The sequence below is a fragment of the Candoia aspera genome, chromosome 18, assembly GCF_035149785.1.
Source record: "Candoia aspera isolate rCanAsp1 chromosome 18, rCanAsp1.hap2, whole genome shotgun sequence".
NCBI classification, from domain to species: Eukaryota; Metazoa; Chordata; class Lepidosauria; order Squamata; family Boidae; genus Candoia; species Candoia aspera.
Window position 1 is genome coordinate 7,682,024 of NC_086170.1, and position 142,691 is coordinate 7,824,714.

At 48.7% G+C, this 142,691-nt stretch overlaps 2 protein-coding genes across 5 annotated transcripts; both read right to left on the reverse strand.

Annotated features, from left to right (window-relative positions):
* Positions 1-5,900: 5,900 nt before the first annotated feature.
* Positions 5,901-57,223, reverse strand: LOC134507216 (calmodulin-binding transcription activator 1-like). Of its 4 annotated transcripts, XM_063317714.1 has the most exons (14): positions 57,106-57,223; positions 51,550-51,680; positions 49,384-49,580; positions 48,967-49,045; positions 48,230-48,545; positions 42,972-43,477; positions 41,383-41,573; positions 38,147-38,393; positions 33,728-33,799; positions 32,266-32,286; positions 29,450-29,643; positions 27,038-27,112; positions 19,711-19,741; positions 5,901-6,455 (listed from the first exon to the last, which is right to left on the reverse strand). In XM_063317714.1, the coding sequence occupies exons 2-14, from the start codon at positions 51,664-51,666 to the stop codon at positions 6,429-6,431; spliced, it is 2,073 nt and encodes a 690-aa protein (XP_063173784.1). In that variant the 5' UTR covers positions 51,667-51,680; positions 57,106-57,223; the 3' UTR covers positions 5,901-6,428. The 4 variants fall into 4 exon arrangements, with proteins under 4 accessions (XP_063173784.1, XP_063173787.1, XP_063173783.1 ...); XM_063317717.1 differs by lacking the exon at positions 32,266-32,286; XM_063317713.1 differs by lacking the exon at positions 19,711-19,741.
* A 1,143-nt stretch (positions 57,224-58,366) lies between these two features.
* LOC134507198 (calmodulin-binding transcription activator 1-like) lies at positions 58,367-90,167 on the reverse strand. Its single transcript, XM_063317693.1, has 7 exons — positions 90,024-90,167; positions 71,965-72,105; positions 66,430-68,294; positions 63,305-63,431; positions 60,292-60,426; positions 58,713-58,825; positions 58,367-58,438 (listed from the first exon to the last, which is right to left on the reverse strand). The coding sequence occupies exons 1-7, from the start codon at positions 90,025-90,027 to the stop codon at positions 58,367-58,369; spliced, it is 2,457 nt and encodes an 818-aa protein (XP_063173763.1). The 5' UTR covers positions 90,028-90,167.
* Positions 90,168-142,691: the final 52,524 nt, after the last annotated feature.

Genomic DNA, 142,691 nt, shown 5'->3' on the forward strand with positions numbered 1-142,691 from the left:
CGGGGCGGAGCGGCGCCACGGGCTCGGAGCAACGCTGCCTCTGACTTGGGACCCGCCGCGAGGCCCCTGCCCTGCTCTGCCCTGCTCTGCTCGCCGGGCTGGGCGGGCGCGGGCAGCGGCCCCTCGCTAGGCGGCGCCCTGGAAGCTGCGGCCGAGGAAACCCCGGCAGTTTCAGGGCTGGTTCCCAGGAGGATAAAGTTTGGGGCGTGGAAGGGGTGAAATGCCGAGGAGTCCCTGGAGAGATCGCCCGCGCCCGCGCCCGCGCCGGCCGCCCCCAAAGCTCCTGCGAGGGTGCGCGTTTTCTGCGTCGGTGGGTCGCGTAATACATTGAGAGGCCTCGGCTAATCCTTAGGAAAGGCTCTGTATCTTTTCATGGTCCTGCTCCTTTTTCTTACTTGCGCTTCCTTAAAGTTGCGCACCTAAATGAAGTCCTCAGATTTTGGGCAACAGTGGCCTTGAGGGCCCTTAAAGTACAGGTAGTCCTCAACTTACGACAGCAATTGGGAACAGGAATTTCCGTTGCTAAGCGATGGGGACGTGCAGTGATTCCGCATTGCTTAGTAAGGGCAATCCCTGCGGTCCTGCTTGCCGTCCTTAACTGAATCCCAATGTTGTTAGGTGAGGCAACTTCCTGCTGGCTTCCCACAACCAATGTCAGCGGGGAACCTTGCAGGAAGTTGCAAGTCCCAGGCTAGCTGGCAGGTAAGTGGCTGCTGCCAGGTTGGGGAAGGAACAAGGGGGTGTGCAGGGGTGTGAGGCGTGTGTGACTGGCCAGTGTGGCACAATGGAAAAGGGCCAGGGGAGGCTTACCCCAGTGACTTGCAACCTTCCCTGCCAGCTTCCCCATTGACTTAATGGGGAAGCCAGCAGGGACGGTTGCAAACGGCGACCCTGTGATTGTGGGGCGCTGCAGCTGGTCTTAAGTGTGAACCTTTTGCCAAGTGCCCAGATCGTGATCACACAACCACAGGGGTGTTGGGATGACTAGAACTCCAAGGACTGGTCGTAACCAGCATTTGTTCAGTGCCGTCGTAACTTGGAACTGTTGCTGACCAAATGGTCGTAGGCCGAGGACCGCCTGTACTGTAAGATGCTGGGCTCCCCTGTTGTTTTGTTTTAGCAATGAAGACCTAGTAGGATAACTCTTCCAGGCTTTCTGGGCCAAATCAGACATGATGCAGGGAGGAAGGTCTGTAGATCAGGACAGAAGAGTCAAGACAGGGGCCATGATGCACATAAAAAATGGGCAGAGCTTCGATTGGATCGTCTTGCCCACCATCTTGACTGTTTTGACGGCATCCTGCAGAGCCTCCCCAGATACAGGCAATCCCTCCATCCGCTGGAGCTCCACAGGGAGACGAACTGTTCATCCTTTTCTGCCTTGGGTTTTCAACTTCATGCTGAAGCATCAGGTCTCCCTTGGAGGCCTTCTAAGGGGTGGGACAGATGGCCTCTGCGTGCAGCCCGGTGGGGAGATAATCTCAACCAGAGTCCACTGGGACAGGGAGTGAGCTCCAGAACCCACAAGAGGGTATCCTTAGTGGATCCAGCTGAAGAGGACTTGCTGGATCTAGTATTAGATTGGTGTTAGATGAGGACTCCATGTGTCATTAGATGTCCCATGATCTTTCTTTGGTCTCAAACCAGAAGCCAGTGCCATACTTAGCTTGTGACGGGCTGGCTCAACGCAGCAACTTCTAAGCTCGCCAAGTCCTCTGTACAAACATTGTATGTAGGTTGCTATAAATCACTAGTCTTTAAAAGATGTGGTTAGAATAGTGGAAAAATGAAGGGGCCTTAGAGGTCATTTGTCCAACTGTCTGCTCAGTGCAGGATCTACTAGACAGATGACCGTGCGGTTTTTGTTTGAAGACCTCCAGAAAAGGAGAACTCATTACATCATGGGGCAGCCTGTTCCACTAGCTAACCACCTTCCAGAATAGTTGAAGATTGCTACCATATCTCCCCTCAGTTGTCTCTTCTTGGCCATCTTTGCAGCTTTCCCTGGAACTTTCCTTCACAGACACTTCTCCCTGTTAAATCCATCCTGTGCGTTTCAGCCCACTGCTGAAGCTTGCCTATGTCTTGTTGATCTTCTCTCTTCCTTCTAAAGCAGGGTTTCTCCAAGCATAGCTGGCTGGGGAATTCTGGGAGTTGGTCCACACACCTTAAAGTTGTCAAGGTTGAGAAACACTGTTCTAAAGAATCAGACAAACTTTGCAGCTTTGTGGTCACCTACAAATGTTGTAAGTCTCCCCCCAACTCCCTTCTCCAAGTCATTGATCCAAATACTGACCAGTCTAGGAAAAACCCTTGTGTCCTACATAATGTGAAGTGGAGCCATTTAATTAGTGTTTGGCTGTGGTCATTCAGCCAACTGTGAGTACATTTAACAGTTGCATCACCTACCCCATATTTTACCATTATAAGGAGAATATCACAAGAGACTAATGCCTTCCCAAGCTCAAGTTATACTATGTCTGCAGAATTCCCCTGATCTACTAAGTTAGTAACTTGATCTGAGGAGCAGAATGTTCATTTGCATAGCAGATCCCTATCCTCTGCTTTGACAACCATCAGTGTGACTTAAATAGCACTGAAGACCAAGAAGGCAGGCCCAAACCGAAGTGGGTGGAGGAGAGTATCTCGAGTGCCAGTTAGAAAATAATTTTGTGAAGCCCAACACACCTCAGGTTGTTACCAGCTAAACACGTCACAGCATGTCCAGTACTCTTGATAAAGGAATGGTCCTGGAAACTGAAAGTGTTCCTAATGTTCCAGGAGACCAACCCCCAAATTAAGAACAGCAGGAGTGATCAAGGAGTTATCCAAGAGACTCCAGGGTTTCCCTAAGGATGCAGAGTGATGTGCTGATGCGCCCAAAACAAACAAAAAGGCCACATGCTTCAAATGGGGAAATTTTCTTCTTTTTTAATTTACAGCAGAAAGAATATAAAGCATTCAGAAAACATTTTCCATATTTTAAGGGCAATTCAAAACATTTTGCATGGTTCCAGCAGTTGAGTTCTTCAACAGATCCATTGGTTCAGTGATGCTTTTAACATGCACAGTTACAAAAATAAAACTTACAAAAGGAGACACCTATACTAGGTTTACATGCAAGTCTCAGGGACCCCCCCCACCTCTGTTTGGGCACCAACTACTGTGTGGAACTGCCACGAAGCGTGCAACAGAGGGGGTTCATGTTATATTCTTTATTTCGTTCACACAGGTTCATTCGTTTCACACAAGTGAAGTCACACAAAGGAGCAATTCTGGATTTGGGGGAGACACGAGAGGGTTCCCCGACCTGGTGTTCAGGACAGGGCAGACAGGAAGGGGCCTGAGGCACCATCCTGACACGCAGTCCTGCACACCAGGGAGGGACACGCCCCAAAGCATGACATGGTCTTCACAGAACGTGCCAGAGGTCATTGGCGGGCCCAAAGCGAGTGGCCCCAATTCCACAAAGCTGTTGGGGACGTGCGTGTGGGCAGCTCCAGCAAGGAGCCCAGGGAGGGGCTGCAGGGAGCAACGTTCCTCAGCTTGCCTTGCGGGCAATCCCTCCTCCAGCAGGGGACGGGCTGCCAGCCGGTCAAGTCTGTGGGTCTGGAAGGAATGATGGTGGAACACCTTGAGAAGCTACACGTCTCTTTCTGGAAACCCTTTGGCCAACGGGAACAGGCTCACCAACCACCCCTGAGGTCATTAATCTTGCTGGGGGAAAGCCACGTCCGTCCGAAGGAAGGGAGCAGCCAGCGTTTGGCCAAGGGGGACGCTCCATCTGGTCAGCCACGCGCCAAAGACCTTCTTCAGACACCCCAGCGCCCTGGCGCACCCTGGGGTCTCTGCAGCTGTCCGGAGAAGGCCTTCGGCATCGTGGACAGGGCAGGGTTTATGGGCCGATTCGCTTTTTTGCTTATTGAAGTGGGCTACAAGCAGCACACCCACCCACCTGGGTTATTTTCCAGTCCTGGCAGTGAGAGGAAGTGATTAAAGAGAGAGAGAAACAATTATAATGCTATAAAAGGCACCTAGATCCCAGGCCAGTTCAGGTCTCAGTCTTGGCGGGTTTACGGCCGTTTTAAAAGACCCCCGTTTAAAAACTGCAGAATTGTACCTCTCTTCACGACCGGCCAAGCAAGACGTTGAACCTGGAGACTGGGATCGAGCAAGACCAATCGTGTCCCGTCGACCAAAGCCCTCCACGAGGCCAGCTGGCACCATAAGACACGCACAGGGCTGGGGGGTGGGGGGGTGGCAAGCAACGAGAGACCTCCAGGAGCCGACGCGATGCTCCGGCTTCCCCGGAGACAACCGCGTGCAATTGGTCTCCCTGTGCCGCGGTCTGCGTTTCACATTGTCAAAACGATGAATTCTAAACTCAAATTCTCTTTGGCTGCTCTCTCTCTGGAAATAGCAAATATACCATGACACCCCTACGTAACCTTTGCATCTTTTATTTTTATTTTTTTACTTTAAAAATTTTGTGCAATTTAGTACATTGTCTGACTTTCAGCAGGAAATATGGACATGTGAAACATTTTTTTTCTACTTTCATACTATTTCTTTTTATTTTTTTAATTTTTTTTAAGTTTATGTTCATTCTAAGTGTTCTTTATTGGAGTGAGTGTATGGTGTTAAGCTAGATACAATTTTGAATTCTTATGATTATCTGCTTTGCAAAATAACTTAATTTTTTGTTAAGCAATATTAGCATTCACTTTACTTGGCACCATTGGCAAAAAAAGAGAAATTAAATAAAATAAAAAAATAAAAAACATAACCAAGAAGGTTAAAAGAAATTTAAAAACTCCTGGTAGCCAAAATCAAATGTAAACATATCTCTTTTTTTTTAAAGTAATGTTACTTTGCCTTTTTTTTCCTAAGTCTAAATACATTAGCTCTTTTTGCTTCTGCAGTTTATTCATGCTTTAGCAAAATGTTCTTCTAAAGAACATTTAAAATAAAGTTTCTTATAGTGAAATAAAGTTTTTGTTTCATTTTACAGACCATAAGCCACTAATGCTTTGCTTTTTCATTTCTTTTTTCCTTGAATTCATGCACATCTGTTTTAATATATACAATATGTACAAACATCCACACTTTTCTCGTTCATTCAGACAAAACTATACAAATACGCAAATTTCTCTTGCCAAGTTATTGACCCTTTGTGAATAAAATATTTAGCAATTAATATATTCCCTTTCAAATATTTATTTTTCATTGCCATTTCTACCTTCTCTCTATATACAGAAACTGCCTAGGTTTTGATTCTTTTTCTTTCTTTCTTTCTTTCTTTCTTTCTTTCTTTCTTTCTTTCTTTCTTTCTTTCTTTCTTTCTCTTTCCTTCTGTTTGTTTGTTTGTTTGTTTTTGTTTTGATGAAATAGCCAAAACAAGGAATTTACTGGGCGGAATGCAGCACCGCACTGCTCCCATCGGCGATAGAACTGTCCAGTCGGCATATCTGCACACGACTCTTCAGTCGAACAAGAGGTCTGCAAGGTTACCAAAATGCTTTACAAATCATTGCAATTAAATAAGTAAAAATCTTATGTGAAGTAAGGCCAGAAAATAAAGTGCCAAATATGAGAAGTGCATATGGCAGTTGATAGACTTGAAGGCTTTCAAGAGAGAGAAAAAAAGGACACCGAAAAGAACAGTTTGCTTGAGCTGTTCACCCCATTCTCTCTCTCCACCCCCCCACCCCCACCCCTCGTAAATACCCGTTTGCCTTAAAAACACTGTCAGCTTCCTGGAAAAACTCTCAACGGGATCTCTGAAAACCAGCAGATCGAAACGGCTGCGTCTACGGTGCGTCGCAGGTTCGGATGAAGAACGGAAAGACAGACGTGCAAAGGGGTGGAGGAGGGATGACCAGGCGAGACAGAAGGTGACCGGAGCGTTTCCACGGAGAGTCCCAACGTGTCCGGGTCTCGGAGATGGCTGACGGGTGCGGAAATGCCGTTCTCGGATTTGTGGGGGTTTCGCGCTTTTTTTGGTATAACATTTGTACAGTTCCACACATTGGTTTTTGTTTTCTTTTAATGCAGCCCTATATGAAAATGGTAATCGATTGCTTCTTTTTGCTCGGCTTGGAGAGGAATGAAGCAACTCATGAAAACTCCTTCCGGGTGTCGCTCTCCCCCCGCCCGCCCCAATGATCCAACCAAAGATTTGAGTTCCAAGATGTCTTGCTGAACAAATTAAAAATTGTCCATGAAAGTGCAAATGTAATGACTAAACATTACCATTAAAATCCTACAGCCGATATTCTCGGTGCAGCAGTCAGTTTTTTTTTTTAAATAATCAAATCATTTTTGAAATTGTTGTTGCATGTTTCTGCTAAAAACAGAAGATGAAAACAGTCTGAAACACAACAGCTCCGCACTCCTAGGGGATGCCGTCGTTGCCGTGGTCTCGCCCTTCAAGTTCCTTTTTCGAGTCTTTCGCTCTGAGGAGACAAAAAGGGGGGAAAGGAAACGTGACGTCTTTGCTCCCAAGCCACTTCTTAAGAACGTCAAAAACACTCCTCCCTTCTTTCAGTGTTAGCCCAAGCGCAGCAATGTAAGCGCAGCTTTTCCCAAGAATGTAATACAGGCAGTCCTCGTTTAGTGACCACAATGGGGACCAGCAACTCCGTCGCCAAGCAAAGCAGCCGCTAAGTGAGAAATCACATGACCATAATGGTCCTTTCCTTTTCCCCACTCCAACACCCTTGGAATGCTCACCCCGGCGCTGGGATATTTATTTATTTATTTACTTACAGGACTCATATGGCCGCCTATCTCATACAATGACTCTAGGTGGCTCACAGCAATCCATAAAACGTAGTTAAAAACATACCCTTCCCCCCAGGCGCGAGACCAGAGATCCTCACAGCTCAACTCCCCATCCTAGCCCAGAAGAATTAGCAAGAAGGGAATTAATGTTTGTATTGACATTAATTGGAGAGGAAGGGTTTACAAAAGAGTAAGTGGGCACACCATGGGCAATACACCAGGCTGTTTGCATAGCGCGCTTGTGGCTGCCAGCACCACTGCGTTGCTTTTGATGTGCCTTCCCCATGGTGTGCCCGCTCATTCTCTTGCAATCCCTTCCTCTCCAATCTCTGCTATGCAAGAGGGGAAAAAGATAAACAACAGGCCAGGCACAGGACAAGACGTACTGACTGTAATGGTGATCAGGTGACTGAGGGATGCTGCAAAGGTCATAAATGCAGGCATTGGTCGTAAAGTTATTTTTTCAGCACCGTTGCAACTTTGAGCAGTCACTGAACAAGGCAGTCGGTAAGCGAGGACTACCTGTATACTTAACCAGAGGCTATTATGTAAGAGAAGGTTAAGAAGAAGAGCAAGGCCTTCCATTGTCTTGCCAAAGGGCACCAGGCTAGCACTACATCTGGCCCACTGAGGATGGCCCATCAGGAGCCTTGATTTTCATTTCCCAAAGCAGGGGAATGCTGAGTCCGCCTGGTGGACAGATGCCCGGTTGCTGAGACCCAACCAAAATATATGCTTGAGCACTCCCCGGATTTGGTAGCTGAAGAAAGGGCCCTGCTGGGACATGGACCCTTGGAAACAGGATCTTGGGAAGGAAAGGGAGGGCGGCAGACACTTGACTTCCAGAAAATGCCACTGCCTTGATCCTGATGCTTTGCCACTCTAAGCCTGGGAGCACAAAGCAGGGGGGCCTCTCCTTGCTGCCCCCTTCATGAAAGCGAGTGCAAAGCTGAGCCTTGGTTAATGGGGTGAGGCCAGGCCAGAGAGGAACAGAACCACCTCGCAGGCCAGCAGGCATCCCGCTGGTCCCGAGTCAGAAAGTTGAGGATGGGCACATGTCATCTGGAAGCCCAACAGGCTCAGCTGGGCTAGGGGAGGCTTGGCAAGGGGGTGGGGCCTCTGGTTCAGCTGATACATGGTCTGTTTGGACAGGGCACGTTAATGCGAACACAGCAACCATGCTTTGTGGACCCAGGTTTAGAGCTGAGCATGAACCCAGGCACTGTCTGGCAGTGTGATCCCTGCACGCCCTTTTTGCCCCTACACCCAGAAACACTGCTGAGCACAGCAAAGGACTGTCTCTCCTTTCTGCTGGTGCCAGCAATTTTACTCTGTTAACTAGCAAAGCCATTGCAGAAAGACGTCCAGAACTGCCGAAGAGCCGCGCGCGCGGTGGCCCTCCAGACCAAGCAAACGAACAGAGGAGATCGGACGCACTGCAAGTGGATCGTACTTGCGCTGCGTTTCACAGGAGCCAGAGCGCAGCGTGCTTCCCCATGCAAGGCCTGCGTTTCCGCTGTCCCAGCCCCCTGTGCTGGGCTGCTCTCAGGAGATGGGCTCAATCAGACATGCCAACTCATGCCAAGCCTACGCTAACAGAACACGCCTGCTGGGCAAAAAAAGCGAGTCATGCTTTGCTGGTGCCACCGGTTGTCATCCGGTTGTGAGAATGCATGCAAATCCTCCCAACATTCCACATTTGCAAGAGGGCAGCAGGTGCCCACATCTTTCCTGGTGGTGCTTGTGAAAATTCGGGCTGCGCCAAGGAATGTTTTGATGAAAAGGAGGACTTCTTTCCTGAGCTGAAGCAAACTGAGTTTAAAAACAGACAAAACCCCACGTGTATGTTAATGAGGCCGTGTTTAACTTCACACCTAACTCTGGCACCAACAAACTAAAAACACTCAAGCTGTTCAAAACCGAGATGGGCAAAACTGGAGAGGAATCTCCAGGTTTTTCTTCGATAAGCACTTCTGCCAGACCCAGGAGATGTCTGGCAAAAGGGTCCTAACAAGAGAAGCACCCTCTGAAGACCTCCCGCCTTTCACAGGACACAGCTCCATCTGTTCTCCCCATCAGAATTACAGCTGTGGGAAAGGATTCTGAAAATGCAGGCTTTTGGATGGAATCACTCATTTCCCCATTTTATGGCAATAATAAATTACCCAAAGTGCGCGCGCACACACACACACGTACTTAAATCGCCACCGTTCTCCTATAATTCCTTTTCCTCCTGCTGTTTTAGTTTAAGAAGGCGTTTGTAAAGCATCTTTGTGGCAAAATTTCTTGTTCAGCAAGTCATGGCTAACTCTGGGCTTTCCCTGGAAGGTCCCAGCTGCATGCCCAATTCTTTATGGGGGGCAGAGAGGATTTTTGTGGGGAAAAAAAAATCCAAGTGTTCCTGATGTGCAAAGTATGACACAGAGTCCTCCAGAGTTACGGAAAAATTTTGGAAGTGGGGCACTCTGACATTTGTCTCAGCAAGGGTTGCACGGAGCATGTCTGTTCCCACTAGTAAAACCCATCAAATGGAATCCGGAGCAGGGGCAGGAAGGTGGCCACCCAACTGGATCTACCTACAAGCCCAGAGCAAGCTGAACCCCACGTTGGGCACAAATTGGGTGAAGGAAGCCCAGGGTCTCCTCTCCCACTTGATGGGAGTTGTTCCCAGAGGTTTTGCCGGTGGAACCCTTCCCACGTCCCTTCAGGTCCTTCTCTGCAGCCTCTCGGAAAGAATGTCTGAGTTCACACACAAACTTAAATCAGGCCTCCCAGCCAGGGTCCCGCAACATGCTAAGCATGCTTAGTTGGATGGAATACTTTCATAAGTTTTTTTGTTTTAAAAACCATCTGTGGCTTAACAAGCTGCACAAACCCAGCCTATTTGGGTAGTTAGTATTAGAGGACACCAGAAATTGGCTTAATTCTGTAACCTGGCTCAAGATGGCCTCTACGGAGTCCCTCCCAACTGTAGTATTCTCTGATCTCGAGTGAACCCAATGCCCAAGTCACTCCCGCAGCCACGTAATGGCCCACCCAACTCCAACAAGCATGGTGGGGATTTGGGCTGATTTGAAACTCCTGCCCAAGGAGGCTGCATTACACGTTCGAGCAATGCAAGCAGCAGAAGCTGACACCAGCCAGCGTTGGCAGGCCCCCGCCGGCCCTTTCCTCCCATGAAGGCATATGCTAGATGGCGATTCCGGAAGCAACGGCGGCGCGAGTCTATTGAAGGGAGGGGTGTCTGTGAGAGCGGAGAATGGCGTAAAAGCACACTGCAAAACTGCCTCGCACTGAGAGCCGAATCTCAAACGCCAGCCCAAAAATGCTGGATGCAGGGAGGGCGAAACCGGTTCAGACAATGCGGTAGGCCAGAGGTAAGGTGGGGATGGAGGTCCACAGCAGGACTCAGGAATCAGTTACCTCTTAGAGCAGCAATGGGTAATTTAGGAATAGGGGACATCCTCCCTTTTTCCAGATCCCTCAATTGGGTGGCAAAGCAAAAAGAGAGTGAGGCCCAGTGAGAGGGGGAGAGAGAGAGACACCCCCCCGGCACACATGGCACAGATTTGGGCTTCGAAAGCACTCAGCTCCTGAAAGAAGCAAACGGAAGAAAATTACTTGGGATCCCTTGGGTGCAGCCATCGCTGCTTTGACCCGACCACGTGCAGCAAGGGGCTTCTCGGCCCTGGTTCGAGGCTCACCAGGGCCCGAGCCATGCTGTGTCCAGCCCTGTCCCTGCGCTTCGACCCCGCCCTGCCCCTCCCCGGTTTCTCCCCATTCCTGGCTCTCTCCGTCTGGTGGAAAGTCTCCCGGTCTTGGCTACGACTTGGCTTCTTGCTACAAGCCTCACCCGTCCTGCATCTCTGGAAGACTTCTCCGGGGATTGCCGCCACCTCCCAGAAGAGACCTGCTAGAATTCTCCAAGGCACAACCGGTCGTTCGCAAAGAGACCAGCGGACAGAGCCATTTGCTGCGGTCCTGGCTCCAGAAGCAACTTGAAGTTCTGAATGACTTCAGAAGAAAGGCTGATCGAGGAATAAGCGGCCAGCTCTTCATTCAGGCTGAGAGATACTTACCACGATATTCTATTGTCCGAGAAACAAGCCGCCTTCGGGCGAAAGGGGCATGACAGAGCAGCCCCGAAGGCCGGTATGAACATTCAGACCCAGCCCTTTTGGGGGGACGCCCAGATTTCATGGATTTTCATGGGTGCCTAAGCCAGATCCTATTTATTTATGGATTCCGTGGCAAAACCGAGCCTTGTATCCAGAAGAGAAGGCCAAGGGCAAATCAAAGGAAGCTCACGGGGCATCTTGAAGAGCAAGTCTGAAGCAAAGTGACTGAGGATCTCGCAGGAGCCGGGCTCCCCCTCTCAGCTCAAGAGCCGGCTGGTCTAGTGGTGAAAGTGCTGGACCAGGAGTGGGGAGCCTTGGGTTCGAGCCCCCTTCAGCCAGAGAAGCCCCCCTGGGGCTGGCCCTTTTCTTTCAGCCCAACCTGAGTTGGGGTTGTTGCTGTGGGTCACATGGGAGGACAAAATGTTGCCTGCAGCTCCTGACAGGTATCTAAGAAAGCAAGAAAAACCCTCACACTGCTACATGATGCACTACCTGGGGAGGGCAAAAGAGCCCTGCCCCCCAGCAGAGATGAATGCAGACTCCAAAGGCCTTGGGGATGCTCAGGGTGGGGCCAGGAGGCCCTTGAGTCTCTCTTCCCCTGCCAAAGCAATGGCTCCCTTGGCAAGTGGCTGAGGATGGCTGGATCCAGAAGAGGATGAGGACATTTGTGGCCTTCGTCCATCACCGGAGTCTGGCTCTCATTGGTCTCAGCCAGCATGACCTAGGATGATGGGACCTGGAGGCTCATGAATCTCCACCCAAGTTCCAGCACTTTGGAAGCCGGACATTGAATCACAGGTTGGGCTCCAGCAACAGCCTCAGTGCCAGTCCAGACCAAGGTTTTTCTGATCCCCCTTCATCGCCACAGGGTTGAGTTAGAAATCCTGGCCCCGGTCGTGCCACCCTTTGCCCTAAGAGGAGGAGGACAAAAACTGAGGAGGAGCAAGGAAGGCTCCTTGTCTGGGCCTCTTTTGTTAAACAAAAGGAAAAGGTGGAAAGGAAAGAGGCCCCACAACTTGTGGTGGGATCATCTGGGGAAGCATCCTCCTGCAGCAACACTCGCAAGGGGAGGCACTCCTTCTCAGAGGGGTGGCCCAAGGGGGCTTGGGAGCTGCCCATTCAGTCCAACCAGATGCCAACCCCAGCTGGGCTGATCATTACGCTGCTCCATGCCTTGCTTTAACTGCAGTTTGCTGAACAAGCCGCAGTAGCCAGGTCAGCACAAGATCCTGAGTCAGCAAACCACAACCAGTTCCTCTGGAAGCTGAAGAAAGGACATCAGCTCAGCACGATCGGTGCACCAGGATTGGCTCTGACTTGACAGAATGGCCCTTTGAACCCTCAACCACCACCTATGTCCCCTTGAGCCTGCCCCCGCTTTGGGGTGGCAGACTCGCGCTGCCTGCGGTCCCTTCTCTGAATCTCTGGGCCAAGAGGCTTTTGAGCAGCCCTTGAACTCCAAAGCGGTGCCCCTGGCCTCAGAGGGAATTTCCAGCCACAAGGAAGTGGATTTCCCCTGAAGCAAAGGTGGGGACTTCCCTTATTTTGCAGCTCCCGTCTCCTTGTCAGGTGCCCCAGAACAGATGGAATAAATCGGTAAGCATTTCACAGCCCAGGTGAACTATCAATAACTCTTTACAAAAGGAAACTTTGTTTTCCCAAAGATGCTACAGATGTTGCTGCAGGGCATAAAATGTGAAAACAAATCCCACTACTGAAAACCTGGTTTCCAAAAGCAGGGAAATGCCCTGCCCCTCCAATAATTGGCAACATTCCTCTTTTCTCTATTTAAAAAGTGAAATTTCTGCATCAGCTTAGTCTTGCCAGGGCAGGTTCACCTATATAAAATTCTGTCTTCCTCACCCAGAAGGGGTTCTGCCTGAAAGGGCTTACGAGCCGAAACATGAGCCCCTGAGATTTTTAGAGAAAATCAGATTTTGCAAGAGGCATTAAATGCTCGTGATAGGAGACCTTAAATACCAACAGGGGTGTCGAAGAGAAAGGGTGCGTATTGTTTTAGGGACTAAAGGACAGGCAGCTAGAAAAAAGCCATATGACCACTGCAGCGAGGCTATTACATGCTCAAAAGTGGAAAGGTTTGACACTGCCCACAATGGAGGAATGGCTGGTGAAGACAATGGAGCCTGCGGAGATGGCGGAATTAACATCCTTGATCGGAGAAAATGTAGATGTTTATGGTGGGACTGGAAACCCTTAGCCTTTTTGCAGGAAATGGGAAAAATGCACTTATGATTTGTGGTTTTGATGATTAGGAAAAAAAATGGATAATAGAAAAGAGTGTGCTTAGAGTAAGAGATAACTTAGTGATCATATTTGCTGCAGAGAAAATCAGAAGCTTCTTTCTATTTTTTTATTCTTCTTCATTGCAGTTTTTTCCTTTCTTCTTTCTTTCTTCTTTCTATTTTGTATGAGTTCGTTAGTTTTTATGTTTTCTTTAAAACTTTAAATAAAATTTATTTTAAAAAAGGGAAGCATGCGTATTAGGATGAGTAGATGCTTAATAGAAATTGAATATAATTAGAATGCTACTTTCTTTTAAATAAGCATCCTAGTTTTATTAATCCAATTCCTATTAGTCATCTACTTATCTCCAGAGTATCAAAAATCAAGACAGTGGCTTTGATCTCGCTGCCACAGCCATCTTATTTTTCTGACCCCCCTCCCAAGGGGGACCTCTTTATCCTGACATCTTCTGGGAGACAAACTGCCAAGCATGGTCCTTCTAGGAAATTCCTGACTGCTTCTCCTTCAGAGGGTGGAGGATCCAAGACAGTGTTTCTCAACCTTGGCAACTTTCAGAGGTGTGGACTTCAACTCCCAGAATTCCCCAGCCAGCAAAGTCCACACCGCTTCAACTCTCCTTCACATGAATCAAGAGGGAAGATATTGTTGAGGAAGTGGAAATACTGGACAGGAACATCGTGCGAAAGGAACCAGGGAGAGCTACGTTTCAGTGCTGAATTTTGTCTTCTTTGCAGATCTGGTCTCCCATCAAGACGCAAATCTAAGCTATGTAAATAAATGGACTTCATATCCATTTTCATCCATCTCAGCTAATCTTGGCTGGAGAATCTAGGATTTTGCAGGACTCAGTTCCCTGATCTCTGGAAATTGAAAGATGCATTTTTTTTTCCTCCTGTGCAGTGTGAAGGATTTACTGGAAAGCTGAAGTGGATTTGAACTCAGCCCTATAGAGCAATCAGTGAACCAACACATGGACTTGTGTAAGTTACATATTTCTGAAGAAAGATCTTGGCAAATTTGCATTCTAATGCTGTTTTAACCTCACTGGAGATCAGGTAATGCCTGCACGATTCATATTTTTCTGAAATATCAAGCAAATCTGATTCACATTGCCTGAATTGCTTGGCTTCTCTCAGTCCAGAACTGCTAACAGATGTCCATGCATTTGTTCTTCTACTTTGGATGTTAATTCAAAGAATACAGCCCACTGGGAATGTAGTAAAAAGCAGCAGTTTACAAACTTGTAGCTCTAATCCCAATTGCACCTTCAATGATGTTGTGAAACTTGGCACCAGAAACTCAGCATCAGTTGCTACAACCCCATCAAACAGTAAAATGGGGTTGAGGGTGTCTTTAATTGTGGCGAAGTGGTGCTACTTTTGTGGTGGGATGCCTCTCACCCTTCACTCTTTCAAGCAATTCTATCTGTAAAGAGTTGTGCAAGCTGGTTGCAACAGGAATCCTAATTTTTCTTTCCAGAGCTGGAATGTCATAGGTTTTTGATCGCCTGAAAAACTGTCAGAAAGCTCTGTTCAGATGCAAGGATCGTCTGTGTTAGGCTGGATCCACCCTCCCAACGTCACTCACCGCTTGGCTCACTGAGGTGGACTCGCTCAAAGAATGAACTCAGGAGAACCAACCACACGGGCTGAGTAGAATTAAGTAACTCACTTCCACATTCCAGACATCAGCTAGTGTTTGTCCACATTGCCTGCTAAGATGACCCTCACCCACACCCACACCCCACCAACAAACAACTCTCACAAAACCCTACGCATTTTAATACAATTCGTGAGTCAGAAAAGGTGCCATCAGACTCCTCCTGATTTTTTGTTAACATGGAGTAACATAGCTTTCCTCCTACAGTGTCAAGAGCCTTTGAGAAATTGTTTGGATCCTTCAGTTCCCTGGAAGAAAACTGTGAGAGTTGGTCTGCTGAACATCAGAGCGATTTCTAATCCAGAACTCAACAAGCGGTGACTTTTTTTAACGACAAGGAATATACAAAGTTCTTCCATATTCTGGTCACAACCATTCCCTGAAAGGGGTTGGGGAGGAGGAACTGGGAACTGCAGATTCAGGACGACATCAATATTGGTCAATAAGCACCTTGGAATCAGTGGAGAACTTACAAGAGGTCAGCATGGATTCTTCAGGAACAAGACTTACCAGACTAACCTTACCTCATCTTTTGATCTCTGTTTGTGGGAATGCATAATGTATCTAGATTTCCACCAAGTATTTGATATTCCGTGATATTCTGATTAATAAGCTGGTTCAGTATGACAGTTAAGTGTTTAAAAATTCAGTGTGCTGATCAACAGTTCTTCATAAAACTGTAGAGAGATATCATGGGGAGTGCCACAAAGTTAAGCCCTGGCCCTCAACTCTTTTCATTACTGACTTAGATGAAAAATTGCTAATTATACTTGCAGATGGTACAAAATTGAGTGAGATAGCTAATACTCCAGAAGACATATAAGGTCAGCATGAACTTGATAGGTTAGATCAATCTTCTGAAAATAACAGAATGAAATTTAAGAGGCACTTGCTTAGCTTCAGAGTGGGGAGTTATCTGGCTTCATAAGGAGGCCTGGATGAGTGGCTGATTGCAAACTGAATGTAAGACAGCAGAAAGAGAGGGTTGCAAAAAAGCCTGCTGAATCAATAAAAGTGTAATTCCCAAATCATAGGAAGCAATTGCTCTGCTTTATCTTGCCTTGGCCAGAGCCCACCTCAATCTTGGGTTCAATACTGGAAACAACGCTTCAAGGATCCAGAGAAATCAGAACAGGCTCAGAAAAAGCAGTGAGGAGGACGGGGGCCTGGACTGTAAGCCCTATGAAGGGAGACCCAAGAAACTGGAGCAAGTGGCCTTGAGAAGGTTGGCGGGGAAGAATATAATAGCACCCTTCTTATGATAACCTCCTCTTTGTTGTTCTAGAGCTCAGGACAAAGCATTATGGATTTAAGTCACAAAGGCAGATTCTGGCTAAAAGATGGGAAACATTTCCTAAAAATGAGAGAAGTTCAACAGCAGAACCAATCGCCCAGAAGTGATGGGGTTTCCTTCAATGGATTGTATTTAAACAATATTTCAACTGTTTGGGTTGCTTTAATCTGGATCTCTGTCCTGAAAAGGAGCTGGACTTGATGGCCTCCAGCCCTAGGATTCTTTCTCCTCCCTCACCCCAAACACAGAAAATGAGGTCCACCATGGATGGGACCAGAGACCAACCGAGACCTCTCACTGCCAAAGCCTGAGCTTTTTCTACTGAATGGCTTTAACGGGTACGTCAAAATCCCCCCGAAGAAGCTGGAAGGGCTCAAGACACACTTCTGAGACCATCCTGACTTGCTCCTGGCAGGAAACTGTTGGACAGCAGGCTGGCCAATGTATCAGCCCAAGGCCTATTCTGTCCCATTCACCCACCCTCAAGTGCACAACTGGGGGACTGGGGGGGGGGCACCTGGCTGGGGAAGGAGGAGTAACTGGCCCCGCCAATGCTGCCTCCCTCCTCCCAGGCCTGCTTCTTGTTGCTGCTCAGAACTCAGTCTGGCGGAGTTGAGTGTTTCAGTCCCTCAAAGTGGCCCAGCGGGGACGGCAAGGCAGGCTTGATTGGCCTCCTTGTCCCAGTCACGTCCTGGATGCTTCTTCACCCATCTGGCAGAAGCACCAACCCAGAGGCATTGTCACCAAGGCCATCCGAGCTGTCTGAGCTGAGGGCCGATCTAGGAAGAACCACCTTCCTGTACAGTGGCTTGTCCTGCCTCCCTAACCTACAAGACCTCTCTTATTCCCATGCTTGCTTGGACCCACTGAAGGGCTACCAGGCCAGATTCCATCTGTGATGAGGATAAGCTCATAGGAAAATAAATCCGAGCTTAATACAGTCCCCTGTCGCCAGAACAAATATCCTAAAAAGAAGTGACCCTTCAGTCTGGTGCACAGCATCGGTTTAATCCAGCCATGATTCTTGCCGTTGGATGGAAGCACACCATTGCTCAAAAGGGTCAAGGTCCCTCTTATTTAGAAGAATATGGGCTCTGCCCCAGTCCAAGCCCAGGGGAGTGCGGGTGTGACTTTGTTACATCAAGGGCCCCTTCCCCATTGGCCCGGCAGACAGCAGTTGCCATGATGCTGCAGCCAATCAGTGGCTGGGAAGCAGCAGAAGCATCTTGGTTGCTCATCAAGGTTGCTCAGCCTTGGCCTCTTCTGCAATGGTTCCCTTGCCTTCTCAGCCACTTGACTTGATGCAGAGGGCTTGGTCCTTTCCCACTGGCCTTGGCAGATGGACTGGCGAGGCTTGCCTGCTAGATATTTGCATTCATACAATACAGCTGACCAGGGAGAAAACTTAACTCACAGTTGTCCTGTGATAGCTTTAGATGCTTGGAGTTGAACTGTTGGGCTTCTGATGTTCTCTGAGCTTGGTTGCGTTCCTGCAGACCTTTCATTACCAGACGAGGTAATGCCATCAGTGCCTGGGAGGATGGAGGGTGGCTTTTTCCTTGACAAGGGCATTATTACTTTCCGGATTGTTTGTCTGTTGTGGATTCCCGCACCCAACCAAGAAACCACACTCCAACCAAGATTGGCTATTATATATAAACCACCAGCAAATGCTACTTTCCCAGGTATGGATGCAGTTACCTTGCCTGATAATGAAACATCTACAGAGGTGTTGGCAACTTTAAGACATGTGGACTTCAACTCCCAGAATTCCCCAATGATCCACAGAGAAACAATCAAGCTCAGAACACCAAGAACTCAACAGTTTTAGATTAAAATTGCCTCTCTCTGCCCCGAATACTGTTTGGGGTAGCAGGCTTACACGATGGACACCCTCACAACTGACTCTGTTAAATGTATTGTGCAAGTCAAGCTAGATGTGGGGCTTCTTGATGCAGCCCATTTGGGATTATTTTTAGATTATATTCCAGCAAGGAAGTGGGAGAGAGAACCACGGAAGAAGCATTCACAAAATTACTTTAACCATCACTCCAGTCAGTTTAAAGTGAGGCTTGCGAGAATTGTTGGCACTCTCTTCTTGGTTTCGAAGTAAGTAAGTATATAGTTAAATGTTTTACAAGATCTGTTTGAGAAATCATCTAGAAGATTTGAAACCGTTTGTCACCTGGGCAGTAGCCAAATTCTGTGTTGCCACAATGAAAATAAGGCATAACTGGTTATGGAAATAATCACTTCTATTTATCACTTTAGGTTTAACACAAGCTAGCTATCTTGTTCTTAGATGATATATATTTTACTTCAGAGTCTGTAATAGTTTAGATTTACACTTGCACAAGCAATTAATGCACCATTATAGCAGCGTACATATTTTTATGTGTTATTTTATCTTTGTTATGCCAGCATTTTATCTCATCCATTAGGTTTTACTTTGGCATTGTATTTTTAAAGAAAATTTCTTTGCTGGTCATTGACTATTATTATTAATAATTAATAACATTAATAACTAGTATTAATATTTACAAACTCTCTTGCTTGGGGAGATTCCGGTTTTTCCCCCAAGGGTAGCGTGGGGTGCTAGGCGCTGGACGACCAGCTGCACCGCTCCCTTCATGGGCAAACTAACAGGAAGGAGGACGAGGCCGGTGAACATGGCAATGGTGCGGACTATGGGCAAACATGAGGGTGAGCTGGTTCTCCAAGGCTTCTCCCAACCCTGCTGCTGGAGAGCCTTTTGCTGGAAATGCCAGGGGGTGACTCTGGGGGTGTCTGCATGCAGAGCAAATGCCTTCCTGCCCCACCCTAGAACCTTTCCTGGGGGCATCAGGGCCTCCCAGCATTAGTAACAGCGGCCAGCTCTGGGCAGCTTCTTTCCCACCTGTGCAAGCCGTCACAAGTCCCCTCCCCATTCTTGAGCCGGTCACTGGAACTCAGGAATGGACGTCAAGGTCTGGCCCAGCCAGAGGCATCAGAGACAGCCTGCCAACCCCCCTCCTCACCTCCGGATACCAGATGGAGGGTCACAACCCTCCATCGGACTGGCAAATCCTAGCCCCTGGTCTGAGATCAGGAAGAGCCCGACGATTCTCACCCGCCTGGCCACGGAACCCAGGCCCTGCTTTGTGCCATTTTCACGCTATGGATATTCTGCATGGTTGAGAAAAGCAAACGCCATGCCGTACAGTCTGGCTGGGCTCGGCAGACCCAGCCCAGCTCCGAAGGCTGCTGAGAGGAAACGGTCAAAGATTCCTGCCCCCCTCCCCTCCCCATTTCTCAGCATGCCCCATGATGGATGGACAGATCCATTTCCCCCCTGCCCTCTTCCTTTCATGCACCTGTAGGACTTACTGCAGACCGCAGAAAGCAGCAGTGTTAGTAGCTGCAACGGAGTTAGTTGGCAGAGTCCTTTGCCTCAGAAACTCAATGAATGTGAAACTCATGGCATTATCTCAGCTGCAGCCCCCATGCAAGCAAGCAGAAAGCAAGAATCGAGACATATAAATATATATATCTTGAGATATATATAGATATATATTAAATGGAAGAGAAACAGTCCAGCAGGCAGCCACTCACCCTTTTGTACCGTCTATGGTCCACCCGAGGGCTTCAGATGAGCAAAACAATAGCAAAGAGCTATTAGCATATATCAGCATACAGGCAGCAACACAGACCGTGATCCATCAAGTACCAGGTGAACGAGGACAGGGCCCTCTGCTCTGGGGACGGGGGTGGACATTTCAGTGACCACTTTGCAATGTCGGGGACAGAGGCGTGGGAGCCCCCGAGTCGTACCTGATGGGCCTCAGCAACAAGAGACGCAAACTTACTTCAGGGGGGCAGGATGAGAAGTGGCCTCGTGACCTTCCCCGACCCTTCATTCAGTCAAAAGGAAGCAACTGCCTTCCGTTTGCTTTTCAGCCCCAATCCATTTTTTACAACCTGAGGTAACTTGTGCAGTTAATATTTGCTTAGATGCCCAAGGAAAAGCTGTACTCAGCGATGCACCAGCAGTGAAGGTGATCAGTTAATCCTTTGAATCACAAATTGGTAAATTGCGCAGTCAGCTCAACTGAAGATCTTGAGAAGGGGAACGCATTACAGTAGGTGGTTGCCACAACTCTCTTCTGCTCACGTTGTCTAGGCACATTTGGGTTTGCGTGCGTGCATGAGACAGGTTAGCTTTTCCCCGAACCACATGGGGAGATTGTGCAAAAGGCACCAGCACAGAGTTAGTTGCACAAGCAGTCCCACAAATGAGAAATGAACAATAGCTGAATACGGATAGCATTTGAGTATGTACAGTACTTGAAACCTTCAAGTTGCTTTTGACAAAATCCCGTAACCAAAGGCTCAGTATCTAAGGCAAACTGCATAAGCCAAGGGGAGGAATCCTCCCATGGATTAGCACCTTGTTCACTAACAAAAATACAGGTAGCTACACAGGGCAATACCTTTATTAGAAACAAAAAGGTTGGTAAGGGTGGATATTCAACAAAACACCAAGGGGATGGGAAGACGTCTGAACCCAAACACCTGCAAGGTGTACTACGGTCTTTAGCTCAGAAGACAGCATGTTGGGCTGCCGTCATCTAGGACTGGTCCCAGTATGGAATTTGCTTTGATTGGCAGGACTGACCACAGTGTCTGCTGCCTAGAGCAATGCACGGCCCATCAAAATGCAGGCGGGAGAAGGCAAGGCAGAGAGCTTGAGGAGAAGGCCAGACTCTTCATCTGGCAGGTGGTTCCACTGAGCACCTCGGGGACTCCTGGGCTCAGAAGGTGGCCAGGCTATTGAAATGGTATCTCAAGTGGTCTCCTTCTGTCACTCAATCTTGGGCATGTTGCTGCTAACGTCATTCCCGTACACCATACAGATGGTCCTCGTTTAACGACCACTCATTCAGCAACTGTTCAAACTTACGACGGCACTGAATGAGTAGTAGTTACAACTGGCCCTCGTAGTTCCAGGTGCTGCAGCATCCCTGCATCCCAGCTCGCAAGTATGGTCACAGGATTGTGATTTCCGACATTCCCTGCTGGCTTCCCACAAGCAAAGTCAACGGAGAAGCTGGCAGGAAGTCATGTGAGGTTCTCACTTAAAGACTGCATGGTCCTCATTTAAGGACAGCTACCGGGACTGCCAGATCTGCTGGCGCTAAGCAGCACAGTCATGTGACATCACGCTTTACGACCGTGTCACTTAGTGACAGCAATTCTGGTCCCAATGGCCATCATAAACCAATGAATACCTAGAATCTTGACTCTTCATGGGCAGAATCTGGAGTGTGGCCTGGGCCAACATCTTGTGGAATTACTGGGACTCTTTTTAGCCTGTGGATCACAATGAAGAGGACAAGGTACTGGACCCATGCCCCTCCTGGTTCTTCCCAGCAGCTGAGAGTTGAGCAGCTGATGAGCTGTGCCTGGGAGATGGCCAGGGATTCTTTCCAGAATGAGATGTTGCCATCTGTCAGCGCTTTCCATCATCCGCCTTGAAGGAAGCAGTGGTACAGCCCCTTCTCAAGTAGTCCTCCCTGGCCCAAACTGTTATTGCCCAGTCTATAACCATTCTTGTTTTAGAGAAGGCTGGTGAGAAGGTCAGCTACAGAATGTGGATTCTAGATCCCTTTCAGTCTGGATTTAGGCATGGGGAGTGGATGGAAACAGCATTAGTTGCTATGGCGGATGACCTTTATTGGGACCGGTGTAGGCTGGTATCCTCTCCCGGTCTTATAAGACCTCGCAGCAGCGTTCTGTCCTACTGACCACGGCTCCCTTCTGGACAATCTGAGAGGGTTGGGAATTGGGGGGCTATGCTGCAGTGGATCCATTCTTTCCTAAGCAGACAGTTCCAGTAAGCGGTGGGAGGGAAGTGAGGTCACCCCAGCAAGTGCTCATTTGTGGGGTGTCTCAGGATTCAGTCCTCTCCCGACTGGTGTTCAGCACCTGTTGAAATCACTGGAGCAGAAGACCGTGGTTACAGGGACTAATGTCCCCATCTTTCTGGATTATTGCAATGTGCCTTAGATGAGCCTGCTTTTGAGGATCACTTGGAAACTACAGTAGACTCTCAGTTAATCGGCACCCATGGGGATTGGTAGATGCCGGATAAATGTAGTTTCTGGTTGCTTGAGAGTTTCTATTAAACCCTAATACCCACTAGAGGGCAGCAGAGAGATACAGATTTTTTTTTTGCCAGTTGCTTGAGTTCCGGTTAACTGAGAGTCTACTGTATAACTGATCCAAAATGCAGCAACCCACTTGTCTGTGAATGAGAATCACCATGTTATGGTGATTATGACACATTGTGTTATTAACACACTATGGTTGTTGGATTGGTTGCCAACAGAGTTCTGGGTACATTTCAAAGCATTGGTTTTAAGCCACTGAGTTCAATGCAGATTAGTTCCCATGTACCTGTCTATATAAATGGCCCATCATATGCATGCTTCCCAGCAAAATACATTAGTGGTCTTCAAGTAGGCGAAGTGAAGAGGGCAGGGGCTTTCAAAGAATGCTTGGCCCATATGCTATGGAACAGACCCTCCCAAGGCTGAGTTAGTGTTGCCTCTAATGACCTTCAGGAAGGTATTAAACATGGAATTGCCAGGTGATGGGTGACTACCAACTGTACCTTTGTTTTAGGACATGTTTCACAATATTGGTTTATGTTTCTATGGATGTGAATTGCTGGAAATCTCTAGATTTTTGTGTGTGCCTTTGAGTCAGTGTTGAGTATGAGCAGATGAAGGAAGAAACTCCATCAAGAGGGTGGCTTCACCTCTTCTATACATCTCCATCTCCTTACTTTGGCCCCAGCCATTATTCTAACCATCTTTCAAATCAAAGACTTCATACTCTGTTCCTTCTGATTGGTTTTTAGATATGGAATGTGGAGTCATCATGGGATGGACACACATCTAACCCACACTCCCTTCTGTTGAAGCCAAAGTTGGCTTCTTGTAATACTCCATGAACATTTATTTTCAATTCACTCTTTGGAGGCAACAGCTAAAAAGTCAAGGAACTCCCTGCTCTCAAATGTTTCCATCTTGGCATGGTTACATACCAGGCTTCTTCAAGGAGACATGCATAATCCAGAAACATTGCCCATGGAATACATGAAGTAAAATGATTTTTCCCACCGAAAGCTCAAATGAGGATGGTCTAGACTACATATCCTACCTACCTAGAGCGACTGCAAAGGAGAAGAGTATTGGGCATAACCCAACAGAAAGTAAGCACAGAAATCTCATTTATTGCAATAGAAGAATGCCAGGCTCTTGTTTTTCCATTAAAAAAATATACATAACTAATGTAAGATGAAAGCGTACCAGAACTGTCTGCTACAAATGGGTATTTATCGGCTAATGTTATTTCAGGGCGGTCAGCTCGAAGCATTCCTCATTGCTTTCACTCAGACAGAACCGAGGAATCGGTTTAGAAAAGCAGGATTTGCAGTCGCTCTTCATCTCCAAACAAAAGGCAGCTCTAAATACAGGAACTATTCTCAGGAGACAGAGCAAGGGAGGAACAGAGCGGTGGCTCCCCAGTTCTGCTGCCAAATCGTGGCGCTCCCCTATCCCGCAGAGCCAGCAGGGCCTCAAACCTGCCAGGTCTTTGCAGGTGTATTTGAGGTTGGCCGACATCTGTTCAAAGGAACAGCAATCCTGGGCCAGGGAGCGCTCCTCCAGAAGTAGGTTCAGCAGGGGTGGGCAGAGCTGCGTTTCATCCCGTTTCTACACACGTGCCCTGGGGCGAAGAACCGGACACGCGCAAGCGTTTGCTTGAGACGTGGAATGCATCTGCTCTGCTAGGCCGCTCTCTTGCTCAGATCCTGGTGCTTCAGGTGCACAATGGGATCACACTATCACTATCACTGCCACGTGTGCCCCACTATCAAGCAGATTATATATCAACACACCAGCGAGGTAGAGCGTGACAAGCTTTTTCCAGCAATATGCCAGTTGATTAGGTGCGTTTGTCTCTATATGAGGGAGCCTTCCAAGAATCAGACCTCCCCCCCAGTTCTCTACTTCATATTGTGTTTTAAGCGACGCTCAGTTCAGCCTTCATTTCCACCTGACCTACTTTTCATCTTCCTCCTGTGCTCAGCTCTCCTGTTTTTGGTGCCCTCCCTTCCAACTTACACTTAAGAGTGGCTTTTATTTGCTGCAGAGTGGAGGAGATACGATCAGGTGCTTTGGCTGCTTCTAAGCGAAGTTCTCGGCTGGTCAGCCTAAACCTCCACGCGGCCCTTTGGCCTCAATCCAGAGATAGCCCTCAACGGGAGCGCTCAGCCACGTGCCCAAAGAGGACCCTTCATACGGTATACATCCCACTGCTGGGGGAGGAAAGGGGATCAACTCGCTTGCCTGAGCTTCTCCTGCCCCCAGATCCGCACGGGCCAAAATGGTCCTTCGTAGAGGAAAGGTGGAACAGAAGCTTGGGAGCAATAATCCTCACATGTTAGAGGAGATTTGGGGGGGAAAGAAAGAGGCATTCTGGCCCAGCATCCAGAACACATATTTAGTACACAGACTTGCCACTCATCCTTCTTCGAAAGCAGGCCAACTTGTTTCACTGATCGGACTTCATGGCGCTAGTAAGATTGACTGTCTGACTCCATCCTGAGCTGCTGTATGTTTGCATCCTCAAACGCTCCAAGCATTCCAGGCCCACTCATGGGTCAACTCCTGTCCTACAGACGCAAAACATGTGGTTTGGGTCCCTCTGCAGCTCACCAACAACTCCTCTGTACACAGAGATTGCAAGGGGGTCAAATTATGAGGGGGGGTGTTAGGAGCTCTAAGCGGGAAATGGGTGCCTTGCAGATGCTTAAGGTGTTAATTTCACTCCTTGAAATGCTTGACTCTCCCCACCTTTTGACTGGCCAAGCAAGGCTTGGAGCAGCCCCTGAACCGATGCTCTATTCTGCCTCTGGCAGAGGGAGAGAGAGGGAGAAACTTTACATTTCGCTTACTCCCAACCAGTGCTTGAGATCAGGAACTGGACATGAACTGTTTCAACTTCTACCATCAGGACGGCGCTACAGACGACCGTATGTCAAAACACCTAGACATCGAAACAGTTTTTTCCCTCGTGCCACTGCTCTGTTGGACTCCTAATTAATGTAGCATGATATAATGATGGACAATGTATGGTAAGACACGACTGCTAAGATGTGACCGGTAATGCTCTGTTAGATGTGAACGTATGTTAGACAACAGATGCCGTACATTGTCCCTTAATTCTCCCTTTAAATATGAGTGTGTGTTGGTTGATAGCCGTAGTATTATTTTCCTTCAATTTTTTTTCCTTCTTCATTGTATAGTTTTAGTAAATAACATTATTACTTTACCATTGTTTATTTTTGATGTTGTGTAAATATATTGAGAGGTCTTCCACCGAAGTCAAATTCCTTGTATGTATAATCATACTTGGCCAATAAAGTATTCTATTCTATTCTATTCTATTCTATTCTATTCTATTCTATTCTATTCTATTCTATTCTATTCTATTCTATTCTATTCTATTCTATTCTATTCTATTCTATTCTATTCTATTCTATTCTTCTATTCTATTCTATTCTATTCTATTCTATTCTATTCTATTCTATTCTATTCTTATTCTATTCTATTCTATTCTTCTGTTCTGTTCTGTTCTGTTCTACTCTACCCTACCCTACCCCACCCCACCCCACCCCACCCCACCCCTATCCCTATCCCTATCCCTATCCTATTTTTGAGACCAAGAGCTTCCAGGCTGGGCTACCAACTGTAATTTTTAGTAGCCTGGGCTGACCTACTTATGTCCATCATTCAAGACCCCAGCCAGCAGAAGTAGATTTTGTTTTCCCTGCTGTATATTGGTGAATGTGTATATATCTAGTACAGCCTTAGTTTTATTTATTTAGTTTTTATTTATTTAGTCATTTAGTGAGTTAGTTTGATTTCTATAGCCGCCCATCTCAGCGAGTGACTCTGGGCAGCTTACAACAATAAAATATTTACCACATTTATAACCTGTATTTCCCCAGGAACCCCCCATTATCAAATTGGGCGGGATGATTTGCCCAAGACCATCCAGTAGGAAATGGGAGGGCTTTGATTGGGCTGCTTCCATCTATGAGCACATCTTTCCACAACATTTCGTTGTTTCAGGAATGATCTGTTTGTGTCTCTTCCTGATGCAACAGAAAAGTAAATTAAAACGAATACACTGTAGGAATCTTTCTTGTGTGTATAAGAAAGATAGCACTGCACTGAAACAGGAACTCCACCTGATCACGGATGGGTTTGGACAATGCACTGAATAATCAACTCAACGAGATCAGTTGCTGCCACAAAAACACCAAAGTCAATGCTAACCATTAGCATGTTGTGCAAATGTGCATCAGGTGGATCCCTCCCTGACGGGGTGAATGGTGTGGTGCAGATCCAAACAGCACCTTTATACCTTTACAGGCTATAAAAGAGGGTTTGAGTTATATTAGATTTTTCTACAACCGGCAAGAAATTACTCTTTTGCCTTCAGAAAGGCACAGGAACTTATTTCTATTAAGAGAGGGAACATTACGTGGTGCTGAAACAGCTCTTTTTGGGTTTCCGGCCTGCGTGTACGAGGTGTGTGCAGGCCCACACTTGTGATACGCAAGCTCCATGAAGGGGCTTACCCATCCCGGGCTTGGACTGGCTCTGGGCAAGGCTTTGGCAGTCAACGATCGCCTTAGGAAATTAGATTCCCACTGCAGAGGGACAGCCTGCAGTCCAAGCCGCCTCTCCATCTGCAACGCAGGCTGGCTGCGGGTCCTCAAACCCAATGCCCCCTCCTGTGTCCCCCCAGCCTGCAGCCCGTTCTAGAAAGGCTCCCGAGAGCCCAGAGGCTAGCTGTGCCTCACCTGTGGCGGCAGCGTCTCAAGAACCGCATGATCTTGCGAGCAGCTTGGTCCTGTTTCTTGGTGAGCAGGCTGCTCCTGTTGAAGAGGAGAGGAAGAGGGACAAGTGTAAACGGCTTGGTGGCTAGGGGCACACAACGTTTGGGGTGTGGGTGTGTGGCAAGAGTCACAGTGGTGGAATTGATATCTCTGGTGCACACACACAGCTGGAGCTGGATTTTTTCCCCTTCTAGGTTTTCAAAGGCTTTTTAAAAAAAGTAAAAAAAAAACTTTTAAAAACTGTTTTTTAAAACTTAAAACCCCCTAGAACTTATACTTCAAAAGCGTGGCACTCTGTGCTGATTTTGGGGGGCCAAAGGGCCAATAAAAAGGGGTTCAGATACTGCACACAGGACTAGCACCTTAGATCGCCTACCCCTGCTCAGAACTCTATGGCTGGGGTTCACACAGCTCACTGAACCAGGTATTACAGTAAAGGTACTCCTCACCTATATGACCTTGGTTTCTCAGTCCGGTCTATCTTGTTGGGTTGACACCAGGCCGATTAAAAACTTCACTGACACAGAAGGCTGAAGTTTGTGAGTTTCAACCCTTTTGGGGGCACCTTTTGGGGGCTGAGCTTGACATGCAGACCCAGCCTACTTCACCCTTCTATATTCCCGAGCCAAGTATGCAATCTCAGAACCTCCATTATGTTTTCACGCCAAACGTAAGAGCGGAAACTTCCCCAGGTTTCCTGTTTCCAGATTAAGCAGATCAGAAGCAGAGGAGCAAAATGGGCAGGGGGGCCCCTATCCTCCACCCCATCTTAATCGCCTAATTGATCCTCCTGACTATCACATACTTCTATTGTTGGTTAGTGTCTCTTAACAAGCCACATTACTTGAAATTCATTTTAAAAGATCTTATACCCTGGAAGGCAGGATATTAAAAATCACACTAAAAGTAAGAAATAAGAATATTTCCTCACTCAGCAGCCACCTCATTTGCCACTCTGAAACAGATCCAACCTCTTCGAATTTAGCCTAGTGGGCTGCACAAACCCAGCTGATCAGAAGCTTCATAATCCCTGAACAGAGACTTCATTTAGCCTCTGCTCCTCCTCTGCCTCTGGGAACTGGCCCAGAAGGACCATCAGAAGACCTACTCTTCAGGATCAACAGGAGCAGGACTCTCTCGGTCCACAGCAAGCCAAGCAGGCCTCGTGGGAAAGCTGATTTTGATCCCAGCAACCGAGATGGAATTGCTTGTCAGGAAGGAGAATCTGATTTCAAAAACTCCACGTACAAGATGTCATGAGCAGGAGGGGGCCCCCGTCCAGGGGGGAAAACGCATGCGTAGTAGCGAGGAGTTGAGCAGCCATTCAAAGAGACACAGAACAGACCCACCTCGACTTTCGGGGTTTATCTGTCTGGGTTTTTCCCACGCTGCTTCAGTTTGTTAGGATTTTCTGTCTACTGTAGCAGTAATAAAACACTAGAGACCTACTCCTCATCTCAGCGTGGTTCCTGGCTGTTAGGACACAAGGCCTGTCAATCCTTCTTGACGAAAGCTACCCTCTTCCAGCTCCGGTACATCTCTGGCATCTTCTTAAAAGAACATTTCCGCCCACTGGGTTCCCAAACAGTCTTGAATATGTAATTGCTCTCCATGTTTGCTCCCCACCGAAAAATGGGGCCAAAGGCAGAATGTTGGTCTTACCTCCACATGTTAGCCAAATCTATTCTGCTGCTTGATTTAACTCCCTCCCCACAGAAGGTCAATGGAAGAAAATCCTGAACAGGCACTATGCCTTGTGGGTTGTGAACAGCAGAACTGCACCGATGGAACATCTGCTTTTAAGACGCTATCAGGATCAATTCATTGCCCTGCTTTTGACCTTATTCCCAGATAGGACCAAAAAGCAGCATGCTGCATTATCTCCTCTCTGGTTTTGACAAGGAAGTCTCTGTATTTACAGCTAAATATCTGGTTGCTGCTCTCATACTAAGGGCACAAATACTTACAACCGAACCACTGATAGCGAACTCTACTGTGTTGTGCTTAATGTCTTATGTAAGACCTTGCGAGTTTCTTACGTCCTCCATGGATCTGGTTTGATCTTTTGAAACTTCTCTGTCCTTAGTTTTGATGGAATGGTCTCAATAATACAGTCAACAATGCAACTGTTCTGCTCTCCCTTCCTCCTGCCTTACATGGCCTTTCCGTGGAGCTGTCAGTCATACAGAGGCTGGCAGTGAGCCTGTTTTAGAAGTTACTATTTTTACTCCTGCGGCCGACAGTGGCTCCTGTCAGCTCCTCAAAGGGCAACTGCAATTTCACAAAATTATACAGGGCCTCCAGAGAAGGCCATGGTCTCCCCCTGATGATCAAGGAGAAGCTCTTCCCCCCCCCCTTCTCCCAACAGAGGCCCACCTGAGCTTCTGCTGCACAAGGGCAGCTGTCCTGCGACTTTGCCTCCTCTTGCCGAATTCTTTGTAGCTGCGATAGAATTGCTGGATGAGGACAGCCGCTCTTCGACTCTGCTGGAATTTCTTCTGCTCGTAATAGCTTCGGAATTTACTCTGGATAAGGATGGCAGCTTGGATCATCTTTTTATAAAGTGCATACTGCAAGGGAAGAGGGCAGGAGGGGGGGTGGGGAGGAAAGAGAGAGAAAAATTGAAGCTGCCTGGCAAGCAGAACAGCCCCTGCAATGCATGACGACAAGTTCCTTTGAAAAGCGTGGGGTTTATCCCAAATAGGAGGGAGATTTACCTGTTGCAGCTCAGTCACCTTAAAGCTATACTGTCTAAAAGCTTGGAGAGGCTCAAACTAAAGTTAGATTTTAAAGAACAATGACCGAAATCGTTTCTTAATTATGGAATCATTCCAAGTAAGCATGTGTTTCATAACAACCTTCCGCTGGGAGAAAAAGAGAATCTTTCCCTGTTCTGCAGGAAGCATAACCATTCTTAAGAAGGTCTATCTGAATCACTATAAACTTGGCCAAGACGTTCATCAGATTTCACTCTACTGCCAAAACAATTCTGGGTTTTGCCAGAAGAACCATCTTGCTGCCTTTAGTTCAAGTCAGTATCTTTTTAAAGGTATGTGTTTTTGTTACAAAAATCCAGAGTCAAAGGTCTTGGTGGAAAAATTCTGGTGTAATAAAAGGGCCTGAAGATGCAGAACCAATGGCTCTATTAAGTCAAAAAAGGAAGGGGATGCAGGGCTACAGAAATCAAAGATCATCGTGCCCCCTCTCCCCCGTCCAAGCTGCTTCTCTGTTTCACACAAGGCAGGAGGCTTTTGACACTGATGGCATTTCTGGGGCCCTGGAGCCGGATACGTGCCTGAAAACCGGCAGGTAGATGGGGCCATCCTCTATCCAAGGAGGTGGCCTCTCCACATAAACAATGAGAGGGACACGCCTCTTCTCACAAACACTCACAAACACACCTGATGCCAGGGTGCCATATAGCTTCTGCACTTAACACAGAAGGACTGGCTGGATTCCTACAACTGAACAACCTGCTATGTTTATGCAGCATGCATTTCTCCTTTCTTCAGTGCCAGATCCTGTGGGCTCATGACAGAGACTCTGCTCACACAACAGGCTGAAAGATTATGCCAATCTTTAGTAGAATTAATCACCATTTTATTGTCTTAATTGGTCTTAATGGGATGTGTAGTTTTCTTTTGTACATTGATGACTCTTTTTTCATATGCTGCCCAGAGCCATACTGAGTTGGGCGGCCACATGAATGGTTTAAATAAACAAACCCATAAACAAACAACGGCGGTTGTGTTGTACAAATCCAGCCCTTTGGGTGAGATCACAGTTCGAAGCAGTGTATGGACCCAGAAATATGGTTGATTTGGTAGCTAGACTGTGTTGTGAGCAAAGCTACATTTATAAACCTGGCAGAATTATGCTATGCCACCGAAAAACAAATCAAAGTCAAAACTAACCAAGTGTGAACGCAGTTGCCAGAATTTTAAGTGACTTGGTTAAGTCTGTTAGGTGAGCCTAGTCACTACACTGTTGGGCTGAGCCAGGTGTTTCCCCCGTAGTTGCCCCAGGAGCCGAGCAAAGGGGAAACTCCCACGCTGGGTAAGATGCAGGCACTGCCCCGTTCTCTGGCCGCCAATGCCCGGTACTTGGACACACCCCTCACTCTGAACAGAGTCTTATTTATTTCGTTAGCCACGAAGTATCCTGTGAGCAGCAGGGCTTTGTGCGGGCTCTGATAGAAGCACGCCCCCAGTCCTTCCTGGATTTCTATCGCAATCCAAAATACAAACTGAGGGAAACCAGACTGTTTTCTCAGAAGGAGCAACTGGGAAGCAACCTGTTGAATTGGGGGTTGGAAACGGGGTGTCACAGGAAACTGGGGCTGGGCAACAGGTGAGGCTCATGGCATAGTTAGTGGCAGATTTGGGCTTCATCAAAAACACAGGTCACCCCTCAGGAGCGATTCCAGCACAGAAGCCTCCCCTCAGATGAAAAAGTGTTGGAAAAGCAGCACAGTGGGCTGTGTTTAATGTGAGGGCAGGGCACATGGGGTCCCCTGAATTGCCATCTGGAGGGAAAAGGACCATTCTCTACAAGCTGCATCAAAACATCCACCTGCCCCTCTGGAATCATCCAAGATTCCTGTCCATTTAGCCTTCCAGCCTGGCCTTGCCCACCCTCGCAAATGTGCCCGGCTGGGGTCAGGGGGAGGCAGTGGCTTGCGCAGGGAGCGACCTCTGCAGAAATGCCCCAGGGCCCTTCTCGGCATCTTCCGCTTTATTTTCCTAATTGCTTTGGCCAAAGGGAGCCAACGGCATTGGGTGCAACTGGTTGGACACGCTCATGTTATTGAACCAATGCAGCATTTCAGACCAGTGACGTTCGCTTCCTCTCCGTTCCCCTCCTTCATGCAGCCCAGAATCGGAGAACCAGAGAGGCGGGAGGGGCCCTACCCCACCTCTGGGCAGAAGCCCTGCTTAAACCTGCTCTGGGGAGGGGAGCCACATCCCACACAAGCGCCCACCACCCTACTTTCCTAGCTGCATGTCTCTGGCTCGGGGCCCCTGAAAGGTTCCCTCCTCCCCCCTACAGGACAGGCTGGCATTCACAGCAAAGCAGCAGTGCTGGCACCCAGCCTCCACAGCCGGGCATCGTCCAGATGTGCCAGACAAACGTTTCTCCCTGGCTTGCAAAGGGTGTGCAAAGCTCACAAGCTCGGTGTGTTGCGTCATTACCTTCAAGGCTATCCAAGTAAGCTTGGGTGGGAGAAACAGAAAATACAAGGTTAACGTTAACAGTCGGCCACTTCCGTCACCGGCAGCACAGAGCAGGCCCAGCGCAGCCTCTGGAGCCTCCGCTGGCTCTCAAAGGGCTTCTCTGAGAGCGAACAGAAGCTGGAGGCTGCCGGCCACGTTCAAGATCGCCAGCAACTGGGGGGGGGAGGCGGTTGCGAAGAAGAGGGCTCAGCAGCAGCAATTCTGCAGGGAGCCCTGCCAGGGACGGCGGGTGAGGTGGTGCTCGGACAGGGGAGCCTGCGGAACAGCTCTCTGTCACTTCTCCCAAAAAGTTCCTGGCTGAGAATGTGGAGTTAAAGAAGGGGTGTGTGGAAAAGAACAGCTGCTGCCACCACTGAGTTGCGCCCGAGGTGAGTTCACACCCCAGAGAAACGTCGCCAGCTGACTGCCAACCTGCCGCCTTTCTGCTTCCGACATGGAGAAAGGGAGTCTGCTCTGGCTGCAGGCTGCCTCCTCCCTGCTCCAACCAGCTGCCCAGCGTGGCATACAGGAAGAAATCGGCAATTTTTCAGAGGCTTATTGTCCGCCTTTGAACACAACACAGGGCCTGAAGGGGCATCGGGACCGAGAGTGACAACTCTACAGCAAGGGGCAGTGGTGAAAGCGTCCCTTATGAGTGAGCCAGCAGGCCCTCCTCCTCTCCCCGCAACAGGCCGCTGGCGTAATCATCGGGCGACCGCAGCTGTGCCCAGAGCACCACAGACACGGCGGGCTTTCTGAGGAGTCCCCGTCTGGCTGCCCTACAAGCTGGTATCAACAAAGCAGGGTGGGAGTAACGCATGCCAGGGAGGTGGCCTCGAGAAGCAGCTAGGGTGTCCCTCCAACCTACAGTGCCCCCAAATCTTCAGAATATTCAAGCAGTTGGAAGAGAGACTTACAAGCAAGCGTTTCCAAGTATTCTCAAAAACTTGTGGATGCTGGGACTGGAGCCCTCCTCTCTCCCCTACATGGGGGCTGGGGCTACATGGGGCTACATGGGGAAGGAAGGGCATTGTTGATGCACAAGAGCTTCTCTCCCTGGAAGTTGGGGAGCGTGGCCAGCTTTGCCGCTGATCCCCCTTCCAAGCAAGGTCTGAAACACCCCGAGGACTCTTAACTGTGTCAACGGATTGGCCAAAGGGATGCTTTCGACATCCAAATCGCGGCTGATGAATGAGGACTGAAGGGCTGAGGTTCCCCTGGGGGAGTTTGTGGTCAGGGAGCTGAAACTGAAGCCCCCCCGAATCTCAGGTGTCCTTCTAGGGAGGAGGCCAAGAGGAAGAGCATGAGGTTCTTTTTCAGAGAAACACCCCCCAAAGGGGGTAACTGTGGCCCAAACGGTCCGGGTCAGCACCACATGACTGTTTGGAGGTGCCAAGCGTACAACGGGACTCTTAAAACAGGCCAGTGGGGTTCCTCTCACCTGCTTGTATTTCCGGTAACAACGCTGAATGACAGCTGCAGCCACTTCCTGTTGTTCCCGGAGGGGACGTCCCTGGAAAGCAAAGGGAACAGGCAGTCAACAGCAGTGAAATCACTTCCTTAAAGAAAGGAACAGAAGTGCAACGAGAGCGTGGCTGGATCCCTGAAATAAAGGAAGCAGTGCCTTCCAGCATGCAAGAACCACCTTCCTGAAGGGGAACTGAATGCTGTGGATTCTCAAAGTATCTCAGAAGAACTGTATTTTCAAGATGTGGCCCACGGGGCATTAGAACACCACCACCATCTCTTCCCAAGGTTCTTTGATTCTTTTTCATGAGACTTTGTTTTCCTGGAGCATCTCCGTTGCCCTTCTCTGAGCCCATGGTTTGTTTCAGCCCTTCATAGAGGGTGGTGCCTAAGCAGGCTCTGATTTTTGGAATCTGCTTTTCGGTTTTTGGAACTACACCGTTCTGTTGACGGATACTCGGTTTATAATCAAATATTCCATGAAAACTATTATCAAGCTAGCTATCCCCCATCCTGTATCTGTGCATTTGATTTTTCCTAAGTGAAGGAAAAAAATTATTTTATTCAATTTTATTGCTATTTTCAGCCCATTACTCTAACTTATTGTGAATTTTCCCTTGTAGCATGTTATCCATCCCAACGGTTGATAACCATTCCCTCCACCTTTTCATCCAAAGAGTAATAAAAACGTTGACGATGCTCCACTGGGCCCAAATCCTGTGGCCACTTGGCTAATACGTTACTCCAGTTTGATGAGGATCCACTGATTAGCACACTTAGAGTACCATTTCTGAGCCAGCTACCTGTTATGCCACCCGCCAAAAGCTTAGCTTGCTTGCTAATCAGGATGTCTACGGGGACTATCAAATGCTTTGCTGAAGTCGAGCTACATAATGTCTCCAGCTTTCTCACATTTTCTCAAGAATGTTATGTAATCAAAACTGGAGATGGGGTTCATTTGGCAAGGTTAATTTTAAATATATCCAAATATATCTTAAACATATCTTTATGCTGCTGTTAGCATCTCTTGCCAACCGTGGTGCATTCTGAACTCCAGCTTTTTCACTCTTTCTAGTTCCAAGCAGTAGCAAGCGTTTCACCTTCATTTTACTTATTTATCATCACTTGTATGCTGTCACAACTGCACAGCTCCAGATGATTCACAACTTTACTCAAAGAAGAGCAGAACCTTGGAACCAAGTAACCCTAATTAAAAACAACGTAAGATATTGTCAATCCCCAGTAGTTTCTCCTCACCCCGTATGGTCTGGTCTGGTCTGACAGAGTTGGCATGCTCCAGGTCCCATCGATTAAACATCGCCACCTGGTGGGACACAGGACTCACTCCTTTTTGGTCGTGGTTCCTGCCCTCTGGAGCACCATCCCACCTGAGATTCATCCAGCCCCCACTCTGAACCTGTTTAACTGAAAGCCTGGCCCTGAGGAAGACTGGGTGGTAGACTCTTCATAAAGGTAAAGGTAAAGGTTTCCCTTGACGTAAAGTCCAGTCGTGTCCGACTCTAGGGGGCGGTGCTCATCTCCGTTTCAAAGCCTTGGAGCCGGCGTTGTCCATAGGACACTTCCGGGTCATGTGGCCAGCATGACTCACGGAACGCCGTTACCTTCCCGCCGAAGCGGTACCAATTAATCTACTCACATTTGCATGTTTTCGAACTGCTTGGTGTGCAGAAGCTGGGACGAGCAACAGGAGCTCACCCCGCCGCGCGGTTTCGAACCGCCGACCTTCCGATCGACAGCTCAGCGGTTTAACCCGCAGCGCCACCGCGTCCCTTCATAGACTCTTCATAGTTGCTTAATTAATTGTTGTTTTCCTCTGGACTTCCTTCTGGGATATATATGCTGTCTTTTTATTGCTTTTCTACTGTTGTATCCTGTAAACCACCCAGAGTTATACAGGTTGAGGCAGTTTAAGAACTTAATGAATAAGATAAATAAAACAATGTTAAGCTAGCATACTGTCAAACGGATATTAATCATCAAAGCCATGTTTTTCTCAGAAGATGACCAAAGGAGAGGCTAACTAAATCTCAGGCCAGGGCAGGGGGTGGTGGGCTAGTAATGGAGGGTGAGGGCAGCAGCACTGCTTTGGTGCCCCTGCCTGTTTCACCTCCAAACTCAACAGCATCCTCTCAGAAGCAGAGCAAATAGGGTGGCTAAAGTCAACTTGAAGGAAGTGGTGCAGTGGATCTCTTGAAGGGCCTTTTAGGTGAAAACCAGCCCCTTGAAATGTACGTGGAATCCTCCTGGGAGCCAGAGTAGCACTTGCAATATCAAAGTTAGAGTGCTGAACCGGCTCGGAGCAGCCAGTGTGCAAGATGCTCCATCTTGCGCCAGCTACAGTTTCGGAGCAGTCTTCACAGGCAGCCCCAGGAGCAGTGCATTTCAGTCACCCAACCTGGAAGTACATAGCATGGGGGATTCTTGCCAAGGCCTTCCGCCACAGAAGGGGCTGCTACAGCTGGGCACCTCTGGCCACGGCTTCTATCTGTTGATCTAGGTGGATCTATGAACCCAGGAGCTCCCCAACGTTGCAGACCTACTTCTTCAGGGAGAGCCACATCCTGTCCTGAGTAAAGGGGGAGGCCCCTCAACTACTGTAGTTGCTGGATTAAACAGCCATTTTGTCCTGCCAGGCTTCAGTCTCGACTTATTTTGTTCCTCCGGCCCCTTACAGGCATCTGGTAAGAACCTCCACAGGATCCCCAGTTCCACTCTGGATAGAGATAGATGTACAGCTGGGTATCACCAGTATATTGGTGATAACTCACCCAAATGACTGGATAACCTCCCCGAGAACTTCATGTAGATATTTAATGCTGACCCTATAGCACCCCATATAAACGGCCAGCTCAGGAAGAGATGGACCCACCATAATATCTTAGCCTTGACTTCCAATCCTTGTACCATCATGGCTGACTGTACCAAAAGCAGGTAAGAGGCCTTCCGAACAAGGAGAGCTGCACTCCCACCATTCAAATGACTCCTGATGGGAGCCATCCACCAGAGCAACTAATGCAGTTTCCATCCCACATCCAGGTCTAATTCTGGCTAAAAGGGATCCAGGTTAGTGACTTCAAGCTCCTTTGCATGATGACCTTGGCCTCTTTCCATCTATGATGCATGCCCCTTTTTCCCCTTTCCAGACTCCACTGAACATTTTTGTTAGCCACGCTGGCCTTGCATTTTCTACATTTCACTGAAATGATCCACAGTTTCATTGCTAACATCATTAGTATTAAGTCCAGATTAGCTGATGCTTTGTGCGTTTCTCTGTCCTATGAAGGGTAATGTAGCTGCTGTGGAGTGACGGGGAAAATGGCTATTCCCCCTCTTCTGTCCGTGCCCGTGAGTTTTCCAAACCTGTCTGGTCCTTGACTGATCCAGTCTGGAACAAGCATTGCTGTTCTACTCACTTCTTCTCCTTCCTCCTCGCTGTACCTACAGTCGATCACCTTAATGATAGATTACCTGCTAGCTTGGCTGATCATCACTACTCCCACTGAGAACGTTTCACCCCGTTCCTAGGTAGAACTGAAAAGGTGGTCTGCGGTCGATAAACACTTTCTTGCTCCTTGAACGGAATCTGTTGTTTTCAGCACTTCCTCCTTGTTCCTCGGTGGCTTTCTGGCCTCCGCCCTAGCTGGGCAAACAGGCTAAGTCTTTGTTTATCTGTGCAGTCTTTAATAAAACTATCCCAGACAAACAATAGCCAAGATGAGTATCTGAACAAGACTGAACAATTTCTGCACATGCATCCCACCCACAGCCTAGATCAATGTTTCTCAGCCTTAGCAGCTTTAAGATGTCTGGACTTCAACTCCCAGAATTCCCCAGCCAGCATGGCTGGCTGAGGAATTCTGGGAGTTGAAGTCCAGACATCTTAAAGTTGCTAAGGTTGAAAAGCACTGGCCTAGATGCTGGTTTTCTCTTAACAAGGGACGGGTTGGGACCTCAGCACAGCAAGCAAAGCGGCTTCAGGTGATCTTACAGAAGGCATCATCCTGAGATGCTCTGCTTGCTTCCGTAAGACATCCTTGTCACTTTGGGTGGTTCCTGATGCAGAGCAGGGGAGACATGGAGAACAACCCTGGTCACTACCTCTCAGATAAGCAGGAAGGCAAACATCTCAAGTAACGCAAATGTCCTTGGACGGGACCTTGAGGCACCCACTCTTTGGCAGAAGAGTCACTCTTCCTGCCTTGTGGCCATTTTTGGTGCTGCCTCCTCCAGGATATGCAGGAGACAAGCACGGACCCTCACTTTCTACTATGCTTTCTGGCAGAAACTAGTTTTCTTCCCAAGGCACCAGAGAGTGGGAAGCTTCAGCATCCCCTTGTCACTTCTCATCTGCCCCTCCCCTGCGGCCACTCACCTTGTATTTCCTGAAGACTGTCTGGACCAGCTTGGCAGCTTCGTAGAGCTCTCTTTGCTCATGGTCAGAGAGTGTCAGCTGTGCAAACTCGTTTTCCACCTTCTCACTGGCGGAGGCGCTTAGGAATTCTGACCAGTCTGTTGCCGAGGGCAGGCTGGGCTTCTCAAAAGCCATCTCATTGACTGGCGAGCTTGTAGGGCTTAAGCTGGTCTGGGAGGAAGAGGTCAGGGCTCCACCATACAGACTCCTGCAACAGAGGGACGGAAGGAGTGTCACAGGAGGCCACAGGGCTTCTCACTGGCCTGAGAAACAAGTGGGGGTGGGCGAGCGGGGTAGAAATCCTCAGGACAAATCAGGTTAGGCTGCAGGGGGAGAGAAAGAAGCTTTTGGGATCAACCTTAATGGAAGTGAAGCCGGAAAAAGTCTGACTGAGTAATTGCTTGGTGGAAGAGGTAAGCCTCTAAAAACAAGCTCAGCATCTCTCCGAGCACTGAAGAATATGAATGGGGACGTGGGGAGGGCTCTCACATTGGCTTTTAAAAAGAGAAGCCAGTGGAAAACACAGGAGTGAAGGGGGGGGGGAGTTTGGGAGGGGTGGCTTGAATTGAACCCTTTTCGTTGCGTAGATAAGGCCTTCTCTCTCCCTTCTTTTCTGACCAGCCTTCTCTCCCTTCTTTCCTCTCCTCCCTCCTATTAGCTCCCTCTAGATTTGCTCCTTTCTCTGCCTCATCCTACCACCATTTCATCCAGGGTTGTTTGGCTGCTGGAAGAAGAGAGGGAGGGGGAGGTGTCTCATAATTCAAACTGATCTAAACAAATTTAGCCCCCATGCTCCCTGCCCTACTTTTGAATAAACATTCTCAGCATTTCTGAAGCATCTGCCCACATCCCAGCGGACACGGGAAGGTCTTCCTACACAGATCCTGCATTTATTAGCCTTTTGAGCTAGCAAGGAAGGACAGAGGCTGGAAGGGTGCCTGTGATCTGCAGGGCTTGGAAGTGCCACTCCTCTCTCTGACGTGGCTTTGGGCATTCCTTGAGGAGCTCTCCCATGGCTAGGTGGGCACCTTGGTCCCACCAAGAAATGCCTCCTGCTGCCGACTCCCTATTTCCAGCATGTTGGAAGTTTTGGCAAATCCAGCATGCCTCATTGACATGTAGATTAAGTTGCCCCAAATGCAACTCTGAGGAAGCTGTTCGTTGCCAGTCCCACTTCCTCTTTCGCTCTCTCTCCCCCTTCTCCACCCAGGGAGAGGCAGCGTGGATGCTGCTCTCTTCCTCAGGGCCATGTGCTTGGGCCTTGATGAGGGATTCTGCCCCTTTCTTTCACACACCTCTTGGCAGCTGTAGGGCTGAGAGTTTAGGGCAAACTATGTAATTAGAAAGGAAAGAACAAAGGAACTTCATCTTTTTCCACCAAGATGGATGTAGCAGAAGCAACAAAGAATAAAGTCAGTAAGCTTCCTTTTACTTCTTAACCTAATGTGTCTAAGCGTGTGATTCTTTATGCTTGGGAGGGCTGAATGTGTAAGATCCATAACCTGTGTTTCTCTGGCATGCTCATTGAAGCTATCTAAGATAATTTCCTTTTTCTGTGCCAGCTTCTCAGCTGCGTTCTAAGCTCTGCTCCGTTTCAGTGGTTCTAGCAGGCCGCTGAATTGGCTTCACAGCAAACCTCGGGCGTTTCTGCCATTTGCTGATGGGTTGCTAGTAAGGGGGCTGCTGCTGTAGGAATTGCGGCAACTGATGGGCGAGCTGGGAATCCAGAGGGCTCAGGGGCTCAGTGTCACAACATCCCTTCTCAGGCATCTGGTTGGGGAAAGGGCAGAAAGCCACAGTAGTGACTGGGTGTAAGGGAGAGCTGCCTGTTGCTGCAGTCTGTGGTTCTGGAGTATTTTTTCCCAAAGGAATGGTCCCTTCTGGGTTAAAGGAGCTGCAGTCTTCTAGCCACCACCCTGGAGCAGCTCTGGGCTCTAGCAGGCTTAGATTTAAGATGGCCAGATTATAATTTAAAAAGAACAAGTCTCTAACCTTGGCAGAGCCTGAGGTAGGAGACTGTAAAGGCACTGGGAATGGCCTTGAGGAACAGGAGGAAGAGCTGCTGCCAAGGCAAGATAAGAGAGCTCTGAGCCCGGGCCAGGAATGAAGTGCAAGTAAACATCTCAGACAAGACCACTGCTCACGAAGATAAAGGGAGGGAGGGGGACGCGTGTTCAGACTTGCAGGATTCAGTTACTGTAGCTTTACAATAAAGTAGTCTTGACCTAAGTGACTCTGGATTCCTAGTCTGGTCTACCTTGGAGGGCTGACAGAGACACAAAGTTTAGACTGTTCTGCCCAAACATTACATGCAAAAGGTACCACCATTTGTGAGCACCGCAGCCAGAGAGGTAAGGGCAATGCGTCAAATTGTCTGCTTCGCTCATTCTGAACCTGATGTTTAGTCGATCAGCTAAATCTTTCTTAATTAATCTCTCCCAGTCAGATTACAAACCTTTTTCAGAAGACTGTTTGGGTAACACAAGTTAACTCCGCTACTGTATCCATCTTGATTGGAAAATTCAGAGCGGTGCTAAGGCTGAGCAGGGGTTAGATCATCCCAAGTTATTGCTGGGAAAGAGGGAGAAGGAAACGCGGGCATCTAATTTTACTGAACGGCCACGGTCTTGTAGCTTAAATCCTGGAAGCCCTGTCTCATGTGGAGTTCAGCTATTATTTATGTGCAGACATGCAGCGCCTGACCCTCCAAAAGATGCTTTTCCTGATCCAGCACATGAAAATAACCTGTTGCTTCACCCAGGACTGGTGCAGACGAGAAACCATATCAATTCTTCTTCTTCCCCGTCTCCCTAAAATGAGTCTCGCATCTCCATCTGGATTTTCGTGAGATTCTGTTTCAGAGCATCAACGAAAAACAACATGAGAGGCAAATCTGGATCTCCCACACGAAAGAGGTACAAAACAGCTTGAGTATTATTTCAACTCCTAGGGCTTGCTTTGCGAACCCAGCAGCGGCTGGCATTTTTTGGATTAAGCATCCCAAAGGGGGCATATCAGGCGCTGCTGGATCCTTGTGAATTTGCCTCCTTGGTTCCATCCGTGCCTGCCGGGTGAAGGCTGGGGTTGAAAGGGAGGAAGGACACGTGAAGCCGGAGGCTCCCAGGGTGAGATTCGGTAAAGGGTCAGGGGAGGCCAGCACAGGCCTTGACTCTGCTCTGGGAGGCAAGCCCACAAACCTTATCTGAGCAGCGCTGGGCAAGTGGTCCACATCTGCAAGGTAACTGGCCAGCCAGCTCATCGAGGTGCTGATAGCGGCACTGTCTGTCCTCTCCGCTTGGGACGCCTCCTCTGCCGGCACGAAGTTCTCCTGTTTGATCCTCTCTGGGGTGGCTTCGATGATGTGCTCTGCTAGAGTCATCATGGTCACCTGTAGGGGGCAAGGACAGTTACCACAGCCCACCAGAGAAGCCCTGGAGCAGCAGGAATTTCAGGGTTGGGGTGTCTTCAGCTCTATGGGTGGGAGGGCTGACTCTTCTGCCCCTGAATCCTGCACTGGCCCTTCTCAGATCCCCAGTCCAAGGTCTGCTGTGGACACAAGTCCCACTCATCCCAATGCCACATCTGGAAGAGACCGGGTGAGTGGATCACCACTTTTGTGGGACCAAGAACAACTTCCAGTCTGTCCTTGCTTGCTTCCTGGTTCTAGACCAGCCTCGCTGAAATCCAGCTTTGCAGCTTTTCTTTTCTATTTTTTAATGCTGCTGAATACACTGGGCCCCCCTTTTAATAATTTAATCATAGCTAGGTATTTATTCTTTACATCAGACTTGTGAATGGTATTTGCTGTCTTCTTAGGAATACATGAAACCTGAACTAGAACAAAATATTGAACACTTTTTCTGGGCCGGTCAAACCGCATTCCAACTGGGCACATCTTAAGGAGGACACTGACATCCTGGAGAATGAACCAGGATGTGAGGGAACCATACATTATGAGAAATGAGTTGGCTGTGTTTAGCCTGAAGAAGAGACAATGTGATTGGGGGAGACACGACAGAAGCCTTTGAACAGGACTGTTGTGAAGAAAGGAGCAAAGCTGTCTTCTGTTGCTTAGGAAGACAGAAGGGAGTTGACCACAGAACAGATTACTGGCATACGATAATCCCACTTGCACTGCAGATTCGGGACCGAGCAATCCTATGATATCCTAGTGATTATAGATTTTATCTATCCATCCATCCAATTTGTCCCCGCCCATCTCCTCCCTTCAGGGGACTCTGGGCGGTTTACAGTAGATGCCTATCCATCCCCACCACACTTACATGGAAACCAAATGAACTTATTTCCCACATCCAGATTTCATGCTCCATTGTTTGTGGATCAAAGCAAGGGGGCAGATAATGAGCCAAAGGTTTAATAATGGCTAAAACTGGTTAATGCAATAGTTTAGAATTAAACCGAACAGCAGCACGCTCTTTGGGGTCTAAAAGCTAAGCACTATTTTAATGGAGGAAAAAATCCCAGGCATCTGGGAAACACTGGCTGTGACAAGGGACATCTGTCCTGTGGCTGCCACACAATCTCTGTGCAGTCACTTGCCACGTATGACACTTCTCTTGGCATGCAACCAGCTGTTTCTAAACGACGCTGATGCTGCCTGCGAGGAGGTGGGCCTGTTCCCTGTGGAACCTGAGAGCATTAAAGTAAAGGAGATTCAAGGGGAACGTGAGGGAGAGCTGAACGTATGGCCAGCCGGTCAGTGGGGGATGGCTTCTAAGGAGGCTTCTGCGAGTGGGTGGCCAGGTACCCTCCAGGCGCCGCTCACCTGCAGATCATCCATGTGGTGCAAGCAGTCTTCACTCTCTGCACCGTCCCGGAAGGAGAGCAGCTCCACTTCCGCCACGTCCCTGTCTGCCATCATCAGCATGCTCATCTGCTCCCGCTGATGCAACCGCTGGGCTCCTGAGTCCTTCCCCAGAGCCACCCCCTTAGGGCCGCCGGCCACCTGCACCGCCGACATGCCCAGGTACGGCTCCTTCGGCCTCCACTTGACCCTGCTGGGGCTGCGGTAGCCAGCCAGATCGGGGAGGAGCTCCCGGGCATAGTCCTGCCCCCCGTGCCTGGGGCTGATTGTCTCGGGGAGAGGGGGCTGAGTGCTGGAGCCCAGCTTCCGGGCGCTCGGCTGCTCCAGGCTCAGGGCAGTGGAGAGAAGCTTCTCCCGCCGAGTAGAGAAGTATTCAGGATTCAGTTTGTGTTTTTTGGGTGCTGGGTAATCCTTCTGGCTCTCACTGCTGTAGTAACTGGAGGGTTCGGACCGAGGCCGTCTCAGTTCTGAAACCAAAGAGAGGGAAGATCAGAAGCAAACCAGGTCCGTGGAGCACGCACTGCTGTCTTTCTGCTGAACAAGCCGAGGGGCTGAAGAGGCCCCGCCAGCTTTGTCACTGGGCCCCCACCGTGCGAGGATGAGGCAAGCGAATTGCCCGTGCAGCTCAGAGCGTCTCTCCGGCTGGGCTCATTCAACACACCGCTGGCAAACTTATTCTCTGAGTCTACACAACTGAAGGCTGCAACTCATCAAGCAAACCCGCCTAAGCTCAACGACTACGCACATTGCGTAAAGGTAGCCAGCGTGAGCTCTTAGGGAGAGGGATGTCTGCCCCTCGGCTGAAGATGGTTGTTCCGAGGGTTCTTCCCTCCACCAACTGGGAAAGAGCCCAGGGACAATCCTGGATGTGGTTAAGCCGACATCAAGTGTGCATGCCCTCCCCACAGCCAGTGACTATACAGAAGCGCTCCTGCTCTGTCCCCATCTTGGGGTCACGATTTGGTCACACATATAGAATACCCAAAGCAGTTTTTACAGACTAAATACTCCAACTGATAGGTCTTATTTGTGTGTTAAGCATGGCACCTTCCCTGCCTTCCACAATGCTAGGAACCAAGGCTTTCTTGAGTCAATAACCCTGGTCCCCCAATCTGCCTGAACTGGGAAACCATGCTTACCAGTCTTGGAACAAACTGGGATGGAGATCCCTGGTGTAAAGTTAGTTTCAGGTCCCAACTTGTTATTCTGATAAGCAGTGAGTTTTTCTTTGAATGGAAGGGGATCCTTTAGTTAACCCAGAAAAATTGTTATTGGTGGGGAGGGGAAAGCAGAACCAGCATAGGCAGCATCTCTGACATGCAACGAGGCCTTATCAGTGTTCTTCAATATCTGCACCCAGCCCTAACCTAGACTTCTGGTGGCTAGCAATACAGTGCAGAAAAAAAGAATACAAGGTGACAATAAAAACATCAAATCATAATATACTTATTTCCCCAAAATCTACAGGCCAAGAGCACCAAATTGCCTCATTCCCTGAAAGCTCTTCAAAGAAGATAGTCTTAAAACCAGCCATGGGGCTGCCTCCCCCAGCTTCAGGGGAAAACCATTTAACAGGGCAAGTGCGATCACCCCAAAACACTGCCAGAAAACAAGGGACTATCACAGGTTCTTTGTTTATTTCGGTTTCAAGAAAGCCCAAAAGTTCTTTGTTTATTTGGGTTCAGAATTAACAGGCACAAAGCCCTGAAAACTTGGACAGTTGGTTGTTTTTTCCGTATCTCCCTTCAGTGGCTGGGGGGAGACTTTTATTTTACAATGGAAAGCTTACCAATAAAAAAACAAAGGAATTGTAAATTATAAACGCCTTCAACTAGTTCAGAAATTAATCTTAATAATAAAACTATTTTCTGCTTTAGCTGTTTTCTACAAGCTCTTCAGCTACACCAGTGTTTCTCAACCTTGGCAACTTTAAGATGTCTGGACTTCAACTCCCAGGATTCCCCAGCCACCATGGCTGGTTGAGGAATTCTGGGAGTTGAAATCTACGTATCTTAAAGTTGAGAAACGCTGTTCTACACTGATGGTCGATAACGTCTGACTTGTGTTACGCATCAGGTGGTTCATACCACCTGAAAGAAAGTTGCTGAAGTGCAGAAAGTATCTGAGTTGGTCAGGAGTAGAGAGTTAGGTATTATTAATTCCTACAGGGGACGATTGGAAGATAAATTTAATGGATTTGGCACCGTGAGAGGGCCAATAATAACATTCTTACTCGCCATCTGGAATTTTATATTTTATATTTTTGCACTTATATATTTATATATGTAGGGACGCGGTGGCGCTGTGGGTTAAACCACTGAGCTGCTGAGCTTGCCGATTGGAAGGTCGGTGGTTCGAAACCGCGCGGCGGGGTGAGCTCCCGTTGCTCGTCCCAGCTCCTGCTCACCTAGCAGTTCGAAAACATGCAAATGTGAGTAGATTAATTGGTACCGCTTCGGCGGGAAGGTAACGGCGTTCCGTGAGTCATGCTGGCCACATGACCCGGAAGTGTCTATGACAACGCCGGCTCCAAGGCTTTGAAACGGAGATGAGCACCGCCCCCTAGAGTCGGACTCGACTGGACTTTACGTCAAGGGAAACCTTTACCTTATATTTATATATATCATATCATATCATATCATATCATATCAATATATATATATATATATATATATATTTATATTGTTTTATTTTATAATATATTATTTCTCTATTTTTAACTGTTGTAAACTGCCCAGAGTCGTCATTACAAGATGGGCAGTAAAGAAATACGACAAACAGACAAACAAATAAATGGTTTTGGCAGAGATGGCGAAATTGACTACATGGATGAGAGAAAATATTTAGTTTAAGTTTGTTTCTGGTAGAGAATTGCTTTTGGAATTTTTGCTCGGGAAAAAAACTCAAATATTATTTTTGGGTTTTGATTATTAGGTTCATATGGATTATAGGAATGAGGTTTATTTTAGTTAAAACTGGAGTAAGAGATTGATGTATTTTTTTATCTACATCTTTGTTGTGAAAGGTCGGAAGTCATTCTCTTTGCACCTTTTTTTATTTATCTGCTCTTTGAATGAGATGGGTGGTGACCAAATTTGGAAAAATCAATCAATAAAATATTTCAGCACTTCTTAGCATGTTTCTTTTTTCTTTAGTTGTCTTTCAACCTTTTTCTATCTTTTTATGTTTTATCCTTACTCTGAAAAATTTAATAAAGTTATTATTAAAAAAAAGGAGTGGGTTAGTTAGTTAGAGTTAGAGAGTGTGTGTGAATGTAAAATGTAGTTGGGGGTGAAGGAGATGGAGAGAAGAATCGATTTTGAGGGACAGACAGAGAGCGTCACGGAAGGGGGAAGACTGGAGATAACTGAGGTAGCTAAAGAGCCAGTTTGGTCTAGTGGTGAAGGTGCTGGGCTAGGAACCAGGAGGCTGTGAGTTCTAGTCCTGCCTTAGGCATGAAAGCAGCTGGGTGGCCTTGGGCCAGTCCCTCTCTCAACCCAACCCACCTCACAGGGTGGTTGTTGTGGGGAGAATAGGAGGAGGAAGGAGCATTAGGTACGTTCGCCACCTTGAGTTATTTATAAAAATAATAAAGGTGGGATTTTGTTGTTGTTTATTCATTCAGTCGCTTCCGACTCTTTGTGACTTCATGGACCAGCCCACGTCAGAGCTTCCTGTCGGTCGTCAACACCCCCAGCTCCCCCAGGGACGAGTCCGTCACCTCTAGAATATCATCCGTCCACCTTGCCCTTGGTCGGCCCCTCTTCCTTTTGCCTTCCACTCTCCCCAGCATCAGCATCTTCTCCAGGGTGTCCTGTCTTCTCATTATGTGGCCAAAGTATTTCAGTTTTGCCTTTAATATCATTCCCTCAAGCGAGCAGTCTGGCTTTATTTCCTGGAGGATGGACTGGTTGGATCTTCTGGCAGTCCAAGGCACTCTCAGGATTTTCCTCCAACACCACAGTTCAAAAGCATCGATCTTCCTTCTCTCAGCCTTCCTTATGGTCCAGCTCTCGCAGCCATATGTTACTACGGGGAACACCATTGCTTTAACTATGCGGACCTTTGTTGTCAGTGGGATGTCTCTGCTCTTCACTATTTTATCGAGATTTGTCATTGCTCTTCTTCCAAGGATTAAGCGTCTTCTGATTTCCTGACTGCAGTCAGCATCTGCAGTAATCTTTGCACCTAGGAATACAAAGTCTTTCACTGCTTCTACATTTTCTCCCTCTATTTGCCAGTTATCAATCAAGCTGGTTGCCATAATCTTGGTTTTTTTGAGGTTTAGCTGCAAACCAGCTTTTGCACTTTCTTCTTTCACCTTCATCATAAGGCTCCTCAGTTCCTCTTCACTTTCAGCCATCAAAGTGGTATCATCTGCATATCTGAGATTGTTAATGTTTCTTCCAGAGATTTTAACTCCAGCCTTGGATTCCTCAAGGCCAGCTTGTCGCATGATGTGTTCTGCGCACAAGTTGAATAGGTAGGGTGAGAGTATACAGCCCTGCCGTACTCCTTTCCCAATCTTAAACCAGTCCGTTGTTCCGTGGTCTGTTCTTACTGTTGCTACTTGGTCGTTATACAGATTCTTCAGGAGGCAGACAAGATGACTTGGTAAAAGGTGGAACAGAAAATTAATAACAATAATAACAACAAAGAGGTGAGCCAGGAAGAGTGAGGCGGTGGACCATGGCCAAAACACAAACCGATTTACCAGACCGAAACATGTGGAACTGCTGTCTGTCATGCCTTCTTTCCTCCCAGGCCTGGGTTTGCAGAACATGCTTAACTAAAACATGTAAAGTTTGATTAACCTTAAACAAGTTTTGGTTTTCTGAGGCTGAACGTGCCGGGTGAATGGGCTGCTCAGCTGGTAGTTTAAGCTTCACTGTGTCGTGTAACTCCAGAAAGTGCATCAGCTGAGTAGCCACATTCAGACCCTTTTTTCCCTCCCAGGCAAGGCAGCAACCACGGTTCTGCCTGACCAGGTGGCATCCATGCACACACAGACCGGTCTTGGTACTGTCGCACGGCAGCTTCCCATCTAACTCTTATTTTTAATTAGAATTATACAACCCGGTGGGGTAAGGAGCCTGGCCCATGGGCACCACGCTGCTGAGCTTGGCGATCCCCATTCCTGGAAAATGTAGAATGGGCACCACCATCCCTCTGACGTTTTCTTTGAGGAGGAGGACAGAGAAGGCCTTTGAAAAACCTACCTGTATTAGAATTGGGAATCACGGTGATTCCCTTTTGCTGGTCCTGAGAGGCGATTATTTTGCTGGGCCACTGGGCCGTCCAGTTCTCACCACTGGGCTCTTCCCGTGTAGGGCAGGGGATCCGAGGGGCCGGCCTGAGTTGCGCCTGCTCTTCCCGCTGCAGCTGCTCAAGGCATTCGGCCAGCTTCACGTGGCCGCGGGAGCGGGCGATGGTCAAAGGCAGCCTCCCGAGCGAGTCAGGGATGGAGATGGCCCGGCGGTCCCACTTGTACAGGACCACAGCTGCGTCCATGTGACCCAAAGCACATGCCCACATCTGGAAGAGAAAGCAAAGTTGGGACGTCATGGTCCCAGTCTAAGGCGCAAGGGGCTTCCTTCCACAGGAGCCCAGGTCCTCTCAGTGGATGTTCAGCTCCGACTGGTACACCTTAGACCTGCTTTGGACCCTGCGCCAAACCACAGGATGGCTGAAGAGATCTGCTGGGGTGCTCGGCCCAAGTGGGACTCCGCTGATCTCTCACAGTTGGGCACAGCAACAGGGGCTCCGTTGCAACCTGCTCCTTCCCACAGACTGCGCCATGAGCTGCCACGCCAGCAACATGAGATGCACACCGTCGTTCCAATGGGAATCTCAGGCCACACCATCTATGGCCCCTCCCAGCAAGAAACCTCCCCCCATTTCCCAATCCCAAGCATCCCACGGCCCGAGCTAGAGATGCAAGGATGTTGCTCTGTACCAGTGGAGTGCAGGAGAAGTGGTCAACGTTCAGCGGGTCAACTTCCAGCTCCAGATCAATGCTGTCGGCGTGTTTGGTGCTGAGGAACCAAGAAGAAGATGAAGCGCATCAAGCTCCTCACTCAGAGAAAAAGGCAATCTGATTTCTTTCGGGGCCTGAAAGCGCAGCTAGGCTGTGGCTTACAGGCACACCTGCTTATGGGAAAAAGCACCACAAAGCAGGAGGATGCCCAAGAGAAAGCAGGCATTGTTTTCGTTAAGCTGCCCAGAGCCGTTTACGAGATGAGAGGTGGAAAAATAGAATAAATAAATAAAATAAAATATTTATTTTATTTTATTATTTTGTTATATGTATTTATTGCCCTTGGGTGAGCAGAGCCAAGACCCAGGGGAACAGCCCCACTTCCCCGACTCTTACCGCCATTTGAGGAGAGTCTGGATGAGGGTAGCATAGCCCTGGGCCGCTGCGAGGTGCAGGAGGGTCATTCCCCTGAACGTCTTGGAGTGGATGAGGTGCTTGGACTTGGCCCAGCAGGCTCGGCTCATCATCTTCTCGCACACGACCACCACGCGGCTCTCGAAGCAGCTGCCCAAGGTGGCGGCCTCAGAGATGCACTGCGGGGGAGACAGGGTTGAGGGAGGCGGACCAAAGGGTGCCCCGGGGTGGGGTGGGGAAGAGCCCAAGGGCAGGAAAGGCATTTTGTGCCAGCAGTGGCAGAGTCTGAAGGAGATGTTCCTTTAGTGCATGGGACATGACTGAACCCAGGCCAATCTTTGCACCCTGCAGCCACGCACACGGACCAGGGAGGGCAAGTGTAAACCGGGGCGTGTGGCCGCTGCGGATGCAGCCGCTCCCTGATGGCATGTCTTCTGACAGCTCTTCAGAGTAGGAAAGGAAAAAAAAAATGCAGAAAAAGGGGTGTGTTGTTCTGGGACCTGTTGTGGAGCAACTGGCATTTTGCTTGGAAACAAGTCTCTCTCTTAGAATGATCTGTGACATCCTTAGCTAGATTGCCCTAACCTCAAAACTCAATTTTCTTCCATTTCTGCATTATAATATCTCGCTTTCTCTTCCCCATTTCAAGCTGAAATAATAATGCAGTTTTGTTGGTTACCCCACTGACGTATTCTCCGCTGGGTTCCGTGCTTATTTCTTTCCCATCTGCAGCAGCAAAAGGAAAGCTTCTGTCGCGTCCCTCTTTGAGCAAAGCTCAGCAGTTGCTACCTCCAGCAGCAACATCTCACTGCATTTGAACAGTAAGGAGACGACCGTGTGCCCTTTCACCCCCAGAATAAATCCGGCAGCTCTATTTTGTTTGCTTCCTTCTAACTACGTTTAACGTAATGTGCAATGTGTTCTAAAAGAAATGGGCTCGGCAGGGCCAGTTGACCCTTCTTCGTCCAAGCGCCCTAGAAAAATATGGGTGTTTCCCTTCCCCATTGCTTCAATGTTTTAAATAAAACGTAAGTTCTACTTAATCCTGACGGAGAGAATTTTATCTTTTGCAGAACGTTTCATTCAGCGGCAGCGCGATCACTGCCAACGGGGCAAGGTGTCTGGGCATGACCTGAGTTCCCATGACCGCTGAATCAGGGCAGTTAAAGGTCCATTTACACAACATACTAAGCGTGTTAAGTTTTTAAGCCTGGTTTGTTTTGACTCTCCAACCGGTTCCACATCTTAAACAGAGCAGTGAGAGAGAAAACCAGCGCTGCAGTTGTGTTAATCAAGCCCCCTTTAATTGCTGTCGTTTTTTTCAAGTTGTCAACAGATGATGCTGTTGCATAATTCCAATTCCCGTTTAAAGTTTTATCTTAGGTGGAGATAAAACTGTTCAGGGCACAGGGCCTGGTTATTTGCAGGGCTGCCTGTCTCCGGTTATTTCTGCCCATCAGATAAGATCTGACAGGGTAAGCAGAGTCCAGATCCCATCACTTGAGCTTGTCATCTGGGGGGGCCCAGGAGATGGGCCTCCTCTGCTGCTGTGCCTGCCCTACTGGCGAGAGCCTGGGAGGCGGCTTTGAAGCAAATACATGTAGTCCTCGCTTAACAACCATTCATTTAGTGATGGTTTGGACTTAAGACGGTGCTGGAAAAAACAACTTACGACCGGTCCTTACGCTTACGACCCTCGCAGTGTCCATGCGGTCACGTGATCATGATTTGGCCGCTTGGCAACTGGTTTGCATTTATGACCGTTGCAGTGTCCTGTGGTCACATGATCGCCATTTTCAACCTTCCCGGCTGGCTTCTGGCAAGCAAAATCATTGGGGAACCCCATGATTCACTTAATGACCACACAGTTCACTTAACGCCCATGGTGATTTGCTTAATGACCGCCACAAAAAGGTCATAAAATTGGGTCGGATTTGCTTAGCAACCAAAATTCCGGTCCCAGTTGTGGTTGTTAAGCGAAGACTACCTGTATTTAGAAACTTGTGAAAACTAAGAGGACAGAAGCATTCCTTAAGTCCTGGAAGGGAGACCGAATTTGGAAGAGTCCTCAGACCGCTCCTCCCTCACCCACTGGGGAGAAAGAGGGGCGGGGAGAAGTACAATCGGACTTCAAGATTCGGCATTTACCTGTGCTTGGCCCCCTCCATTGCCACTGCTGTTCCCCCCACTCTGCTTGTGCTGCTGGGTTCCAGTCATCTCAGCCATCCTCCTTTCCATCTGCTCCAGTCGCTCCAGAATAGACATCCTGAACTGGTTATCTGCATCCACAGAGGGGAGAGGGAGGGGCAGGGGCAGGGTTTGAGAACCGTTGGGGGCCCAACCTGCAGCTGGTCTTCTTGCTCAGGTTATCCTGTCCTATATGCGCCTTGCAAAAAGCTAGCGACAAAGGAACAACGGCTAAAACTGGTTTACACCAACACTGTCCACCTCTCAACTGGAAAGCCATCTGTGACCCCACCACCTCCATACACTGTTCTATATATTGGCCTTTGTTCTTTAAACCTCTTTGCTCCTTCTTTTTCTAAAACTCATCAGCAGTGACTTTCTTGATCTTCCCCATCCTCTCCAACCATTTACTCTACCTTTATATATTTATTTTGCAATTCAGTTCTCATCCATGGTCTCTACAGCACCAACCACCTCAGTGGTTTACTTGAGTTACTTCACTTGCATTCAATCCACATTCAGTTTAGCGCCCGTTAACTACAGAACCGACTTTAATCTGATTTGCTACCTGCTCCCTAAATGGGCTCAAGGACTGTGATACTTGGGCCAAAAAATGAAAGCAAAACACTATTTGTGGCAACTAACCCACTCTTAGAATAAAGCTGGTAGCCTTAGGTGCTAGGAGGCAGCTGGCAGGCAGCTTTGCGGGGCTTGCAGAGGGACCCTAGGCTGGCAGGGATTTGGTGACCCTCTTTGCTCTGCAAATTCAGATAGTATTAAGGAATAAAATGATATTAAGCTGACCCTTTTCAAGCAAGCTATGTGACTATCCAAGGCTGGGTCAACATCTTCTCAGAGTCTCCTCATTTGCAGGACTGATTTTGGAAAACAATGAATGTGGCATCAGGGTATCGGCATATCTGGCAAATGCTTTTGACACTTAGGGGATGCACACTTATCCACACCCTTTGGCAATTATCTTTGTTCCTGCCAGCAGAAAAGTCATTAACCAGTTGTGCATCAGAATAGACCATTCAATTTAGATTTTCGTAATTTCACATTAGCCTCTTCCTTTCCCTGAATGTTCTTTTCCCTTGCATCTTCCACGCTCGAATGCCCCGGCTGCTGAATTGCGTCGTTTCTCTTTAAAGCTTTACTGTATCCTTTCAGGATTCTCTCTGCTCTTGAACATCTTCTTTCCCATCCCTTCTTACAGCAAAAGACACTTAAAAAAGAATTAATTTAACTGAGGTGGTGTTCTGTTTCCACATGGAAACAGCTGGGGGTTCCTTCAGGACCTGGAGATACTTCATTGCACAGATAAATGTCTAGATAATTGACTTCATCTAGGGTGCTGGGTATCCACCGCTGCTGCCTCAGCAACCTTCCCCCAAAAGGGAAGGCTGGAAGCTGGATGCCAATTATCCAAGACTACAGAGGCAAATCATGTTGCCACCCACAGAGGGAGGCATTGACAATCTCACGGATCCACACTGCCAGTCCGCCTCCTGTTCCCCACCACAGCCAGGATGGGCAGGACTCCAATGTCCATGTGGCAGAGAACACCCTAAACCAGGGTTGCGTGGAGCCCTCGGGATCCGCGAGAGGTCCCGAGGGGTTCCCTGCGAGATCATGATTTAAAAAATTATTTTAAATCTGGGCAACTTCACATTAAAGAGGTAAGTTTCAGCCTTTACGTTTAGTTTAAGAACATTGTTCATGCATATATACAGGCCAATCCATGAAATGGATATAATAATTTTGTAACTTCTGGCCTGTATTTGAGCCTGAATGTGAAGGGGTTCCCTGAGGCCTGAAAAATATTTCAAGGGTTCCTACGGGGTCAAAAGGTTGAGAAAGGCTGGCCTAAACAAAGCTGTTGAATGAATTTGCGGACAGTTCAGTTCAATGCCTGGTGGACCACTGGCATTAGCCAACAGCATCTTGAGGCCAGGATCTCCAGCAATTTATGACCTCCTTTCCATCAATTTTTTTCTTGGACGCTAACACTTAGCATTCATTCATAAAATTTGTTTCAATTCCACTTTTCAACATATTGCTATCATTCCATACAACCCACTAAAATATTCCTTCTAACATTCTGACTCTTTGGTTTCACATCCCAAATCATTCCATCATTTTGAATTTTAATTCAACTTGCTCTGCTGAAGGCTTCTTGCCATTCCTCCCTTTTAAACCTTAAAAAAAATCAATTAAAGTTACTGGTTTTTGTCATCTACAGCCTCATCGGCTTCATCTTTCCACCAATCATCCTTTTTCAACCTTCCATTATCAAAACTTTACACTCTTCCATGGCATCTGTGATACACCTTTCATTCTGTCCCAAGCTTCTACATCCCCTTTCTTTTAATACTTTTGGATTTATACTTTTTTCATGAAGTCATTCCACTTTTGTTCTTAGTTAATTTCACTTCTTTGTCCATTTCTTTTCACAAGCTCTACTCTTCATGCTTCCCAAAAAACAGTCAGTTCCACATTAGAAATTTTCTAACACCTCTTTATTTGTTACCCTGCTCAAGAATTTAAGAGCATGACTGATTTGATTGTTTGGGATGAAAGACTGATTCATTATTTTGCCACGTGTACATATAAACAAACTTATGATTAGGTCGTATATTAAAAACAGATCTTTTATCTAAGCAGGTGTAATTCATCCGGCCCCGGAGGACTGAATTTGCTTAATGTAACATGGTGAGCTGCATTTCCCCCCTTTTCTCAATCTTAGGGAGGGCTCTCTCTGTGCCTGTGACCCTCCTCCTTCTGGCTTAGTTTTACAGCCCTCCTTCCTAAGGTTCACCAGGCTTTGGCCAAACACATCTTTCTCTGCCCTTGGGAAGTGCAGTCCAACATCCTAAAAGCCTCCTATGATAATGCTGATAATGGAAGCCACAGAGCAGGAATCCAAATGTTTCTTGAGGACAAACCATTTTTAGCCATTTCCAAAACCCTGTTTTTCATTTCTTGCATTTGATCATCAGTGGGGAGGATGGATGAAATCTCTACTTGGACCCACAGCTCTTTCACTCTTTTACCCATGGGTTTATAACTGCTTGCAACCTTGTGGACTTCAATTTTCCTCATGTTATCAGTTACTTCCGCCCCACCGTCAACTGAGCCTAGACTAGTCCATACAATAGATTCACTTCTGGACATTAAATCTATACAAGGGATTTATAAGGACCAATTTACACTTTGTGGACCAGGCCACAAATTACTCACAGCTAATCAAGCAATGCAACTCTATCTGCCCTGTCTTCTCACAAACAGGGACACACATTAAGGGATTTAAATCAGGCATTTCTCAAAGCTGAGTGCTCATCCCACAAAGTGAAAGCAATAGTCAAGTGGCATGCAGGAAACCACTCAGAAAAGACCATAAATCACCACTTCTCACTGATGATTCCCAGCTAAAACCCACTCAGTGTGTTATCTGCAGCCTGACCCGCACAACCTCCGTGATGCTTCCTTTTCACAAGCCTTGGGTGGTGTGCCACTGTTTGCACCCAGCCTCACAGAGTTCGCAACTGCCAGCAGCAATCATGCCACAATGACCCAAGGAACTATGGAAGGCTTGGGAGCCAACTCTGCTGGTAACTCCGTTGTAGGACTTAATGTGTCTCACAACATCAAGGGGATACACACATGTTCACCTCTAAGGCAAGACTTGCCATTGTGCAAAAGCAGAGTTCTTCTACACTTTTATGGGCCAAACTGGCCCGTCTCCAAGGAAGTACTTCTCAACCTTGGCCATTTTAAGATGTGCGGACTTCAACTCCCAGAATTCCCTAGCCGGCATGGCCGGCTGGGGAATTCTGGGAGTTGAAGTCCACACTTCTTAAAGTTGCCAAGTTTGAGAAGCACTGCTCCAGAGCCTGAGTTCACGTAACAAGACTAACCAGGAAGTTAATTATTCAGAGGTCATTTGTACACAGTGCTACGCTTGGTTAGACTTAACCTTGGTTCGTTTGTTTGTGACTTAATGTATTGTATGAGACAGCCTATTTGATTAGTTTTCTGCAGACTCAGAAAACGGGTGAATTTCAGCCAAGTTTGAAAAACACTGCCTGAAACAAAAAGAAAAAATGGGGCCAAATCCGGCTTCAGATATGGCAACACTGAATAGTTCGGGAGAGGGAGAAAACTTTCCACCTCCCCCCCCCCAAGATATCTGTCACTCACAGAATGAACAAGAGGCAAAGGGTTACTGTCACACCACAAGTTTAATGCGGTTACTGGGCTGATCCATTATCTGGATTTGCACAATATACTAAGGGAAAAAACAATCTAACCAAGATGAAAGCTTACCATGATTGGCAAGTTGTGTGAATGCAGCCTGGCCTCAAATGTTTGGGGAATACAACCTTGATCCTTTAAGCAACACAAGAAGGCCTTGGCCACACCCCAAAATTTTGTTAATACTAATAATCAACAGGTACTTATCACTGCCAGCATCTCCCGTTATTCTGGTCCTCCTTTACAGTCTCTATAACGCAGTATTTCCCTTGAGAACTTTTAAGAAATGTGGACTTCAACTCCCAGAATTCTCCAGCCAGCACAGCTGGCTGGAGAATTCTGGGAGTTGAAGTCCACAGGTCTTAAAGTTCCCAAGGTTGAGAAACGCTGCTATAAGGAATGTGCACATCAGTCCATTAAAGGCGACTACAGCTTTGAAAACTCAAGTCAGGTTGGCTGCAATTTTTTTTCAGGCTAATAACCAAAGTTGGCCTCTAACCTGCCCGAGGGGGTCACCCACTCCCCCAAAATAACGGCTTCGGGACCGAGGCGAAAGCTCCGATTTTTAAAATCTCCATTCCGAGCCGCGCACGTCGGACTTCTTCCCCGGGAGCGCCGCAAGACTCCCCGGGGCTCCTTCCGGCGCAACTCCGCCTCCCTCCAAGCAGGGGGCTGTGCGCCTCGCCCCCCCGCCACGAGTGCCAGCCAAGAGCTGCTCGGAGCCCCCCAAATTGCTGGGGGCGCGCCGCTTTCGCCTTTTGCATTTGGGCCATTCCCGCGGGCGGAAGGCTGGAAGGGGCGCCCCCAAACTCCAGGGCTCCCCCTTCGCGCACAGCCCGGCCGCAGATCCGAGGGACGGACGGAGCAACGCCCCCCCCCCGGCGACTTGTGGCCCCCAAGCTCGGGGGCCTCCCGGGGCACGGCTGCCGCGCAGGACCGGGCAGCGCCCTCCTCTCGCCCGTCCAGAGCGCCCGTCCGGTTCTCCTGCCCGGCCACGACGAGAGCTGGGGGCCGCCACCCGGTCCAGGGCCAGCAGCTGCCAGCCTGCGGGGAGGGGGGCACGGCCCCAGAGCCCCCCAGCCCTGAGCGGGAGGGAAGCCACCCCGCGGTCCCCGCTCCCGCCCTGCCCACACCACGCCGACAGGCCGCCACCCCGACGGGCTTGGCGGGAGTTCGCGCGCCCCGCTCGCCGGGCGCCGGGCTGGGGGCCGCGCGCGGGAGGGGCGTTCCGCGGCCCCCGCCCAGGGGCGCCCCGCGCCTTACCGTCGCGCCGGGCGAGCGCGCTGCCGCAGGAGGGGGCAGGTGCCCATGTCCGTCCCCGCCGGGCGCGTCTTCAGCCCGGGCGGCCCGCGAGGCCCCGGCCGGGCACGCGGGGGGCGCGCTCGGGCGCGGGTCGGCGGCGGCGGCGCCCGGCCGGCCCCCCCTCCCTCCGCCTCCCGGCCGCAGCCCGGGCGAGCGCGCTTCCCGGGAAGGCAGCGCCGAGCCAGCCGCAGCCGTGCGCCCAGCCCCGCGCGCGCTGCCCCGCCTGGGCGCGGGCGGCCAATCCGCGGCGCGGAAAGTGACATCAGCCCGCTCCGGCGAGGGGGGGCGCCCGCCGGGGACCCGCGCCTTCGCCCGGCAGCCGGAGCGGGGCCGGTTCGGGACGCGGGGGCAGCACGGCCCCGCGCCTCGCCGGCGGGACGGAGCGGAGCCCGAGCGGGGCCGCGCGGTCCCGCCCCCGGCGCCGCCGCTTCGCGCCCGCAATGCAGCCGTGGGCTCCGCATTACGGCAGAGGGGGGCCGCCGGCCGAGCGCCCTCCCGGCCGTCGCGCCGCGGGAGCGCCCCGCCGCCGCCGGGGTCCGGCGCTGCGCTGCGCTGCGCGGCTCGGCTCCCTTGCGCGGGGCAAGCAGCGCCCCCGCCCGCCGGGGGGCCCGGGCAGCCCGCCCTTCTCCCGCGGCCCCTCGCCGGGCAGGCTGGCCGCCCCCCCGCTCGGCCGCTGCGCCAGGAGGACGGAAGGCGAAGCGCGCACGGCCACGGGGCGGGACCGGCGCTTCTCCGCTCGCGGCCCCGGTTTTGCTGCCCCGGCGGCTGCGCTGCGCCGTCCCTCCTCCGCCTCCCCCCGCCCGCGCCCCACCGGGCCCCACCGGGCCCCCGGGGCTGCGCTCGGGGCCCGGCCGTCCAGCCCTGCTTCCTGCCCCCCGCAGACCGCGGGAGCCCCGGCGGAGGGAGCGCCGCGCCCGGTCCCCATCCTCTCAGTGGGCGAACCGGTGGCCCGAGGTGGGGACCGGCCAGTCTCCGCCCGGCCTACCTCACAGGGCTGTCTGAAAAGCAAGGAGGAGCCCGGACACTTGGAGCCCCTGCAAGAAATCCCAGCAGAGCAACGGATCAGAATAATGTATAGGTCGGGCTGCAGCCACAGCTGCCTTGCTCTGCTGTCCTCGCTGGACCCCTTTTCCAGATAGCAGCTGGCAAATATTCTCCTGCTTTAAGGGTGCGCACAGCAGCCGCTCCCTGGCCTCCCTCGGCTCCTGTCTTCATGGGCCCTTTACACCTCCAGGCTGGGGGTCAGCCCTCCCTTTCCTGTCCCCCAGCCCACCGGGCCCTTGGCAGGCGGTGTCTGCAGGGTGTGGGCAAAAACACCCTCAAGAGGGTGGCTGTGATCTTGCAAAGTCTGATTTTGATTGCCTCCATTTTGACTTTTTTGACAGTGCCGTATGGACCCCCCTGGGTCTTGGGCAATACCTAGGGGGGCACCCATGCACCAGCTCACCCAGAAGAGGCTCAGAGGCATTGCCATCTTAGCTGCCCCACTTCTGGACCTGTGGCCCGGCTCCTTGCTCAGCGCCGTAAATAGCCTTTTGCCCTCCCCAGCCAGACCAGCAGCTCTTCACCTCCTGCCCACGTCCAGCCAACATGAGCTCTGCGTAACTCCAGTCCCGCTCCTGTTTGCCCCCCTGAACCGTGGGTGCCTCCGCTGCCTTTGCCCAGACCTGTTCCGATGCATCTGCAGGGCGGCACGGCGCACTGGACAGCATCGGTTTTCTGATTAGGGAAGGGTTCTGCTAACGTAGGATAAAATCATCCTAGCCTTCTTTGCAGCTGTTTGGCGCTACTGGCCCCTTTCCAGCCAGTGGCTGTCTAGCCAAGGTGGCCTCCAGACCAGCCGCATCACCCACTTCCACCTGCAACGCCCCCCCCCCCCCCGTTCTTCCTCTTCCCCTTCCCACCCGAACTGAAAAGAACTTTCTAGGAGCAGACTGCATTCACTGCAGCCTGGATGCCGGGCAGCAGAGTCTGATAACCATTGGCGCCTCTCTGCCGCACACGGGCCAGGCATGCGCAGCAAAGGGAGGTGCTGCCTCTCTGCAAAGGCTCAGCCTGAGATGCGGCTCAGCCCGAAGAGCGTCCCTGGCCCGCTCAGCTGCCGCTCAGAGCCCTGGAGGAAAACAAGCTGTTCTCCGGTCAAAATGCAGCTGCTCCGGGGATGAGTGGGGTGCCGGGAACCGGCTGCTCTCCTTCAGAGGGTCCCGCAGCGCGAGGGATTCAACCTGGCCACTCGCAGCTGCTGAAGGCGCAACTGACACGGTCTCCCTTACGCTATCTGGCTTTGCCTGGGAAAGCGCCCCTCCCCACCAATCATATCCCAAAACTAGGTGGATTCACGCAAAACATCCCCTTCATTTCTCAATTCATCCAAAGTTGGGGATTCGCGTAATTTGCCAAACCACAGGTTAACTAAGATCAAAAGTCATCAAGCTCAGGCTGTGTGCACGCAGCTGCTAGGTCTCTCAGTGATTCGAGTAAGAGTGTTGGAGGAACACAGGCTACCTCCAGCCCCCCCCCTATTTTTTATAACTGCAAACAGAGTTGTTGAAGATGAGGACGGGGCTCCCCAATGTTTTAAAGTACAACACCCCAAGACTTGGTAGCATAAGCCATAGAAACAGCCGAGTTTCAAAAACACAGACCCGGGGCGCAACCTACAAAGCTTGAGCTGCTCCAAATACAGTGAGTGGTGTGGCATGCCCATTGCGTACAACAAATCAGCATCGTGGCGCCAGCCAGAGGCCCAGCAGGGCCTACCCATTTTGCCTGTCCCATGCGCCTCGCCCCCCCAGAAGATACTTCGCCCCAGTTGCTCGGCTGAGCCGGAGATCTCCTGACCTCTCCCAAGACTTCAAGCCTCCGATTGCCACTGAGTCACATTCCAGATCCTCAGGCCGTGGGGAAGGAGGGTGGTCAAGAGCAGGCCCTCACTGCCGGTGCCAACCAGCTCCCAATGGGCTGGAGTGGGTCTCTTTGGCCAGAGAAGTGACGGCCCCAGTGTCAGCCACGGTTAACAGGCGGGCCTGGGTGCCCAATGCCTGCGCTCAGCCTGCTTCCTTAGCTCCCCCCATCCCTGGGGATGCAGAGCCCCTGCCTTGCCTCCCCCAGGTCCTGCCTGCAGGAAGCGCGGCCTGCGTTCCTCACCATCCAGCGAGAGCCAGTCGTGTTGAGAAGAAGGGAGGGTCGGCAAGGCCCGGGCTTTGTACTCGAAAACCACCGAGTTGGAGATAATCTGGTTGTTGAAAGCCACCTGCAGCGTGACGAGGCCGGTATCATGAGCTGAAAGAGAAGGGCACTGTGAGAGCCTTCCCTCCCTTCCTTCCTTCCTTCCTTCCTTCCCTCCCTCCCTTCCTTCCTCTCTCTCTGTTTAGCAACAGGAATGGCGCAGGATCTTCCCCGCAGCAGCACAATTTGGGACCTGCGACAAGCTGGATCGTGTCCTTCACCTTGCCCGTCCCAGCTGCCCCAGAATAGGGACAGCTGCTCAGCGGGCCATTCAGATGAAACAGATGGGCAAGGAGAACCAAAATGGGGCATGATAAAATGGAGTGAACTCCGACAAGCCAAAATGCAACAGATGGGTTATTAAACAAGCTCTGATTAGGAAACTCCTGCTTGAGGAAGCAGGCAGTGGCCAGGGGAAGAGTTCCCCAGGATTCACTGCCGCTTCACCTGCTTTCAGGGGTGCAGTCAGGACCAAAAAGAAAATCTCTTTTGGATGCAGATTGTTTCCCATAAAAGCCACATGCTATGCTTTGTTTTAACCATGGTTTCTTGACCAAACCACAAACCCTAGTTTACACATACCAAGCCATCAATTGTGGTTTACAAGATCCAGGGGCTGGTTCACATATCCCACTAAGTCAAAAACAAAGAACATTGGTGGGGTGCATGAACCCAGCTTCCTTTCTTGCAGGAACACTGCCTAGATCCATACAACGCCAAGTCAGTTAAAGGCAGAATGGCAGACTGTGCTGAGCTGGTTGCAATTCTTTTCATGCATTTATGGTTTAGCATGTTGTGCAAGCCCCTCCCCCCCCCGGTTTCATTCAGGAACCAAGAAATTCATGAACACAGCCACACAGCAATTGCCCCTGGCAGAATGGCAGGGAGGTGGGGGTCCAAGTGATTCGGCTTCCCCATATACTGGCTCTCTTGATGGGTTTAACCCATGTGGGGAAAGGAAGTGTGGGCAAAGGCCAGCACAGGGGTGATGAGTTGGACAACAGGGCAACTGTGCCAATCTCTGCACACACCCTGCAGCTGCAGATGGCATGCATGTGCTGCTGGGCCCATGCTATGTGGGGATGGGAAGATAATCCCCAGCACCCAAGTGCTCTGCACAGTGGTGCCCTCACTGCATCATGTGCTCAGCAGGGGATGCCAGGGAATTTCCCCACTGACTCATTTTGGAAGTTTCCCAAGACTTTTAAAAGCAGCACTTCAGAACAATATCAGGTAGCTACGGAAGGCAGGAATAACCACCCGCTGGCCAGTTAGTCCTCAGCTGAAGCTGACTGCCCGACAATAAACTTACAGGTAGTCCTTGACATATGACTATTTATTAAACAATGATCTGAAGTTACGACGGCGCTTCTGAGTGTTGCAAAAGTCACACCCACCCCTGCAGTCACATGATCACATTTCGGGTGCTTGGCAACTGGCTTGCATTTTTGACTGGTTGCACCATCCCACGGTCACATGATCATGTTTTGCAACTTTTTGGCCATTTTCTGGCAAAAAAACCCCATTGGGGAACCTGGATTCACTTAACAACCCTGGTGATTCACTTACCAACCTGTGATCCGCTTAACGACCACTGTAAAAATGGTCGTAAAATCAGGTCCAGTCACCTGGAGACTCAACTCACGACCGCAACAACGTAGGATGGAAATTCCAGTCCCGATTGCGGTCGTAAGCCGAAGACTACCTGTATTATTTACTAAGGAGATGCCTTCCCCATCCAAACAGGTGGGAATGAGTTCAGCTGGGAAAGAGCAGAACCAAGTTCCAGGCTGTTAGCCCTCATCCAGCCCATTGTTGCCCTGTTTGGGGCACTGATTCAGAACATTAACTATCTTCCTAGAACTAGTGAAAAATAGACAGCTTCCTTGGGCCTCCACACACCTATAACTTCACACTCCTGAACAGCCTCTCTCAGGGTTCACTGCAGGTGCCCATGACGTCTGAACAGACCCCAGGAGCTACAGTCCAGGGTGTTGAGCAGAAGTCCTTGTATGTAACCTGGGATTGATCCTCCATGAAGGTGGACCAGTCTGGACCTGAGTGGACTTGAGTGGGTGATCCAGACATGCTCATGGTATCCAGAGGTGTCAAAGGCTCCAGCAAAACCAGAAGGGAAGGATTCCCTAGTCCCTCTTGGATTCTAGTATCTAGCAGGCCAAGCGTCACAGTATTCTCAACCCAAGGGACTAGACTGAAATGGAGCTGGACTGGAGATGATCCCACCCCACAGCCAAGGGCCTCCAGATATTTTAGGCCACAACTTCCACCGCTACTGACCTCTCCCATGCTGGGTGCGGTTGGTGGGACCTCTTTCCTTAATCAACAAGGAGGTCCTCCTATATTGAAACATGGGGTGCACCTTGAACTCAGGAGCAGGTCCACCTACATCTTGGAGACCATCTGTCAGAACTCTTCTGCAGCCCCACAAACAGCGCAAAGGAGGGCTCCTTCCCCAGTGTGTTCCCAGTGCTAGCAGTGTGCTGCCTCTGAATACAGGGTCCATCTAGCCATCCACACCCCCTGAATCTTCTTGGCCATCTGTTTTTGATCCACCTGCTTTTGGTGGGAGAACTTTGCTTGGCCACCATTTCTTTTTCTTCCAGAGGTTCCCTCTGCTCTGGAAGGGCAGTGCACCATGGGTCTAAGAGGCAGGTTGCAGGGCATGAAGAAGCAAGGAGAGCTACCAAGCACTATCTGGGGGGGCAACGTACCCAGAAAATAAATCATGGCTGGGGGAATCGATATTCTGCTGGTGGACTTCAGGGGGCACCTGGTAGCTCCTTAAGCTGGAAAGGGTTTTTCAGCAGGGCTTGCAAATGGTCCAAGGACAATTCAGAACTCGACTTCCCCAGGGCTTTGAGCCTCTTCCCCCACTGCCCCCGCAACCACTGTCTTGTCCTGAGACCCTCACCTGGGCAGTAACAGCGCAGCACCCCTGGCTGGATCAATGAGGCTGGCACTGAGATCTGGTCAAACAGGCAGCTGTAGTTATTGCTGGCCTCCTGCCAGGGTCCCGTGATCAAGACCTTCACGCCCCCCTGCAGAGGGAGCAAAAGAGACGGGATCAGCAGCCAGTGGGACCCTCTCCACACCCTGCCCTGAAAGGCCACTGGCACCGACTGCCTGGAGGAGAAACCTGGGAGGGGTTGTGCTTCAGTGGGACTTCCTGGACCGGGGGCACCAGCGAGCAAGGCTCCACAGCAATGCAAGGGGGTGGGAGTGGAGAAAAGCGGGTCCTTGTTATCCTAGACCAGCGTTTTTCAAACTGGGCAACTTTAAGATGTGTGGACTTCAACTCCCAGGATTCCCCAGTCAGCATGTGTGGACTTCAACTCCCAGGATTCCCCAGCCAGCATGTGTGGACTTCAACTCCCAGGATTCCCCAGCCAGCATGTTGTCCACACATCTTAGTTACCAAGGCTGAGAAACACTATCCCAGACCAAGGCAGGGATTTGCTGAACTACAGCTCCCAGCATCCTTCACCAGTAGCCTGCTGGCTGGGGCTGCTGGGAACTGCACTTCTGTTCTACCCCCCCTGCCCCCCAGGGCTAGATATTTCTACTGATATGGAAAATGATGCCTATCTTGCCCTGTATCCCTGGCAACAGCAGGGCCCATGGCCAAAAGGCTGAACTAGTTGGATGGAGTAGCCTGGGCAGGGTCAAAAAAGTCATGATGGTGCAACTGAAGCTCTGCCTGTTTTTTATGTGCCCTCAGCTTTCCCTTCTCCCCCCCAACTGACTCAACGCCAAAGGCAACGGGGTACTTTGGAGTGCAGGGGTCGCTCCTGCAGGCCCAGAAACCATCTGTCTGCTCCCCAGGATTATGCGGCAACTGCAGAGGGCAGCTGCAGCTGCTTTCAAGAGCGTCAGGTGTTGCTCTGGGATGCCCCCGCTGAAGCTTTGAACCGGATACTGCGCACAGCCCTCAGAGGGATTCCTGTTGCACGTAAAGTCACCCAGCAAAATTCAAGCCAATTTCCCTGTGCTGGTCACGACAAAAGTTAAGAAAGTATTGAGCCAGCTTCCACAAAGAGCTAAATAAGCTTCGGGAAGTCAAGTAGGAGCTGGCAGAGAACCTTCTCTGTCTTGGTACAATGACAGGGCATGGTGGGATGGCTCCTTGACCCCTAAGCTCACCCAGGTGTGAGGGAGCCACCCAACAGTCCCCCTCTGAATCCTTCCAAGTGCAGATGGCCTCTCTGAGCGAGTCTTGAAAACATCCCGGTCGAAGTGCCTGCCCTCTGCCGCCCTCTGCTGCCGGAGAGGTGGGAAGACGCTTCTTGCGGCAATTGTGCGGATTCTGATGAATCGTTCAGCGACCGTTTGAGGTTACAATGGCGCTGGACGAGTGGACTCACAACTGGTCCTCATAGTTGGGGCTGTCGTAGCATCCCTGCGGTCACATGATCGCGATTTGGGCACCTGGCAACTGCCACGCAATTATGACGGGGCGTGTCCCGTGTCCCGTGTCACATTGGCAACCTTCGCTGCCGGCTTCCGACAAGTAAAATTAATTGGGAAGCTGGCAGGAGGTCATGCATGATGATTGCGTGACTGTGGGATGTTGCGACCACGTGTGACCCGCCTAACAACAGCAACTGGAATTGCTGCAATTCTCATCGTAAGTCAGCACAGTCGCGTGATGTTGCGCTTTATGACTGCGTTGCTTAGTGACAGAGTTGTCGGTCCCAATTACTGTTGTTAACCGAGGACTAGGTTTCAGCCGTGCCACACCAGCTTTCAACTGGGTGTGCACCTAAAAAGTTTTGATTCTGTACGTCAGAATGTATTTGCTGAGTTTGTGCAACCCACTAGATCAGGCCGACAAAGTGTGGCCTGTTTGATTTATTGAGGCATAATGTGAGCACAGCTGTGGTGTCCTGCTAATCTGGATTTTGGGTGTCATGTCAATCCAGCTGTGGTTTAGGGCCTACACAGAGGCAGGGGAGAAGACTGGAGGGGAATCAGAAGCAAAAGGAGAATAGGGGAGTCTTTGGCACATTCAGCCGTTCATGCTTTGGCTGCATGGGTGTCTGCAGGGTGTGGTCAAAAAAGTCAAGATGGCAGCTGCAATGATGTGATTGAAGCCCTGCCTGTTTTTTATACACCACAGTGAGGCAGGGCTTCAATTGCACCGTCACGACTGCCATCTTGACTTTTGGGACCATTTCCCATGGACACCCCTGCAGCTGCAGTAGGAATGCGATAAACAGATTTGGCTCACATCCCAACCAGGGAACCCTTTGGGCGCACCCAGACAACCAGGTTGTGCTTTCCTCCGGCTGTGAGGCGGCACCGACTGCCACAGCATCAATGTGTGCAAGACGGCCTCATTAACAAGGTGAGGGGCCGGTGGCATACAAACAGTTTACCGTGGGGTGAGTTTTCCTGCCAGCTGGAAACGCATCTGCTGCTCTTCCTCCCTAACGTGAGGTTACCAAGAGGCTCCTACCTGCTGCTTGGTGCTGGACAATGGGCTTAATGGGTCCCAACCGCCACCCCATCCTCAGTGCTATTGCTGCCAAGCCCCACAATTGCTGAGGTGGCAAGATACGGTCTGGGAGGACCCTAACTCAAACCCACTGACCATGCCCTGGGGGGAGTGGGCTGGCAGAGCTTCATTACACCAGCAGCCCCAATCCCATCAGCCACAGCCAGAGTTGGAGGCCTTGGCTGCCGGTTTTGTAACAGAGAGACGTGTTTTTATGACCACTCTATGCCTCCTTGAAGGACTGATGGAGTAGGCTTTCGAAACTGTCCAGAGGACTGAATTTTGGTGTTGACAGGACATGGTATTTCGGCATCAAATATCGGTATGTGATATTTAATCCCAAAGAAGTCTGGGTGGTTGGTTTTAAAAAAATGGTACCCTTTCCTGCCCTGCTGCTGACTGGATTTTGAGGTTCTTGCAGCAGGACCACCTCAGCGAGGACCACAGCGTGTGTTGGACCAAAACCCTCCCGCACAACCCTGACCCCGCTTTCCCAACTATCTGTGGTTGGTGCCTATGGCAAAAGAATCCCTAGGGCTGACCTCAGGGTACGACCACTCGGGGGAGTAATCGGTCACCATGAAGAGGCGCCCACTCTGCTGGAGCATGCCGAGGGTGCCCTGGGCTGCTGCTGCTGAAACCACCTCGGTGACATGCATGTAGGCCATGGGGCTGGCCCCGTTCTCCGTGCTACTGAGGTTCAGGTTTGCTTGCTGCGGGCTGCAACAGGGAATGCACATCTCTGCCTGGCTGTAGGCCGCCCGGCTGCTCTCCTCGGTCTGGGACAGCCCAGCGTTCTCCCCAGAGACCAGCTGGTGCCCGTACAGGGCGTTGCTCCCGCCTTCCACTGAAATGAAATCATTGATCAAGTCAGAGAATTGGTTGCTAAAGGAGATATCAAAGTGGTCCAAGCTGAGCTCCATGTTGGACGAGTTGTTCAAGCTCGGGTGAGCCACCGGATAAAGGCCTTGCACCATGTTCCCTTGGAGGACGGGGAGGTTGCCACCGTTCCTCAAGCCGCCGTTGGCCTCGGGCTGCATGTAGTGCTCCGCCCCACAGGACTGGAGCTCCCCTGATTTCAGCAGGTTCTCGTTCCCTTCCGCCTGTGGCAAGGTCTCCATGGGGACTTCCCCCTCGGTCGCCATGGACGGAAAGTTGGCCTGGAACTGCATGAGCTGAAGAGAAGAGGTGGACTCCATCCGGGCCTCCACGGTGCCGTTGCAATTGGAGGCGTTCTGGGGGGAGGCCTCCGTCTTGACGTTGGGGAGTCCCAGAGGACTGACGAAAGAGCTGCTGGCATCGTTCAGGCTGCTGTGGGCGTTTTGCTCCAGCGGGAGCGCTTTGCCGCTGCCTTGCAGGAAGAAGCTGGGGGACGGGGTTTGGTGCGCGTGTGGGCTCTGCACCGCCTGGTTAAAACCCGAGGAGTACCCCTTGTTGGAGTCAATCGCGCTGAAGTCCATTTGTTCCAAGGTGGTGCTGGGGCTGAGTCCTCCCCCCGAGGGGAGCAGGCTGGACGCCGTGGTCAGGGTGAGCGAGTGGGACGAGGAGGAGGAGGAGGAGGAGGAGAAAGCTTCTTTGGACATCTGCTGCTCGAAGGACGTGTCTTCTGTCTTAATCTCCTTGGTAAGGGCTGTGCTGAAGTTGAAGCCCCGTTCCGTTGTGGGCGACTGCCGGATGTTGGCGCTGAGGCCTTCCCCTTTGGGGCCTCCCCCGCCGTACGTCTGCCCTTGCTTGGGGTTGTTCAGGAAGCAGTCCGGGTCAAAATTCATGGTGGTCTCTGGGATCTTCCTGTTGGTATCGAGGGTCGTCGAGAGCACAAGCTCTTCGGAGACGCTGGCGGGCAACATGGAGAGGCTGTCGGAGCTGCTGGCGGTGGGGAAGGCGAACTTGTGGCCGTCAGAACTCACCGCCAGCACCAGCCCTTGGGTGGCAGCATCGGAGGAGAGGAGGTGCTGATTCGGCCCGGCGGTGGGGGACATGGTGTAGACGGCCTCGCTGCTGATGTCAGACATGAACACCGTGGCGTTTTGGGACAAGTTGCTCATCACCGAAGCAACTGCCATGCTGGAGACCCCAGTGACCGCCGGGCTGTCTGCAACGTCGGGGTCGCTATTCAACCCGCTACTGATGGAGACAGGGGAATTCTGGGTCGTGTCAGGAACCTCTACTTGGTTCGTGGAGGAGACCTCGGTGCTGTTCTGGTGCAGCAGCACCGGCTTGGCCACTTTGCCGTTCCTCTTCTCCCGGTTGCAGGATTTGCTGTGGCTGTGCTCATTCTTGCCTTCCGAGACGTCGTTGTTCTGCACCTCCGAGTGGGCGCTGTAGGCCCCCGACCGCGGCTCGACCTTGGGGGAGATGATGCGGTGTTTGGCACTGTTGCACTTATGATGCACGCTGCTCCCGGCCCCTGCACCAAGAGAAAAGCAGAGAGAGCCGTGAACCGCAGCGTCTCAACGGTTGGCCGTCATATCAACTTACCTGCCTTGTTTTTCGTGGTGCGCTGACATGCTTCCTGAGTCGACGCACCTCCTGGGCTTGCACACGACACTGAATGAGAAACAGCCCAGACACGCTAAGCCACACACAGCCACAAGCAAGCTTAGCCAGCTTGGACTGTGTAGCCACAGGTCTTTTCTGAGATGGTTAAGTATTTTATGCCCAAGCCAGCCATGGTTTCCGTGCTGCTCTGCACTTCCCAACAGCTTCACTTTCCACACCCACCAACTGAGGAATAGCCCACAGCTGGGGGAGTTTAGGTGCTCTTACGTATATTTTTCAGTTGTGTACTTGGGACTGGCCATACCCCTTGATTTACAAGGCCCTGATCCCAAGACAGCAAACAGTTGGTTAATTCTACCCCGGGCTGTTTGGGGCCACAAAAGTACTCTGAATTCGGCAATTTCATCTGAATGGCTCACTGGGGAAGGTGAGACAAAGTCCCAGAGAGGCTCCCTGAGAACAGGGCACTCTAGGCACCCTATCTCTTTTGCCATTCTACTTTCACACCCCTCGGCCATGGGGAGGGGGGTGAAAAAGGGGCAAAATTGGGCATGGGAGGCCACCTGACTTTCTCCCCCCATCATGCTGCCTCACACTTAAAAAAATTCACCCCAGTGGGGGTGGGGGTGTGTGCATGTTTGTGTGATGGGGAAAATGGAAGAAGAAACCTCCCCACCTCTTTTGCAGAGGGATACCTGGGATGGTGCAGTGTGGCAGAGAGAGAAATGCACTGCCCACAGCAGGGGATGATGGGGGTCATGGGAGTGGGAGAGCAAGCCTCCCATTCTGCGCTTGGCACCCTTTTCTGCTGACTGGTCCAGCTGTTAAAAGAATTGTGAGGACAGGTGATGGCCGCCGCCACCTCCTCCTCCGTTTCCTCTTCCTCTTCCTTCTTCCTGGAGCAGTGTTTCTCAACCTTGGGAACTTTAAGATGCGTGGACTTCAACTCTCAGCGTTGCTGGCTGGGGAATTCTGGGAGTTGAAGTTCACGCATCTTAAAAGTTCCCAAGGTTGAGAAACACCATTCTGGAGGGACCTTTTATGGTGGCTTTGTCTAAAGCAAGTTGGTTAGTGACAGCCACACCTACGGTCACGCCTAGTTTGGACCTGAGCCTCCTTTGGTGAGCCAGTCTGTTCAGTCCTCTGTGCCCCATGGAGGTTATGGGATGGGGACAGGGTCTGCAAGTTTAGCCGTGGAACTGAAGCCACCAGTAGAAATCTTCTGCTTTGGCCTGGGCAAAATTATTTGTCACCGGTTTCTTGATAACAGCCACATGGTCTTCTGAAAGCATCCCCTAAACACAGGCATCTTGTCTTTGCCTTTGGTCCCTCCCCAGCTACTCCTTTCCTGAAAAAGAGCTTTTCCCCCATTTGTCTTAGAACCAAAGATTTTGTTTGTTATTTTCCCCCGTTTCTTTCTGGCTTTCCTGCCTGAAGATGTGTATCTTCCAATTCCCAGCTCCCACGCTTCTCTTGACTTACAAGCTTCCCATGAGTTTCAATTTGCATAAGAGAGCACACCACGGTCCTCCTGGCATTTATATTTTCTTTCTCTCAGTATGTCTTGCGCCTCCAGTAATGGCCCCAGTGACACCAAGGGACGGGGAATGGTACCAGCTCTGGCCTTACAGTAATGGATTTTTTCCTTCCCTTCTGTCTCATCAACGTGGCAAAGAAGAGAAACAGTTTCTTGCAAATAGAAAACTGGTGTTCTCCTGGAGATATTTATTTTACTCATAAGAGTGGCAATCCCTTATGTAACCCTCCCTCCTCGGCTGCTGCAAAGTGCCACCCTGTGGGAAAGCTCTCTTGATCAGGGGTTTCTTGACCTTGGGAGCCTGTGATTTCAGAAGATCCATGAAAATCACAGCTTTATTTTCACTAACTGACATGGAGCTTTTCATCAGAGAAGGAATGCATGCAACAAAATAACTTATGGCCTCTGGATTCCAAAAATGTTTGCTAACTTCAGTAAAGCTCATGACCTAAAACTAAAGCAAAGTCAGAATTCTGCACGTTGGGTTGGGGTGAAGTTCCTTTCTCTTCTGAAAGCGTGTCATCAATCATGGTCAACCCAGTTTGCATTTCGAAGGTTCTTTTGTGCCTAAATATCCATGCCAGCTGTTAATCCTACGATTCTAGAAATCTAGAATCCATTGGATCTATGCATTTGATGTTATCCACTTTTGAGGCCTTGGAATACTCTTTTCTGAGGAGGGTTTGGTAAGTTTCAGCAGACCCTCAAAGGAGTTAAAAGGTTAAGAATGCTCTAGATGGGCAGTGAGTCTGCAATCAAAGGAGTCCTACGGCTGAGCAACAGCTGTGTGCCAGGCCACGGAGTAAACTAGTTCTGCAAAAAAAGGCAAAAACAGAAGGATCAATTCTTGGCACCTGTCAAGGTCATTTGGAAGGGAACCAAAAGCAACACTGCCAAGCCTGTAAAGGTACTTGGAAAACTCCTCCTAGTCAGTGGACCTCAAAGGAGAGGTTGTAGTGCTGGATAGCTGCACCAAATTGCATCTAAATGCAGCCCAAATGATCAAGCAGCTACCAATCGAGGGATGGTTACATTGTTTTTGGGGCTTTTTAGCTTAGAAAAGGGGAGTTAGGTGGACATGATTGAGGACTACAAAATTAGTCATGGTTTGATGACTATGGAGAAGTTTTTCTTCTTCCCTTGAAATGCTCCAGACTGAATGGTGGGAGATTCAGGACAGAAAAGGAAGGACATCTTCATGTAATACGTCAACACCGGAATTCACCAACAGAAGATGTATCTTTGGCCACCAACTTGGTACCTCTAAACCAGTGTTTCTCAACCTCAGCAACTTGAAGATGTGTGGACACTTCTGGGAGTTGAAGTCCACACATCTTCAAGTTGCTGAGGTTGAGAAATGCTGCTCTAAACAAAGGCAAGGAAATGGATAAGGCCACGAATGCTAAGTGCTGCTTCTAAGGCCTCTAAAGACCAGCTGAACTGGGGCAAGGGCCACGTGGGATGAGGCAGTTGGACTCAGTGGGCCTCCAGAAGTGAGTTGAGACGTCAGATGATCCTGTTCCAGGACTTGTCTCCTGTTCATCACTTATTCTCACAGAAGGAAAAGGTTAGAACTGAATCTGGTGGACATGTGGGAGAATTTGCTGCCCAGTGCAGGACTCAGCTATTCTTAGCTAAGACACAAGGGTTAGAGAGGCTGGTGGGTCCTGCAGTTCATCCCATGTATCCTGGACCATGGTTATTGCAGGATACCTTCCAACTCTACATAACAAATCAGAATTCAGCGGGATTCAACCTGCACATCTGTCCAAAGCCAGCTTCCAGCCCTGATGGCCCTTGAACAAGTGCAGAATAGGTATCTCTCCAGGTACCTGGAAATTCTACCTAGCCACCATGCTGAGCGACCCTCCTCAATCGCTCCTCCCTTTAATTTTCTTCCTTCCAGGCCTTCCACGTTTTGCCCAGCTCAAAATCTGAAACTGGCTAGAAGGGGGCGAACGCTTTTGCTTTAATATTATCCATTAATTGAACTGCTGGCTGTGGTGGTCTCCAACTGGCTCAGCCAGTTTCTGCTGCTCACCCAGGTTGCCGGTGCAGAGGCAGTTGTGTGTCCGGGGTTGCGGCTTTGTCTGGTGGCTGTCGAGGATCTGCTGGACCAGTTGCTCCACCGAGAAGCCAGAGCTGCTGTTGCCATTGCTGCAAGTCCACTTGATGCCATGAACTGTGGACGGAAGAGCAGAAGAGCCTGTGAGAAAAGAGGCCATGGCAGCCAGATGCCCGGAGCCCGATCAGAGGCGATGCTGGACATCTTCGCCCTTGTGCAGAGGACCTCCAGAAGATCTGGAGCCCCAGACGTCCGCCCAACATTTCTTGCTACTACAGCCAGCCAGGAGTGGTTTGAGACCTTGCCCTGTTCCACTAGAGCAGTGTTTCTCAACCTTGGCAACTTGAAGATGTGTGGACTTCGACTCCCAGAATTCCCCAGCAAAAAATGCTGCAAAATGCAATTACGTGACCATGGGATGCTGCAACAGGTCATAAATGTGAGACGGTTGCCAAGCACCCAAAATGCGATCACGTGACCACGGGGGGTGGTGTGATGTTTTGCGATGCTCGGAAATGCATTATAGGCTGTAAAGCACCTATTCTGAGGCTGTCGTAACTTTGGATCATCGTTAAACAAACGGTCATAAGTCAAGGACTACCTGTAACTCATATTTCCAAGGGCAATCCAGTTATCTCTGCAATCCAACCATCCACTTATCACTTGCCTTCCCCTTCTCCTTCATCTTTGTTAAGTATAATCCAGTGCAAGCACCGAGCCACGTCTGACCCTTTGGGGGGATGCCGCTTTCGCGATGTTTTCTTGGCAGACTATAGAGCAGGGTGGTTTGTCATTGCCTTCCCCAGTCGTCACCTTCCCCAGCAAGCTGGGTACTCATTTTACCAACCTCGGAAGGATGGGAGGCTGAGTTGACCTGAGCCGGCCACACGAGAATCCGGCTTCTGCTGGGACTGAACTCGGGTCGTGGGGAGAGTTTCAGTTGCAATACTGCCGCCTACCACTCTGCGCCACGTGAGGCTCTATAATCCATGTAATCCACTGTTTTTCAACCTTGGCAACTTGAAGATGGCTGACTGGAGAATTCTGGGAGTTGAAGTCCACAAATCTTAAAGTTGCCATGGTTGAGAAACACTGATCTGGTGGAACAGAACCGCTGGTTCTTCAGACTGAATTCCAGATTCACTGGGACCATTTCTAAAAAATATTTCCAGGATTACAGCATGTGCTCTTTGCTAAAATGTTAGGTACCTCCAGCTTTTTATTTCACTGAGATGTCTAGGAAATGTTTATGCCACCTGAAACACTTACTTAAGGCAGCTTATAAAACAAAGCCATAAACTGCTAAACATTTATATTCAGTTAACAAAAGCAGCTGCGCTAAAACAGTTTATTCTCTCGATATACCGACCATGTGCATTAACTTAAAAAGATCTGCAAGAGCCTTCTTAATGGGAGGTGAGATTTTTCCAAGCATCCGGTCATTGTGCACAAGTGCATGGATGAAAGCTTTATGCCCATCACCATCTCGAAGCAACCATGCCGAGTTGCCAGTTTGGGTCAGTCACGCGTGTGAAGGAAGGCTGGGGCGAACCGTACAGGGTGGGCACTTAGTACCCATCTCTTGAAGAGAAGGAACAGATCTCTGAGAGATTCCTCCTTAATGGATTGGCTTCGCATTGGGAAGAAGGTCAGCAAATGTGGAGCCTCCGAGCCTAAGGAGAAATTTCAGAAACTGCCTGTTCAGTTTTGGCTACAGGTCTGTGGGGACTGACTGCTGCGGAAGAGAAGAAAGATCATTTACTCCCTGCTGTTTTTTAGACCCTCCGTTAGTCTCTGGACTAAAATGGGGAGATGCCTCCTGTCCACTGAAACAGAAGGATCTTAATCCAGGAGGGGAGCAGCCGGGGCCAAGAGCCCAGGAGGCCTTGTAGAAACACTGACCTGTCCAATTTTAAGTGCAGGGGCTGTGAATTGGGACGGAAAGACAGGTTCCTTGGCTGCAGAGACGATAATCCAGGCACAAGCCTAAAAGTGTGAGGTCAGGCATTCATTCTGCTTTCCCCCAGACAGCCCGCAACATCGGTTAAAGCAGAGATTGCTACGGGATGGGAGGAAATGCCCATGTGTCCTTGGTTCAACCCTCTCTGTGTCCAAGCGACTGCTCCTGGTTCCTTCCCCCCTGCAGAGAATCTCACCCTCCCTTGTTGGATCCAGTTGGGCCATCCAACCCACCTACTTTTGGCTCTCAAAGGGAGTCACCACCCATCAGGGTGGTTGTCCCCCTCTCTTTGTGCATCTAGACAAGGTGCTTCAGACTTCAGGGAGTGAGAGCGTGAAGCTTCTTGGGCGCAGCAAATGAGGTGTGATAGGCTTTGACAGCCCAGCCAAAACTCGCAAGGACCGTTTGATGAGAGATGGAGCTATGCATGATGAGCAAAGATCCCTCTATCACAACATCCTGGGGGCGGGGGGGAGGCAAGTAATATGGTGGACCTCCCACTCTGCCAAACCATGTCCCTTTTTTGCTGCAAATCCCTCCTGCACGCATGCTCCCCCTTCCTTTGTGAAGGTTATAAAACTGAAAAGCCACTGATGGGTGACAGATTGCAAGGAGAGAAAGGGGGGATACTTAATGTAAATTACCAACTGTCTTGGCACATTCAATATGCAGATTGTCTCACTTTCCTTCGGCACCCTCCTCCCCTTCATCTTCGAAAGAGAACCTCCGTGGAGCCCGTGAATTGTTGCTGCTGAATATAAAATGCTACCAGGATGGCTTTCTGCATGACACACTTGGCTCCCTGACATGGAATGAATCAGCAGGAGAGGATGGGCCCCGGATGCTGGCGGGGAGATCGTTATAAAGGGCAGGTTGATAGAACAAAACTGGGCCCCTTCCGTTTCCAAAGTCTGAAAAATTAAAACCCCTTTTAAGGCACACCAGAGGCTGCGCTGTGGGATTTGGGCAATAAAGGGAGCACCAGCTCCCTTTGGACCTTCTGGGGAAGCCAGTGGCGATCTTGCATCGAAGTCTTGCTTCTTCTCCTTCTTAACAAGAGCCAAGGAGGGACAATGCCCACCCCCCAGTAGAACTGTAATATCCTGAAAGAAGGAGGGAGGTGAGGACTCCTCCAAGTCACCCTGCACACAAAAAATTCCCTCTTTTTCTCCAATGGAGGTGGTTGACCCGAGAAGGCCACTGTGGCATTATTGTGGGAATGGCTGCCTTTTGCCTCTCTGTTCTAGCTCTTCCCTGCTCTGCTTCCCATTCATGCTGACACAAACGTAAAGAGGAGGGCTTTCATCTCGAGGACTAGCAGGCCCTCCCAGTTAGCATCCTTTGCAAACTTTAACTTATCTGCAGATAACGCTCTTTAGAAGAGTCGGAAGATTTGAAAAGATCTGGAAGAGCCTGAGAAGTGGGGCGAAATAAAGCGGGTGGAATTTAAGAGGAGGAAACGCCTGGTGCTGCACCTGGCTAGGAAAAAAAGAGCATAGGATGGGGGAGACAGTAATGCATGGGGAAGGAAGGTGTCCTTGTTGATCACCAGTTAGACGTGAGGCAGCTGTATGATGCGGATGCTAAACAGGCAGCAATACACCATCTTGCAGTGCATTAACAGGAACACAGAGTCCAGCTCATGGGTAGTGTCTGCTCCACTCTACCCTGCCCCAGTCAGACCCCATTTGGGGTCCTGGGTTCACTTCTGGAATCCCAGTTCAAAAAGGAGAAGGACGTTGGATCAGATTCAGAGGAGGGCTACCAAGATGACGAAGCATCTAAGCCACTGTTTCTCAAGCTTGGCAACTTTAAGATGTGTGGACTTCAACTCCCAGGATTCCCCAGCCAGCATGGAGGAGGAGCATGGCTGGCTGGTGAATTCTGGGAGTTGAAGTCCACACAACTTAAAGTTGCCAAGCTTGAGAAACACTGGTCTAAACCACGTGAGGAACCTTAAAAAGAACTGAGTATGTTTGGTCCGCAGGAGAGAGAACTGAAAGGTAATACACTAGCAGTCTTCACGTATCTGGGTTGTCACACAGAAGAAGGCAGGAGCAGAAGGTTAAAACTCTAGGAAGGAGGTTCAGATAGGGAGGAACTTCCTCGCTGTAGGAATTGTCAGGCAATGGGGCAGGCTGCACCATGAAGTGGTGAGTTCTCCCCCACCAAAGAGCTTCAGACAGAGGATGATGGTTATCTCTCAGAGATGTTCCAGCGGATCCTTCACCAAGCAGCATGCAGGACTAGATGATTCCTGTGATCTGTTCCAACTCCATGATTCTACATGTAAGCCTGCGGCACCTGCAAAGTCCAGCAATGGTGAGGGTGGCACAACAGGAGCCAAGGGTAGCTTCATAAATATGTTACGGACAGAGGATCCGGTTGACAGGATGCTCTATCATTGCACAACTTGATCCTTCTATATCACTCTTACTTCCCTCCTCTCCTTTGCAAAAGAAGTGCTTTGTCACAACCCCGGAACATTTCCCCAGGCTGAGAGGGGAGAAGCTAGCCGAGAATTGTTCCTGGATGAGTTTTCACCCAGAACTATCTCCTGGCCCACTGTTCTCAGTGTATTGTATATGCAGCCTTGTTGCCCAGCAGACCTGGGTCTGAAGGTGCTTCTTCCCACACAAAGTCCATCCCTCTCACCCTACTGCTGCCCTGTTGGCTTAAAATGGACAACATATAGCCATATCCTGTGCCAGAGTTTTGGGACTGCTATCTTGGGTAAGGTATGGCTTTTCCAAATTTCCCCGAGAGTCAGTTTAACTTTGTGCCACAGTTCTGCAGATCTCCTTGGTGTTCCTCACACCAAACCGTAAGCTACAGGTTGCTGACCTATAACAGTGGCTCGTGGGGGTCACCTATAGAGAAGTATGGAGATGGTCTTGGAAAAGGAATCCAGCAATTGCTATGGAAATATCAGCATAGCCCAGAAAAACAGATCGGGTGCTGGAGAGGATATATTCTGGTCTTTTTGATTCTTGTCTCCTTTGAAAGGTGTGTAAATGTGTTTTATCTCCATGTGCCATCAGCAGCAGCACTAATGATGTTACCTAGTTGGGTAATGAAACATCTGCAAGCAAGCCACCAAGTTCAGAGAGCACCAAGGACTTCACAGTTCAACCCTGGGCTGCTTATATACTCTTCGATCGAAACTCAAGATTACCTGCCTTGATTCTACAGTAGTATCAGAGGGCTGTCCTATGATTCACCTGCATTTTTCAATTAACACCTGGAAGAGAGGCTGCTTACACAAGCTACCTATTTACCCTTGTGAGTGTGAAGTAACCAACTTCCAGCTCTAGCCCCCATCAGATAATTATTTCCCTTTTTTGTCGTAGCATGCACCCAGTTTCTGCAAGACACCTCATTAATATCTAACCTCCCTTTGCCAATGCCTAAACTGAGCGACTCTGGGGGTGGAGGAGGTCGCAAAGCTGTAAAATTTGCCCAACGAAAGCCACCACTTTGTGAGTCGAATTCTGTCCTCAACACTTGGGCTCACTGTGGTAGACAGAGGAAGGGCCCCTGGTGCTGTAAGTAATTAATGGGGACAATTTAAATAAACGTGATGCTGTTTGTTTCGGTCCTGGCACCTCTTTTAATGTCCTCCTGCTTCAGTATTTGTCCTGAACATTCTAAATTAGCTGGCAATACAAGAATTTCAGAAAGCAAGGTGTAATGGTATGTGGGAAAGACCTTGAGAGGTGGGATGAAGAGATGCTGCCAAGGGAACGGTCAGATAAGAGAGGGCTTAGCCCTCAGCTGCCTAATGGAAGGGGCAAGAGGCTCAGAAGGGAACCCCCCCTAGTTTCTCAGGCTGTAAAGGAAATGGGGGGATTGTCCTTTCAGATTTGCGAGATGCTGTCAATGTAACTTTACAATAAAGTGGAATTGGCTCATCTGGTCGTGATTCCTATCTGGTTTACCCGGCGAGGCTGACATCAATCTTGCAAGTCTTTCATTCCTCTTTCCTTATTTTTAGAAGCTATTACGTGGGTTTTCTAATTCTGATTTTCTACCTTATTTTCTCTCCTATCCTTATTTTCGATCCCATTTTCTATCTTATACAAAATTCCTATTTACCATCCTACAGTCTATAGTTTTATGTTCCTCAGTTCTAACTCCCTCTATTCTAAGTAAAGGTAAAGGTTTCCCTTGACACCAAGTCCAGTCGTGTCCAACTCTAGCGGGCGGCGCTCATCTCTGTTTCAAAGCCGAAGAGCTGGCGTCTGTCCGTAGACACTTCCGTGGTCATGTGGCCGGCATGACTACACGGAATGCCAATTTTCCTTAATTCTGGCCCTCTGCAGCTTGCTGGGTGGAGTTGGATGTTGGTGCCTCTTCTAGATGGATTCAGGATCCTCTGGCCTGCTTCATGAGCCTTGGTGGGGGTGGGGGTGTCTTGGTTCACCCTGCAGTTGTTCCAATTGGGGTGGGTCTGTCTTCCCAGCCCTTGGACCCCCTCCCGAACTGGCCAGTGTCTGGGCTGCTCAGAAGAGACTTGTGGTCATCTTCTGGGTGCTCTGTTGAAGCCCTCCTATGATAGCAAGCCCACCTAACAGTGTAAGATACCAATTCAAGGAAGAAACCACAATTCAATCAAGCTGCTATATATAAACCACCAGCAAACTCCATTCTCCCAGGCACTGTTGATGTTATCTCATCTGGTAATGAAATGTCTGCAAAAAGCAACCAAACTCAGAGAACATCAGTTATGAGCTGCATAAATTCTCTGCTACTCAAAGCTACCATTGATCAGGGTTGGGTAAGGCTAGACAGGTCCCTGGGATGGTGGGCTTTGCCCCCTTTCCAGATTCCTGAGTGAAAGGTCACTGGCGTGGAAGGGTTCTGAAAGAATGCTGGACTTCTTTGCCTAAGTATGTGTGAGAGATTGGGAGGAGGCTGAGAAAATAGCCAGAGAAATTCTAGACCTGCACAACCAAGTGATGAGAGAGGACCTCATAAATGGTAACTCAGTCCAGAATGCTCTCAGGAGAAGAGATTCAAACTGTTCGAAGCAGCTCTGCCTTGCTGGAATCACTAATAAATGAGGGCAGGATGTTCCTGTTGTGGACTCCAAGATGCTGTCCCTAATTCTTCCCTTGGCCATGTTTCAACAGCTTAGCAATCAAGAGGTCACGGAGGTTCAGAACACACAGTTCGCTTCAGGGCTGGAGTTGCAAATGTGAGAATCCAACCCAAAACTTCTTGCTTAAAAAATATACTGAAAAAGCACCATGAGTTGCCGAAAGAGCTGCCTGATAAACCTTGAGCAAAAGTAATAGTGGTTTAGAAAATCGTATGAAGTGCAGGTCATAAAATAAAAAATAAAAGCGAGTGAGATCCTCATGCGGATGAAAAGCATGGTTTGGAAAGGACTCTTAGATAGCCTCCTTAGATAGGGGAGAATCTCCTGGATGTCTTGTCATGCACATTTTGAAAACCTTTAGAGCTATGGCAAGACGGGCAAGACAAGGTTGGAACCTGATGGTGAATTAAAAGGGTGCAGCGGTGTTCTTGCATATAGAAATATCTGATCAGTCCTGGATCTTCATCCTGTTGGACAAGATGAAGATCAAGGACTGATCAGATATTCCATCCGTCCTCTGGGCTCTGGAGAATTCGGAAGTAGAACCTGGGAAGCTCGTCCTGAGGCCACACAGGTTCCATGGTCCTTTTCCAAAGAAGGCCTGCAAGTTATGCACCCCTGCATCCCCTTGCACTAGGGTGGGGAAGGAAGGGTCTTGAATCAGATTATATAACTTCACCCCACTTCTGAGACCACCCTTAGGTCTGAGATGGTCTCTACTGCCAGATATTGAGGAAGGGTGTCAGCTCTCCCAAACACTTTTTGGGGGGTGCCTTCAAGTCAGTGCTGACTCCTGGCAACTGCCTGGACAAGTCCCTGCCGTTTTCTTGGTAACATTTCAGAAGCGGTTTGCCATTGCCTGCTTCCTAGGACTGAGGGGGAGTGACTGGCCCAAGGTCACCCCGCTGGCTTTGGGCCTAAGATGGGGTTAGAACACTTATCTTGGTGTCTAACCCAGTGCCTTAACCACTAGGCCATATTGGCCCTGCTCCCAAATGCTGGGCAAAACAAAAGCAATGGAAGATACCATGTTGAATCATCAATTATTCTGCAACAAGGGAAAGGGTTAGCAAAGAATGCTTGCAGGGTTTTATAGAACAGACCATGTGATGCCGTGTTGCAACACCAGAAGAAGGCATGGTGGATTGCAAGCTCAGGCTTCACCCATGAGACAAGCATGGCATCTGCATGCAGTTATTCCTGCAATCAACGTCAGTGCATGATCTACAGCATCCCAAGAATTTGCTGCTTTAATAGCGTACAAACCTCAGTAAAGAAGATTTGGGCAATCGTCCTCTGGAAAATGCTTGAAAAAACTTTCTTCCAGAGAAAGAATTGATCTTGCGACACACAAGCTTGATATGAAACAGAAACAGCCTTCAAAAGCATCTGTCTGCAGCCTTCTTTCTCTGCAGAGAGGAAGGAAAGATGCCTTTTGCTTTTTGATGCTTCCACAATAACAGAGTTAGGGTAGAATGCGTAAACATAAAACATGTTTTTATGAATCCATGGTTTTCCTCCTGGATTCAGTACAAAGGTTCAATTGTCCTAGATATAGAAGGAACTGAGCAACATCAGCGCCAAGACTCCTTGATAATTTCCAAAAAGTCTGGAAACAATGGGGTAATGACTGGAATTCTGAAATCTGTCTGAACTAAGTTGAGAACTTGGGTGCTTCTACCTGATAGTTAAAAGGTTATGGGGCTTCTTGCCATGCACAACAACTGCTTTGCATATGGATCAATGTCCTCAGAGGGCAAAATGTTGAGGAGGATATTCTACAATGAAGTCATGAAGCAAAGAGAAGCACAGGGATAAAAGGGTAGACTCTGAAATCAAAGAATCTGCACTGGATGCTCAAGCACCTGAGATGCATCCAGAGACACAGGAGGCGAAAAGGTAGGCTGCTGGGAAGGCCAAGCATGGACCAACATGACATTCCAGGAAGTTGCTGGCTCCAGAATAGAGACAATTTGAGAAGAAGATGTCAACTAAGCATATGGAAACAAGGGGAGATCCTGGTGCACAGGAGAGGGTGGGACTAGCAGATATAGTTGGTGTCCTTGAGGGTACCTGATGAGAGCCATTAAGAGGTAGGTGCTCACATCACATGGGAGTTGTGAAATGAATGGGTCATGACTGAGAAGGTAATGGTGAGCAGTTCTGGTTCTTGAAATAATCAAGAACCATGCAATAATAGGATCACAGAACTCACCCCCTATCCCTGTAATATGGAGGAAAGATCTGGTAAAAATACTGATGGGGCCATTTGCCATCAAGACCAATGAGCATTCGGAATCATGCCCGAGAACTTCATGAATCTCAAAGTCTCACTGTCTAGAAGCAAATGAGGCAGACGGGGAGAACGGAGTTTGTAGGATGAAGGCCTGGAAGGGTGTTGTTTGAAGCAGAATGGTGCTAGGGATCAGACCGTGATGGTGAGGCTCACCCTGGGAGACGAAGCCGTGGCTGCTTTCAGTTGGAGGTCTGCCGTGGGGCGGCCTGGGCTGAAGTGTAGGGAGGATCAGAGAATGCACAAATGGTGGGGCAGTGATGCTTCTAACAGCACTGAGGCAGAGGCCTTCTCAGGCTAGATTTCTGTAGGATCCCGGGCTGGAAAGGATTCTTGGAGGTCTTCTAGTCCAGCCCCTTCCCTGATCTTAGGGAAAGACCATTTCTTCCCGCAACACACCCCAGCTTCCCACCTCCAACAGTTACTGAGTTTGTGCATGAGCAAAAGTGGAACTGAGCACCTTGGCGCCGTCCCCTTTCCAACCATCGCGCGGTTTTATCTGCGCATGTTCCACTGAGTCCTTCCCAATTCAGGAGCCCTGCCTGGCTATGAAGGGTCACCCATGCATCTTCCAGGTGATCAGCTCAGGCACTTAGGGTTTTCCTCCCTGGCTTATGCAAAGCCTTGTGTCCCAGATGCACGTGTCAAGTGCCCAAGTTACTTTAAGACCCCTCTTGCCTCCTGAGGTTTGGTCCTGGATGGCTTTTCCAAGCCCATCTTGTGCATTTCATGAATATCTGAAGTTTATCATTGCAGAAGGAAGAAGGAGGAAGAGGAGGAGGAGGAGGAAGGAAGGAAGGAAGGAGGGGGAGGAGGAGGAGGAGGAGGAAGGAAGGAAGGAAGGAAGGAAGGAAGAAGGAAGGAAGGAAGGAGGGGGAGGAGGAGGAGGAAGAAGGAAGGAAGGAAGGAAGAAGGAAGGAAGGAAGGAAGGAAGGAAGGAAGGAAGGAAGGAAGGAAGGAGGGGGAGGAGGAGGAGGAGGAGGAGGAGGAGGAGGAAGCAAAGGGTGGAATTCATAATCAAAACAACTGTGCTGGATTTACACAAAACAGAAGCAAGGATGTGGACAGACGTGTTCCTCATGCAAGCAAGAAACCCCGAGAAGTGAGGCCCCCAGAGCAGATCCGAGGCTGAAGGACCGTCCTTCCTCTCTTGCCAGTCAGGGCTGGTGCCTAAACCAGGCCAGGCTGCAGCTGTGTAGAATAAAAATACTCCCCTTTCCCGAAACCTACAGGAAGAAAACCTACAGAAAATGTTCTTCCTTGCCACACGATGGTGCTAGCTGATTGGTGAAACATGGAACCCGCCGGCTCGAGTAAGAAAAGAACGCTTTTGTTGTGTGGGGTCAATCCCCTCCTTTAAATATTCTATAATCATCAAGATTATGGTCTTAAGGATGACGTTGGATTGCTCAGGTCTGTGCTTTGAGTAATTAGGAGAAAACAAGGGCTTGGGGATTATGGATCCCTGACAGCTACTTTTGCAGAGGAACGAATCTGGCTTTGACAGGTGGAAAGGATGGAAAAGGAAAAGGGCTCCGCTGGTCTTTGCGCATGATGTTTGCAAAGAGCTTTGGCAGAAGGTCCTTCAAGCTCCCTCAAAAGAAGCAGGTTGCAGCTGTTTTTGGAAGGCCTGGGTGAAGAACAGCTGGCGGGTCAGGAGAACCGTCACTTGCTTGCTTTGAGGATCCCAACACCAAAGGATCAAAGGATCACCTGGTCAGGGGTCTCTTCCCAGCCACCTGGAACTCACTGGTGGCACATAGGCAGAGAGGGAGGCTATTCGGGGGGGGTGCGATTGTGTGTGTGTCCAGAGACAGAGCACCCTGCCTGTTGCAACCCCTTCTTACTCCGTGCATTGGGGCAGGTCAGCTTTGGGGCAGAATCCTGCAATTTCAAAGCCAAGCTGCATGGAAAAAAAGCCTGCGTATTAGGAAAGAGGACCTCATAAATGAAACATATCCAGGGCGGCAGATATTTAAGATTTACGAATGAACTTTTAAACATCTAGCTGCCTGTTGCTAGAGGCGGACTCTGGATTTCATTTGTTCAGGTGTTTAATTCATTAGATATTCTTTTAGATGCGATGGGGGGTTTTGCTCCGGCCCCAGCTTTGTCTGAGTCACATGCATGTTTCAAGAGCAGCCCTCGTTTCTCCCCATAAAGCTAAACAAGGCCCTCTAAAATTCGCCCTACGAGGTTTTTTAATTTATTCATTAAATTTATGTGGCCACCCATTTCTTATACAGGACTCTGGGCAGCTGACAGTTAAAACTGAATAAAAACACGATCAATAGTTATTAACAATAATTATTAAATTATTAAGTTCTAACCCTTTTAGGAAGCTATCTAGACTATAGACAATATTATTGTGGTAATAATGTACTTTGGGGCAAAGTGAGATGGCTGGCGGTGCCCTGTTCCTCATTGTCCAGAAGAAGGCTCAGTGTCTTGCTGAGATACTTGGCTGAGTAAGGTGCTCCTGGCTGTAGACATGGTAGGTGGACAGCTGTGTTAATCTGGGGTGGCAAAAAGTCAGGAGTCTGGTGGCCCCCCCTTTGCTACTCATAAAAGGGGCCACCAGACTGCTCATCTGGGGCTGAGCACAGAGCTTTTTGCAAATTCCTGCAAGATGTTTTTTAAGCATCAAACAGATGTGACCTGCTGTTTTGAGATGAGGAGCTGAAAGGGAGCTTCCTGATCAGAGGGGAGGATGGAAACCCAATCTGTGTGTTGCTAGAGTCAGCCCTCCAGGAGAAATCCCACTGAAGAATGAGTGGCTGTTTAAAAAAGTCATCACAACATGGAAAAATGGAGGAATAATTTAGCTATTTTAGAACTTCCGCATCTAGAAATTCAGGGTGGGCGGGCAGAGAGAGAAATGCATGCTGTGCCTTGATTCAGGGTCGGCTGAAAGCCACCTGCTTCGCCCTACAGGACTGGAACGTTCCCAACGGTGCCAGTGCCAACCCTGCCCGGATTCTGTCTACTCAGCTGCCTTGTCATCTCGCTGATCCGATGGGACCGCTGGAGCCTTCGCAGCGCATCCTGCTTCCGCTACCAGATGTCTCCAAGGACATCCGCGGATTGGTTTGGAGAGCTCTCAAAGCGGAGAGAACAGTGTGCGGGAGGGGAATTAGTAAAGCTGGTGGCCGCACGATGGCACTTGGCATTTGGAAAAACTCCGGTGACTGAAGGAAGGAGGGGAAGGGGAAAGGGAAGGACACAGAGAGAGAGGGAACTGCATGGCTGGGGTCGCCCAGCATCCTTAACTAGATGGCTGAAATTTGCCGGTTTTCTGAGTTTGCAGAAAACTAATCAAATAGGCTGGCTCAGGTAATACGTTAAGTCGCAAAAAAACTAACTGAGGTTAAGCCTAACCAAGCATAGCGCTGTGTGCAAACAGTCCTCTGAATAGTTAGCTACCTGGTTAGTCTTGTTACGTGAACCTAGGCTCTAGAGCAGGGCTTCTCAACCTTGGCAAGTTTAAGATGTGTGGACTTCAACTCCCAGAATTCCCCAACCAGCTTTGATTAACACAGCTGTCCACCTACCATGTCTACAGCCAGGAGCACCTTACTTGGCCAAGTATCTCAGCAAGAGACACCGAGCTTCTTCTGGCCTCCTTACTTTGCCCTCTGAAGCATGTTATTACCACAATAGTATTGTGTATAGTCTAGATACCTTCCTAAAAGGCTTAAAACTGTTAATAATCTCAAACTTGCCAAGTTGAGAAACACTGCTCTAGAGCCAGTTGGAAGTGTCCAGTAAAATGGGCCAACCTGTTGGCCGTTCTTGCTTTCTCATCAGTGGGGGAAGAGACCCCAGTTCTGCCCAGCGTTTGAAGAGGGACAGAACAGGAACACCAGGGACATTGGCAGTGGTGGCTCAGGGCATGTGATGCCCAATGCATGAGGGAGGCTGGGCCACCCTTGCCGTTCTCCCACAGGATCCAAGGAGCCTGCACTTGCTGTGTCATACCCTTGGCCTGAAACGGGCCAATTATTGTAATTCACATCTCTAAGTAAGGAGCTATCTTGGGCTCCAGGGTTTGGGGAAATGGCCAACGATGGGCATTTCCACGGCTTCAGATAAAGGCCTTTGGGTCCTTGAGGGCATGATGTCCAGCCCCTTGCTCAGCCCAAGGGTCCAAACTGAAGCATCCCTACTAGATGCTTCTGCTGGAGCACATGGAGGACAGGGGAGCCACTCTAAACTTCTCCCACGGTTATCAACTATGATTATTTGTATAAATTGAATGAATGAATGAATGAATGAATGAATGAATGAATGAATGAATAAGTATGACCAGTATGGAAGGAAAGGTCCCGAATTCTGTCCTGGGGTGGAGTTAGGTTCCCAGATCTTTGATAAGGGGGAATCTGGGGAAAGAGGACCCAGCACTTGGTTGTAAGATGATTCTCTCCCTGCTTCAGAGCTAGGAAGAGCAGATCTCCTGTGCGTGCACAGACAGCTTCCAGATGCTTCATATAATTCACAGGGTGCCTGGCTCACTCGAAGCACACACAGTAGATGCCATTATCGTTTTTAAATCTTCAGCCCCAGTGTTCATCTTTGTTTCAAAGTTCTGTTCTCTTAATGGCACAGTTGACTTAGGTGTAAGGAGCTTGGTGTGAATAAAAAAAAAAAGGTGGGGTTGTTCCACAGCTTTTGGCCCCCACTGTTTTTAGGATTTCAGCTATACTTGTCATCAACACAAACGGGCACACAAAAGCACACACTTGTCAACACTGATTCCGAAGAAGGGATTTGAGTGTGTGAACAAGCACAAACTTTCCAGCAGTTGGCTGTGGTTCTCCAGAGACATATTGTTTCATATGCTAGTTGACTGTTAAGAAATATTTTATTGCAAATCATGATTTCTTTCACTGTTAGAAAACACCGGCATAGCAATGAAACGTTGCTATGACCTGAGATTGTTTGGAGGCTCCAGAATTCTAAAAAAGAGGTGTAAAAAACATTAAAAGCTGGGTGCACATCTCTGTGAAAATATATCAGCTGTTCACAACTACGCTGGCTTGGGCAGCAGATAGTGGAAGCAAAGCCGGTATGTCGTAGGCAGGTCAACTGTGTAGAAATCCAAGTTTGTGCTCTCATCCTGGATGGGAGGCTGCAGCGTCCTTTGCATTCAACACTCAAGAAAGGGAACTTTGTGGACGGACACCCCAGCATCTAGGGTGTGAAGGCTTGGATTGAACTCGGCTTGCATGGACTCCTTCTTGCTCTGAAAACCCAACTTCATTCTAGTGAAGAGGTTCATCCTCATGGGCTGCTAGTCCTTCCTTCTCTCTCTCCTCACCTTTGGTGGCCTTTTTCATGGTTAAAAGTTAAACTGGATGCACCTTGGGGCACAGACCTGAACCTTTCTCTTCTGTCCCCTGCAGTCTGCCCCCCCGAATGGCCTCGTGGAGCTGACAAATGGCAATCTGTAATGGTATGTGGGAGTGACCTTGGGAGAAGGAGTGAAGAGATGCTGCCTAGGGAAGGGTCAGATAAGAGAGGGCCTAGCCCTCAGCTGCATAATGGGTGGAGAAAGAGGCTCAGAAGGGGCCCTCCCAAGTTTCTTGGGCTGTAAAGGAGATGGGGTGGGGGGAATTTGTACTTTCAGACTTGCAAGATTCTGTTAATGGAGCTTTACAATAAAATAGAATGGGCTCATCTGGTCGCGTTTCCTGTCTAGTCGACCTGGCAAGGCTGACACAATCTGAGATCTGCAATAGGTCTAAGACATTGCCAGACCCACTAACTGCCCCCTTCCAACCTGTAGCAGGGCATTGTTCCTTTTCACTGAGAATTGCCTTTGCCCAAGTCCACCCTCTGGGAAGGGGGCAACTGGGCAGTTGGAGAGGGGCCCCCACAAGTCCTCTTCGAAAAGGGATGCCTCCTTTTGCAGCTGAGAGATGTCTGATTCCAGGCCCACCTGTGAAGTCGGTGTTTCCCAGAGCCCGAGGAATTAAATTCATGACCCATGGCAGCGAAACAGCCACAGGTGAAAAGAGGGGGAAGAAAAGCTCGAAGCAGATGGCCAGGCCGGACGCAGCGCTGAGATTCAGCCAAAGACTCATCTCATCCAGCACAGAGAAATTTGGTAGCCCGAGGAAATCAAACTGTGAAGCCTGCATAGAATGTGGCTGATGTGGAAAAGCGATGGTGCTCCTGGGCCAGCTTCGGGAGTTCGCCACAGACTTGGCTAAGGTCTGTCTGGGGTGGAAGAGTGCCTTGGGCACGCCAAATGTGATCAGCCGAGCTCCCCCCGTTTCTCTGTCCTGGATCAGGGCAGAATCTCAAGCTCCCCCTGCCCCCCGCTGAAACACAAGATGTCCCTTTGAACAGCCTCTCCCGGGGTGTGCAACTCTGAAGAAGGACGTGCAGTTGGAGAATAATTGGGCAGAACCCTGCACGCCCCCCCCCATCACAAAGCATAAAAGAGATTTACGGCCAGTTGGGTGTCATTCTTGCCTCATTTTTCCTGACGCACTGCAGATCTCGAAACCGTGTTACCTTCCCAAGCAGCAGCACTCGGCTTGGACTGATGTCAACCTAATTTCCAAAGCCCAGTGACATTTCCTTTCGGAGGGGGCAACTGAGCCCTTTGGGTTCTGGACAGGGCAACCCGGGCACTAAATTGGGGCTTGGGGCTGCCTGAAAAAAAATCAGGATTTGCTTCTGGGGAGCAGCTGCATCTCAGCCTCTTGAAATTCATGGGGTCTGTTTGGAAAAGGGGGGAATCTATCTGTGGATCTCTGCTAAGTCAGTATTGGGGTAGGACTAAGGATGGTCTTAGCAATGGGTGGGGTAGGGAGAGCAGCCGGGGGGGGGGGGCAAAGATGGCAGATGCGCCGTGCCCCCCTGCAAAAACTATAGGGTTTCTGCAGATCAGCCACTTTTAGCCCAGCGTTTAACCTTTAACTTAATTAAATATTAAATTAAATTAAAACATTAAATTAAATATTGAGCAAATAAAAATCAAAAATTTAATATTTAACCCAGCTGATCTCCTTCCCCAGTTGGCTCTGGCATGTTCCCAGCCAGAGGGCTAGCTAGCTAGGGGGTTTGGCAAGATAGAGTCAAGACAGTGGTCTCAGTGGTTCGACTGAGTTTTGACTCCCATCTTGACTTTTTTGACCGAACCCTAAGGAATCCCAAACCTACTACAATTGGTTCAGGCATCTGTTCTGCAAGCCTAGCTGTGGGCCCAGCAGGAGCAAGCTGGGACCGGAGGAACATCTTGGGATGGCTAAATGGAGCCTGGCATTACAGCTTCCTGTGTTTTCAGGGCACTTTGCTGGCATTGGGGAGCGATTTCTCCAACTTCTATGGCCCTTTGCAAGCTGCAGCCCACTGCAGAGAGTGTGTGAAGAGGGATGTCACAGAGCCCCCGTGAAGCAGGATCAGATACTCTGGTGTGGCCTCAAAACTCCAAACTCAGGTGGCTGCAAGAGGGAAAGGCCACAGAGAGATGGGGAGCTGGGAAGGGTCTCCCAGCCCACTCAGCAGAGGAACCAGCGAAGGGTAACCGAGCATTAGATTTTGTCAGGGTGAATTATAACGCCCCAAGGAAATTTCTGGCAGCACCAAAACAACGGAGAAGGCAGAGAACAGCTTGGGGGCAGAGGAGCCTTGTGAGCACAGAGGAACCTCAACTGGACCTTGGAAGACGTCTAATCCAACCCTGGCTCAGGGTCTGATCTGCCAAAGGCTGCCTTTCATTCCAGATGGAGCAATGTCCCAGGAGTTGTGCTGCTCTCCAGGCCTCCCAGAAGCCTCAGGGGGCTGTGACTGAGCTTTGACGAGGCATCCCTCGAGCGCAGTGCCTCGGCACACGCTTGGGCTTGCACAGGAGATGTTTCCACCCCACAGCAGCCCAGCTTGAGGCTTTGACAGAAGGTGTCAAAGTAGCCCCTCACTTTTCCATGTTGCCATGCTACTTTGCATTGGTGGGACACGCTTGCATATGGACCGATTAGCGACACCCTGTGTGGTCAAAGAAGGCATCATTGTCTAGCCGCGCATCGCAAACACACACATCCTCGTTGCTTAGAAAGAGAGGCATCTGTTTGACTTGGATCAATTGCATCTCAGGGTAAAAAATGGTCTGGGGCAAATTGTTTATAGGTAGTCCTTGACTTATGACCACTACTGGGACCAGAACTTTCATCACTAAGTGAGGTGGTCACTAAATAAGTCACCCTGATTTTATGACCTTTTTTTGCCAGGGCTGTTAAGCGAATCACCATGGTTATTAAGTGAGTCATGTGGTCATTAAGTGAATCCATCTTCCCCCATTGACTTTGCTTGTCAGAAACTGGTTGGGAAGGTTGCTAATGGCGATCACATGAACCTGGGCACTGCAACCATTGTAAATACATGCCGGTTGCAAGCACCTGAATTTAATCATATGACTGCAGGGATGCTGCAATGGTCATAAGTGCGAGGACCGATCATAAGTCGCTTTTTTCAGCACCATCATAACTTCAAATGGTCACTAAACAAATGGTTGTAAGTCGAGGACAACCTGTATAGGAAAAGGGTTTTTAGCAGCTCCATCCCACGTGCACCTTGATGCCTTCAAGGGGCTTCTGAAAGATGTGCCCTCGGAAGGATTCTTCCACCCTCTTGCATGGCCAGCCCTCCTCCCACCCGCCCTCCGTTGCCGTACTCACACATGGGCTTCAGTTGGCCAATCAGCTCCTCCTTTGTCCATTTTGCCCACTCCTTCTTGTCGGTGTTTATGGAACATAGGATAGGACCACATGGCTTCCCACAGTCTTCGATGGCGGGTACATTCAAGTAGTGCACCAGCACAATATCTGGATTCTAGAGAGAACAGAAATGCAGATGTGGTCACCATCACGGGGCAAAGAGAAAGGCGGATGGGTGCAAGAAAAGCTCGTGAGACAGCGTGCAAGATGGGGTCGCTTCCGCACCCAACACCTGAGTTTTATTAAGTCCCCTCCATGTTGCATTGGCAAGCAGCCAGCTCAAGGGCCAGTCCACCTGGCCACGGGGCACCCATGGTCCCACAGCAGCAAGAGCGGAATAACGGTGAGGCCAGGTCCCACCTCGAAGAGGAACGGCAGCTGAGCTTCTGTGTGACCCTCAGTGCTGGGTCAGAAAGGCAACGTTGGGTTCATGAGCCCCTGTTTGATTAACAACAGTTTGTTGACTAAGACACAGTCGGCTGGGTCACACAATACAAAACAAGAGGGACGTTGTGTTACGCTGGACCCAAACAAATCCCATTTTGGCTTGACATATTATATGAAGGGAGAGCTGGTTTGGCCTAGTGGTTAAAGGCACTGGTCTAGAAACTGGGAGACCTGGTCCTGCCTAGGCACAAAGCCAGCTGGGTGGCCTTGGGCCAGTCACTCCCTCCCAGAAGAAGAAAACAATGGCGAGCCACTTTCAAAAATCTTGCCGAGAAAACCGCAGGGACTTGTTATGTAGTCACCTGTGATCAAGGTTGGCTCAAAGGGGGAGGGTGTGTGGGTATAGAGGGCAGACCCTGACATCTGCCCCTTTTTAGTGTGGAGATCTGGAGATCTGGCCAAAGGAACAACCACATCTTTAGAGGAGGTTGCTCACTGCTTCTCTGGCTGAGTTACTGTCAGAACAAGAACATGCAGAAACACACCAGTGGCCTCCTTGGAAAGCAGGCCATTGTTACAGCTTTAAAATGAAAACCTTTTCAAGCATCCGACTTTAATGATTTTTAATTCAAATAAAAAGTATCCCTCAGTCGCCAGGAGTTAATTGGCTGGAAAGAATTACAATATTCTGCTTTTTGATTCACCTTCAACTGTCTGTCTGCAAGGTTGCCACCCTCAAACTCAAGAGGCTTATTTATTTATTTATTTATTTACCAGCATAACGTCACAATTTCTCCAAGGATTGCCATTTTTGATGTGTATGCACAAGTGGAACTTTGGTCTTTACGCTTGAACAAGACTTGTGTGCTGGGAAGAGGAGATGGAAAATCTCTCCACAGAAGTTCCTACTCAGGGGGAAGCAGCCAACCAGTTTTGGAGTAACTTGTGAATCACCGCCAAGGGCGAAAACTCAAGAAAAGGATATTGTGGCTAAACTTTTTGGAAAGCTGCAGAAAGGGAGAAGATGGGATGTGGTGGGATGGGGAGATTTGTAGCCGCTCATCATCTTAGGTTCAATCAAGTTGGTTGAATCCCCCCACTTGGACGAACATTAGGAGGAAAATATCCCTAAGCTAAGTAGAGTCACTGGTCTGAGATGGCTATATAAATGGAATAACTAACTAACTAACTAACTAATAATAGACTCAGCTTCAATCCTCTCCCTTGAGATGCAAATCAACAAAGAAAAACTAGCCCTCAATTATGCAACCTCTGGTTTCTCAAGTAAAGCAGGACAGCCCAGGAGAACTTTCTCCTCTTCTCATGGAGAGCCATCCATCCATCCATCCATCCATCCATCCATCCATCCATCTATCCATCTGTCCATCCTTTAGATTCCTATGCTTTAGGAGTTCAAGGCACTACATATAGTTCATAGGAAGTAGGCCCAGTCTTGGACATGGACAAAGGAACGGTTGGGCTGGACTAGCCCTGGCTTCATCCTTCGACGCTCAGTTACCTCCTTCTTCAAAGGGCATTGCTGCCCATTTGCAAGAGGGATGCTTCTAAAGTCTTCCACACCCGCACGTTGGAACTCAAATGTCTTGTCCCTGAACTTAAGCCCATGCACTGGGAATCCAGAACTGCCCTTGCTCTGATACCATGGGTCTGCTATTCCCTGCTCCTTCTCCTCCTACATTAACAGGTCCCACCAGCACTTGTCTCCCTCTTCTGTCTGCAAGTGGTGTTTCACCTGAGTGGATCAGATCTGATGCTCTCCATTACTCTGGATAATGCAGCAAGCCATGCCAACTGCAAAGGGCCCAACGGGTGAATCTACAGGGCTAAGCATTGTTTGTAACCTTCATCTTGGGCATTTGTCCAAGGTTACAAAAAATTAAGAGAAGAAGAGCCAAGCATCACAGAGCGAAGGAAGAAGACTTGGATAGCCTCTGCTTCTCTTTGTTTAACATCAAAAGAATAAAGATCAAGGGGGGGGGGAATGGCATTCTAAGCCAAAAAGGAAATGGGGACATATAGGAAAAAATAACCCTCTAAGGCAGAGTTTTCTTTCATTCCAGAGACAAATTCAGTCTCTCTCCCAGGAGATACTGGACTTGCAGGATTTATCTTGTTTTTATTTGAACCTGAAATCCATTGATCATCCTAGTGCAAAAGACAGAACTTAGACATCTAGAATTTAGAGCCAGGAACTTGAGGAGAAAAAACTACACCATTTTTCTTCACAAAAATCCACTTCTCATTACTTCAGGTTTTTTTTTTATGGAAGCGGTATGATCTTCTAGGTTTGCGGACTGGCCTCGATGGCCCCACACTTGGTCTCCAAGGGCACAGCCGGAGAGCCATGTTAATAAGCATTCTTGCATCTCTTGAGTCAGCAGAAGTTGGCCAACATAAACTGCCATCCCAACATGCAACCCGCCTCCATGACAAGGTTGACCGAGGGTCCTACCTTACCATTTTCATGCAAGGCAAGTTCAGGAAAGCGAAGGATGAATTCCCCAACTTGGTTTCCCCTCCCACTGAGATGTGTCCCCTGCCGATGTGAGCGTGAGCCTAAAATTTCTGCAAGAATTTTCAACATCAACACCAGACGGAAGGCAATAGGTGGCCATCCGTGGCTGTTTCCACAGGAGTGAGGAGGTCAAAGATTGCTTGGGGGTGCATCTTTCTTAGCACCCATCAATAAATCAAGGGGACACCCCTCTAGAACTTTGTGTAGACCTCAATGATGTGAATCTCCATTATTATCTTTTGCCAGATGTCATTTTAACGACATGTTCCCTCCCCAGCAGCCTCCCACAAGTGAAGTTGACCAGGACACAACTTTGGAACACATCACGCTCGACTGCAGAGGAAATCTTGAGCACCCCAAAGAAATGTTAGAAAAGCAGCCAGGGAAAATGATGGATTTTGGGGGAGAAAATACCAGCACAGGCTACATTTGGTAACTGAGGAAAGTATCACGCTGAAGGAGAGAATGTCTGTGTCGACCTAGCCCGTCTTTCAGCCTCTCTGAGTTTTGTCAGGTAGCAGACAAATATAAAACAATAATGCAATCGAAAAAGCCAAAGCTATTAAGCCAGCAGGAGAAGAACTGGGGCAGGTACTAAACAAAATACAAAACAAAGGAAGAACTAAAATGTCAGCCATCAATAAGAAGGCTGCAGTGGAAACGGAAGATTACAGGAACGTTTTAGAGAGTGATAGATTAAAAGGTTAGCAACACACACGCACGCACGCACACGCACACCATTTGCTGGAACTGGAGAGACAACCCAGCAGGGGATTGCGACGCATGCTTCGATTGCACGCTTGTGGTGGCCAGCTTGTCTTTCCTGACCCTCTGCCTGTGGACACCTTTGGTGAGTGATGAGAGAGAGTCGACACACGGCAAGGGAAGGAGAGGGGAAAGTTTTGGTACTCCGACTGGGCGTCGATGCTTTGGGCTCACATTTTCCAATGGTGGGATCTTGGGATGACCAGGGTCTGCAGGGAACGCAAAAGCCATCGTTCAGACCCTCATTTGCTGCGGTTCCTGTGGTCACACTACTCCAGTGCCCAACCATCACAAGCAAAATAAAGTTCCCTCCACTCCACCTTTCCCCAAGAGGTGGGTATTTGTGAGATGCAAAGGGAAGTGGCCTCCAGTATCATGTCATTCCCTCTTCTTGCTTTTGACATTGTCTGGACAGCTACAAGGACAGGAGGGCAGGAGAAGGCCCCAGGCAAAATGTGGGAGACTTTGTATGTCGTGGGGCATGCCACGGAATTCTACCTCCTCCTTCTGGGATCTCTTGGGATCACAGGCTAGCAGAACTCCCCATTCCCAGTGCGCAAATTCAGGAGACTAGAGAGGAGGTAAGACCATAAGCTAGGTCAGAACGCAGGCCAGAGGTGAAATTTGGGTTTCCACCAGAGAGAAACTGAGTCAGAATCCAAGGCAAGTCCTAAAGCAATCCATGAGTGAAGAAGGAGAGGTCTAGACCCAGAGAGGAAGCCAGTTCCCCTGTTGAACATGTTCCCTCTTCCTTCGATGCTGGTGAGGAGCACCTGGCCATGCAAAGTTTCCAGACCCTGAGCAGAGCCTTCAGAAGGCCAAAGAGCCTTCAGAAGAGCAGCTACTTTTTATAAGATTTGGAGTCTGAAGGTTTGTATGGCCTCCTCTAGAGAAAACTATGCCATTTAAGCTTGAAACCGTTTGAACCATTTATAAGTCACTGGGATGAAGCTGTGCCTTGCGGATAATCCAAGGTGGCCAACCCCACTACAGACAGAATCAAAATTCAAAAGCATCTGGAGAAGATAGCACACCCAGCCAAAATTCATGAGATGAAATGAATCATGGACACATTTGCATTAGGTATAAAAAAACCTCAAAAGGACAAAAGAAGACACCTCCCAAGCCTTGTAAGATCAATAAACTGAAGAATTTGAGCATGTGGAAGTATAAAGATGCGTGGTGGGTTGCAAATAGTAGAGCTACGCCTTCAGTCTGCATTTAAATATCCAGAGTGAAGGGAGTGACCTTCTGGTTTGGTTCTGCTCTATCCAGGCTGCAGATGGGGAAGTGGGGAAGTTGTTTTTAGGAAGAGAAGCAACAAAGTGAGAACATCCTGGGGGGGAAAAAAAGAAAGAAAGAAAGTGAAGGGCTGAAAAGCAAATCCTATCAGGAGCAAGAAAGGAACTGAATATGTCTAGCCTGCAGAAGAGAAGGTGAAGGGAAGGGTTGCAAATGCTGGCGATGGGACAGCCTGCGGAGGGAGGACAGGGCTGGCATCACTGGCTGGAAATGGCAGTGAAGAAGATAATAGCAGGAAAAACAGCCCCACAGCTGTGGAATAGATAGCCAGATTCCTGTATGCCAGTGTATCAGAGATGTTTTAGGAGCACTTCCAGACCAGCAATAAGCAGAGTTGGACAACAGGATCTCCAGGACCCCTTTCAAGTCTGTGATTCTGTTTTTCAATATAAAAGAGAATGACTGTCAAATGGCCAATCCAGTGTTTGTCAACCTTGGCCACTTTAAGATGGGTGGACTTCAACTCCCAGAATTCAACTCCCAGATGGGTGGACTTCAACTCCCAGCAAGGCTGGCTAGGGAATTCTGGGAGTTGAAGTCCACCCATCTGGGAGTTGAATTCTGGGAGTTGAAGTCCACCCATCTTAAAGTGGCCAAGGTTGACAAACAGTGGGCCAATCCTTCCTCTTATCAGAAACGTCTGCATCCAACAAGGAAAAGAAATGAGGTTTTTAAAACCGTGTAACACAGCATGTTTGGGAAAACGTAGAAGAACTGATCATTCCTGGCAAGGAGGACCAACGTCTGAAGAAGCCTTTTTTCCTTAAAAAGTCACATAATGCATGAAGCCCCAGAGACAGGGAAACTTTTAAAAAGTTTGACAGTAAAATAGAATAGTTTTGAAACACAGAACGTTTGAAATAAAGATGAAGATTATAGTGGAAGCTTAAATAAAGATTTTAGTGGAAGCTTAAGAATAGATGATTCATCCAAAACTGAACAAGCATTAAATATTTGGAAATAGATTGGCAGGAAACCTTAAAACCATGCAGGATTTCTTTCAGGAGGCAGTTCCTGGGTTCATTTACTGGGGAGGAGGTAACATTTCAGCAGGATCTGAACTTCTTAGCCTGTCTGAATTGTAGATAATCGTGTTGAGATTAGAATGTTCTTTTGATATAAATGCTACCTATGTTTCCCAGTTATGAGTAGAAATTTCAAGGGCAGACACCATTTTGGATATTGAAAAAGCAAAGCCGTTGATGGATCTGACATGAAAAGAAACACTGGGATAGGTTTCTGAGAATGTGAGCTTTTTCAAATAAAGAGGCAGAGCAGGTTTCTAGTCCTCAAGCCTCCGAAGTTCGGCTTGAAAATACAGGAGCGGTGATGCCAGGGGACATTTCAGTTGCCAAGAGAGCCAGGGGCAGACTGAATTTAGTTTCCAGAGGGTGAGGAGTGGGATTTAGCATTTTACTCAGGAGTAAAAACTGCAGCACTAAATATGCATTAAAAAGGAAAGAAACGAATCTGCAGAAGTAGTTTACCAGTGCTGCAGACAGCTCAGCCTGAATGTTTGCTGAGCTCCTATACCTCTGAAACTGCCTGTGGGAGAACGGGAAAGCACTTAAGCTACCTCTTCTGCAATAAACTATCCCAGCAAGAAATTTTCAACTTGGAGTGTTTATTGAGGGCTGGAAGAATATTCCTAAGAAAAACAGGACCGCCTATAACACGCCCCCCCCCAAACAGATAACAACCAGGCTCAAACCTCTATTTCCCTCCCGAAAGTCATTTGTTCCTACATTCACAAACTTTAATGACTGCTGTGGAATTATTTATAAAAATAAATAGGATAATGGTGTAATTAAAACTCTAATGTTTCATTAAGGCCATTGCACAGCCCGGCTTGAGGGGAGGGCGAGGCGTGCGTGCTGGTGCCGCGCTGCAGAAAGGGGGCCGCTGAACCAGAAGAGCAAATAAGTGGTTGCACTAACGAGAAAATTTTACTAATGAATAGATGCTGGGAGGCAATTAATTGCTTGTCCTTCAGATAGGCTTAAGAATATATAAAAGAGAGGGCTGGGGCAAAGACGGCAAAGGGCCAGAGCTATCAAGGGGGAGACGGGGCAGAGCTGCGCTCGCTTGGTGCCCCCCACCCAAGGCTGGTGGTCGTTGGAGATGGGTCTTCTTCTCAGCTTGCAAAGAAGGAGGTATAGTCAAGAAATCCACCCTTGGCTGGATTCTACAATCCCTCTACAAGTGGGAGAAGGTGTAACCGTATGAGGGAAAGGCCTTGGGAGACTGGGCAAAGCGACGCTGTCTAGGGAATGGTCAGATAAGAGTCGGCTGAGCCTGCAGCTGCATAATGGGTGGAGAAAGAGGCTCCCTAGTTTCTCAGGCTGGCGGGAAGATTGTACTTTCAGCTTTGCAAGATTCTGTCAATGTAACATATGGCTGCGAGAGCTGGACCATAAGGAAGGCTGAGCGAAGGAAGATCGATGCTTTTGAACTGTGGTGTTGGAGGAAAATCCTGAGAGTGCCTTGGACTGCAAGAAGATCCAACCAGTCCATCCTCCAGGAAATAAAGCCAGACTGCTCACTTGAGGGAATGATATTAAAGGCAAAACTGAAATACTTTGGCCACATAATGAGAAGACAGGACACCCTGGAGAAGATGCTGATGCTAGGGAGAGTGGAGGGCAAAAGGAAGAGGGGCCGACCAAGGGCAAGATGGATGGATGATATTCTAGAGGTGACGGACTCGTCCCTGGGGGAGCTGGGGGTGTTGACGACCGACAGGAAGCTCTGGCGTGGGCTGGTCCATGAAGCCACGAAGAGTCGGGAGCGACTGAACGAATAAACAACAAAGCTTAAACTAGAGTAGAATTAGCTCATCTGGTCGTGCTTCCTATCTGGTCCACCTGGTCAGGCTGACAAAAGGACAGGGCCAGCAATTGGATGGATCAGCTTCAGAAAAAGCAGCTTTTTACGCAGAAGAGCATGCTCCCAAAACCCGAGCATCCCTTCTGTGCCTCATCTTTCATCCCTGAGCAACATGCTCCCGCTTTCTCCATCCCTCAATCTTTCAAGCCTAGGTTCATCCTCTGATTCAGTTTCTGCTCTTCCCTGTCTCGGATGCAGCCATAAAAATCCAGTAAGATCGCTCTTTCTCCCAAGGATGTTGCATTTCCTGCCTCGCCTGCACTGGCCCCTTGCCTCTCTTTTGATGTGGATGAAGGGCAACATCTGGAAAGGTCAGAACAGCAGTTGTTGTTGAACTCAGGGGTGTCTGCATGGCATAGTCAAAGATGTCAAGATGGTGGCTGCAATGGTGTGGTCCAAGCTCCACCTGTTTTTTATGACCGTTGACACTCACAAAGAACAGGCACAGCTTGGACCTCACTGTCGTGGCCACCATCTCCTTTGACCATACCCTGTTGACACCCCTGGTTGATTGTGCCAAAGTTTCCCCTATTCTTCTTTTGCTTCCAATTCCTCCCCTGCCTTCACGCCACAGTTTGACACCCCAAAGCAAGAAAGGTAGAGCAGCATGGAATTGGGGCACCCCCTGACCCCAAATATGGTTGGTTGGAAGGGCCGTTGCATTGTATGATTGTCTCTGCTGTACAGCCAGTCAGGGGTTGGCCTGGGAGGTTCTCCACCTGACCCCATGGACCGTTCACCTGAGTCCTTAGGTGGAGGAGAAAGGGTGATGGGCCACTGTCCCCGTGATTCTGGAACAGTTGGAGCTCCTTAAAATGGCCAAGCCAGACAGAACAATGAGGACCAAGCAGAGACAGCAGAGAAGGAAGACCTTCCCCATATTTCATGGAGTTCACCCATTAACAAGTGTGTGGTTCAAGTCATCTTGGGGCAACACATTCCTGAGGCTACTCTTAAGGAATCAGACCCCTCTGAGATCACCCTTCTTCTGAGTTTCCACACCCATCATCCCATCATTCCCGTTAGCCATTATGGCTGGGAATGATGGAAGCTGGGAAAGCACTCTGTCCTCAGATTTAGCCTCCAAATGGGGAAGGGTGGAGGCATCTCCATTCTGGGCTGGCTTGCAGAGAAGCTGAGATTATGGTTCGAATCACTATGCAAGGACTGACGTGGCTTCAAATCAAAGAACTTCTTGGTTCTTCCATCACAGGAAGCTCAACAGGGACTACCATAGGCTGCACAAGCCACCTCATGTAGTTGGCAACAGTAAGAAGAGTCTTGTCATTCTGGGATGTTATGTGCATTCTTCATTCTAGTACAAAACCAGTACAATATAAGTTAACACAACTTGAATGCAGTCCAAAATGTAATAGCGTGTGTGTGTGTGCTTTTGAGTCAGTGTTGACTCTTGGAGATTGCTGGGCAAGTCCCTGCAGTTTTCCTGGCAGGTTTTTCTGGAGTGGTTTGCCATTGCCTCCTTCCTAGGGCTGAGAGAGAGAGTCTGGCCCACGGTCCCCCAGCTGGCTTTGTGCCTCAGGTGGGAGTAGAACTCACATCTCTTGGTTGCTAGCCTGGTGCCTTCACCACGAGACCAAACTGGGCCTCTATAATAGCATTATAGCATTTTACATGGTATACTTCTGTCAACAAACCTTGATATGACATAGCCTTATGATGAAAGCACAAAATTTAGCAATGAAAAAGATGATTTCAGGACACTTGTCATTTAAGAAAGCTTCTAGATAACATCGATCAGGGCGGTTGGGCAGTTTTTCCATTAGAGGGTGAATTAATTGAGAGTGCAATTTGGCAGAGAGTTTACACCTTAGAAAAACATGTTTTAGGGGTCCACCAGAGGCACAAGGGCATTGGCTAAGTGCCGCAGGGGCGCCTTTATATCTGCCACCCATAACTGCAGAACGGAGGGTGTTAAAATGAGCAGGGGGAAAAGGCCACCAGTAGGATAACTTAAAGAAATAACACGCAGCTTGTGGCTCCCTTCTTTGCTGAGATGATATACGCTGGGGGCTGTTGCTAAGTTATGCTAAAGTGCCATACATCTCATCTTTGTTTAATAAGCTCCATGGCTTTGTTGAAACCCATATTGAGATGGAAATCAAGGGAGATGCCAAGGTAAAGTGGTTAGTCAGTGCTACATACCATCTAGATTTAAAGTTATCGCATGCTAGCAGGGGCAGAAGCCTTGCGGGGCATATATAGATTCTAAGCCAGTAAAATATGATTAGTTGCCAAGCTCTTGTTTTGATGCTAATCAGCCTGGCCTCTAGTCTAAGAACACCGCTGGAGACACTTCTGGATGGAGAGAATATGGGTCCAGGGAGGGATAATTGCATTCTTTCATATGGTTGGAATTATATGCCAGGGTGCCTTCTGAGATGTTTGTTGGTTCAGTCTGTGATTATGGGATTTTCCAGTGGCTTCCCATCCAAGAACTAACCAGGTCTGCTTTTGCTTAGCGTTTTGCAAGATCAGTCAAAATTTGTTAGGGACCACCACCCAAATACAGGAACAGAAAATTAAAAAGGCTTTTCTTTTTTTTAAAGGCCCTTGCCAGATGCCAAAACAGTTAGTAGAGAAGATACCGACATGCCTATTTGGAACCTCCATAACTCAAGCAAGAATCCATCACATTCTTCTAGAGAAGATGGTGGTCATCAGTCCTTGAAGACAGCCTAAAAGTCAGTAGAGAAGATACCGGCATGCCTGTTGGGAGAGGTTATTCCTGGGCCCCCACTGAAAGAAAGCTTGTTCATCATGCCTTGGATGGGAAGCACAACCTCCATGAAGGATCCCGTAACTCAAGCAAGAACCCATCACATTCTTCTAGAGAAGATGGTGGTCACAGCTCTTGAGAGCTCAGAACATTTCTTTGGACAAGATGCTTGTCTTCCAGGGCAAGATTAGAAAGAAATTGTGGCGTGAAAAACTTACTGGAAACAGAGGCTTTATCTTATAAGGCCTGGTTGTGTTTAACTGATCTTCCAATATGATTTAGGCTCATTTTAAACTTTCAATAGCCTTGAAATGAGCTACCGTTGAACTGACAGTGTTAAGAGTAATAGCATGGAAAGCTTTTGAAGCATTTCTTACAGCTGTTCTGTTATTACTGTATTTAAATTGTTTATTTTCTATGAACGTTGCCAAGCGCAACACGTTTCAGGAAGATACACTGATTAGGGCTGTCTGGACTGGGGGGCCAGGAAGGGTGCCCTTGCTCATCAAAGGCCATATTCAGCCCTCCCAGCTTTTTTGATGGGAGTATTGTCTCGAAATAGGCCCATAAAACAAGCGAATTATCCCAGTGTTAGGACGAGAGAGAGAGAAGAGGGAGGAAGCCATGGCTAAACCATCATTTAGAAATAATTCTGGAAGGTCCTGAAGGCAAGGGGAAGCGCTCAGCTCCTTGCTTGCTTCTCTTCATTTTATTTTAATGGGGATTATTGGAGATGTATCATATTTATCGTCCTATTATTGTGAATTAATACTGCCCTCGATGCAGTTATTTCATGAAGCCCATTGAGAACTTCACCCCAATCAGCTTTTATGAGAGTTGGAACGCCTCCCCCTTCGCAGGTGACGTCCTTGGCTGACTCACCTCCCCCCTGAAAAAACAGAGGCTTCATCAGCTTCACAGCTGCCTGGCCACAGACAGCCCACGTCTGTCTCTCTCTCTGTCTCTCTGTCTCTCCAAATCCTTCATTTCTCTGATGCCCAAGGCTCAGAAGGGCTGACTAAGAGACCCCACTCACAACTCCTGCACATGGCCGTTTATAAAAAGCATAGAAACCATCTTTGAAGGCATATTTCTAGCAGAACATCCAGCCATGTCCCTAACTTGCCACAAGGAACATTCCACGGGGGGTGCGGGGGGGGGGAAGAGTGCAAGATTTCCCCCTGGTTTCTCCTTCCAGCCTTGAGCAGAGGACGGTGTCCGAAAATTGGGCTGCCAATGAGGATATAGGATATGCAACAAGCCTCATTTTAACTGATAATAAGTGGGGAAAAAATACTGGCTGGTTCTTTTTGAATAGGTTCAGCTCACTATGCAAATCCCAAGCTGTTCTCCTGATCCCCTGTCCTTAAAATGATGAGTTAGCGCCAACTGCTTGAAAATAAGATTGTAGAATGGAGATGGAGGAGACGCAGGAGAAATTGAGAAGGAGGGCTGTGTTCGTCTGCGGTAGCTAGGAGGAGTCTGGTGGCCCTCTCCTAAGAAATTTAACCTGAAGGCATCAGCTTTCGTGAGCTACAGCTTCTGGGGGCAAGAAATCTCTCTCTGCTTATCTTCGCCTTCCGTGAAAGTTAGCCAGAACCTCCAAGTTAGAGACTCTACATCAAAATTCCAGATGTTGGGGTGCAGCCATGCAGAGGTGAGCTGGTTAAATTTCAGAAGAAAGCCACAGCAGAAGCTTCAACTGAGCCGATAAGATGCTACATAGAAGAACCCCCCCTTCAATCTTTGAACCCGGGCACCACACAACGATCAAGAATAGACACGGAAGAAGAGTGGAGACATTGGAGGCTGTTCATGCATAATTCAGGCATGCCTCTGGTGATTAGAACAGCAGCAACAATTAGCTGCTGCCTTCCCAAACTGTCTGCATCAGCTTATTTCAGTTAATTAGTTATTTGGACGATCTTGTTATGTTCGGGTAACGTATTCCCGCAACGTCTTATCCAAAAGATGGTTTGACACCAAAGAAGCCAGTCCTTAAAGGAGGAACAACCACCCAGGCTCCTTTTGTTGGCGCTCCATAAGCGCTTTCTAAAAAACACCTCCTGCTCGGCCAGTGACAATTCTCCATCATACAAGGAATATTAATATTCTGCATCCCAAACCTCAAGCAGGAGAAGATCCTAACACCATTTTTTGAGTCCGATGCAGGGCGGTAAGGAACATCCTGCATTTTTCGGCGCGCATTTTTTGAATTTGGGAAACCCTTTGGTCCATGCACGAGTCCTTGCATGTGTGTTTTGCACAGATCTACAAAGCAGCATTCCCTAATATTTAACCCCCTCCCCAGTCCTTCAGAGGAACAAGCATCCATGTTGCAAACAAGAGGATAAGAACTGTGGGTGGAAGAGTTCCCTAACATTTCCTGCCTGGCAGTCAATACAGGCCAGAATCCAAAGGTTTTTAGGACGGGATTTTTGTCACTGAAACCCTTTTCAGCTCAGCCTCTCAGCAATTTCCAGTAGGAGGCACAAGATGGGACATTTTGTTGTTATTTGATCTGAACGGATGAGTGGAGAAGGCGTAGAGGGCGGGAGGGAGGCGGTGATGGAATGACCTCCAAAGTCTCCAGCTGTTCTCCCAGATGAATCTACAGCTGCCTTCACCTGGTCTGAGAATTAACCCAGTTTTTCAGTTTACATGATCCCATGTAAACCAATCACGCAGGCTGGGTTCATGCCAGAATGAAGTATATTGTCTTTTATGCAATAAAAACTATATAATTATATAGCGGTTTAGTTTCTACACAATATAGGTAGTTCTCACTTAACAACCATTCGTTTAATGATGGTTTGGAGATACGACAGAGCTAAAAATGTTACTTGTGACCTGTTCTCGAAGTTATGGCCGTTGCAGCACCCCCATGGTCACATAATCACAATTTGGGTGCTTGGCAACCAGCTCGCATTTACGACCAGCTGCAGCGCCCTGCGGTCACGTGATCAGGATTTGCAACCTTCCCAGCTGGCTCCCAACAAGCCAAATCAATAGGGAACCACTGATTCACTTAACGACCATGGTGATTCACTTAATGACTGCAATAAAAATGGCCATAAAATCGGGTCCAGTCACGTGATGCCTCCCTTAATGACTGCATCATTTAGTGACCAAAATTCCAGTCCTAATTATGGTAATTAAGTGAGGACTCCTGTATTGCAAACAAATAACTCAGGTTTCTAAAGAAATGTTAACTGCCTTGCTTTGAAAGTTTAATAAAAGTATTTTTTTTTTTAAAAAGAAAGAAGTGAACTAAACCAAGGATGAAACTTAGACTGTAGCTGGGCAATCCCAATTTGACCAAAGAAGGAAACCAAAGGAATTCTGTTCCCTGGTGGTGTTTGACTTAAAAGAGTTCCTTGCTTTTTACAACGATGCACACAATATTGGAAATGTATGGAGCCAGGAACCAAGAAAACTCGGAATAGAAATGAATTGTGTTATACGAAATCTCTTAAGAACAAAGGGACTTAACTGGAGCAGAATGGATCATCTCAACTGGTCTGAGGGTGGCATTCAGAAAAGCCATTGCTAAGTATGTGCTCAGCTATAGCTGAATAAATGACAGAATTAGTGCATGTTCAGTAAACCTCAATGTTTGATAAGTCAGCGCACTTACTACAAATGCAGTGGAAGAAAATGTCGAAATCTAACAAATCAGAAAAGGTGCTGGATGTAACTACGGGAAAGGATATTGCAAGAGCAGTGGATAACTGGCATGCAAATGTTCGAGAACTGGAGGAACCTGGAATTGTAGGAATATTTGGACTAGGTATATTTAATAATGGCGATGAATATCCCGATACGTGTCCAAGGGTCATAATTACTTCATCAGATGGGCAACACTGAAGTCAGAAAGACCACATAATAAGAAATAAGAGATGGAGAAGGCAAGGACTTCTGTAGCAAGTGTCACCCTTCAAAGCTGCAGGAGAAGAGGCAATTAGAGCGCTAACTGTTCTATGTGAACAGGGATGGAATGTGATAGGGTACCCTAGAAAATTGACTGTAAACTGCCCAGAGTCCCCTTTTCGGGAGAGATGGGTGGTGATAGAAATTTGAAATATAAATAAGTAAAATAATTCTGTATATGCCAATGTATATGCAAGCAGGCACATTCTTAAACCATTGCCCTGTTTCTTCACGCCAGCAAAATATTGCTTAAGATCTGTAAGAAGAATAGATAGAAAGAGGTATGTCAAGTGAACAGGCAGATTTCAGAAGGGGCAAAAGGGCAGGAAATCAGGGGGAGAGATTGTGGGGAAACTGGAAAGGAACGGAAAAGAGATTACACAGGAACTTTCAGGAGACAGAAGGGAAGGTAGAAGAACACACCCTCCTGATAAACTCAACAGAAAAAGATACCATTCCGATGGGACCAAGTGGAACAACTGATTAGATTTAAACAGAAAAAGGTACTTCTCTGTTGGGATGAGCAGGGATAAAACCAGAAGTACTTCCATAAAAGACGGGAAACCCTTTATGGGCTTTTCGTTGAGATTGGATAAAACTGACTTGGCGATTTCTGGATTTGCTGATTAAAAAGGGTTGAATATGAGAAGAAGGGATTCTCTGTGTAATCTTAAAGGGGGAGGAGAATAGTAAGTTTGTAAGGCTGTAAAGAAGATTGGAAGTTGTTTCTCTAAATACTTTCCTTTCCTACCTGTCTTGTATTGTCTTCTGCACTCTTTTCTTTCACCTTTTCTCTCTTTCTTACTCTTTCTTTATATATTTTTTCACGTTTAGCTTTTATCTATGTGTCCGTACATAGAGACCTGGGAAATGGCATTTTGTATCATCCCAGGAGACTCTGTCTTAATAAACTTACTCCAAATGAGGAGAAAAAATTCTTCTTGCAGGTTCTGAGATGCTCTGTCTACCCCAAGATTAGCATGTATTTATTTATCGGACGTATACCGAGAGCCAGTTTGGTGTCGTGGTTAGGCACCAGGCTCGAAACCGGGAGGCTGTGAGGTCCCACCTTAGGCACCAAGGTGACCTTGGGCCAGTCACTTTCTCTCAGCCCTAGGAAGCAGGCAATGGCAAACCACTTCTGAAGAACCTGCCAAGAAAACTGCAGGGACTGGTCCAGGCAGTCTCTGAGAATTGGACACGATTGAATGGATTAAAAAAAAAGAAGAAGACATATACCACTTTTTTGGGTACAAGGTGACATAATACTCCATTCTTCTATTTTCCCTGCAACAACAGTCTGGTGAGGTGTGTGGGGCTAAGAGACAGTGACTGGCCCAACGTCACCCAGCCAGCTTCCAAGGGAAACTACAACGCGCAATCTCCCAGTTCCTAGTCCAGCATCTTCACCACTACAGGTAGTCCTCATTTAATGACCATTTGCTTAGTGACGTTCAGACTTACGATCGTGTTGAAAAAACTGACTTGCAACTGGTGCTCACACTTACAGCTGTTGCAGTGTCCCCACATCATGTGATCACAATTTGGGCGCTTGGCAACCAGTTCTCATTTATGGCTGTTGCAGCATCCTGTGGTCATGTGATCGCCGTCCTGGCTGGCTTTGGGCAAGCAAAATCGATGGGGAACCATGTGATTTGCTCAACAACCATGTCATTTGCTTAACGACCGCAGTGATTTGCTTAATGACCGCTGCAAAAAAGGTTATAAAATAGGTTGGATTCTCTTAATGACTGCTTTGCTTAGCAACTGAAATTCTGGTCTCAATTGTGGTCATTAAGCAAGGACTACCTGTAGACCACACTGGCTCTGAAATTAGCACTGGGGAGTCCTTACTGAAGTGTATGCTTACTTCCTTGATCTTGCCAGCTGCAAGACAAGCAGATGGCCACCTGAACTTGGATAATGGAGAGAGCAGGAGAATATAAATATAAAAAGGAGGTTTATCTTTGCTTCACTGATTGCAGCAAGGCCTTTGACTGGGCACATCATGCCAGAATGGAAAACAAAAGGGGGGGCAGAATTCTTCCGAGGGACCTTCACAATAAACAAGAATTTATTGAAATTGGAGGGGGCTGGCAAGGAAGAGACGCTTCCGTGTCTGCTCAGCCTGGGCAGCAAATATATTTTAACAGTGGCAAGACTGGAAGCGATGCCAGCTGGAATCAAGACTGAGGGTTAAAAAATTGAGTTTTGCCAACGAGACCAGCTTCTTGGGCAAAAGTGGGGAGTGCTTATTACGAGAGGTGACAATGGAACGTGAAAACTCTCCATTCGTGTTAAGATTCAGAAGATGAAGGGCACGTCAACCTACATGAGATTAATCCGAGGGAGGAAGGCAACGATACACTTAGGGGAGATCATTTCAGTGGCCACAAAAACCGTAGCAGAGTCCATGAAGAGCTTTATTTTTGGAAGAAATAAAAGCTCACTGGTCTCTTAAGGTGTTAGCACCTCTGGACATGTGATTTGAGGAGATGATGGATTAGATCAGTGCTTTTCAAACTTGGCAACTTTAAGACGTGTGGACTGCAACTCCCAGAATTCTGGGAAGGGGAATTCTGGCTAGGGAATTCTGGGAGTTGAAAGTCCACACGTCTTAAAGTTGCCAAGTTTGAAAAGCACTGGTTTAGATAGATTATACTTAACAAAGATGAAGGAGAAGGGGAAGGCAACCAATAGGTGGGTGGTTGGATTACAGAGATAATTGGATCGTCCTGGGAAAAATTAGAGTTACAGGTAGTCCTCAACTTATGACTGTTCATTAAACGACGGTCTGAAGTTACAGCAGACTTGGAATGGGCGCTCTATGGCCTGCCAAGCACTTCGGAGTGTCACAAAACATCGCACCCCCCGTGGTCACATGATCGCATTTCAAGCGCTTGGCAACCAGCTCGCATTTACGACCGGTTGCAAACATGTGATCACGTTTTCTGACGGTTTTTGCCGTTTTCCGGCAAAATACACCCATTGGGGAAGCTGAATATGCTTAACAACTGCTGTAAAAGTGGTCATGAAATCGGGTCCAGTCACGTGGCGACTCGACTTATGACTGCAACAACTTATGATGGAAATACCAGTCCCAGTTGTGATCGTAAGGCGAGGACTACCTGTATTTCTAAAGACAAATCAGGTTGGTGAGTAAGTAGCGTCCACTTGACTCCTTGGCAACCAACTAGCTGTTCCAAGAGTTGGGCTGGGTTAGATGCCCTCTGAGCTCCCTTCCTGCTCCGTACTCTTGCTGCGACGGAGATCCCCCATCTTACACCTGCCCACAGCTTTCTTTTCCTAAGTCACAAACTTGCATTTGCCCCCGTCGAATTCCATCCTGTCCCCTGTCTTTTCAGGCCATTCTTCTCATCCATCAAAATCCTTTTGAATGCCCACAACTTACACATTAATACATACATACCCAAAATTAGGAAGAAAACAAAAGAACACATCCTCCCCTCCTTGGAAGATGCAAACAGCCATGCGGAGGATGGCAGGGACCACCTTGGAAAACATAATTGCTTTTCGTAGCTTCCAAGTTTAGAAATGTCCTCGGTGAGGTTGCTCCATAAGGGGTGGCTGAGGTGATGAGGTTCATCCACCTTGATTTTTCATCAACTCAGGGTACATACATAATGTTTCCCCACAACAACAACCCTGCGAGGTGGGTTGGGCTGCCTAAAGTCGCCTGGCCAGCTTTCATGCCTACAGGAGGCCTAGAATTCCCAGTTTCTAGTCCAGCACCTTAACCACTATCCCAGCTGGCTCTCTGTTCCCCAAACCCACCTCGGGAGCCCTGCCACAGGGCAACATTGCTCCCCAGGAAGGGGAGCACCCTTTGCACATGCTCAGAGGCCCTTTTGCTTGGCATTTTGCTCAGAAACAACATTGGCAGCGCAGAGGGGCTGAGCTTTTATGAATTCCAGCAAGTGGCCAGCTTAAAAAAGGACAGAGAAAGAAAAAGTACAGGTAGTCCTCGTTTAGTGACCATAATTGGGACCAGCAACTCGGTTGTTAAGCAAAGTGGTCACTAAGTGAAACTGTAACTGTGCTTATGGTTTTACTTTAGCTTTCCTTTGCTTTACAGACCTGCGAAGGTCATAAATGCAAGGATTGGTCATAAAGTTACTTTTTCATCACCGTCGTACCTGCAAACGGTTGCTAAACGAGGCAGTTGCTAAACGAGGACTACCTGTACAATAAAATCCAGTGCACCAATCTGGTGTGAATCAACAAACTAAGGGACGTAGGTACACACGATTAGGGCTCAAATTCTTAGAATCTGTATCTAAATCGAAAAGGGAAAAAATTCAACTTCCCATAAGGTAATTTAACAATGTGAACATAAATCATCCTACAAAACGGAAAACTCAGGGGTATTAATCACAGATAAGCAAAAGAAGGAGTAAAAATAGCAGTAAAAGGGTAGAAACTAAGGTAAGGCTGAAACCAGGGGTTTCAAATTCGCACATTCACCAATGCAGAGGATGTCCAGATGCAACGTCCTGCAGAGATGAAGCTGATCTCACGTGGTGCCTGGCGGCCCCCAGGATTTTTCAGGGGGCAAAGGGACTCGCTCTACCCCCAAACAGGAGCAGCGGTTCGGAATGCAAAAAGCTGCTTGGGCTGATAAAGAGGAAAGGGGCCGCAACAGCTGTTTGAACGGTGCTTGCAGCTTCATCAATGCTAAGTGGCTAATAAATCAAGCCGGGGTGGCACTGCGTTTCTGCGTGGGCTCTGTCATTAATCTTATGCCAGTTCTCATGAAAAATGGAGCAGTGGTGCTAGCCAATCGTCAAATATATACATTATCCAGAATGTAATAATGGCGTGTAATGGGGCTCTGAGCCTCCCAGCGTGGATGACGGCGGAGCGAGAGGCGTGCAGGGCCCTTCTGCTCCACCTGGGGGAACCGACTGGGGAAATCCGCCATCGGTGGCTTGCTTCACCCAGCCTCCTGGCCCCTCTGCGTGTCCCCTATTAATCCCAGTTAAGGGAGAGCTTTCCTTCTCGGGGCCAAACTTTCCAAATTTTGAAAGCAGTGGTGGAAAAGGCCACGAAGCCTTCAGGGCACATCACAAAGTCTCCTGGAGAAGGAAATAACAGTCCAAAGACGGTTCCTTCTCTTATATCTGCAGATGTGGCAAAAAAGTCAAGATGGTGCTGCCCACGGAAGACAGACGGAGTTTGGATTGCACCTCCTGGCTACCAACTGGACTTCCTTGGCCATATCCTGTGGGGTCCCCTGCCTGGAGAGTTTTAAAAAAGAAATTCTCCCAGGCCACAGAATCCTGGAGCTGGAAGGAAGGGAGCCTTGAGGACATCTAGTCCAACCCCTTCTCAGGACAGGAGTGCTGAATGAACATTCCGGGCTAGCGGCTGCTTGAACACATCTAGCAAAGGGGAGCCCACTGAAAGGTTCAGACGGCGTGGAGGTTTATGCAATGAGGTTGTAAGGGTGACATCGTTGTGGCTTGTTTTAAGGCATTATGTCCGTCCTTATGCTGGGTCCTTCTGGGGTGATAGAGAAGAACCGTGGATCATAAACTAAAGCAAACGTGTTTGAAGACTGGGCACCTTTTACAATAATACATACATCTTTGTCGAGGATCATAAGCATGAAATAATTTTAAAAATGCATAGTTCTACCGATGGGCAACCCACTTCATTATGCAGAGTGGATGGTGCCAAGCCTCACCCCTACAGAGGCTGGTCTGGCTCCTCAAGCAAGGTTCTAGTCCTCCTGAGGGCCTGGGAAGTACAAAACTGTCGCCTTGAGGAGCCCAAACCCACCTTCCTGGCCTTTCTGCTAAAGGACGGGATAAGGTCTGGCTTGTATGTGGATCCAACTCAGAATAAGTTCCCTTAAGCCAAGGATGATGGGTCAAGGAATTATTTTCCCCACAGCCTCCCCATGTTGCTTCTGATCTGCCTTCATCCTTCTTGCTGCTTCTCAACTGAGTCTTCCCTTCCCTTCCCAGCCGTTGGTGCCTCTCCCCTCCTTTTCTAGCTTGGATTCAGGTCAAAAAAGTCAAGATGGCCACCGTGGTGTGATTCTGCCCATCTTCACTGCCATTAGGTTAAAAAAAAAAGCGTCCTGCTATAATACTGGGCGCCTTTTCCTGCGGAGCCCTTGATTAGCCCATTTCCAGAAAGGCCTGGGCAGAGCAAAATGTGAAGTTTTATCCAGGTGTGAATGTGTAGGTGGGGAGGGGGTGACTTTTTCCTTTCACCCCACCTACACATTTGACCCCACCTTCATTTAGGGGCCAACTTTTCTCATATTCTGGAAGACGGCGAAAACGTCCTCATTTCCCCAGATCTCCTCGATGGCCCGTGCACGCTCCTCTGCAGATTTGCAAATCTGGTGGAGCAATGGATATTACTTTTACTTTTTGTGTGGGGCAGTTTAAAAAGGCAGTGATTTAATACTGGATTGGCTGACATTGTAAGCTGCTGAGAGTCACTTGGCTGCAGCGAGTAACAATCAAATAAATAAATGGACAGATCAGGGAGAATTTATTTTAGGGCACGATGGTTTAATGGATAGTTAGTTTTTAATATTTAATGGATATTTAATATTTAATGGATATTTAATGCTCCATCCGTTCCTTGTCAATATCCCCGAAGGACAAAGAAAACCTAAATAATACGGTGGCAGGACAGGTTGTGACGAAGGGTTAGCTAGAAGCTGCAGCACAGAGCTCGGATTAGCAAATCACTGCTTCTCCCTTTTGTTCGCAGCTGCCTTAATCCCTTTTTATCTTGTTCTCTTGCCACTCGCTTCTGGCAACTGCTGATAACCCGTGAGCTTCCTGCGCCTCATAATCCTGTTTGCAGCCTCCTACTCAGACACAGCCTTGGCCGGCGCAGGACCAGCTTGCACCTTTCAACCTGTGCCCAGAGGGAGGCGGCGAATCTTCAGCACAGCCCAGGGGAGCCGGGAATGGCGGAGGTGGTGCCCCTGGCGGTGCGACGGAAGCTCTGTCTTGTTTTTTTTAATGCAGTGCGCATAAAAAACAAGTGGAACTTTGATTGCACCATTACTGAGTTTTTTGGCCATAGTCTGCAGCCATCCCTGAGTCAAGATGAGAGCTGAAGATACCACCAGGTCAGCCCTTCAAGGTAGACCAGACTAGGAATCCAAAGTCATGCCTGCTAATACTACTTTTATCCTAAGGTTACAGTAACAGCATCTTGCAAGTCTGAATGCGCTTCCCCGTCCTTTCATCTTACTGAGAACGAGGGAGGGGCTTGTCTGAGACGCTTTTTCAGATTACAGCTCTGCCCCAGACTCGGATTTCTCTTATCTGGCTGTTGTCTTGGTTGCGCCGCTTCCTCCTGTTCCTCAGGGTCATTCCTTCTGTCCATTACGCACCACCAGGAATACCAAGGCTATTCAGGGGCAGCATGGCCCCCTTGGGCCCCCAAAGGCACCTCCAGCAAAGTGAGGCTTCCTTCTGACTCTTGGGTCAGCAGCTGAGATGGATCTAGAGAGCCAGGCTCTGCTCCGGTTTACATGGCGAGGTCCTACTGAGGCCCAGTAAAATGAAGCCTATGCTGAGCAATCCATCCAGACCACCGAGGATTTATATATTTCTTTAACCAGCGCGGTGGCGCTGCGGGTTAAACCGCTGAGCTGTCGATCGGAAGGTCGGCGGTTCGAAACCACGCGGTGGGGTGAGCTCCCGTTGTTAATCCCAGCTCCTGCTCACCTAGCAGTTCGAAAACATGCAAATGTGAGTAGATCAATAGGTACCACTTCGGCGGGAAGGTAACGGCGTTCCGAGTCATCATGCTGGCCACATGACCCGGAAGTGTCTATGACAACGCCGGCTCCAAGGCTTAGAAACGGAGATGAGCACCGCCCCCTAGAGTCGGATTCGACTGGACTTTACGTCAAGGGAAACCTTTACCTTTACTTAACCAGCTTCATAGCTTGCTTAGTATCCATATGGGACCTTTGTGGTGGCCACGATGGACCATTTCTCTGGCATGCTAATCTAGGCCGGATGACACAAGGGATGGCTTCCCCTCTAATCTAAGCCATGATCCCCATGGATAATTGGAGGAGGGGTTATTCAGTGAAGACCTCATATCTGCCTTTCCAAGGGCCAGCAAGCAGGGGAGAAGGGAGGGAGGAGAAAAAAGAAGACGACGAAAAGAGGAAGGCAGAACAGAGAAGGGAGGAAGGGAGGCAGTCTCTTTTCTTGGTTTGATGCTCTATAGGAGATCATGATGTAGTTTTAATTTCTTTCTCCATTTTTTCTTGTGTTCTCTTTCTTGCATTTTCCTGCAGGCTTCTGCATTTTTTAAATACCTCTTGCTGCTCCCATCCCTTCCTACCACACGTGTTCTTTCTTGACCTGTAATACATGGATCCATCTCAGTTGTGGCCATGGTCTTACTAAGCCTCCACAACATCAACTTGCATTTATTTCCACACCTTTTACAGAAGGGTTCAGCATGGGGCAGACCTTGGCTAATCTCCAAAACACTCAGCTAAGCTAAGCAGGGTTGGGCCTGGTCAGCGTTTGGATGGGGGGCAGGCCTGCCAACTATGGACTATTTCTGAAGACCCTGCCGTGCCATAATATGCCAGGTCAGGGCCACATCACCTTTCCTCCAGTCTAGCTTTCTTCGCATTGGCTGCCTGACCCACACCAAAGAGAGCCCACAGACCACCATTTGTTGTCTCAAAGCGTAAACCTCGCACATTGCTGGTACAAACTGCAGACAAGATGCAGGTTCTCTTGAGAACTGTCAAAATTGGCATTTGGGTCCTGAGAACAAACAGTCTGCATCAGAATCTGCCATGCTGAGCGGTTTTTCCCCCCTCCAAAAGTGGGGTTTGTTTTGCACACATTGCAGAGTCAAATCCATACAATATGCCTTGTCGTGGGCTCATTGGGAAGTGAAGTGCTGAAAAGAATACATTATTGGACAGTCTGGATGCAAATTTGGTGCAGAGCCCCAAAGAGATTAACCAGGCCTTTTTCAATCAGCATGGGAGAAGAGAAGGGCCTTGAAGTTATTTGGAAATCTAGGCAACGATCATTGTGTGCTATTTACAACGATAGGCAACTGTCATTGACAGGGAACGAAGGGAGAAACCGGATTAAATCTTTTTTACGCCCAAGGTTTAAATCTTGGCAAGTTAATCTTTTTATTGGAAAGGGTTTAGATCTTTTAACATTCGTTAAATGTTGGTTGCATCCTCCCCCAAGGTCTTCTGATATAAAACAGGTTATCAAAATGAAGACTGCTTGGGGAACATTTGCAATGATGAAATATTATTACTGAATGAATAATCATCCTGGGGTGCTATTAGCTTCCCCATATACTTTTTTTTTAAGTGCTCCTCCAAATCACACCTGGGATAAATTTTGGCACCATCAGTACGAGGAAAGTGAGCTTCTGAAGGGCCTAGGGAAGCATATTGTACCTGGGTGCAAAAACCTAGATGATAGCCAGGACTTATCATCTCCCAAACTGTTGAGCTCTTGGCATCCGCTGAGCTTGGTTGTTTCCCTGCAGACGTTTCATTACCCAGCTTCATCAGTGCAACAGAGAATGGTGTTTGATGGTGGTTTACAGGTAGTCCTCACTTAACAACCACAACAGGGACCAGAAAATTGGTTGTTAAGCAGTGCAATCATTAAATGAATCACCACGTGACCGAACCCAATTTTACGACCTTTTTACGATGGTTGTTAAGTGAATCATGGGGTCGTTAAGCAAATCCAGCTTTCCCAATGGATGTTTTTTGCCAGAAACTGGCAAAAAAAAAGGTTGCAGATCGCAATCACAGGATCACAGGACACTGGAAGTGGTCGTAAATGGGAGCCGGCTGCCAAGTGCCCGGATTGCGATCACGTGGCCACAGGGGTGGTGCGACCGTTTGTGACAGTTGTAAGTGTGAATATAGGTCGTAAAGCACTTTTTCCAAGGCTGTTGTAACTTTGGACTGTCGTTAAACAAGAGGTCATTAAGTGAGGACTACCTGTATATATAGAGCATGCCCTGCCAGTCTTGGTTGGGTGTGGGTTTTTTTCCATGATGACTCCTTGGTGAGGGTATTGATTCTTCCATGGTGGTTTATCTAGGGCTGATTCCTGCTTATCTGAACAGGCCCCCAATGACCATGATGGCCATGCATTTCTGGGCGGAATGAATTATTTTCTAAAACGTATATTTCAGGGAAATAACTATTGGTGGTAAGAGAGGATTTCAAGTCTCCTGATATCTGTTCGGAGACCAACTTGGTTGCAGACTCTCTCAAAAATCTTCTAGACAGCAGAGAGGGGGAAAAAGGGATGGGCTAATCTTGACTTGATAGGATGGAGTTAATCAGTGACATTAAGCCAAACGAAAGCTGGAGGAAAGTGACCATGTACCACCGGGATTCTTGATCTTACGGAAAGCTAAAATAGATTCGATAAGCTCCAGACCAAACTAGTACCAGATATCAGCAGCTCACATCTTTTGCCGGCTACCGCAGTAAGGTTTGCATGCCTCCAAGGGCACTTGGCTTCTGGGTCTAGGTACTTCAGCTTGATTTGAAAAACGAAAAAAATGAAAGCAACTGGAAGGAGCTGAATGGATAGGTTTGGAGGGGGGTTATCAGTGCTGATTGTGTTGTTTAGCTTAATGGATTGTGGGAATGCTAGAGTTATAATTTATCTTCATTTCAGAATGCATCTGATAATACTGCCCTAATAATTTTGAGGACCATCTAGCTAAATGAAGGTCAGGTGGTAAAACTACAAATGGGATTCTCAACTGGTTGGAAAATTGGACCTAGAAGTTTTTTTTCCTTCCTTCCTTCCTTCCTTCCTTCCTTCCTTCCTTCCTTCCTTCCCTCAACTCTCTCCTTCCTTCCTTCCTTCCTTCCTTCCTTCCCTCAACTCCTTCCTTCCTTCCCTCAACTCTCTCCTTCCTTCCTTCCTTCCTTCCTTCCTTCCTTCCTTCCTTCCTTCCTTCCTTCCTTCCCTCAACTCTCTCCTTCCTTCCTTCCTTCCTTCCCTCAACTCTCTCCTTCCTTCCTTCCTTCCTTCCTTCCCTCAACTCTCTCCTTCCTTCCTTCCTTCCCTCAACTCTCTCCTTCCTTCCTTCCTTCCTTCCTTCCCTCAACTCTCTCCTTCCTTCCTTCCTTCCTTCCTTCCTTCCCTCAACTCTCTCCTTCCTTCCTTCCTTCCTTCCTTCCCTCAACTCTCTCCTTCCTTCCTTCCTTCCTTCCTTCCTTCCCTCAACTCTCTCCTTCCTTCCTTCCTTCCTTCCTTCCTTCCCTCAACTCTCTCCTTCCTTCCTTCCTTCCTTCCTTCCCTCAACTCTCTCCTTCCTTCCTTCCTTCCCTCAACTCTCTCCTTCCTTCCTTCCTTCCTTCCTTCCTTCCTTCCCTCAACTCTCTCCTTCCTTCCTTCCTTCCTTCCTTCCCTCAACTCTCTCCTTCCTTCCTTCCTTCCTTCCTTCCTTCCTTCCTTCCTTCCTTCCTTCCTTCCTTCCTTCCTTCCTTCTGCCTCCTACGGTTTAGTCTTGGGTGAGTGTCATGAGACTCTGCTTGGACCTTGACCATAACAAGCTGAGCATCAGTAAGCAATATGATGCAGCAGCAAAATGTGGTTTTAGGCTGCATTAACACAGAAGGAGACAACTCAAACACAGGCCCTTTCTTGCAACCCAAAAGTCACACTACTATTTTTGGCAGCAAACAGGAAATACAGATGCACAGGGCATTTTTCCAGTTTGGGTGAAAACAACCCCATGAAAGAATGAAAAAAATCACTTAAGTTTAACACCCCTCCCCATCACCTCCCCCAAACTCATTCCCCTTAGAATCCTGACCTATCCTTGGAGAAGCCCCTTCACACCGGAGTCTTGCACTTCATCCAAGCACACAACACCGGCCGTCTCCAGCTGTCCCCAAATTCTTCAAGGTTGAATTAATAGAAGAGTTTCCCAGCCACAGGGAATCCTGATATCAAGTGGCTTTCCATGAATCCAACCTCTCCCGGAACCAGATTTGGAAGCCACTTTCAAAGAACGAGGTAAACAAATTGAAATCTATTCAGATGGTCATTATCAATTTGAAAAGCAAGCTGGGGAGCTGGCTCTGACGGGACAGGGAAGGACTCTCAAAAAATGGAAGAAGGGCTGTTGGAAGGAACGGGGGAAAACTTTGCACTTCTGCTGGCCCTGGGGACAGGACTACATCTAACGTCTTGAAGGTCAGAGCAGTTGGGCCATGGAAGGTGGTCTTGGATTTGGGGTTGGTGATCACGCCATCGCTTGAGAAGACACTTCAGCTATGCCTCCTGCCCACTTCTAGGGTCAGCAGGAGATGGACGCTTCCTCTGCTTCTGCAGGACTTTTCTTAATCTCTTGATAAAAATGAGATTCTGGTCCGTGAAGCGAGGCACTAAGGAGTTTGGCAGAACTGCCCTGCTACAGGCATTGTACCCAGATGTGCAGCTGCTGGAGAAGATAATTCTACTGAATTGGGTATCTACCAGGTAGGTCACTAAATAGATTCAACCCAGCAGGACCCTGAAGCACTTGATTTGCCTGCCAGATGTCTCTCTCCTCCAAAGTAAGTTTTGATTCATGTCCCACCAGTGAGGTCCCTCTCCTGTGACAGCTGGTCTTTGATGTGCCCAACTGGCCCACCAGAAAGTCCTCTCATGCACCCGCATCCTCCTTCAGTGGCACCCGGACTTTGCATCTGAAACAGATGGAGCCAAGTCTGCAGGACTCGCAGCCTTTCCGTTCCTCGGAAATGCCAGCGTTATAAATGAAGCCCTGAGTGGCTCTTTTCTTCACCAGCTAACCTGAGCTTGTGATGGAACAATAGATGCAGCCGAACAGGAGATATTTTAATTTCAAAGCTGTGCTGACATTCACCAAGTGCTTGAAGGTTTATATCAACAGCAGGTGCCACTGGAAATCCAGCTTTTGAATTCAGATCGTGCCAGCTCTTATCTATTGCAAGCTGGCAGTTCAGTTCCCCTTCATTACTGTTTTTAACCTTTTTCTTTTTAATGCCTTGCTTGGTGGAGAGGACAGGAACAGAAAAAGGTAAAAATGGAGCTTTCCCCCGAACTGAAGGCGTCCGAGGCAGAGGCTGCAGCACGAGGCTTCCAGGTCAAGGGCAGCGCATGGGAGCTGACAAGTGCTTCAGGAAGCAGTGTTCAAGCATGTGTGAGAAAGACCAAGACAAAATGGGGGTGGAGGGTAGTTCCCAAGGATTGTTGGGGAGGTGTGTGGCCACAGCAGCTTGTGGTGGCCAATAAATGCTGGGCAGATCCTCAAACCTGACCATGTTCTCAACCTGAACATTGATGAAGCATCCTAGATTATTTCCATGGCAAAAACTGTGTCAGGAGAAGAGGGAGAATCCAAGAACAGCTAAATATGGCTTTAAGAGGCCTCCACTGTAGGCTGGGAATGGGGATGAAGGCCACGTCATGTGGACAGGTCAGCCAAAAAGTTCATGGGGTATCTTTGTGCTGTGGTTAGGGGGACATGAGGATGAGACCCGGGTCTGTTCACCTGAAGCAACTTGTAAACTGATCTGTTTCTTGTCCAAGACCTGCTGAATTCATTTTCATTAATAGGCTCAGTGAACAGGTTTGCTCCACCTATGCTGAGCAAACTTCCTATTATTCCTATTATTGTTCTTCTCCCTTCCTCAAGACAAATGGAGCAAGTCTGCTAAGATTCCAGCAACAATCCCAAGAATCCCAAGATTAGATTTCCACTTCTGAGAATGACGCGCTCAAATTATCCTACTTCAGACACCTTACGCAAAGACCCAGCTCTCTGGAGAAGGCTTTAATGCTGGGAAAGATGGAAGGAAAGAGAAGAAGAGGATGACCAGCAGCAAGATGGATGGACTCGGTTACAGCAGTGAAGGGTGTGCAGTTAGGAGATCTGAAGGGCGAAGGGGGGACAGATCATCCTGGAGGTAAAAACTGTGTGGTGACTAAGAGTCAACACCAACTTGATGGCACATAGACCAGCTCCCTGGAGAAGACTTTAATGCTGGGAAAGGTGGAGGGAAAGAGAAGAGGACAACCAGCTACAAGGTAGATGGACTCAGTTACAAGGGCAATGAGGCATTGTTGGAAGACATGCAGGATTAGTTTGGGGACAGATCATCCTAGAAAAGGTCTTTCTATCTGGTCACTAAGAGTCGACACAGACTTGATGGCACATAATCAATCAATCAAAGAATATCAAAGAATGAAGGCCTCCCTCTGCACCGGGGTTGGGAACAAACCCCAGAACTGAACACCAGACCTCTTGCTTCGATAGATGCACTGTATATGAGGGGGTCCTGGAAAGGAAGACTGGATCCTGGGCTGGGGCTGGCGATGGGGAGAAGGCCAGGCAAGTCAGCCGAAAGGCATCAAGAGGGACCAGAAAGGGAGGCATGCAAACTCTAGATACCAGCAGAGGAGTGGAAAGGAAGAGCAGAGGAGAACGAGGTCAAGGGGTCAGGAAAAGCTGGTGGGATTACAGTACACCCCACCTTGGAGGAGATCAAGTGGGGTGCAGGGCTGGGGGAGACTGCACAGAGGCTCCTTTATCATGAACAGCCAATCCGAGACATGTTATCTCTTTACCGATTCCCAGCTGGATGGGTGTTCAGAGTAGAAAAATCAGAAATATTGGACATGTTGTTGTTGTTTATTCGTTTAGTCGCTTCCGACTCTTCGTGACTTCATGGACCAGCCCACGCCAGAGCTTCCTGTCGGTCGTCAACACCCCCAGCTCCCCCAGGGACGAGTCCGTCACCTCTAGAATATAATATTGGACATATGGTAGCCCTAATAATATCTATTAGGCCTCCTCTGCCATGATACTTTTTTCTGAACCATTGGGAAATCACTTACACTAGAGACTCATCATCATTGATGAATTCCAGAAGTTGAATGTCCATCTTGAGAACCTTCATGTTTTAGTTTCAGGCATTGATTTGTACAACAGTACAATAAATGCATTTTGGAAACGGAAATATGGACCCTTCAGAAGTACTTTTCAGTCCATGAACCTTTAGGCCCAAATTCAGCCTTTCCAAGCCTGCTGGCCTCCAGAGCTGTTAGACTTCAACTCTTATAACTCACAGCCAGCATGGCCAGCAGGCTGAGGATCTGGGAGCTGAAGTCCAGCTTCTTTGGACAATGTAAGGGTAGCCTTCTTCACTGCTGTGCGATGCCTTAATATGCCCTGTACTTTTCTGTGGTTAGTACATCCAGAGGACTCAGCCATCAAACCTCTGGAATTGTGGTCCTCTTGGTTGCTTTCCAGATGTGGAGTTTGGGAGAGCCAGGAAGACAGTGAGGGTCCATGGACAGCCCACTAGTCACTTGACCCCCCAACCAGCCCAAGATGTTTGCTGTCATCTTGATGTAAATTAGATATTTGTGGGACTGAATTAATGTCAGCGTTAACTTTCTAAATGAGCTTATTCACTGGAAAATATTCCAGCCTAGCATTTCCTTTGCTCCCAAGACAAATGGAAACAACAGCTGTTGGTTTTTAAATCCTCATCTTGACATCTCCCAGAGGAAACAGCCAGGAAGGACAAAAGCCCGCCTGCTGTTGATGGAGGCCCTTAAGAAAATTTACGGGGTGGGGTGGGTGGTTCAAGAACAAGAAAGCAGGTGCGGAGGAAAGCTAAACCCTTGCCTGCAGGTTGGTAGATGCTAATATTTACATATTACCTTGTGAGGAATCTGGGCCAAGAAAATCAAGGAGGGCTTGGACCACATTCTGTTCCTCTGTGATCCTGGAGGAGCTTGCCTTAATGACATCCCTCTATCACCACAAGCACGTGCTAAATCACTTTCTCTCCCTATGTTTTTAGTATGTTTAGTTACTCCCCTCCCCCAGCCATCACTGGTTCGATGCTTTTTTTTTTTAATCTGTTCAATCGTGTCCGATTCTTGGAGACCGCCTGGACAAGCCCCTGCAGTTTTCTTGACAAGTTTTTTTCAGAAGGGGTTTGCCATTGCCTGCTTCCTAGGGCTGAGAGAAAGTGACTGGCCCAAGGTCACCTTGCTGGCTTCGTGCCCAAGGCGGGACTAGAACTCACGGTCGCCCGGTTTTCAGCCTGATGCCTTAAGCACTACACCAAACTGGCTCTCTGTAAATACTGTTATATTGGCTCACTCTAGAGCTTTGTCCCCACTTGCATTTAATGAAGACCCAGTTGCACCTTGACAACAGCAGCTTCCCTCTCTGTTCCCATGATGATGATGATGATGTTCTCAGTTCCTCACCAATCCATGAGTGAAACAGGTTTAAGTCGTCTTAGCTGAGCTGGTGGAAAAGTAATTTCCCCCCCTCTTCTGACACTGGGCCAGGGCCATCTCAAGGTGGTAGAATTATTCATTATTTGGAGACAGTCTGATGATCATGGAGGTGAGCAGATATGTGTTTTGAGAGGGCCTGGAGGGGCAGGCTCCACCCTTCATTTTGGTCACCAGCCAATCTCTGCCATAGCCATTCCTCTCCCTACCTTTGCCCTTTCCACTAGTGCTTTCTTCCCCCCAAAATCCTGTTTGGCCCTGACACCTTTCTTCCCAACCCTTCTCTGGTTGAGAGCCTGGTTCTCTTTGCCATTTGGAGTTCTTTCCAACCCAAATTATCCAATGCCATCTACAAACCTGGATGCTTCACGACTCACTCCCAATCACTTATGAATCAGTTACAAAGCAGAAGATTCCTTGGAGACAAATCTTATGTGCCTCCACAGTTTCAGTTCTTTAACCAGTCTTCCCATACGACTACTCTTAGAAGCATGGACTCCTCCTTTGATATAGTTAGTAGCTTAGTAGACAAGGGGAATGCTTTAGATGTAATATACCTTGACCTCAACAAAGCTTTTGACTGAATCTCTTACAGTATTTTCCATAAAAATATGGGCTAAACGGTGCTACTATTTGATGGATTCCTAGTTGGTTCATACCCAAGAATATGTTAACAGCTCCATCTCGGCATCAAGTGGAGGGCCATGAGGGTCAGGTCAACATTTGGATCAAAAAGTTGGAAGAACTTACAACGTTTATAGATGACACAAAGCTGGAAGAGGTGGCTAAGTCTTTAGAAGAAAGAGAGGAGATTCAGAAGGTCTAGCCAAGCATGATCAGTGGGCTGAAATGAATAGGACAGATTTTAACAGGGAAGAATTTTAAATTCTGCATCTGGGTAGGGAAAATGAAAGGAACAAGTATAGGATGACACTGGTTTGACAGTGTCATGTGAAAGGGATCTGTGTGTTCTAGTTGACCACAAGTTAAATATGAACCAGCATATTTGATGCGGTTGCTAAAAAAGGCAACTGGTGCATTAAGAGGAACATGGAATCCAGAACATGGGAAAAAAATTGCTCCACTATATTCTGCCCTGGCCAGACCTCATTTGGAGGAGTGTGTCCAGTTCTGGATAGCTGAGTTTGAAGAGGACAGTGATAAATTGGGGCAGATTCAGCGAAAGGCTATCAAGTTTATGTGGGACCTGAAAACTAAGCCCTAGGAGGGAGATTAAACTATCTGGGTATGTTTAATGGGCAGAAAATTGAGAGAAGATATGGTAGCATTCTTCAAATATCTGGGATTGCTACACGGGGCTGGGACGAAAGAATGAGATAAACAGGATTGTTGCAACCAGAGTGAGAGATTTGAACTCTGCATATGCTTAGAGAGGTGTTTTCTTTATTGCTAGCAGCGCCTGGCTGATGACCTAGACCAGTGTTTCTCAACCTTGGGAACTTTAGGATCGGTGGACTTCAACTCCCAGAACTCCCCAGCCAGCAGAATTCTGGGAGTTGAAGTCCACACATCTTAAAGTTTCCAAGGTTGAGAAACACTGACCTAGACAGTGTGTGTGTGTGCGCCTGTGCCCAGGCACATATGTGGGTACATTTTCTATCAAGCTCAGCGACCGCACTGGCCAGCTGCTGACATTTCTTGCTTGCCGGCTGTTTAAGAAAAACAGTTGTGGGCACATCAGGAACGGAGAAGGGAAATGCAATTGGACAAGTGTTGTCAGCGTGAACGATTTTTGCAGCACCTGTCACTAAGCACCTGTCACCATTCAGAGCAATAAAAACGAACCAATAAAAGGGAATGTGGGCAGCCCGTGGCAGGTCAAGGCTGATCCAACGTGGCTGGGTCTTCTCAGGTGAAAATGGAAAGGGGGGGAAGGGGCACACCAGGTAGAGTAGGGGGCTGGGAGGCCCCACCCTGGGAATCAGAAGGGGCTGGTTAGCCCCCCTCCCCATTCAAGCGTCCCTTCTTAAAATCTTAAATTTCTGCATCTCCCCACTTTGCAGCCAAAGCGTTAACTTCGAGTCCTGTCCTGGCATCTCTAGATTGGAAAGCTTTTCTCAGTTCCCTCGGGGAAAGAGGTGGAAAAGGCGTATTTTTAAAAAGAGTGCTCCTCTCCGCCGGAAGGTTGCCTGGCCGACTTGCTTGCCTGCTTATTTATTTATTTATTGCTTTAAAAAAAACAAAACACGGAAGCTCTGAGCAGTTCTCCATCCGTATGGCTGTTTTATCTAGGTTTTAAAAAAGAGGTGCTCTCCACGAAAGAAAAAGAAGAGGGAGGGGGGAGGGGGGGCTTCTTCCTCCGCCCTGCACTTTCAGCTAAAATTCAGGGGGTGTCCGTGTGACAAGAACCCTGTGTCTCTGTGTCTCTGCGAGTGCACACAGGTGCAGCCATCCTTTAGCTACCCGGTACACTGGTGTGCTGGGCCTGGAACTCTGGAATTCACCAGCGGGCATCCGGGAGGAGGCTGGCTTTCTGCCAAGCAGACCCCCCCTCATCTTTGCCTTGAGTAATGAAACATTCAGGGTTGCCTTTTAAACCGTTTAACTTGCAGCTCAGCCGTTGCTCACTAATTGCTCTTTAATTTCCTTTTGGCGGCAAGGATCCAGCAAACAGATCCCACCCTGGGGCTCCCTGGTCCGCCACTCCAACGGGGCTGGCATCTTTGGAGGTTTGGGGGGGCATGGATGCCCGAGAGGTGTTGCAAAGGGTGCCCTCTTTATCCCCGATTAATCTCCCGCTCTCCTGACGCTCTGCAGAGGGGCCGGTTGACAATGGGCCGGTTCCCCATTACAGCATCCTGCAACTGAGGAGGGAGTCAGAGGGGTGTTTGCCAGCGACCATCTGCCAGTTTCCTTGTACTGGTCAGGTTCAATAACTAGGAGACAAGTGCCTGGTCAGTTTCAGTTCCTCAGTTCTGCTGGATTCCTGAACTTCTGCTGCTATTTTTGCTTTAGTGCCCTCCTGTGTGACTAATTGTCCCTGCCCTAATTAGAAGCCGTTTCACACCACTAAGTTAATTGAAAAGTTTTTCCCAGGCCCATGTATGATCAGGAGCTGTCTCCCCATATGTTTCTTCATTTCACTTTGTTTTTAATTTGTGACATGCTCAGATGAAAGTGTCAGAAGGGGCAGAGGAAGCCATCTAAAGAAGCCAAGGGGGTGTCAGCCCTTTGAGGTAGGCCAGGTCAGGAGCAGACTTCACAAGAAATACTGGAACTCTATTGATCTAGGCTATAAAAACAGCATCTCGAAAGCCTACTGTGTTTTCACTTCCCTCCTCCTTATACCAAAGAGGGTCAATCTTGGGCTTCTTTCTCACCCTTTCCTGCTTTCCTGGGCTAACAGTCTCTGCATTCCTTCTTCAAGGTCATCTCTGTGATTCTCTATAGGTGGACCCCGGGGCTGTGGAACAGTGCATTGAAGCCCACCCCACCCCATCCCAGTGGGTGGACAGAATTGGCAACACACCCATCACCTTGTCTATCATAATTTGCACGTGGAATCTGGAAATTATGGCAGTCAGGAAGGGCGATGCAGCCAGCTCACATCCTTTTCTTTTTGGGGGGTTGTGGGTTGTGCTGACAACAGGTAGATGGGAACCCTTTAAATCACTGGGGGAGGAATGGCCAACGCCAAGATGAGCATCACCATTTGAAGTCACTTCACCACCACCTTCTGCTCCTCCCCAGCCAGACCTTAGATCCAGCTCCTACTCAGATTAAAGGAAGCTGGCGCCTCCTCATCTGCATGTCTTTAAAAAGCCCCAAAGAACTGATTAGAAGTTTTAATTGTTTCCAGAAACTCTGAAGCCATAAAGCTGAGTGGCAGGCACGGCTTTAAACCCTTCACAATAAAAGCTGGTTCCCAAATCCTACACTTAATTTATCCAAGAACTTGTTACAATTCCCCTTGTGCTACAGCCAAATGAATGCACTTTTGAAGGCATTTACTTACTAATAAATTACAATGGTCTGAAATCATTAGCAGCCAAGTAAATTGTTTTAATTGATCTGAACTTCCTTATGACCCAAGAACTCTGCTTCTGCACAACTGCACTTTGCAAAAGACTGAAATAACCAATTAATCTCTCTTGAAGCTCCTGTTGGCTGGGTGGAGCCACGTTTCCAAGAACACTGGTCCAAAAGCTCCTCTCCAAAGGGCCAAGCCAGAGATCCTCTTGGTGGAAATGCCAGGCCACCGAGAAACAGCAGCCAGGAAAGCTGCTTTTCACGTGGGCTGGCCATACGTCCCGTTTTGAATGGGACAGTCCTGTTTTTTAAACATTTCCAGACCGTCCTGTTGTTTTAATATAGATGTCCGTTTTGTCCCATTTTCTTAAAAACCTTACTTAAAAATTTGAAAGTTCCCGCGAACCTGTCAGAAGGCAGTCTGACTTTGAGTGGAAGGAGGGGGAGCTCAGCAGAAACGGCAGGAAAAAAGCCACAGAGCTCAACCCAGTGGAAAGCCTGAAAAGAAAAAAACAGGATCGGCTGATAGGTGGTGATCAAAGAGCCAGCCGATTGGCTCCTGCCTTGAAATGGCGGGAAGAAAAGAATGTAAAAGCACGGCCAGAGGAGGAAAAAGCAATCAACTCTGACATTACGTCTTCATCAGCACTTTCCTCCCTGTTCCTGTTTCAAGGCACAAGAGGCTGGCAGAACTGGAATTCTGCTTGGATGGAGAGGAGGTGGGGGGAAATCACACGTTCCTCGGTTCTGTTTCCACTACAGATTTGTGCAGGAATGCAATCGGCGTCACATTGTGCCATGACTACAAGGGAAGGATCTCCCCTCTCTTCATCTGTCTCTTTGATGGACAACTTGCCAGCCTTCTCTGTCTGGAGATGCTCTGATGAATGTGTGGTGTGTCTGCATCCTAATGAGGAGAGTCGTCCAAGCCCTGCCTGTCCCAAGAAGTCCACAGCAGCATAATTCCCCTTTTCAGTAGCCTAACGTTCAGCTAAGCTCTTGTATGTGCCTGAACGTCCCTCCCTCCTTCAGCAAGGTTTTTGACCAGGCCCCAGACTTTCTCTGCATTGAATTCATGCCCCATGCTAAGCCAGAGAGAGAATTGTGGCTTCTTTGGCCAAATGGTGGTTTGTTTTCCCTTCTTCTCTTGCCTTGTATTCTGCAGGTTGGTCAGAAACCCAGACAGGAATGAGGCAGGAAGCCACCTTTACTGTGCTCGTTACACAGCTAAGCCAAAAATTCAGCTAATCAGCCACAAATGATGATTCTAGATTTTGGTTTACTGCTTTAAATCAGATCAAGCCAAGCCAATCCTGGCAAAATGGGGCAGCACTGCCCCAGACAGACCGGGTCCGTAACTTGGGGGTCCTCCTGGACTCGCGACTCCTGCTCGAAGAGCAGGTGGCAGTTGCGGCCAGGAGGGCCTTTGCACATCTTCGGGTGGTGCGCCAGCTACGCCCACTCCTGGACTGAGATACCCTCCGAACAGTCATTCATGCCCTGGTCATCTCCCATATAGACTACTGTAATGCGCTTTACATGGGGCTACCCTTGAAAAGTATCCGGAAGCTTCAACTGGTACAGAATGCAGCCACGCGGGCAATTTTAGGTGCTTCAAGATCAGCACACGTAACACCTTTGCTGCGCGAGCTGCGCTGGGTGCTTCTGGGTCCAATTCAAGGTGTTGGTTATCACCTTTAAAGCCCTCCATGGCATGGGACCAGGCTACCTGAGGGACCGTCTCATCCTCATAACACTGACCCGTCCCACCTGGCCAGGCAGAGGGCATGTTACGGACCCTGTCCGTAAGGGAATTCCACCTGGCGGGGTCCAGGAGGCGGGCCTTCTCTGCAGTGGCGCCCGCCCCGTGGAACATGCTACCCCCAGAGGCCCCTTCGCTCCCGACCTTCCGGAAGGGTTTGAAGACCTGCCACCTTGCCTGGGATGGGAAGGGCAACAGCTCTTCCTGGGGGTGGCTGCTGACATAGAGTTCTCCCTATCGAATGGAAATTTCCCACTTGGATTCCATATTTATATTTATTATTTTAGTATTGTAGGTGTTGATTCGGTGATTTTATGACGTTGAGGTTTTAAGGAGGATTTTACTGTAAAGCGCCCTTTTGGGGGGAGATGGGTGGTAATAGATATGGAAATAGATAGATAGATAGATAGATAGATAGATAGATAGATAGATAGATAGATAGATAGATAGATAGATAGATAAAAACCCGTTTGTCAATCCTCTTTGCATATCACATTGAAGTGTGAAACCTGCTATTTATTGATTCTCCTTGTCCTTCAGATGGAATCCATGATTCTCTTCCGCCCTCCAAATAAACTGAAAGAGGAGCTGGGGTGTCTCCAACCCGCTCTCCCCGTGCCATTTTCCTCCATTCCCACAATTTTGTTTAGCAAGCAAGTTTGAGAAGTTTTGTCTGAGGTTCTGACTTTCAAGCAGTGGAAAGGACAGGGCAGGTCTGAACTTCCTCTGAGGAACAGCCCCTCTCTGACAGTCTGAAGCTGTCCTCCACCCACCACAACCCCCAAAATAAAATAAAATGAAATAAAATAAAAAGTCAGGAGAGAGAGGAGAAGTGAAAGGGAGGCTGGGAGGGAAGCACAAAAAAACACGTCTGAAACGGGAAGACCTGCTCAGACCAGGAAGCTGGAAGGAAATTTTGTTCTGGAAAGAACGATGGTCAGCCGGCGTAGCAAAAGGAAGATTTCCATGATTTGACTTCTCTGGATTTTTAACTTGGTGCATTGCCCCAAATTAATCTGTTTTGCAACTAATAGAATTCCAGCTTAATTCAGCCAGCCTAACGTCTTTGGCAAACCATCTGAAAGCCATTAAAATTTGAATATTACAGGGCATCAATCTCTTTATCATAAAGCAGAATGAGAAAAGGCCTGAAGGAAGTGAGAGCATCCACAGCAAACATTTCTAAAAGAACAGAGCAAAGGAAATTCCCCAAAGAACTTTTGGCTGCACAAAGAAACTGTTCAGAAACAGTTCAGAGCTGGGAGAAAAATCTGGAGGAAGAGAATTTCAGGAGCGTCTTTCAAAAACAGGCTGAAGGTGCCCCATTTCCCCAGTTCTAAAGTCCAGAACTAGATTCTGCTGCAAATGCGTCTGATTATTGTTGGGTTCCTTGAGTGAAAATGTGCCAATTTTGTCAAGAATGGTCAACTCAGAACAGATCCTGCCCAGAGGGGATCTGGACTAGGGACCTGGGGACATGCCTCTTTCCCAGAGATGGTAATGCCCGGATCCTTCAGTGGAGAAGAAAGTGGAGCGCAAGTGTGCAGGAGATCGGCAAGAAGTGGCTGACGTTGACAATGCGTCAAAGATGCCAATGCAGCTGAGAGAAGAGTCGGTCAAGCGAAGGTGCCTCTCAGGCAGAGCTGTGCTCTGGGAAGTCTAAAAGCAGAAGGCATCTCTCTGCTCTCTTCGCTGGGTGCCTCCCCCCAGATTAAGCTTCCAAACTTTCTTGGCCAAAAAAGTCTCCCACACCTCCATGCAACGGGCATCACTGGTGTTGCTCTATGACCATAAATTGAATGAATGAATGAATGAATGAATGGGCATTAGTGAAAGAAACCCAGAATGAAAAGCAGGAGGAAATAGAGAGCAGGGTGCCTCCCCCTTCCTAGAGAAAACTATTGTGGGTAGCTTTCCAAGGCAAGGAGACCCCCCCTGGTGTATGAACCTGGGGGCTGTCTCGTAGAACCGTAGAACCATAGAGCTGGGAGAATCTTGAAGGACTTCTAGTCTAACCCCTAGTCTAGTCCAGGGCAGGAATCCTCCAACCATCTCAGACAACCTTGGGAGTCCAACCTTGGATGGAAACCCTCCAGTGATGGAGCACCCATGACTCCAGGCTGTTCCACTGCTCACAGCTCTCACAGTCGGGAAATTCCTCCTTATTTCAAATTTGGATCTCTCTCGGTAAAGCTTCCACCCGTTGGTTCTCGCCTTAACCTTGGGCGCTGTGGAGAATAATTCCGCTCTCTCTGCCCCGCAACAGACCTTCACGGATTGTCCTTATTCATGGACAGGCCAGATCAGGCCAGTTCAGAGCAAGGGCAATTTCTCAGGCATCCCCCTTTTGTTCTCCTAAAAGTGTCATTGGGGAAGTCACACTGCAGGCTTCTACCAGTCTGTCATGGGCTTTATGGTGCCCCAACTGTCTTAATTACAGATGCTGGGTTGGCAAGATTGGGAAATCATCTTTTCCCAGCTTTTCATGGGCTGGAATGGGAAGTTTAGAAGGAACAACCTCCTCTCCATGTGCTTTCCACCAGGTAGGATATGGATACAATGCGGAGGGAAGGGAAGGGGGAGAAAAACGGTGAAAGAAAGAACTGAACCAACTGCATCCTTGCTCAGAGGTGTGATGGCATCTAACAGGCTCGGACTACTTTGAATTAAATCAAGCTATTTCCCTCTGTGTTCATGTGTGCATGCACAAAAGCGTCCTGGTGTTGTTTTATTTAATCTGGGCCAAATCAATCCATGCCTGGAGACATTCACCCATCATTAACCCCCAAGACTAGCCACATGTTGATAAAACTGCACATTCCATTGGTGCTCTTTGCTCATCAAGCCCAGAATCCTAGAATGGAAGGGAAATTGAAGACCAGTTAGCCCAAAATCACTTCTGCAGCACCCCCAACAGATGGTTGTCCAGCGTCTGTTTAAACACCTCCAGCGGAAGAGAGCCTACTATCTCCCAAGGCCACCTCTTCCGTGGTGGAACAGGAAGGCGTTGGGAAATTCTTCCCGATATCCAAGCAAAATCGACTTCCTTGTAATTTAAGTTCATTGTTTCTCGTCCCATCTCCTGGGAGAACTCTGAACAGTTCTACTCCATCTTCTGTGTGCCTGTAAAGGTATGGGGGAAAGACCCTGAGAGACAGGCAAAGAGATGCTGCCTAGGGAAGGGTCAGATAAGGGAGGGCAAAGCCCTCAGCTGCATAATGGGTGGAGGAAGAGGCTCAGAAGGAACCCTCCCTGGTTTCTCAGGCTGTAAAGGAGACAAAGGGAGATTTGTCCTTTCAGGCTTGCAAGATTCTGTCAATGTAGCCTTACAATAAAGTAGAATTAGCTCTTCTGGTCGTGTTTCCTGTCTGGTCTACCTGGGAAGCCTGACAGTGCCTCCCTCCATTCAATTCACCCCTTTGGTATGTTTGACAACAAAGCTAAGTGTGCCTGTTTTCATGGCAGGCTGGGCCACTCCCAGCTGGAGGCCACGTCTTTCTTCGTAAAACACAATCACAAAAAGGCAAAAAACCTTCAAAGCTGTCAGCAGCACCAACCACAACAGCAGGGCAAGCAAAAAATAATAATTTTTTTTTACATGAGCATCTAATTCCTGCTGTCAGTGCTTAGCTTTCCAAACACACACCATCCTAATTAGATTGTGCATTTAATTTCTTTGAGTAGGTTGTGATGGGGAGAGGCATTTTGTCCTAGATAAAAATATTGATTAATGCAGCCAATTCTGGAGGGCTGCATTTCGCTGCCTTTTGATAGGAGAAGGCCAATTAAACATGAGCCTGGATCCCATTCGGATGCTGAGCCGTGCTGATTGGTCTTCCCGCAAAGTGAGCAACAGGCCCATCTGGCACACCATCATCCACGGGACCCAGGGGTAGGTGATGAAACATGGGCTGAAACATGTGAATCCAATAATTTTGAGGTTGAATTCTCACCCAGACCCTGATCTCCTAGACAGGAAATCTTAGCCACTTCACCCCCTTTGTAATAATAGCATAAAATGTAAGCAAATCCCAGAGTCCTGAAAAAAGATCACATTTGGTTCTTACCTAAATCTAATAAAAACTTAACTCTTACAGACTTATATGGGCCAACAGCACGAGATTAGAAAGCAATGGTGCACGCTGGGAAATATATATATATATATATATCTATAGATTGCTGACGATATTGTACTGATTGTATCTTCAGGCATTGTTTGGAATTACAAACAGGTCAGAATTTCTACGTGTCAATACCCCTTTGACAAAATACGTTAGACGGATTATCAGGTGCTAAAATCAGCAAGCACTTTTTCCAACAACTGGGGAGTGTGTGTGTGTGTTATTTGTAAACATTTAGGCAAATTACTTAGCTGACCTTCAAGCCATTGATTAATTGCCCGGGGGAACGAAGGAGCGGCCCGCAGGAAAACCATCATGGCTTGCTGAAGGAGAAGCTGTGAAAACGGCTCCCTTGCATCTTGTTATCTCTTCCAAGCAATTTCTAGGCATATATTCCAGAAGGAAACTCTCAGGAAATGGCAGGAGATGATTAGTAAATTTAGGACACCCTGGCAAAAAATGTCAGAAAAGCATAGAATTGGGAGGGGTCTCTTGAGGGCATCTGGGCCAACCCACTGTTCGGTGCGGGAGGGCAAGCGGAAGCATCCCAGGTTTTTTCTCAGCTAAAGAGGTGCCACAATGGCTGACATATTCCCGAATTTGGCTTACTGCACAGGTATCTGATCGAAATCTCTCTTTCTTCCCCCCCCTCCTCCTCCTTTTCTTCTCCTCCTTTCCTCCCCCTTCTCCTCCCTCCCTCCCCCTTCCTCTTCCCTCCTTCCTCATTTCCTTTCTCCCTCCCTCCCTCCCTTCTTCCTTCCTGCCTTCTCCTTCCTCCTTCTCTCCTCCCTTCCCCTTCCCTCCTTCCTCCCTTCCTTTCTCCTTCCTCCCTCCCTCCCTCCCTTCCTCTCCCTTCCTCTTCCCCTTCCCCTCTATTATGATGTGGCATCTAAACTGGCAGGAAGAGCGCCCCCCCCCCCCGCCCACGGGCTTTACAAGTGAAATCTGGATCGTTCTCCACCCTCCAAGTTCTCCTGGGTCCCCTGCATCTGGTCTACCCCCAGGACAGCCACAAAACGGGTAGCCGTTTAAAATCTGTCTCAGAAACCCATTTCCTCTGGAAAAAGCAATCGGCGGGAGCTGCCTCGGGGACCAGAGGAAGCGCGTGGGGACTAATGGGCTGCCCCGAGGAAACGCTGGCGGGACACCTTTTCTCGCCTCTCCACCTGGGGGTCACCACCGAGGGCTGCCGGGGGTGACTGAGATGGGTGCGGAAGCCGGGAGACCCAATTTCTGGCAAGTTAAAAAATAGAAAACAATTAAGGGGGGATTCTGAGGCGAGGGGGAGGAGAAAGAGGCGCACGTGCCGGTCCTGCCGAAGGCAAGGCTCCGCGAATGAAGAAGGGAAGTCTGCGCTGACCCACTGACCTACATAGGGTGGCTCGAAAAGAAAAGGGGGGGAAATGCAAGGTTGATGATGGTAATTGGGAACCCAGACTCCGCAGCTCCTGGCCCGCGCTCAGCTGGCCCACCGCCCGCTGCCGGGGAACTGGGATCCAGGGGCTGCTTAAACAACCAGCCGTAAAAGTGAAGCCACTCAACTTTCTCCTGGACTTTAGGCGGGCGGGCGGGCGAGGCATTTGCAGATCTGAACGATTTCCTTCGCTTGGCCCATAAAAATAGCTCATCGGGAAGAAGAGGGGGATATATCCTTCCTCTCTTCTCAGTGCAGAGATTTATAGGCCTGTAGTGGCAGATTCAGGCATGCAATTTGCAACCTGAAGCTTGAAATGATTTAGCTGGGTGAGGGGGAGACGGGGTTACAATTTAATTCAAGAGATGGAAAAATGGGTAGAAAAGGCAGGCGATGCATTTGAAAAGAGGGTGGGGAACACGTGGGGGTGCATGTAGGATCCCCTGGCCCTTTTCCAAGTCTGAAACTTCTACACAGGTACTACTGAGTCCATGGTATTCATGCGCCCTTTATGTCACAGATGCAGGTCAAAGAAGAGACTGAACTGCTGTCTAGCTACCAACAGGTGCTGGATGGCACCTCCTGATACCCATGGCAAAAAGTATAATACAGACAGTCCTCACTTAATGACCACAATTGAGACCAGAATTTTGGTTGCTAAGTGAAGCAGTCATTAAGCAAACTTGACCTGATTTTATGACCTTTTTTGCAGCAGTCATTTTAAGCAAACCACATGGTCATTAAGCGAATCATGCGGTTCCCCACTGATTTTGCTTGCCAGAAGCTGGCTGGGAAGGTAAAAAATGGCGATCACGTGACCACGGGACACTGTAGCGGTCATAAGTGTGAGGACCGGTTGCACGTCAGTTTTTTCAACACCGTTGTAAGTATGAACCATCACTAAAAAATGGTTGTTGAGGACTGCCTGTATTGTTCTTGGAGATCTGCAAAATCTGCTCTTAGAAGATGACCTTGATGGAAATACACAAGAACCATTACATAAGTGAAGAGGGATGAAACATTTATTAAATCCAGAGCAACGAGAACATTTGGAGGTGGCTCAGACAGACACCTCCGTGATCCACTGGGGTATAAGAAGGAGAGGAGGTAAAGCACAGTCAGGCTTGCCACATCCTGATATTGTACCAACCTCAATGAAGTATAGCTGTATCTTCCTGTGGCATTGATTTCCCTGTCTGGCCTACCTAGAGGGGCTGACAGGAGATGCCTGAGGTGGAGGTGGACCAGTAAGTCTTGCTGCAAGATTGCAAGATCTCTGCTGATGCCAGAGTGTGCCTGTCAGCGCCTGTCAGCCCTTTCAGGTAGTCCAGACAAGAAGCACCCACCATGAATTCTAACACTACGTGTACTGTAAGGTTACATTAGCAGAATTTTGCAAGTCTGAAAGTACCTCCCCCCCCCACCGCCTTTACAGCCCAAGACACTAGGGAGGGTCCCTTCTGAGTTGCTTCCCAGGCCCCTTTTCCTGCTGCGGGCTCAGCTGCCTCTTATCTGACCACTGCCTAGACTGCTGCTCCTCTTCCTCCTCCTCCTGTCTCTCAAGGACATTCTCACAGACCACAACAGTGCCAATCCCACAGTAGCTCCTGTAGGAAGCCACGGAGATGACCTTGGAGAAGCCAGGCAGAGGCGATGGTTACAGAAACACGCTTCAAGCCCGGGAAACAGAGAAGGAGTGAGAAAGACCACCCTAATTCACTAGAGTCTAAGAGGGAGGGAGAAGGAAACGCCGTTGGGCTTTCAAGATTCTGTTGCAATAGCCGATCGCAATAGAGCCGAGTACCAGTTCAGCCTGGGGAGGCTGTTTCTTGACCTGGACTACCTCGAAGAGCTGAGAGCTCCTTTGAGCACCCTGCCCTTGAAATATTCTTCATAAGTCCACTCTGGATGAAGGAAGGGCTCTCAGGGTTTCTGCAGTGAAACCCTGGGGATTATGAAAGCTGTGAACAGGTCGCCTGGTTCGTGGGAAGAAGAGGGGCACTCTCAGCCTCTCACCCCTTCTCCCCACCTCCCTGACCCCTCTTGGCTCCATCTTTATTTCGAGCGCATCCCTGCTCCCAGCCAGACTGAGCCTGCAAACAACTTCGCCCTCCATCATTCCTCTGACTCTGGCAGCTAAACGGCCTTTGATGCAGCCTCTCCAGCCTCTTCCATCTGAGGCTGTTCGGCTTTAAGAGCATTTTAATAATGCATCTCCCCTGCGCGGTGGTGGCCCTAGAAGTGCGGGGCTGGAGAGCAGCCGTTGGACGTGACGGTGAAGGGCTCGCCTGCCTCCGCATTTGGTGGTTATTAATTACGGACACTTTGGTGGAGAATCGTTGGGAAAAAATAACTAGGCTGATGGTTGGGGGTAATGAGCAAAGGATCTTTGGCATGGCCAAGGCAGAGACTCTTCCGAGGGCTTGATAAATGAATTCTCTTCTCGGCTAATGTATTAAGCCGGTCCTTCTCTGTCCTCCCTCCCCTTCCGCTCTCCACTGTGAATTTTATTCTTGGACACTAATGGGTCCATATGCGTACCATTTTTGGCCACCCCAACTGTACTATCCTCTTAAACCAGTATCGGGTACCTTCCTTTTGGACAACCTCCAAAAAAAAGAGTCATTTATAGCAGTGTTTTCCAAACTTGGCCACTTTAAGATCTGTGGACTTCAACTCGTGGCCAAGTTTGGAAAATACTAATTATTAGGGAACAAGCTGAGACATAAGCATCAAAAGTCTCCAATGGCAACGCTGTTGGGGGACAGAGTAGAGTTGTCCATCCATGGACTTCTTGACAATACCCCATGAGACACGAGACGTCTCATCAACCTCAGCACAGGATGACAGATCTGAGACAAAGCCTTCAACAAGGAGACCTCCTGCTACTTTAGAGGTAGCAAAATCCTAATATGGGATTAGTGTCAATAAGTAGGGTCTACCTTATGCTGATCTGCAAATCCCATAAGAGGTGGCCACTTCCTTTAGGAGAGGACAGGATTTGTGCTGTTAGGAAGACCTCCTCTGCTGGAGACCTAACGGGATATGGGTTCAGAACTGCTGTACTGTGGGCTGAAATGATGGAAGGGCCTCTGGTAGGTGCCACTTCTGGTATCTTGATGTAATGGTATGTGGGAATGACCTTGGGAGACAAGAGGGAGAGCCACAGAATGGACAACTGGTGTGTAAAAGAAATCTCAGCCCACAGAGAGAGAGGGGGCATGGGAAATGTTTCAGAAGGGACCCTCCCTAGTTTTCCAGACAGGAAAAGGAAAGGAGGGGAGAAATGCTTTCAGGCTTGCAAGATTCTGTTAATGTAGCCTTACAGTAAAGAGAGAGCTGGTAGTCCTGGGTGTGCTTCTTGGCTGGACCACCTCGCAGGGCTGACACTTTCTTAGACAAATGGGTATAAATGTAGGAATATGGTGAACCCAAGTTTGACCCAGGCACCAAAGGTCGATTAAGATGCAATCAGTTCTGTCTCAACCTTTGCAAGGAATTTGGTTGTGTGGAGGAGGGCGGAAGTCCTAAAGGTGGTTCCTCAGTGAAAAGAAACCCATCTGCCAGGGACTTGAAACTTCCCCCTCTTTCCTGCAGTAGGGTGAGCTTTGCCATTTGTTTAGCCATCAGCATCCGAGGGACCCAAATGCTGGAAAAGCATTTCCAGACCACTGAATTTCAGTCTTCATTCATGGATTTTTTTTTTTAATCTGTTCAATCAAGTTGATTCTTGTAGACTGCCTGGACAAGTCCCTGCAGTTTTCTTGGCAAGTGTCATGTTCACTGTTTCAATGTGCGCTGTACATCGTACCGTTTCACATGCCATGGCGCTGACACACGCTTCTGTTTGGGAGGGAGCTGCTGTGAGACCTTGTGCCAAGCTCTGTACGTGAAATCAGTACAATGGCATGTGTTTGGGTTATTTGCTCTGCTCAAGGCCTTTTCCCGCAGACCATCAGAAGCCGTTAGGAGCACCTCGGATTGTGAGCTTGGGAAGATTCTACAGGGGGAGGGATTTCATTTGCACCGAGGGTTTTTAGTTTGAATTTGGCGCACTTTCATCATTCTCAGCTTTCTCTGTGATCCTGCACACTATTCTTTAATAAATCAGATATCTTTGCATTCCTGCTCATGAGTCTGATGGTGTTTTAGAATAGGCAACCATTACAGCAAGGTTTTTTGGAAGTGGTTTGCCATTGCCTGCTTCCTAGGGTGGAGAGAAAGTGACTGGCCCAGGGTCACCCAGCTGGCTTTGCGCCTAAGGTGGAACTAGAACTCACGGTCTCCCGGTTTCTAGCCTGATGCCTGAACCACCACACCAAACTGGCTCTCCATTCATGGATAAGACCCCGCTAGGAGGCCAATCTATCCTGGAACATCAACCGGAACCAGATTTATTCCAATTTCCATATGTCAGTCTTCCCACAAGACACACACAGACTTTAAATCTTCCTGCTTGTTGATGAACAAGTCACTCTTGTCTTGTCCAGACAGATCTGGACTGTTCAGTGCTTCAGTGTGGTCTCAAAAGTCTTTAGAACCTTGAATAGTATTAGAAGTTCCACCTTGTTGCTGTGGGCCCCCCTTTCTGCTCACTCCCCACTCTGACCACTTGATTTGCTACGTGCCTCTTGTGTTGTGAGGGAGGCCCCTACAGTCAGAGTTACAGAAAGCGGAAGGAAATGAATGTGAAGTTTTTTCCTAAATGGGCCTATGGGCTTTCCACCTTGGAAGGAGGCCCACAGTTCTCCTGGAAAGTGAAGTTCCTTCCAGCATGTGACAGATCCTGGAGGAGTCAACCTCAAATAGCAACTTTGCTGGAGGCCAATGCAACAGAACTGGGGTTGATACCCACATGGCCATGAACTGCAGGATCCATGGACTGGATTTCTGAGGGTATTATGGGGCCATTGTTGCACAGTGGTTCCACGCGGTTCAACTGTGATGAGTTTTAGAACCACATCGTTCTAACCACATGGGTGATTCTTCAAAGTTCAGAGCTCAGGGACAGAAAGGAAGATTAATATGTCCTCTGTTAAGAGGTAGTGAGTAACAGGTAATCATCTAAGTTTTTACAAACCATCCTTTGTGCTCATAAGAATGCCACCACTACTGCCATATACTTTGGACTGGGGACTAAGCTGAAGGGGAAGGTGAAAAATTGGTTAGACTGAAGTGCCTGGGAGCTGTGCTTCTTTTTCACTCAGATAATTTATTTCTTTATGATTTTCTGCCTCCTGTGCTTGACCAGATTACTTGCAGAGATGGAGACAAACTAATTGCACCTTAACTGACCTTTAGTGACTGGGCCAACTGTAGTTCACCATATGGCTGTACTTCTATTTGCCTAACAGAGATGCCAGCCAGGCCATGAACTGCAGAAATTTGGGGGGACTGGAATACTGTATATGTCTGTAGTTGAAGGGTACAAATTGCTACCCTTCGTGTAACTGTGGAAGGCTGGAAGGGAGAAATACATCCAGAATTTTGACAGAAGGAGATTCATGAGGTCTAGGATACGATGCGTGTCTCCATCCTTTTTAGGGATGACAGAGTATCTAGAACAAAAGGCTTGCAAGATCTCACAGCCTGGAGGGTACCTTCTGCCTTTGAGGAGAAAGATAGGTGGCTCCTAAAACAGAGTTGGCTGTATTTTGTCCAACTGGGGTCTTACTTCAGAGAAGGAGTGATGAGACGGAAGTAGTAGCTTGCTAACGATGGAGAACATCTAACTATTTGAAGTGACCGTGCTTCAAGTCATCCAAATATGTGCCAGACATTGCTATCTTGCACACCACTTCCTGGATTGGAAGCAATCCCTGTAAGATTGAGTTTTACCCGTGGAGATCCTTTCTTTTTTAGAGAGGGAAAATGGAAGGCACAAATAGAGGATGGGGAGACCTGGTTCGGCAGCAGTACGTGTGAAAGGGATCGGGGTGTCCTCATTGACCACAACTTAAACATCAGCCAGTGTGATGCGGCTGCTAAAAAGGTCAAGGCTATCTTGGGGCACACAGAGTCCAGATCACAGAACATGATTGGCCTACTGTACTCTGCCCTGGTTAGGTCCCACTTGGAAAAAAGTGTACTGCAGTGTTTAGCAACTTTAACATGGGTGGACTTCAACTCCCAGAATCCCCAGCCAGACACAAGAGCAAACTTCAGGTATCTGAAGGATTGTCATAGAGAAGAGAGAAGTGGACTTATTCCCTCTCATCCCGGAGGGCAGGACCAGAATCAGTAAACTGAAACTACAGGTAGTCCTCATTTAATGACCATTCATTTAGCGATGGTTCGGACTTATGACGGTGCTGAAAAAAACCAACTTGCAACCGGTCCTCATGCTTACAGCCATTGCCGCTTCCCATGGTCATGTGAGCACCATCTTCAACCTTCCCAGCCAGCTTCCAGCAAGCAAAATCAATGGGGAACCATGTGGTTTGCTTAACAACTGCTGCAAAAAAGGTAATAAATTTAGGTTGGATTTGCTTAATGACTGATTTGCTGAGCAACTGAAATTCTGGTCCCAACTGTGGTCGTTAAATGAGGACTACCTGAACTGAGAAGTAGATATGGGTTAGCTATCAGGACAAATTTCCTGACAATAAGAACGGTTAGAATAGGCTGCCTTGTGAAATGGCCCGTTCTCTTCACTGGAGGTCTTCAGAGGCTGGATAGCCATCTGTCTGAAATGCTTTAGGAGAGCCTACATCAAGCAGGGGGTCATAGTAGATAACCCTTGAGGGGCTTCTTTCCACACTGTCAGTTGCGAAGATGTTCCTGGGCGATCTTCCCTGCACCCTCAGGTCTGTAATGAAGCACCCTGTGTGTGTGCCCCATCAAGCATCTGTCTAAAATTGACAGCAAATTCTGATTTTTTTTTTCCCTGCAGCAGGGCCTTTGCTGTGGAAGCAGCTGCCGCTAGAGTTGATGACCTTGGAAGTCCCTTCCGTCTCCGTGATTCTATCGTTCTATTCAGCCCTCAATCTGTAGGTTTTCTTTGACCCACATGCGCAGGGGACTGGACTTGTCAGAGGTGGAGGTGGGGAGCAGCTCTGGAGGGTTTGATCTGGTTGAGCTTCTGGGGACAATATGGGGTGGTTGGCCTTGATGAAGGCACTGGCAGCAAAGGCAGTTTTAAGCTGATGCCCCACTTGTTTTGGAGCTGCGTCTTCCTCCCCATCAAAGGGAGCCTCTTGCACTTCTGCAGCCAGCATCTGAGGAGCTCAGCCAAGGAAGACTGAAAGGGACAGCCCTTATTTTGGGAGTGGTGTCTGCAGGGCGTTTCTATGTTAATTTGCTGCTGCGCAAATTATTGATGCATAAAACGGCCTCCCCCTTGTTGTATCCAACCTCCTCCTTTCCTGATTCCCCCAGAGCCAAGGACTGCAAGTGGGATGACTGGTACAGAATTGGGGGACTGGAAAAAGAATTGACAAGTAACTGGAGGGGGGGAGGCTGATATGCTGCGATGCCATGGGCACAGAGGGAGGCTGTATCCCAGGCGTTTCAGCCTCCTTTAAGGGGGCAGAGAGGATGGGAGTAATGTAGGCCTTTGCCTAGAGCAGTGTTTCTCAGCCTTGGCAGCTTTCAGATGGGTGGACTTCAACTCCCAGAATTCCCCAGCCAGCATGCATTCTGGGCTGCTTTGTGGGCTTGCAATGGGAAGAAGGAATAACCTTGAGGAAGAGGGGGGAAAGCCTCTACCAAGAAAACAGTGGGAGGGAGGGAGGGAGGGAGGGAGGGAGGGAGGAGATGGAAAAAGGGAGGAAGGGAAGAAGGGAGGGAGGGAGGAAGGATATGGGAATTAGGAGGGAGGGAAGGAAGGAGAGGGAGAGAGGAAAAGGGGAAGGAAGGAAGGATAAGGAAAGAGGGAGGGAAGGAGGGAGGGAAGGAGAGGGAGAGAGGAAAGAAGGGGAAGGAAGGAAGGATAAGGACAGAGGGAGGGAAGGAGGGAGGGAAGGAGAGGGAGAGAGGAAAGAAGGGGAAGGAAGGAAGGATAAGGAAAGAGGGAGGGAAGGAGGGAGGGAAGGAGAGGGAGAGAGGAAAGAAGGGAAGGAAGGAAGGATAAGGAAAGAGGGAGGGAAGGAGGGAGGGAAGGAGAGGGAGGGAGGGAAGAAGGGAAGGAAAGAGGGAGGGAGGGAGGGAGGGAAGGAGAGGGAAGGAGAGGGAGAGAGGAAAGAAGGGAAGGAAGGAAGGATAAGGAAAGAGGGAGGGAAGGAGAGGGAGAGAGGAAAGAAGGGAAGGAAGGAAGGATAAGGACAGAGGGAGGGAAGGAGAGAGGGAAGGAGAGGGAGAGAGGAAAGAAGGGGAGGAAGGAAGGATAGAGTTTTGTGGGGAGGGGGACCAGGTTTTGTGCCGTGGAATTCCCTTCTTGTTGAGACTGAGCAAGCCTCGTAGGGCTGCTCTGCCATTCCAGAATCAAAACTCCCTCCCGGCCTGGCCTTGTCTTCTTTAGCAACTCTCAGGGAGAACCAAAGCCCAGCCCCAACAGCCGGCAGCAGGGCAGGGCAAGCATTCCTAGAAGGATCAGCAGGAACCCTGGAGGCCATCCAGTGCCACCCACTGCCTAGCGCAGAAATCGCCACTCCGGCCTTCCAGACAGATGGCCTCTATTGAACGGCTCTTCCCACTAGGACATTCTCCCTGGTGCCTGCTTCCCCTGATTTCTTGCCCGTCTTCGGGAGCAACCCTCGGCTCATCTGCCTTGACGCCCCCTCTCCCCCCACTCGCCTGGGTATCCCTCTATTCCTTTACCTTCCTGCCTTCTCCACCAATTAAGCACCAACAACCACAAAAAAAAAAAGGAATTAATTTCTAAGTCAAGCCAAGGGAAGGGCCTCTCCAAGGAGCGCAGTATAATGAAGCCACTGGTGCTGTTTGCAAAACAAATAGATAAATCAATGTTTCAATTTGCTTTGTCTGAGCGAACGCGTGCCATGGTTGTTTAGCGATTCCCATATTGGAAACTGGACCGAAGCCAAGGTGCCAGCCCAGATTCGGCGGGCGTGCAAATTGCAGGGGGATGTTCTGAATTCTAGTGGCAGGCGCCCAGGACCCTAAATCATGCCAAGCATCCCCCAGACTTGGAGTTGATGGCATAGACATTTGCAGCAGGGCATGCTGGGAAATGCCAGGTGCCCCCTGGCTTTGAGGATTGATGCGGGGGAGGGTGCAAGTGAAATCCATGCATTCCTAATAACCTTACTCAGAATTGAAACCCCTCCCTGCAAGCTGCGGCAGGGATCTATAGATCCCATCTAGGAGTATGCAAGGACTCGGCTCGGAACCAGATTCCAGAGGGAGGAATTTCCCAGCATGAAACTGGGAGAAATTACAAACTGCTCACCGAAACCGGAGCAAATCGGCTGGGGATGGTGATGTTGCAAAGGGTGAAAAATGGCCTTGGAGTGGGATCCTCAAAGGAGAGGGTGCCTTGGGAGGCCATTTAGTCCAGCCTGCTCCAAATTTTGACCCTTCTGGGGTCAGACTTCAGAGGCCTGGAGGTGTGGGGAGGGGTCCAAATCTCTGGAGGGCACTAGGTAGCTGAAATGTTCACCCGCTGTGGAAGGTGTTAGCTGGGGAAGCTCGCCGAAGCATGGAGTTGGAAGAGAGGTCATCTAGTCCGACCCCCTGCTCCACTAAAGCAGCTTTGGGAGGTGGCCATCTAGCAAAGGCCTCGAGCAAAGGAGAACTCAGCCTGTCCTGTGGCAATCTGTTCCGCTGGCTGACAGCTCGTAAAGTCAATACATTCCTCCAGTGCTCAGCCTGAACCTCTTCCCTTCCAGTAAAATCACTGGTTCTGGCCCTCATGAACTGCAGAGAATAAATGCACTTCCTTGTCTTGCAACCACCCTTCAGATATTAAAAGACCTCTATTGGATCTCCTCTTGGTCTTCTTTTCTGCAACCATTCCTCCCAAGACCTCTATTGGACCTCCAGACCCTTTACCATCCTGGTGGCCTTCTCTGAAATTTGCTTCAGTTGTTTCTCTCCTGTCTGAACAGAACTGGGCACGGGGCTCCCAAAGGCCACAGTCACTTCCCATGATCTGGATTCTTCCTCCCATTAACACATTCCACAATAGCATTGGCCTTTTGAGCAGCTGCATCACAGTGCTGGCTCATGTCCACCTTGCAGGTGAGAAGTTGCTGTTCAGAATTCAGATACACACACTGATTCAGAGGATCTGAAAGATTAATATACAATTGAGACCTGAGGGTTTTTTTGGGGGGGGGTGGGATTGATGGACAAACAGCTGGAAAAAAGTTATGGAACTTTGTTTTAGTACATAACTGCAGTGAGATTATTGTATGCCCAAAGATGGAAAGATTTGGCACTGCCCACAATGGAAGAACGGTTGGTGAAGATGATGGAACTTGCTGAGATGGCTAATTTGACTTCTTTGATTAGAGAAAAGGCAATATCTACATTTATTGCTGACTGGAAACCCCTTACAGGTAGTCCTCACTTAACA

Excerpts from the sequence above, each read along its gene's own strand:
- LOC134507198 (XM_063317693.1), bottom strand. Across the intron at positions 60,427-63,304 it reads GCTGCGCTGTTACTGCCCAG|CTCATGATACCGGCCTCGTC; the intron begins GTGAGGGTCTCA and ends CTTCTCTTTCAG. Across the intron at positions 58,439-58,712 it reads TGGCTGGACGTGGGCAGGAG|ACACCGCCTGCCAAGGGCCC; the intron begins GTGAAGAGCTGC and ends CACACCCTGCAG.
- LOC134507216 (XM_063317713.1), bottom strand. The coding sequence starts at position 51,666 with ATGTCTATTCTGGAGCGACTGGAGCAGATGGAAAGGAGGATGGCTGAG. Across the intron at positions 43,478-48,229 it reads GATTCCCAATTCTAATACAG|AACTGAGACGGCCTCGGTCC; the intron begins GTAGGTTTTTCA and ends CTTTGGTTTCAG. Across the intron at positions 29,644-32,265 it reads TTACTTGGATAGCCTTGAAG|TATGCACTTTATAAAAAGAT; the intron begins GTAATGACGCAA and ends CTTCCCTTGCAG.